General features: G+C 35.4%; 3 protein-coding genes and 1 long non-coding RNA gene across 27 annotated transcripts; 2 read left to right on the forward strand and 2 right to left on the reverse strand.

Annotated features, from left to right (window-relative positions):
- Nucleotides 1–24997: 24997 nt before the first annotated feature.
- Nucleotides 24998–65528, reverse strand: LOC114281963 (putative LRR receptor-like serine/threonine-protein kinase At1g07650). 21 transcript variants are annotated; one of them, XR_014339538.1, is made up of 26 exons: nucleotides 65342–65522; nucleotides 49343–49499; nucleotides 47077–47178; nucleotides 46934–46978; nucleotides 46774–46854; nucleotides 46563–46634; nucleotides 46364–46435; nucleotides 46187–46255; nucleotides 46024–46095; nucleotides 45830–45931; nucleotides 45666–45734; nucleotides 43531–43599; nucleotides 40398–40463; nucleotides 38873–38932; nucleotides 38711–38743; nucleotides 38513–38553; nucleotides 37457–37833; nucleotides 37185–37383; nucleotides 35762–35902; nucleotides 35050–35168; nucleotides 34705–34915; nucleotides 34156–34393; nucleotides 33354–33504; nucleotides 32317–32720; nucleotides 28346–28414; nucleotides 24998–25046 (listed from the first exon to the last, which is right to left on the reverse strand). XR_014339538.1 is itself a non-coding variant. In XM_082886526.1 (25 exons), exons 4-25 carry the CDS (start codon nucleotides 47133–47135, stop codon nucleotides 32343–32345), a joined length of 2718 nt encoding a protein of 905 aa, XP_082742652.1. In that variant the 5' UTR covers nucleotides 47136–47178; nucleotides 49343–49499; nucleotides 49896–50019; nucleotides 65342–65492; the 3' UTR covers nucleotides 32045–32342. The 21 variants fall into 21 exon arrangements, 18 of the variants coding, with proteins under 18 accessions (XP_082742652.1, XP_082742645.1, XP_082742641.1 ...); XR_014339537.1 differs by lacking the exon at nucleotides 24998–25046 and adding an exon at nucleotides 26171–26702; XR_014339539.1 differs by lacking the exons at nucleotides 24998–25046; nucleotides 33354–33504 and adding an exon at nucleotides 26171–26702 and having other exon boundaries at nucleotides 65342–65528.
- LOC114281966 (uncharacterized) lies at nucleotides 41527–42849 on the forward strand. Its single transcript, XR_003636090.2, has 3 exons — nucleotides 41527–41694; nucleotides 41774–41997; nucleotides 42113–42849. It is a non-coding gene; the product is annotated as an uncharacterized LOC114281966 (long non-coding RNA).
- An 11900-nt stretch (nucleotides 65529–77428) lies between the features above and the next one.
- LOC114281962 (putative LRR receptor-like serine/threonine-protein kinase RFK1) lies at nucleotides 77429–89733 on the reverse strand. 4 transcript variants are annotated; one of them, XM_082886513.1, is made up of 25 exons: nucleotides 89573–89713; nucleotides 89246–89484; nucleotides 87482–87651; nucleotides 86755–86826; nucleotides 86554–86622; nucleotides 86404–86475; nucleotides 86052–86123; nucleotides 85871–85942; nucleotides 85715–85786; nucleotides 85536–85607; nucleotides 85343–85414; nucleotides 85171–85242; nucleotides 83751–83819; nucleotides 83422–83487; nucleotides 82260–82322; nucleotides 82103–82150; nucleotides 81904–81947; nucleotides 80875–81263; nucleotides 80592–80787; nucleotides 80027–80170; nucleotides 79489–79607; nucleotides 79199–79409; nucleotides 78843–79074; nucleotides 78573–78723; nucleotides 77429–77991 (listed from the first exon to the last, which is right to left on the reverse strand). In XM_082886513.1, the coding sequence occupies exons 3-25, from the start codon at nucleotides 87499–87501 to the stop codon at nucleotides 77608–77610; spliced, it is 2781 nt and encodes a 926-aa protein (XP_082742639.1). In that variant the 5' UTR covers nucleotides 87502–87651; nucleotides 89246–89484; nucleotides 89573–89713; the 3' UTR covers nucleotides 77429–77607. The 4 variants fall into 4 exon arrangements, 3 of the variants coding, with proteins under 3 accessions (XP_082742639.1, XP_028080357.2, XP_082742637.1); XM_028224556.2 differs by having other exon boundaries at nucleotides 87474–87651; XR_014339536.1 differs by having other exon boundaries at nucleotides 78573–78745; nucleotides 87474–87651; nucleotides 89246–89707.
- A 2182-nt stretch (nucleotides 89734–91915) lies between these two features.
- LOC114299600 (uncharacterized) lies at nucleotides 91916–93972 on the forward strand. Its single transcript, XM_082888898.1, has 5 exons — nucleotides 91916–92023; nucleotides 92742–93037; nucleotides 93219–93347; nucleotides 93533–93708; nucleotides 93821–93972. The coding sequence occupies exons 1-5, from the start codon at nucleotides 91916–91918 to the stop codon at nucleotides 93970–93972; spliced, it is 861 nt and encodes a 286-aa protein (XP_082745024.1).
- The last annotated feature ends 50207 nt before the right edge of the window (nucleotides 93973–144179 follow it).

A 144179-nucleotide genomic window follows, 5' to 3' on the forward strand; every position in this document is an offset into this window, starting at 1 on the left:
TCGCTAAATAATAGTTTCTACGACCAAAAAATTTGGTCACCATTTGTTAATTTTCGCGACCAAAACTTTTAGTCAGCAAAAGTGAGATTCCACGACCAAGAGTTGTTTTGGTCGGCAATAGATGTATTTTTTGCGACCAAAATTCTTGGTCGGCAATTGTCATTTTTTGCGAAAAAAAATTATTTATTTGTCCCCACTAATAAATTGGTCGCCAAAAACAAGAAAACAATACACCTGGAATTCCTAATAATCTATTCAATCCATAATAAACCTATTAAAAAAAATATAATCAAAACCAGTTTCTATGTTATAAACCAAACAAGGTGCTGAATTGTTTTGTAGGGAAAATGGATCTGCTTACCACTCAAATAGAGGTTAAAACGAATCCAAAGTTTTTGTAAGTCCTTTTTCTTTATTTTTTATTTTATTTTAGTGTTTAGTCGATAGTTTACCCCCCTTCTTCTTTCTTCTTCTTCTTCTTCTTAGGTTTTTCATGTATTTCAATGTATGAACTTATAATTTTATAATTACTGCAATGTTATATAAATTTATATAGGAATCTTTTGAGTAAAATTGAATTGGCTAGTTGAATTAGTATACTACCTGTTTAATTTTTAATAGTTTGATAGAATCTAGAGTCAAGCCTATTCAACCTCTCTTTTACTAGAGTTTTTTAACCAAGTTATTTTTAACTTATTATTTCCTAAATCTAAAGAACAATGCTTCCATGACCATCCTTTTTTTTTTGGTCTTTAGTGAATTTCTTTTATAATTTTATTTTTAAAATTTTAAATTGTATTCTAATTTTTTTGAAAACTACTTCTGCACAAAAATAAAAACAACAATACTCAAAACATCAAAATGAAAACAATACCAATCAGTTGCCACTCGATATTTGTCATCACTACCTCTAGTTGCCTTTAGGAATGTTGAGATCTGCAAATACCGGGCTGTCAACTCCTACTCCCATTGCATTGAGACTGTTGTCAACATACACAACAGCACCGGTGATTGCTGAAGCCATTGGCAATGAAAGGAAGGCAGCTGTATACCCCACTTCCTCTGTAACATTTGTTTGTCAAGCTCAGTGTATGGCAAAGTAAAAAGCATAGAAAGAATATGAAAATGGAGTTGAATTGCAATTTAGTCAAACATTGTGGTTTTAAAATTAGAAAAGGCAAGTTAGCCCAATGGTAAGGTTAGCGTCCCTGTGATGTGGGTTTGAGTCATGAAAATAACCTCTCCAAAAATGACGATAAGGCTGCATACTTTTTTCCCTTCTCAAATCTCACTTTAGCAGGAGCCTTCTGCATTGGGTTGCCTTTTTAAAATGGGGTTTAAATTATTTGTGAGCAATGTTGTTGGCAGAGAACTCGTTTAGTTGCTTCTATGGCTTTAGCCATTTGCCACAGCAACAACGAACCAGTCCTGCCCGGTATGCACACACACATGTATAGATATGGATATCATGAAAGGTAACTCAATTACACCAAAACACACTATGGGACACCAAATGAAGAACAGTAAAAGGGACTTGCCTGCAGAAAGTTCTTTCTGCAATGGGGCATTAGCCATTGAGTAGTCGATCATCATATCAATAAAGCCAATAGCTTTTTGCAGCACGACTTCTTAGTGGACCTATATATAATTCCAATATGTCAGCACAATGATGCAAGAAGAGAGGATAAAGCCAGTAAGATGTTAAACATGTAGTCCAGCAGATATATAATTGTCTCATTCAATTTTCCGAAGATTGAGAACCCATCAGGCATCTAGAAGACATGATTTGTCTCAAAAAAATAAAAAAACCAAACACAACAAGTGATGATAAAAAAATGTTTCAAACTATTGAACTACTTGAATTCATGGAATCCCAATCAATGGTGAAGTATGAGTGACAGCTAGGTGTCATCCTCGGGGCTTCAATTCCTTTACTGAAATGACAAAATTTACAGATACAAATGATTTGCTTAAACAGAGTATTCGATGGGGCTTTGGATGACAGAAAATTGACTTAAAGCAATAATCAAATTGATCAGCAAAAATGAAAATCATGGATGTTTTCGAATTTTTTAAATAATTTATTTGCGTAACTAATTTATTTGTATACTTGTAGAGATTGTGTTGACTCTGATTTTGTGCTTTCTTCCAGCTTCAAATCCGCTATAAAATCCTCAAATCCTCCGCTATAAAATCCGCCGGAATGACCAAATTCGCCGCCTTCTTCGGCTTCGCCGCCCTTTTCTCTATCAATTTCTTCACCATTGCACTAAAATTCTCATCGTTCTTCACTCTCACCTGAGCTACGTCCGACGATTTGGCCTTGACGATGGCACGCGAAGAGTTGTGCTCTGCTGCCGCGGCCGGAGATTGGCTCCGGCGGGCGGTGGATCCGGCGATGAGGCGTTTGAGGGAGGATTGCTTGGGTTTGTTGAGCTCGGTGGAGGACGATGGATCGGACTGGTGAGACTGAGTCGAAGATCGAGAATCGAAAGAGCTGTATCGCAATGCAGCGGATTTGATTGAAGCCATTTTTGGGTTTGGGAGTGATTGGTGTGAAGATCTGTGAGTGATTTTAGCGTTTGAATCTCAAGATAGAGTGAGCATTTCTAGGGTTTCTGATGAGAGAAAGAGAGAGAGATTGTCTGAAATCTGAGACATAAAAAGGGGAGAGGCGTGTGGCAGAGATTGGTCGTGATATGGGGGGAGTGGCTTCTTGGCGCTGTCTGAATTCAAATTTTCGCGTGAGAGGCGCGCGGTGCTTTCAGCACACCGGTGATCAAAAAGTATAATTTGATGAAAAGTTATTTTTATGCTAAATTTGGGAGTTGATTTTTTTTAATAATTTTTAATTAAAATATAATGTAAAAAAATTAATTTTATTTGAGGTATTTTTTTAGTTTTTTACGAAAAGATATGTAAAAAATAAGAAGAGATGGTGGCGATAGTAGTAGTAATGGTAGTCGTAGAGGTGAAGTAGCGACAGTAGAAGTAATAGTGGTGGTGGAATGGTGTTTGCAGTAGTGGTGAAGGTGATAGAAGAGATGGGTGGTGAGAGAGAGTAATAGACAGAGAGACACAGAGATAAGGGAGAGAGTGATAGATAGAGACACACAAAGATAGAGAGAAGAGAGATGAGCGAGAGAGATAAAGAGACGAGAGATGAGCGAAAGAGACAGAGAGAGAAAAGAGATGAGAAAAGAGATGAAAGAAGAGATAGATGAGTGAGAGACACAGAGATGGGGGAGAGAGTGAGCAATGTGAACACAATGGGAGAGAGAGATAAACAGACAGATAGATACATAGAAAGACAGAGAGAGAGAGAGAGAGAGAGAAGAGTGAGAGACAGACAAACAGACACAGAGAGAGAAACAAAGAGAGAAGAGTGATAAGTGAGAGCGAGATAAAGAGAAAGAGATATAGAGAGAGACAGACAGAGAAAGAGATAGAGAGAGACATATAGAAAAATAGAGAGAAACAAGCGATGAGAGAGAAATAGACAAATAGACAAGTAGGCAGAGAGAGATAGAGAAGAGTAATGAGTGAGAGAGAGACAGGGAGAGAGAGATAGACAGAAAAAGAGATAGAGAAAGAGAGAGAGAGAGAGAGAGAGTGATGAAGAGATAGAAAAAGAGGAAGAAACAAAAGATGAGCGAGAGATAGACAAAAAGAGAGAGAAATAAAAAGAGAAGAGTGATGATTGAGAGAGAGACAGAGAGAGAAAGAGATAGAGACAGAGAGAGAAAGAGATAGAGACAGAGAGAGAAAGAGACAGAGACAGAGAGAAACAAATATTTTCGCAACCAATTTTTTTTTTTTGCAGATTAAAGGAAAATTCAAACCCTCTATCTTCTCTCTCTCTCAGATTAAGGTTTGCTCACTATTTTGAAACAGTGTTGTGAAATTAAGGCTCTACAAACCTGAAAGGAAATGAAAAAAAATGGGGGGAAAAGGCAGAAGGAAAAAAGTGAGGAAATTAAGTTTGGGTGGGCAGTCCGGTGAGTCAGTGAAAAATGGGGGGAAATTAGTTTTATTGTTATTTTATTGAATTTTTTTTTTTATTTGATAGAAGTAGGGGTAATATTTTAATGAAAAATATTTTTCGTTAAAATAAAGTTAATTTTTTATGGTCGATGAAAAATATTTTTTGTGACCCATTTTTTTTTTTTTTTTAGTTACTAAAAATCAAGAGCTAATTTTTTGTGGTAGAGGAGAGGAAGCGGTAGTAGTAGTGAAGGTGGTGGATAAAAGGTGAGGTGGTGGTGGTGGTAGTGGTGACGGCGAAGGAGATTAGTGGTGAAATTGTGGTAATGGTGGAGGAGATGGAGTGGCGGTGGTGGAGGAAAGGTAATAGTAGTAGTAGTAGTGGTGGTAGCAGTGGTGGTAGTGATAGTGGTAGTGAAATGGTACTAGTAGTGGTAGTAATGGTAGTCGTAGAGATGGAGTGGCAACAGTGGTAATAATGGTGGTAGTGGAATGACATTTGCAGTAGTGGTGAAGGTGGTAGAGGAGATGGGTGGTGAGAGAGAGATGGGTGAGAGACAGATAGAGAAGAGAGATAGAGAGACAAAATGGTCGCTAAAAGTGCATTTTCTTGTAGTGGAGAGCTCGGTAAATAGAAAAGATGGGAGGGAGAGAGTGGGCAAGATGAACACAATGGGGGAGAGAGACAGACAGGCACACAGAGAGAAATAAAGAGAGAAGGGTGATGAGTGAGAGAGAGACAGACAGACACACAAAGAGAAAGAGAGAGAGGAGAGTAATGAGTGAGAGAGAGAAAGAGATATATATATATATATATATAGAGGGGGAGAGAAAAAGAGATAGAGAGACAGACAGACAGACAGACAGACAGAGAGATGAGTGAGTGAGTGAGAGAGAGAGAGAGAGACAAAGTGGTCGCTAAAAGTGTATTTTCTTGTAGTGAAGAGCTCGGTAAATAGAGAAGAGGGAAAGGAGAGAGCGAGCAAAGTGAATACAATAGGGGAGAGAGACAGACAGACAGAGACAGAGAGAAAGAGAGAGAGAAGAGTGAGAGACAGACATAGAGAGAGAAAGTGAGAAAGAAGAGTGATGAGTGAGAGAGAGACAGAGAGAGAAAGAGATAGAGACATAGACAGAAAGAAATAAGAGATGAGTTAGAGATAGACAAAGAGAGAGAGAAAGAGAGCGAAAAGAGATGATCGAGAGAAAGACATAGAAAAATAGAGAGATAGAAAGAGAAGAAAGATGAGCATGAGAGAGAGAGAGAGAGAGAGAGAAGATAGAGAGATGAACGAGAGAGATAGAGAAAGAGATAGAGAGAAGAGATATGAGCGAGAGAGACAGAGAGAGAGATAGAGAGAAAAGAGATGAACGAGAGAGACAAAGAGAGAAGAGAGATGAGACAGAGATGCGAGAGAGCTCAAGAATAAAGATGAACAAGATAGATAGAGAGAAGAGAGATAAACGAAAGAGACAAAGAGAGAAGAGAGATAGAGAGAGAGAGAAAGAGACAAAGACAGAGGCAGAGACAGAGTAGGAAAGAGAAAGAGACAGAGAGAAACAAGAGATGAATAAGAGATAAACAAAGAGAGCGAAAAGAGATGATTGAGAGAAATACATAGAAAAAGAAAGAGGTAAAGAGAGAAGAAAGATGAGTAGGAAAGACAGAGAGTGAGATAGAAAGAAGATAGATGAATAAGAGAGATAGAGAAAGAAAAAAGATGAGAGAGATAGAGCGAAGAGAGATGAGCGAAAGACAAAGAGAAAAAGAGACAAAGACAGACAGATAGAGAAGAGTGATGAGTGAGAGAGAGAAAAAAAAGAGAGAGAGAGAGAGAGAGACAAAGAGAGAAAGAGATAGAGAGTGAGAGTCAGAAAAAGAGACAGAAAGAGAAGAGAGATGAACGAGATAGACAGAGAGAGAGATAGAGATAAGAGAGATGAGCGAGAGAGACATAGAGAGAAGAGAGATGAACGAGAGAGACAGAGAGTGAGAGATAGAAATAAGAGAGAGATGAACAATAGAGACAGAGAGAAAAGAGAGATGAGAGAGAGTGAGAGAAGAGAGATGAGCAAGAGAGATAGAGACAACAGAGATGAACGAAAGAGACAGAGGGAGATAGAGAAATGAGAGAAGAGATAAATGAGTGAGAGACACAGAGAGAGAGAGACATACAGATAGACAGATAGACAAACAGATAGAGAGAGAAAAGTGATGAGTAAGAGAGAGAAGAGAATAGAGAGAGGAAGATAAAAAAAATAGGTGAAAAGAGACAGACAAAGAGAGAGAGAGAAAAATTGTGAAAGAGATAAACGAGAGAGATACAGGGAGAGATGAGCGAGAGAGATAAAGAGAAGAGAGACAAAGAGAAACGAGAGATGAGAGAGATAGAGAAAAGAGAGATGAGCGAGAGACACAGAGAGAGAGATAGAGAAGAGTGATGAGTGAGAGAGAGAAAAAGAAGAGAGACAGACAGACAGGGAAGAGTGATGAGTGAGAGAGAGAAAGAGAAGAGAGACAGAGATAGAGACACAGAGAGAAAAAGAGAGACAGATAGATAGAAAGAGAGAGAAAGAGTGATGAGTGAAAGTAAATTTTTATTTTTCTTTCAGCGACGAAAATATTTTAGTTGCCAAAACTATATCTACCGCGACCAAACTAATTTTTTGTCGCTGAAATTAAGGTTTTGCTGACCAAACTTTTGGTCGCGAAAGAAAAAAACAAATTATTTTTCTTTCAGCGACTAAAATATTTTAGTTGCCAAAACTATATATACCGCGACCAAACTAATTTTTAGTCGCTGAAATTAAGGTTTTGCCGACCAAACTTTTGGTCGCGAAAGATAAAAAATAATTTTTTATTTTTCTTTCAGCGACGAAAATATTTTAGTTGCGAAAACTATATATACCACGACCAAAATAATTTTTAGTCGCTAAAATTAAAGTTTTGCCGACCAAACTTTTGGTCGCGAAATATAAAAAATAATTTTTTATTTTTCTTTCAGCGACTAAAATATTTTAGTTGCCAAAACTATATATACCGCGACCAAACTAATTTTTAGTCGCTGAAATTAAGGTTTTGCCGACCAAACTTTTGGTCGCGAAAGATAAAAAATAAATTTTTATTTTTCTTTCAGCGACTAAAATATTTTAGTTGCCAAAACTATATATACCGCGACCAAACTAATTTTTAGTCGCTGAAATTAAGGTTTTGCCGACCAAACTTTTGGTCGCGAAAGATAAAAAATAATTTTTTATTTTTCTTTCAGCGACAAAAATATTTTAGTTGCCAAAACTATATATACCGCGACCAAAATATTATTTAGTCGCTGAAATTAAGGTTTTGCCGACCAAACTTTTGGTCGCGAAAGATAAAAAATAAATTTTTATTTTTCTTTCAGCGACTAAATTATTTTAGTTGCCAAAACTATATATACAACAACAAAAATATTTTTTTAGTCGCCAATTGTGGCAAATTTAGCGACTAATTTTTTTTTAGTCGCCAATTGTGAGATTTTTAGCGACTAATTTTTTTTTTAGTCGCCAAAAATTAATATACCCCGACTAAAAAAATTTAGTAGCTAAATATTGTACTTTTACCGACTAACATAATTTTTGGTCGCCAATTGCACAACTTTTGGCAACCAAAATATTTTTAGTCGGCAAAAGTGGTCGCCAATTGTGTATTTTCTTGTAGTGATAATTCTCACTGCGAGGATATTTCATATTGTTCTTTCCAGTGATAATTTCCAATGCGATAACCCCAAAACTATAAACATCTTATTTATGGGTTAAAATACCCCATAATGCATATTTCGGTGCAATGTACCTCTGTACAAGAAAGATAATTTTGTTATTATAAATTAAAATATTAGCTTTTTAGTACAATTCCAACATTAAACAGTAGTTTTAAGTGGTAAATTCCAACAATGAACGACTTCATTTGGCAATTTGCAAGCATTTCATACAATTTTCAAGGTGGTCAAAACTTTATTAGTTCGTTTACTTAAGAACATTCAGATAGATTTTTAACAATGCAAGGCATTGTAGGGATAAAAAGTTACTGAAAACTGAAATCTATAATAGCTAAACCATAACAACATAATTACTAGAAGCAAAATTCACCATATAGCTAAAACCAAGTCACTTTGCATGGGCTTGTAGCCAAGCAAAAATCAAGGTGGTTGCCTGGTTGAGTTTTGGTGTGGGCTTCTGTATGTTGGGCCACATTGATTCTATATTATACATGTATTATGTAAACAAAATAAACATGGGAGGTTAAGCATTGAATTTCTGGTAGTAGATCCATAATCAAAAAAGTGTTTATCAGTAAAACAAAAGACAGTTTTGGCGACTAAATTTTAAGTCGCCAAAAGTCAATTTTGGTCCCCAAAACCTTTTGCCGACTAATTTTTTGGTCGCCAGCTTTATCATTGAAAGATTGTCGGGGAAAGTAATTAGCGACTAAGAAAGATTTAGTCACTAAAAGCACACAATTGGCGACTAATAGTTTAGTCACCAAAAGATTTCAATTAAATTTAACACGACATTTTCAGCGACTAATATTTTGTGTTGCCAAAACCTAAATTGCTTAGCTACTAAATTTTGGTCGCCTAAGGTATAACATTTTCTGTTTTGGCTACTAATAGTTTAGTAGCCAAAAGCTTTTTTTTAGCGACTAATATTTTTTGTCACCAAAACTTAAATTGTTTAGCTACTAAAATTTTCATCACCTAATAAGGTCTAATATTTCCTGTTTTGGCTACTAATAGTTTGGTTGTCAAAAGTGTTTTTTCCCCCTTTTTTTTTTTGGCTACTAAATTACTAGTTGCCTAAAGTTTTATGTGTTATGGCTACTAAATATTTAGTCGCCAAAAGATTTGTTTGCATTTAATTCTTTTTTTAGCTACTAACTATTTAGTCGCTAAAAATATTGACTCTCTTTTTGGCTACCAATTGTTTAGTCTCCAAACACATCATTTTATGTTTTTTTTTTTTGATTAATTTGTCTACACCCACAACCTGTATATTCCATGCAACCTATATGAGATATACAAACTAAACAATACATATATTATCACCCATTCAACAATCTACATCCATTTCACTTCCAAACATCTAAAAATTAATAACTTTAAATGTCAAATTCCATTCAAATCAAATATATTCCAATTTAAAATAATAATTTCATACAAAACAAATAATCATAGGGAAATTTTGACCTTCGTACACAAAAATATATTTACTACTATGCCAAATGGCCATTTGGCATGGTACAAAATACCATGGTAATCTGTTCCACGACAAAAGATAATCAAATATATGACAACAATAATTATCTGTTTGATGGCAAAAATATTATGTACCCTGCCAAAAGTATTCTATTCAATTAATACAAATCTACACAAAAAGCAAAGGACGACAAAAAAGTAAGAGTATACAAAAGTGTAAATTATCCTCCGTACACAAAAATGGAATATCCACAACTCCACGCCAAAAGCCATTTACAAAAAAACAAAAAAAAAATTTATACACCCATTAGTCCCATATAGCATTTGAGGATAATGTCACACCCCTTGTACATTCACAGAACTTTATCCTAACATTCCTAATTTAATATTGGTTTAACAATTTATTGCCTTATTGCTTTTCCTCCAGCAAGGCTAGAGTAGCTTCTCTTTTCTTCCATTTCAGTGACAACCCTGATCCGTAATTAGCCATTAATCCGTAATTAAGAATACTAATTAAGTGGTTAAGTGTTAATTATATGTTTTGCATGCTATATAAATTTACATCTGTCTGTTGTAGGAATATCTGTTTGAATTTTTGTTTTGATATGGAATTTGAAGGCCTTATCGGCGTCTGAATATGAAATTACCTAGGTTTACGTGTTATTTGGGATTTTTACAATTTTATGATTAGTTTATTTAGAATTCGTTTCGGAATCAAACAATTAGAATAAATGACAATTAATTAGTCTAAGCTTAATGAGCCTATATAAGGCTAATGTGGAATCTAATACTCATTCTACAACATTCCACACTTTCCTTCTTTGAGTTCAACATGGGAGAGAGGGAGAAACATAGGAGGGAAGTGAAATCAAGAAGAGAAAAGGAAAGAATTGCTAAGAACTTATAGAGAATTGAAGGCATTGGACAAGGAGTTGCTAAGATTCAAAGAATTAAGAATTTAAGGTAAGAAATCAAGCCTCTAATTAGTACTTGAGTTTACTAATTGTAGAATCCAAGTGAATTGGTTGATTAATCACAAGAATTAAGCTAAGACTAGAGAATTAAAGTTAAGTACATGCATGCATGCATATTCCTTTGCATTTTGAAGTTGTTTTCCAAAGGATTCCCACATGCATGTAATTATTCTAGCCATGTTTTGAAAATTCATCATGTTTCATACCATTTCATTCTAATTGTTCATGATTTAAAGAGTTGGAGCTCAAAACAATGCATGCATTTGTTATTCATTAAGTTTAAGGTTTGGTTTTGAAGAATTCACTTGCTTTTGGGCCTTGATTTTGTAAATTGAACTTTATCTCATGATGTTACATAAAATTTTAAGTGTTTTCTCAAGTTTTGGCCCAAAAAAATGAGTTTTGATGCATTGGAATTAAGTTTTGAAGTTGAAACAACAATCTGGAAATTTCAAAATTCACAGAGTTCGTTCAAGCGATGAACTCTTCGCTCAAGTGCACATTTCGTGCTCTCAGTACTTTTGCAAAGCTTGATGGTTAGCTCGAGTGACCAAAAGACCGCTCCAGCGACCACCCTTTATTTTTAGTCTTGGCTCCAGTGACCAAGAAGTTGGCCTAAGTGTAAATTTAGAGTATCCAGTACTTTTGCAGACCAAGGGGTCCGCTCGAGCAACCAAAGCTTCACATGAGCGAACTGCCCTATTTTCTAAAATTTTGCTAAGTGTCTCAAAGTGTATAATTGCATCCTCATTGCATCCTAAGCATTCTTAAGTCATGATTAAACTATTCTAATGAGGATAAGTATTAGAAACACACCTAGAAGGAAATATAATAAGTTAGGACGTTTATAGATTGTGTGTTTCAAGTGTATCTATCACGTGTTTGTGTAGGTCACGCGCCAGTATCCGTTTGATCTGTCTGATTCATCTAATCTGCTTTTGGAGCTATCTGTGAGTAACAACCTTGTAAAGATATGTTCAATTATAAGTATTTTCTGACTGATATGATAAACTTTGTTTTCTGAAATGATATTTTCTGTATAGATGAATGATTGTCCAATTTCTGAAATGTATCGTGGCATCTTTAGCATCATATGTGTCTGGTATCTGTTACCTGGTATCAGGGTTTCACGTGGGTTACATTCATGGAATTGATTATGCATAATCAACTACCTAATCTACACATGGGTCTTAATGACCATCTCATGTGAATATGGGTCTTTATGACCACCTACTCTGAATATGTATAAGAATATGTTTCTGATCTGAATTCTGATTTCTGAATCTATTATAGACTTCATTTATCAAAACCTTTACTTTGTTGTCATTCACTGGGCTCCAGCTCATTATTTATTTTATGTATGTAAGTGATTAGGCACGTGACCAGGCTTGAGACTTCCAGTCTGGATCTGTTCTGTCAGCCAACCACTATGCCTCACCAAGAGGTTCCTGGAAAGATGTTTTGCGATTAAGTCTTAAGCTCTTATTTTCTTTGTTTATTTTGTAAATAGGGCTAAGTCCATTTTTGTTTATCTGTACTTGTGGTGACACATGTATGACGTCATAAGATATGTAAATATAAGTTTAAATTTTCTGCCCCATATAAGTCTGCATAGCTCGATGGACATTGTATTTTGATATTTGCATCCGCTAGCCCTTACTTTGTGATTTTGTTTCCGAGGCCTTCGGTAATCGTAGGATTATTGGCCAGTTACGATGCTAAACCTATAGAGATGGGTATGGGTCGTGACAATTTCTTTCTCTCCTTTGTTTCTTATTCTTGCTTTTTCTTGGTTAGATTCAGAAATGCTAAAGTATGCTTATGCGGAGTTGGAGAAATCTCGTGGAGCAAGTCAGGTTAAGCATGTATGATATATGCTTTCTTTTTCCTAGCTAGATTTCTTGGGTGTTTGTTTTTTCAATATGGTTCAATTTTCATGCAGCCTACAAGCACAATTCTATGAAAGCCTTTTAGGGGACAACATTATCACATATACAAGTATGGACTTTCAATTTTTACTAGACATTATTTTCATTACATGTACTATAATTAATGTATTGTTGCAAAAAAAAAAAAAACTGAGATGTCTGTCTTGTATACTCAAATCTGGATGCATCAAGAACAATAAATAACCTTTTAAATGACATTATGATAATTTATTTGCTTAATCATGCAGAGTGGTTGAAAACCAAAGCAAGAGCCATTTGAGCACAAGTAAATGTTTCTGTATTATGAAATTTGTAACTTTGTTAGGACATGTCAAGGTAATTTTAGTTTGTTTTCTTTTCTTAGTCAAGTTGTGCAAATGCAAATGTGTCTCATGGATCTCATAAAATTCTGGTTCTCTAACATTGGCATTCTTTAAATCTCTACCTCATTTTCTTTTTAACCTTTGTATGGCTTTGTTTGATTGCTGGAAAACCTGGCCAATTCCCAAGGGATTGTAGAACAACTTCAAAACTAATAAAATAAATAAATTGCAGTGATTTTCTTTTCGAATCCTTTAGTTATGTATATTTATATATTCAAGAATTTTCATTTTTTGTACAATTCCTCATTTATTTTAACAATATAGGGAGTGTCACGACCCAAACTTGCCCCTATAGATTTAGCATTGTAATTGGCCAGTAATCCGAGATTACCAAAGGCCTTCTTGTACAAATCAAAATAATCGGGGTTAGCGGAAGCTTAATATAAAAATATATATAACAAGTAGTCCAATGAGCTGTGATTCTATATGAAATAACACATGCACATAACATTAATTTACCCATCCTATATTACATACATCACATCTTGTACAAAAACATTTATATAGATATACACATATATCAAAATCTCATCATCATGATCAAGAACTTGGCAACAGTCTTCTAGACATAGCCTCAACTCTGAGGCATCAAAACAAAACTCCAAAGACTTTAAACAATGGCTCAGCTAAAGGATTCCTTCTGGGCTTGCTCTTCATGACGTTCACCTATACATATATATACACACAGTGAGCTAAAGCCTAATGAATAACATTAAAGTAAAAGGGTTAGTGAATAAATTCCAAATATATCATATACACGAAACAAATCATATCACAATCATTTTCATATCTAAACATAATAATGGTACATCCAACAGAACAGAACATGTCATTTTCCGACTAGAGTAATTGGTTCTAGATATCGATTAAACATCACAACATCATCACATAGCTAACGAGATCTCGTAATCACATATATCTCATGGACCCGCATTAACATGCTGTCCCCTCTGACTTGGGACCATCCTTTGGATGCCATGGTAGATTCAAAATAAGACATTCGTTCACTTAAGCAAAATAACGTTTCAAAAACATAACATATCAAATAACATTTCAAATATATTCCATAACAACATATCTTTACAGTAATGTTACTCACAGGCTTGGTTGGTGATACACCTTAACAACTCAACCTGCAGAAACATAACCAAGCATAACATTTGTAAAATCCAAATTTTTATGTGTAGAATTATTTTTGGATAAAGTAGTAATTAAATTAATTTATATGGGTCATTTTAGTAACATCAAGGAATTAGTTATGAGGTGGTTTTTTTTTAAATTTTTATTACTTAGATGGTTAAGTTTGTAATTTTGGGAGATTGGGTTATAGGCCCACTTGGGCTTTAGGTCTTGGAAACATAGAAGCACAAACAAATAGAGGTATTGATGTTGTGGCTGCTGCGGCAGATCTAGCAGTAGAGAAAAAAAAAAAAAAAAAAAAAGAGAGAAGAAGAAGAAGAAAAGAAAAGAAAGAAGATTCATAGATTGGTGACTTTGATCTAATCATCTCTTGGAGGTAAGATTTGTTTTTATGGTACTCCTAACTATTTCTTTAGACATAGTATCTTGTATGTTGATTGGGTGTATGTATTTTGGGGTTTTGGAATTTACTTGTAGACTATAGGATTAGATTATTACATTATAAAGAAAAGAATGATAGATGCATCATGGTGATCAATAATAATTGTTTATGTGGTATAATATTTTATTAGGTTTGTGAGATTGAGGTGGATCTTGGTAATTTGAGATTAGCTTGGGAAATATTATTTTAGCTGTTTGAGGTAAGTAACCCTCTATCACTGTTGGTTTATTTTTAATCCTATCGAATCGTTTAAAATCATAAATATTTATTCGTAGCTTTCCTGTTCTCTTAAAATAAAATATGGGTCAAGTATAAAACAACATCGAATATTATTATGAAAATTATTTGAATATTCGGTGAAACTATTCTGAAAATTATACTAAATGTTTATTCTGAAAATATCGAATGTTTTATTTAAAATTTGTGTATTGTGTGAATTTTGAACATCACTCTAGTCTGACTATGATTTGGACCCTAGCCAATGGGGGTTATTTATTGGCACAGAAACTAGTTTCTTTTGGGGCTTTACCACCGGCCTATGTGTGGTTCTGGGCCTTGTCACGGGCTATGTGACCGTAGTCAATAAGACTTGGGTTTTGTGAATCAAATCATTGAACCATCTGAATATCGAACCATCGATTTGAACAATGAATTACTTTGAATTATCTTGTTGGCTTTTCATTTAAAATGTATTATACATTGTTTATTTTTAGCTATGAAACCATCTTACAAAATAATTGTTCATTTATTGAACTGTAGAAAAATTTATATTTATTGATTATCGATTTATTTATTTATACTTGATCCAGCTGGCAGTGATGGTTGGTTATTTACTAGGCTGTCTAGCTTACCCTTATTTTATTTTTTTTCAGATTCTGAAGAGTAGAGCTGCGCGGGATTTTTTTTACATATGGGAGTGCCGAGAGTAGGACTATGATTTAAGTACTTGGATTATTTGTTTTGTTAATGGATTTTATTAGTGGACTTGGTGGATAATTTCATATCATAAGAATAATCAATTTTTTTAATGGATTTTAGTATTATGATAATTAAGGATTTGATTGGAGTATTTTACATTGTTAGTTATGTGTTGGACTCTTAGCCTTGCATGCTCACTTAAATGAGTGTGCGGCGTTGTCACGGAGCTTGGGACGTGACAATTTAGTGGTATCAGAGCCAGGTTGTAATTTTAAAGGCTGGTATAAAATAGTGGTGAGATTGGGTAGATATAGGATTGGGAACGTTTATAATTTGATATAATGTTATTTTTATTTACTTGTTATAGGGACTTGAGAATAGAATAAGATGAGATTTTATTATTGATGCATTTAGGTTACAATGGAACATGAGGAGACATTGGCAAATATGGCTAGGAATACACGCCAGGGTCAAACGAATCGATGGACTGGTAATAGCAATCGGCGAGGGAATGTGACTAATAATGGTAGTGGTTCTCAAGCAGTCGGAGGAAATTAGGGGCAAGAGTTGGGACACCAAGAACAAGCTGCAATCCCCAATCCAATTGAAATGGTTCAAGTGCTTCAAACGTTGGCCGGGGTGGTGCAACAACAAACCACCATAGGGAATAACTTGACTAGACTTATGGAGCAACAACAGCGGATGCAACCAGGTGTTGGGCCACAACCAAGGCCACGTTGTAACATTACCGAGTTTAAGAAGATAGCCTTGGCATTTGACGGAGCCACAGACCCTTTGGAGGCTGAAAAATGGTTGACAGAAATGGAGAAGTTGTTTCCCGTTTTTGAGTGTACAGATGATCAGAAGGTGACCTATGCTACGTTTATGCTACAAGGGATAGCTAATGATTGGTGGCAGATGGAGAAGCGCATACACGAGCATGATGCCAACCCCTATACATGGGAAAGGTTTAAGAAGGCATTCAATGAGAAATACTTCCCTAGGAGTGTTCGTCTACAAAAACAGAGGGAATTTTTGAAGTTAGAGCAAGGGAATAAGACGGTTGCAGAATATGAAGCTGAGTTTACGAAGTTGTCTAAATTTGCATCAGTATTTGAAGCAGATGAGGATAGCAGAGCACGAAAGTTTGAAGGTGGACTAAGAACGAACATTATGCAACAAGTGGTTCCTTTCGAGTTACCTACTTTTGAAGCAGTGTTGAATAAGGCTTTGCTAGTTGAGAGTGGCCTTACCAGAGCCCAAGAAGAGAAAGAAGAGAATTATAAGAAGAGGCCTAGTTCTTCCAACTTCCAAACTAACAATTCGAAGGGCAATGCTAAGAGACAAAACACTACTTCGGTTGGGAGTTGGGGAAGTCGAACTATGGGTAGTAGTGTTGATAAGAAGAATGATCGGCTACAATGCACTAGGTGTAATGGATTCCATCGGGATAGTGAGTGTCGTTGGAATACTGGGGCTTGTTTCTCTTGCGGGCAACAGGGGCACAGGATAGCTGATTGCCCTAATCGGAAGGGGCATGAGATTGAACAGAAAGCATGGACAAATAAAGGAGCATCAACAGACAAAGGGTCTTCAGGAAGTCAAAAGAAAAATGGAGGTCATAAGCCAAAGACTCAGGGTCGAGTGTACGCACTCACGCAACAAGATGTTCAGACTTCCAACACGGTGGTGTCAGGTACTGTTTTAGTGTCTTCTGTTTATGCACATGTGTTATTTGATTCTGGCGCTACAAATTCATTTGTGTCTATGGGATTTGTTAAGAAACATGGATGGAAATGTGTCTCTAGAGAGATTGACTTATGTGTTGAAACCCCGATAGGAGGGGTTATGGTTGCTGACTTAATTTGCAAATCTCGTGTGGTTAGTATAGATGACAGGAAATTGCTTGTAGACTTAACTGTTTTAGATATGCGGGACTTTGACATAATTCTTGGAATGGATTGGTTGGCAACCAATTATGTTTCTGTTGATTGTCGAGGCAAAAGGGTAGTATTTCAGATTCCTAATCAACCAGAATTTTGCTTTGTGGGTAGTGGAGTTAACACTCCTCTTCTGGTAATCTCAGCTTCGCAAGCTAAACGGTTGTTAAGGAATGGTTGCGAGGGCTATTTAACTTCTGTGAGAGATACCCGTGAGACTGAATTGAAGTTAGAGGATATTCTAGTTGTGAAGGAATTTCCCGATGTTTTTCCTGAAGAGTTACCGGGGTTGCCACTAGATAGAGAGATTGAGTTTGCCATTGAATTGATACCTGGCACGGGTCCTATCTCCAAGGCTCCGTATCGGATGGCCCCAGCAGAGTTGAAAGAGTTGAAGGAACAGTTACAAGAGTTACTAGATAAGGGCTTTATTAGGCCTAGTGTTTCTCCTTGGGGTGCGCCCGTTTTATTTGTGAAAAAGAAGGATGGTAGTTTTCGCCTTTGCATTGATTATCGAGAGTTGAACAAGGTGACAATCCGAAATAAATATCCTTTGCCTAGGATAGATGACCTATTTGACCAGTTGCAAGGAGCACAAGTCTTTTCTAAGATTGACCTTCGTTCTGGCTATCACCAGTTGAAGGTTAAGGCGGAAGATATACCTAAGACAGCCTTCCGAACTAGGTATGGGCATTATGAATTTTTAGTGATGCCGTTTGGGTTGACCAATGCGCCTGCAGCTTTTATGGATTTAATGAACAGAGTATTTAAACGCTTCTTAGATCAGTTTGTGGTAGTTTTTATTGATGACATTCTTGTGTACTCAAAGAGTAAAGAGCAGCACGAAGAACATCTAAGAATAGTGTTGCAGATATTAAGGGAGAAGAAATTATTTGCTAAATTAAAGAAGTGTGAATTTTGGCTGGAGAGTGTATCATTTTTGGGTCATGTGATATCTAAAGATGGGGTGTCTGTTGACCCCAAGAAAGTGGAGGCGGTGGTGGAATGGAATCGGCCTACTAGTGTCACTGAAATTCATAGCTTCTTGGGTTTAGCAGGATATTATAGAAGGTTCGTTGAGGGATTTTCCCGAATTTCTATGCCTTTAACTCGTTTAACACAAAAAGGGGTTAAATTTGAGTGGTCTGATGATGGTCTGATGATTGTGAAAAGAGTTTCCAAGATCTAAAGAGTCGATTGGTGTGTGCTCCAGTACTTATAGTTCCGTTCGGAGATGAAGGTTTTACCATCTATAGTGATGCATCGAAGATGGGCTTGGGTTGTGTCCTGATGCAAAATGATAAGGTAGTGGCATACGCGTCTAGGCAGTTGAAGCCATATGAGCAGAATTATCCTACGCGTGATTTGGAGTTGGCTGTCGTGGTGTTTGCATTGAAAATCTAGAGGCACTACCTGTATGGGGTGAAATGTGAGATATTCACTGATCATAAAAGTTTGAAGTATATTTTCACTCAAAAAGAATTGAATATGAGGCAAAGGAGATGGTTGGAGCTATTAAAGGACTATGAGTTGACTATCAATTATCATCCAGGAAAAGCTAATGCAGTGGCGGATGCCTTGAGTAGAAAGACCCCGAGTAATTTGGCTACCTTGATCACTGACCAAAAGAATATCTTGGAGGACTAACAGAGGTTGAATATTGAGATTAGATGGCACAACCATGGAGTGCAGTTGGCAAACCTTAGGGTTCAACCCACATTGATTGATAGAATTAAAGATACTCAAGGAAGAGACCCTCAGTTGCAAAAACTTAAGGCTGAAATGGAAATAGGGCTACAGATGGAATCTTGTATGCATAAAGATGGAACCTTGAGATTTGAAGAGAGGTTGTGTGTGCCTAATGATTTAGAGCTCAAGAGAGAAATCCTAAGAGAAGCTCACAGTTCAGGATATACTGTACATCCAGGAAGCACTAAAATGTATAAAGACTTGAAGAGGAACTTTTGGTGGAATAATATGAAGAGGGAAATTGCTCAGTATGTTGCTCAATGTTTGGTATGTCAACAAGTGAAAGTTGAACATCAGAGACCTGCAGGTAAGTTACAACCTCTTCCTATTCCCGAATGGAAGTGGGAACATATTACCATGGATTTTGTGACAGGGTTGCCTAGGACCCAAGGTGGTAACAATGCTATTTGGGTTATCGTTGATCGATTGACCAAATCTGCTCACTTTCTAGCTTTTAAGGTAGGGTTCTCCTTAGAAAAGTTTGCAAAATTGTATATCAAGGAGATTGTGAAGTTGCATGGTATTCCGGTGACCATAGTGTCTGATAGAGATAGCAGATTTGTATCTATGTTTTGGAAGAGTTTGCATATAGCTTTGGGCACTGGTTTGAATTTTAGCACTGCCTTTCATCCTCAAACTGATGGACAGTCAGAGAGAACTATTCAAACCTTGGAAGACATGTTGAGGGCTTGTGTTATCGATCTTGGAGGTTCTTGGGATGAGCATTTGGCCTTAGTGGAATTCTCTTATAATAACAGTTATCATGCGAGCATTCAGATGGCACCATATGAGGCTTTATATGGACGAAAGTGTAGATCACCTATTTGTTGGGATGATGTGGGTGAAAGGAAGTTGTTAGGGCCTGAGATTGTGCAACAAACAGTGGACAAGATCAATCTTATTAGAGAGCGACTTCGCACGACACAGAGTAGACAGAAAAGTTATGCAGATAACAGGACACGTGATTTGGTGTTTGGGGTTGGAGACCATGTATTCCTTAAGGTGTCTCCTATGAAAGGAGTAATGAGGTTTGGTGTTCGTGGTAAATTGAGTCCTAGATTTGTTGGGCCATTTGAGGTTTTAGATCGAATTGGTGAGGTAGCTTACAGACTTGCCCTACCACCTTCACTAGTTGGAGTTCATAATGTTTTTCATGTCTCAATGTTAAGGAAGTATATACTGGATCCTAGTCATGTGATTGATCATGCACCGTTGCAGTTTAAGGAGGATTTGACATATGAGGAACACCCTATACGAATTGCTGATAGAAAGGAACAGGTTTTGAGGCGTCGAGTCATTCACTATGTTAAGGTTCAATGGAGTAATCACTCGGAAAGAGAAGCTACTTGGGAACTTGAGGATGAAATGAGACAAAAGTATCCACAACTTTTTGAGACTCCAAGTATGTCAAATTTCGAGGACAAAATTTCTTTTAAGTGGGGAAGAATGTAAAATCCAAATTTTTATGTGTAGAATTATTTTTGGATAAAGTAGTAATTAAATTAATTTATATGGGTCATTTTAGTAACATCAAGGAATTAGTTATGAGGTGGTTTTTTTAAAAATTTTTATTACTTAGATGGTTAAGTTTGTAATTTTGGGAGATTGGGTTATAGGCCCACTTGGGCTTTAGGTCTTGGAAACATAGAAGCACAAACAAATAGAGGTATTGATGTTGTGGCTGCTGCGGCAGATCTAGCAGTAGAGAAAAAAAAAAAAAAAAAAAAAAAAAAAAAAAAAAAAAAAAAGAGAGAGAGAAGAAGAAGAAGAAAAGAAAAGAAAGAAGATTCATAGATTGGTGACTTTGATCTAATCATCTCTTGGAGGTAAGATTTGTTTTTATGGTACTCCTAACTATTTCTTTAGACATAGTATCTTGTATGTTGATTGGGTGTATGTATTTTGGGGTTTTGGAATTTACTTGTAGACTATAGGATTAGATTATTACATTATAAAGAAAAGAATGATAGATGCATCATGGTGATCAATAATAATTGTTTATGTGGTATAATATTTTATTAGGTTTGTGAGATTGAGGTGGATCTTGGTAATTTGAGATTAGCTTGGGAAATATTATTTTAGCTGTTTGAGGTAAGTAACCCTCTATCACTGTTGGTTTATTTTTAATCCTATCGAATCGTTTAAAATCATAAATATTTATTCGTAGCTTTCCTGTTCTCTTAAAATAAAATATGGGTCAAGTATAAAACAATATCGAATATTATTATGAAAATTATTTGAATATTCGGTGAAACTATTCTGAAAATTATACTAAACGTTTATTCTGAAAATATCGAATGTTTTATTTAAAATTTGTGTATTGTGTGAATTTTGAACATCACTCTAGTCTGACTATGATTTGGACCCTAGCCAATGGGGGTTATTTATTGGCACAGAAACTAGTTTCTTTTGGGGCTTTACCACCGGCCTATGTGTGGTTCTGGGCCTTGTCACGGGCTATGTGACCGTAGTCAATAAGACTTGGGTTTTGTGAATCAAATCATTGAACCATCTGAATATTGAACCATCGATTTGAACAATGAATTACTTTGAATTATCTTGTTGGCTTTTCATTTAAAATGTATTGTACATTGTTTATTTTTAGCTATGAAACCATCTTACAAAATAATTGTTCATTTATTGAACTGTAGAAAAATTTATATTTATTGATTATCGATTTATTTATTTATTTATTTATACTTGATCCAGCTGGCAGTGATGGTTGGTTATTTACTAGGCTGTCCAGCTTACCCTTATTTTATTTTTTTTCAGATTCTGAAGAGTAGAGCTGCGCGGGATTTTTTTTACATATGGGAGTGCCGAGAGTAGGACTATGATTTAAGTACTTGGATTATTTGTTTTGTTAATGGATTTTATTAGTGGACTTGGTGGATAATTTCATATGATAAGAATAATCAATTTTTTTAATTGATTTTAGTATTATGATAATTAAGGATTTGATTGGAGTATTTTACATTGTTAGTTATGTGTTGGACTTTTAGCCTTGCATGCTCACTCAAATGAGTGTGCGGCGTTGTCACGGAGCTTGGGACGTGACAACATTTCATAACATATTCAATTTATGCAATCGGTTCTTAAACTAATTCAATTCATCCTTTACTTATTCGCTAAATTGCTCCTATTTATTCTTTCATTTCCTTCGTGTTCATGCTATGAATATAGATGTGAGTTACACGTGAAAGCCATGTAAATGAAGGCTCGGTAGTCGGTGAAACGGAAAGAAAACGAAACCGGAAAAACTGCCCTGCAGGTCGCACGTGCGGTGGCCTAGCCGTTTGTGTGGTGGCCGGCCCCAAAACAGAATGCAACTTAAAGCAAAAAAGGCTAGTAGCTCAAGTGGTGGCCCAGGCTGCTCGAGCAGTGTTGGTGCAAAACCAGTTTGAAATCTGCTATAAAAAAAATGGACCTTTTCCCTGTTGCAACCTCAACTTCATTGTATACAAAATAAGGCTCAAAACACTTCAAAACATATGGATTTAAACATTTCCATCTTCAAATAAAGATTATGGCTTCAAATCAAAACTCATGACTTTAAATCAACCTTCAAATTCCCATATAAAAACAAATCAACTCTTGAATTGAAATATAACTTTAGAAACATGCAAGTTTGAACTCCAATTCTCAAAATTCACAAGTTTCCTTCTCAATTGAAAAACCATGCAAGATTTCACATGTATGAACAAAAATTTCATGAACTCATGCCATGTATGTCAATATCTTGAGCTATTTTTAAAGCTCATGTGGGTTTCTAACATCAACTTACACCATTAAACTCTTAGATTGTTAGATTTCATGGGTATTATGACTTGAACTCATGAAATTAGAGGGAAAATCTTACCTTAGATGGTTAAATTGGTGAAGATTTGGCTTAATCCCCCTTCTTCTTCTTCTTCTTGAGTTCTCTAGAACTCTCTCTCACTATCTCTCTCTCTACGTTTTTATGTCTTCAAGAATGAAGATATTTTGTTGAGTCTCTCAACTAAGGCACACACACACACACATATATATATATATATATATATATATATAATATTTAATTAAATCCAATTAATTCATTCAGAATCAAATTTTTTTATCAAACTTCTCATTAAGTCCTAAAAATCATGTTGATCACAAATATGTACTCAGTTTTGATTTCTGGCGCCTCTCAGACCTTCAATTTTTAGTTTAAAGTTGTAATTTCAACAGGTTCTCCTATAATCAATAGATATAAATTCAAATCCTTCTAATTCACATGCAATTTCACAACAACACATAATCATTTAGCACATAACAATGCAATTAGATGATTATTTAATCAAATACATGTTCGGGTCGTTACAGGGAGAATAATAGATCATGATATATTGTGGTTCCAAAAGACTTTGTTTTCTAGCATGTTTTACTCAAACTCCCAACCTACATGCGCTACTTACATGCCGTCTATCCCCATAGGTCCTATTTGTCACGAAGAAGCTACCCATGACATCTATAGAGTAGTTCGGGGGATGTTTTACATTTTTGTCCCCGAAATGCCTTTTTTCGACAAGGTTAAGGCATTTTTTACTCCAACTCTCAACCTACGTATGCTAATTACATCTCGTCTATCCCCACAAGTCCTATTTGTCATGATGCAGCTGTCTATGACATCTATAGAGTGGTTTAGGGGCTGTTTTGTATTTTCGCCTCCTGAACAGCCTTTTTTGACTAAGTTTAAGGCATTTTCGACTCTAACTCCCAACATATGTGTGCTAATTACAAGTGGTTTGTCCCCAAAGGTCCTATTTATCACAAGGAAACTACCTGTGACACCCACAGAGTGGTTTGGGGGCAGTTTTACGATCAGGTCATGTAACTTGTCATTCATGTTCATAATCCATATAGGTTTCCCATATTTGCTTTAGTTTTCTCACCATATTGACTGAAAGTGGACAATACAGTCTGTACAAGTTAATTTCTGTTACTAAATAGTTTAGTATTAGAATACCCCCAGTCATGTCCCAAATTCAAGCTCAGAAATCAATACAAAATGAACACAAAATTTTGGATTTTGAGTTAAGAAATCAACACACAATTAAACAATAACAATCATATAAAACCCTAGAGCAAGTATGAGAAATGAGGAAATAGAGGAAGACAGAGAGAGAGAGACCAAAATGGACAGAGAGAGAAAAAGAGTGAGATAGACAGAGAGGGATAGAGATTGAGAGCAGCAGAGAGGGAGAAAGACCGAGAGCGACAGAGCGAGAGAAAAATACCTGTGATTAAGTGGCGATGGTGATTTACAAGTGGCGGTGGCGATGTGCAACGGTGGCAAGCGCCGGTGGTGAGTATCGGTTGTGAGCGGGGGTGAAGTTTGGTAGTGTCAACAAAAAGCAAAAAGTGTTTGAGACAGAACAGTCCAACTCGTATGTGTGTGAGAGATAGAACAGACAGTGCATATCGGACGCTAAAATTAATTGGTTTCCCTCTAAAAAAAAAAAATCAACCTTTACCGACTAAATTATTTTTTTTGTCACCAAATAGTAATGAATAACAACTAGCTGTTTTGCAACCAAAGATTAAGTAACAGCGACTAATATATCGGTAGCCAAAAGTATCATTTGGCTACTATTTTTTTTTTCGTCAGCAAAAATTGAATATACGGCGACTAAATTGTTTAGTCACCAAAAGGTATAAAGAATGTCCATAATATTTGGCGACTAAACTATCTTTTTTTCGGCAAATAACCATATTTAGCAACTAAACCTAGAATTAGTAGCATAAAATATAGACTTTTGGCGACTAATTTTTCTTTAGTCGACTATTACTATATATTTAGTGACTAAATTTTTTTTAGTCACCGAAAAACAATATATCTCGATTAAATTGAAATGGTAGCTAAACCGTGAACCTTTCGTGACTATAAAAAAAATTAGTCACCAAAAGGCATTTTTTTGGCTACTAAATTTATTTTGGTCACCAATTTTCATCGCCAAATGTGTAGTTTGTTGTAGTGTATGATTGTTCTAGAAGAAATAAAACAAAAGATAGGGTAGAGTTAGGACAGTTATTGTATAAGGTGTACCCAATGCTAAATGCAGAGGTGCATAATGAAGACGTGGCTGTCCTGTTGATCACTTTTAGGGAATCAAATATTAACTTTTCTAGCTTGCAAATATTAACTTTTTCAGTTTATTTAAATTATTTTTTCTGCCTTATAAACTATAAGTAGAAGCTACAATAGACATTCTAGCATAAATTGTCAGATTAAAAAAGCTATAAGCTGCTCAAATAAGTTGTATCAAACAGGTACATTATTACATGGTACTCACTGGCACCTAAGTGTCTCCCCTCATGATCACTTCGACTACTTCCCTGGTACAAAAAATAAATAAATAAAGCTTCAAGTTTAACAATCAAAATGACAAAATGATTGTATTTAAGGGTAAAGTATAATTTGCAAAAAAATAATAAATGAGGATAGAAGATATTAAGCTATAGTAGGCCAAATATGAGAGCAGGTAAAACATGAAAGCTGCTGTTTACAGCATAAATAAAATTTCTGTCGATTATGACTAGGTTTAAACTTTCTATTACTTACTATTATTATTGTTGTTATTATTACGATTATGCAGAAAAATATTGGAAGTTAAGAGAAGTTAAGTCAAGTTTTGAAGATTCAAGGGATAGAGGACAAGTGGCAATATAATGTTGGGTCGGTAGACACTGATAAGTATTGTTCACTCAACCCTATTGTTCACTCAAGCACTGGGTCCAATGGGGGGTTTGGGGGGGGGGGGTTCCGTGTAACCCTAATTCTATACTTATAAATAAATGAGGAGGTGCCTCTTTTAGGTTAAGAGAGAATTGTATTTTTCTGATCATAGTGAAAATCTCAGCAGCCATGGACGTAGCCTTATTCTGGGGTGAACCACGTAAATCCTTGTGTTCTTGTGTGTGTGATTTGTTTGATTCGTTTTTTCCTTTTTGTTTGTTATTTCGTGCCTCACCGATCTTGGTTAGGAAGGGTCAATTACTAACATGTAAGAAGGTGGAAGTTATATGGGTGGTTAGATGATGGTTAACAGAAATTTTTTCCTACATTTCTTTGTATAAATATCCATTGATGGCTTTATTGAAAAGATGATCAACAAATCAATACATTACTTGATTTTCATTTCTTTTCTATCGTAGGAGTAGATTTAATCTACATAGGAGTAGTTCAAACTTAGATAGGAGTAGTCTTAATATATTTTACTTGTAATTTGATTGTAAATTCAATCATTTATATCATCATCATCTTCTTCTTCTCTCTTTCTTTTTTTCTTGTTTGTATTGCCATTATTTTTACTCCAAGGAAGTCTTTGAACTTTCAAGGCATAAAACCTCAACACAATTGCTTGATCATTGTGTTGTTTGGTGAGATTTTGGTTAAGGCTCTGTCGATCTAAGCCTAACAAAATTTTTACTAACAGTTGCATACACATCTAAAGCACTATTTGATAAGCATCTTGAAAGCATTTCTCATACTTTTGAAATTAGCAATACTCAATGCATACTATTGCCTCTAAAAAAAATTTCAAAAAAAATGCTAACAAAGGCATTGCAGAAAATATAATGAACCCACGAAGACACATTCTCATGCTGGCTGCGTTACGCAGAATCAAGATTGATTTGACAAAGATCATTGGTAGATGTAGAGGAAGATCCAATTTGTAATGTGACCATCAAATCAATAATGGTGTGAGCTTCACTCGAACTCTACAGTTGCAGCTCATCGTACTTGTCACTGAGACATCTGAACCTATGTTCAACGCTATAGATACTTGGATCCATGACTAAGTCCTGAATGTCAAGATGACCTTCAAGCATGCTTACTACTGCAAACATGGCAGGCCTAAGTGCCGGAGATGGATTAGTGCATAATAATGCTATCTTGATCATTTTTATCGCCCATTCCTTGTCGAAATCAGGACCCAACTTTGGATCCACCAACTCCATTAAACATCCTTTTTGTTGCAAAACAAGGTCCTGAAATAAGCACAATAAAGATACTGATATGAAAAAAGCCATTCAAATAAGCAATGTCATGTCACCATAGTTATGCAATTACTTAGATTGCTACTTTTGACAAATTTAATGTAGAATTAAAAGGTAAAAGACACACGAGAAAAAGAAGAATATGTAACTTCACTCAACATCTTGTTTTCTCAAGAGCGGAAGTACAGAGTTAAGGAGTGGTGTGTCATATACATATGATATGACTGGAACAATGGAAGGATGGGGTGAAAACCTCCATGCTCTTGGAACGTAAAGTCGTGAACTTGAAAGGTACTCACTATTTAATATTGTTTCAATTTGCAAAATTTCAGAAGTTGCACATTGCCATTTCAGTTGAACATTGAAAGCTAGGTTAACAAGTTCATTGGAGAGTATTGAAGAATCTCTACACACCCTTGAGGAGTAGGAGAGATAAATCATCTCAAGTCTTTACCTACGGAAATCAACATTTGAGAGGTGCTCTAAGCCACCTCAATATCATTTGTAACAGAGTACAGGTGTCTTAGTGAGCTTCATAGACAGCTAGAGTTGAAACAAAAAATATGTTTCATATGGATTTCCTTTGTGAAGTGTACCACTGATTTGCCATTGCTCTAATGAGCAGTTGTGATGGAGCTCTAATTCTAGGAAGATTCAACAAAAGATAAGCCCTTATTCAAGAGAAGGTTGACTTGAGGACAAAGTTGCTTGTGGGGTGGGCATCGTTATTCCTTGTGGTTGAGTACAAGCAAATTTTTGTGGTCTATAAGAGGTCAAGGTGAAAATGCTACCGAGGTACTGGTTGTTAAACTTTCATTGTATCAATCTTGTTGAATATTGTATTATCTTGATTGGCAAAGGTGAAGGCCCTAATGCTAGTTTGTGGAGGATGAAGTTTAGCGGAGAAGTTGGCTTCGTGGTTTGATTTAAGGTGAAGATTTTTGTGAATTGTCTCAAATTCGAATTTGGTTGTATTTCCTTTTGTGAATCATTCTTGTGTGTTGAGAACTCAATGTTTCTTGTGCAACAAGGAATTTGGTTTAAGACTACAAAAAGGATCTAGTGTTAGGAAATTGAGTGCGTCCAACTTTTTGATTTGTTTGGAGGGACGAGGAGCACATTCTCGGGGGGCGAAATATAAGATTAATACTTTGAAAAGTATAGGGTTAATTTTCTACGTGTTCTTGGGTTTTTTTCTAGGTACCATCTCAAATATGGAGAGTTTTGGCATTTGGGACTTTTACTCTCGTTGTGTTTCAAATTGGGTATAGTTTTCGGGAAAAACAATGTACACTATATAGTGGATGTTCTTAATTGTCTTCACCCATGGACATAGACCTATTGTTGGATGCACTACAAGTGTTTGTTTTAATGTTTATTTTTTAAATTCTATCTTCTTGTGTCTTTTATTGATTACTACAAGCAGGTATCAATGCTTCAGCTGGCACAATACCTACAAGTGAGTTCCTGCTAGACATAATTTGTGAGTTCCAAACGTCCAATCACATTCTTATTGGTGCAATTATAGAAGAGGGATTCTTTGTCAACACTGAAAGATAAATACAAATGAACGAGGAAGGATTTCCATGCATAAGAAATTATGACATCTTGTTGTCCTAAATGTAATTACTTACATGGTTTGCAAATATATGGCTCCTTTAAAGTTAGGGATATTTCCTCGCAACCTATTGAAGCTTAGTTCCCTGCCACAAAATAATGACACAATTTTCACAAACCAAGGAACTTTAAGAGATTGATCATAAGAATTACATGAAGTAAAGCACAAGAGGGTAAAGAGCATTTTGAGTCATAAAAAAATGATGAAAATGTCTGTGATATACATGATGATGTTACTTAAGTACAAAAGTAATTCATCTTTTCATTTAAACCATTAACGATACAAGCAGTACACTTTAGTCCACAAATCATAGCTAGTTATGTGTTTATTTCCAAATGTCAGAGGAGTAAATTGCACCTGACGTAAACTACAAGGAGATAAAGTGACATTTAACCTTCCATGTATTCATTTTTATTTTTACTAATTTTAAGCCTCTTTTACTTGAGTACTTCTCTATAGATTTGTAATTTAGTGTTAATTCCTTAGTTTCATCCATTACAATAATCCCATTTGTGAACAACATATACCATGTGATATCATCCTGAATGTACTTAATTAATTCATCCATGAATAAGGTAAACAAGTAAAGACTCAAAGTTGTCCCTTGATGCAGTCCTTAAATGATAGAAAATTCACTAGTTTCTCTTGTGTAGGTGATCTAATTGTAGTCACAACTTTATCATGCATGTCTTTTAACACATCAATCTTTTTCTCCAACGCCCACCATCGTATTATATCTCAAGGTACCCTATCGTTACTTTCTCTAAATTCATAAAAAATATATGTAGAATGAAAAAAAATTCAAATATTAATTACAATATTAAAATTCCATTGCTTTACATGAAATAGTTTCTTTCCAAAAGCAAGACATTTTATGTTCTATGAATTTAATTATTTTCAAGATGGAACCTTTTACAAATGCAACTAACCCACTCACTCTGTTTTGTAATATAACATCCACCTGTTGTACTCTTCTTGAGTCATGTATTTTTTAGTGAAGATTTTCTAAAAACTATATCAATATGATGTAGCAAGATTAATGTTAGAAGGGTAAATTGCATTTTATGACATTTTAGTGTTGTTTTAATTTGGTTGTTACAATTTCAATTACAACACATTAAACCAAAAATCTCAATTTCTCAAATTGGTCCAACTATTGCACACAATTAGGTACATGGGTGGAAAAAGGTCATGTGACTAGCACATGGAAGTATAATAAAGTTCATTGACTATTTTATCTTTATTTGTATCAGATCCAATTCATTGACTTTTTTATTAAAAAAATAATAATAAATCATTAACAACTCTCTTCTAAAGTTGTCATCAATGGGCACCACTAGTCTACTATCAAGGCTCAACATATTTGGTTTAATTAAGAGTGCATGTATTACCATCTGTCTAAATTTTTTTAACTCGTAATTTTTAATTTTTCTTTTATTACAATTATATTACGAAGTAAAATTATATTAAAAAACATCATTTAATAGAACATCCACTTATCAAATAATAACTAACACTATACAATATTATACAACCAGCTCCACCCCCACCCCTACCCCTACCCCTAGCTCCACCTCCAACTATAAGTATTCCACCTTTTTAAACCCTAAACCTGTTACTCTTCATTTGAAAAATTTAGAAATCCCCTAGATATTGATTTGTGATTATGTAACAATTTTAAGCAGTATATAACAATCCCAATCAAACAATCAAGACAAATCAACACAACGATTTTAACGTGGAAAAACCACAATTGGACACCTCCAACTGTGTTTAAAAAACTACGGGCAACAGCAACAAAACAATCCACTAAGAAGATTTAAAGGAATTACACAGGTATACTCTCAATTACCTAGCGAATCCACGCCTAATTGAACCAACCTCTATGTGCCTCTTCCAACCCGTCTTCACCTCGGAATTGTCTTTACGATGAGCCACTCCGGAATCCACCAAAGCTTCAGGCTCGAATTCTTCAGAATCCACCGAAGAACAACTCTCTCTTTTATGTAGAATAAACAAACAAATCTTTGATGTATAATCTTTAAACCATGAGTTGAATACTCAAACAAAACATCAAAGAAAACTAGCAAAATATCCCCAGATATAAACCCTAGAACCCAAGAAGAAGATCTGGAGTAGTAATCCTAAAATTTGACCCAACACGTGTATTTATAGAATCTGTCCCGCGATCTTCGCTCGAGCGCCCAACAGCCCGCTCGAGCGGCTTCAGCAAAATATGCGCGTGATATAACAGAGTCCGCTCGAGCGCTAGAGAACCCGCTCGAGCGCAAAATCACACATCTCAGTACTTTTACAGGCGACCAAAACTACTGGAACCAAGGATTCTCCGCTCGAGCGGGGTAATGTCCGCTCGAGCGGACAGGCAACTTGGAATGCATTTTTGCATTTTGCTTCAGGGGCGCTGCCCTGGACCCGCCAAGGGACGCTGCCCCCTGGACCCCCGCGAGCTGACCGGGCAGCTCGATCCCCGTCATAATCAGCGAAGTGGCAATCTTGAAAGCATTAGCATCACAAACTTCTCTGAAAGTCACATTCGGGTTGGATTCGCATCTAAACACTCATAGCCTCACTGAAATAAAAGTGCGAAAACAAATATAACTGAAAGGAGTTTTGTCAAACAGGGTTGCCAAGAATAAAACCTAACAATAACCAACCAACATAAACCCTAAACATGTTACTCTTCATAACCATCTTAAATCCTGATAAAGCTGGCATTCCATTGATAAGTTTATCTATCTTGCATTAACATTCTCGGTTGTTTTCAATCGTTGTTGTTTTGTTTGAGATGTTCGATATTAGTTTGCCAACTGTTAAGATTATGTTCGGTAACACAATACTGAACACAAACATTTAGTTCAATATATGGATTCTGAACAATAATGTAGATAGTCAGTATTGTTGAACCGAACATGACCTTTATTTTCGGCACTATTGTGCCGAATAGTTCAATTTGTGTATCTTCAACACCAGGTTGTATTTTTTGTGAGGGTTTTTCCCTCTAAAACTCCCTTTTATGCTGAAATAAACCAAAAAACAAAAATGTGATAGAAAGAAGAGAGGCAATGTTGTTGATAAGATGGGGAGTCTACGAGTTTTTCGACGGTAGTCTTTGGACACTGTTTAATCGATTTCTCCTTTCGTTAAGAGCCAATAGGAATTTCAATGATGGAATGTCGATGCAATGCTCTTCATTAAGACAATGGTGTTTACTGATGCAATGACTATCATCATTTTTTTTTAATAGGAGATGGACAGTCATCAAAAGAAGAAGGAGAGAGGGTGTGAAAAATTAGGTGGGTGTGCCTTAGGTGTGATAATATTATGGATAGGGATAAATTTGGTATTAAGTAGGGTGTTCAAAGAAATTTTATTAAAATTTAGGGTTTAGGGTGGAGGCTCAAAGAAATGGGAGGTCTAAAGAATTTAGACAGTTGCTAATAACAGACCTCTTAATTAAATACACTTTTGCTTTCATTAATTAGACCTTTAATGAATAAATGGTCTTTTAATGGTTCTATTAATGAATGTTCAATAAGTTATCAACAAAAACAAAACAAAAATTTGACAACAAAAACAGACACCACTTCATTGACTTAAACTTGAGACCTCAGCTCATTCATATCTAAGTGTCTCTGCTCATGAGACCACTTGGACTACCGCTTGGGTACAAAAAATAAATAAATAAAACTTCAAGTTTAACAATCAAGTTGACAAAATGATTGTATTTAAAGGACAAAGTATAATTTGCCAAAAAAATAGAGGAAAAAAGATATTAAGCTATTGTAGGCCAAATGTAAGAGTAGGTGAAACATGAAGGCTGCATACACATCTAAAGCACTATTTGATGAGCCTCTTGAAAGCACTTTTCATATATTTGAAAGCAATAGTCAATGCATACTACTGCTTCTAAAAAATTTTTTAAAAAAAATGCTAATGAAGGCATTGCAGAAAATATAATGAACCCACCAAGACACATCCTCATGCTGGCAGCGTTACGCAGAATCAAGATTGATTTGATAAAGATCATTGGTAGATGCAGAGGAAGATCCAATTTGTGTCGTGACCGTTGAATCAATAAGGCTCTGAGCTTCATTCGAACTCTGCAGTTGCAGCTCATCGTACTTGTCTTTGAGGGATCTGAACCTGTATTCATCACCATAGATACTTGGATCCATGACTAAGTCCTGAATGTCAAGATGACCTTCAAGCATGCTTACTATTGCAGACATGGCAGGCCTATGTGCCGGAGATGGATTAGTGCATAATAATGCTATCTTGATCATTTTTATTGCCTCTTCCTTGTCGAAATCAGGACCCAACTTTGGATCCACCAACTCCATTAAACGCCCTTTTTGTTGCAAAACAAGGGCCTGAAACAAGCACAAGAATGATACTGATATGAAATGAACCGGGCAAATAATGATCCTAGCAACCCCCCAACCACCAAATCAAAAAATAAATAAATAAATAAATAATAATAATAATAATAATAATAATAATAATAATAAACAAGTAAGAAAATAGAACATTTATGGAAGTAGACTTGGGTATGAACAACCACTAGTCATGCCCACCATGGACAAACAAGATTAAAACTGACTCGGAAAAGCAATGTTTCATGTTGGGTGAAAATTTCAAATAAAAGGCATTCTCTTTTGATTTTATGTCCTTGATGAGAAACCAAATTTTGGCTGTCTTCAAGCTTTTTCACTCTAAATTTCCAGGGTTATTGGAATATCAGTTATCCTGAATATAAGTAATCCACTAACATTTCAATAAAAACTAAACATTCTAGACCAATCAAAATTTAAAGCCTTGCAAACAATAAATGGCAATTGGCTCAAATACTCATTGACGAAACCATTTCAGGTTAGTTCAACTTCCTGCTAAGTTTGTGTTCACTCAAGTCATAGTTGGCCAATTAAGCCAAACAGATAGGTCACAAAGCAAGAAACGTCTTTAAAGTATATTCAACCCTAAACCTTCAAGAACCAAGAACTTACCCAATCAAGCAGACAAACATATTTATCACTAGTACGAAATTTCATTTTGTCCTTTCCAGCAGCAATTTCCAATGCAACAATCCCAAAACTGTAAACATCTGCTTTGTTGCTTAAATAACCCCATAATGCATATTCTGGGGCCATGTACCCTCTGCACAACAAACATAATTTTGTTTATTTTATTTTAACAATATATACTTTTTAGTACAGCTCGAACATTATCAGTAGTTTTAAGTGGTAAATGCTAACAATACACAACCTTATTTGGCAATTTGCAAGCATTCATGCAATTTTCAAGGTGATCAAATATGATCAGAACTAGACAGCTTAGTGATGAAAAGTTATTGTAATTACCACATAGCAATGCAATACTATCACCACAATAAAGGACAAAGTAAAACCACTACCATGTTATAAGATGTGTTGTATGACCACCACAATGTAATGACAAGCTATGAGACTTCAACGACAGGGAGATGATGCCCAAACTCTTAATTCTTGCAGGATGTCTGGTTGGCAAACTTCTTAAGAATGAAGTCTTAGGACTTGGGCATATAACGAGATACTATGGGTTGATTTAATCCTATTTGAGTAAGATCGAACACGTAGACTGTTCATGTGTCCCTTGAAGGCTAACACGGGTAGGTCTTCATGACGATGTGTGAGGAACACATGGCCAGTAATAAAGGAGATACCTATATATTTCTAGCCTTTTCTAAGGTGGCATCTTAGATATAATTACTTCTAAAAATGTGGGGACAGTGTTTGTCTTATGAAGGAAAGAGAAATCTTGGTAGCTTACATAGTTCCAGCAACCCTGGTGCTAATGTGGGTGTTGTCATCTTCGGTAAGCTTAGCCAGACCAAAATCAGAGATCTTGGGGTTAAGATCCCCATCAAGTAGCACATTGGTAGCCTTGATGTCCCTATGAACAATTTTCAGTCTTGATTCCTCGTGCAGGAATGCCAAACCTCTTGCTATGCCAATACAAATCCTTAGCCTGGTAGGCCAACCCAAATTCAATTGCCATTCCTTTGGACCTATAATTGACAAGAAATAGCAAATCAAGAAGGAGACAAAAAAACAAGGAAAGGAAAAAAAACAAATCTAGATTATTAATGGTTGGAAATAGATGTAATAATGTTTGCTTCTTTAATTTTTTTTTTTTTTTTTTGACATTAGAAATTCCTACTGTAGCCTAGTCTTGAGGGCTAGGAGAGGGGAATGTTGGGGATTGAACATAACTGCATGAGCTACAGCATCAACACTGGTAAGCTCTGTTGCTCCATAATATTTTCTTGATAATCTTGTTCAACTAACGAAATATACACAACTGAAAACATTAAGTTACCAAATAGAGCGCGGGCAAGGCTATTATTTTCCATGTATTCATACACCAATAGTAGTTGATTCCCTTCAATGCAACATCCGTACAATCTTACAAGATTTGGATGCTGTAAACCAGAGATCATACCAATCTCATTAACAAATTCACGATTTCCTTGCGTTGATTTGGAAGAAAGTTGCTTAACTGCAATTACAGTACCATCTAGTAATATACCCTGCATTGAAATAACAACTTATTTTTTAGTAACACTTTAACATGGAATTGACATCTCCACATGACATCATAGCATAAACAAAAAACAGAAAGTGAATATGACATAGTACAAAAATACAATTAATTACGATATACCTTATACACAGATCCAAAACCGCCTTCCCCAATTTTGTTGTTATCGTCAAAGTTGTTAGTGGCAACTTTAATTTGTCTGAAGGTAAATAAACCAGTTTGCAAATCTAATCCTCTTAGTTCTGCAAAAGAACAAGTAGTTTTATTTTTTTGACTGCATCATCAAATAACTAACATTGTTTGGTTGCAGAAAAGTTGGAACAATGAAAAGAGAAGTTCAGTCTTTCAACACCTACAAACAATCCCAACTTGTTATAAGGTTCCAAATTTTCTTTTGTTGCTCTACAGCTCAGTACTAATTCGTGGCATGAGAGATGGTTAGCATTCTTAACTCAAACAATTACTTTCAACTATTAAGGGATGTCTATAAGGGACATTTAGATATAAGCAAGGGAATTTTGGTATCATAACGATATTATTTATCAAACAAGCTCAAGACATTTAAAACAGGATTAATTTGACAATATGGAGAGTCTTTTTCTGATACTCTCCACTACTTCAGAAGAAAGAAGAAAAAGATGTACAACTTTTATTCAAAAATTCATATTGTCAGTATTTTGGAGGCCTACTCAAGAGGATTAAAATGTTGACAAACAACCACAATTTCACCATCTGTCATATATTGTTCCTACGTTCTGCAATACTTGGAATACATGTCAGTACATTGTTGGCATTTCAAAAATAAAAAATAAAACATGGAGTAAAAATAAGTGACCTTGTTCCCTTGAAGTAATGCTTTTTGAATGGCCTCTCCGCCAAAAGATAAATAGAATCGTGAACACGAGGCATAATGAAAAAGTTACAGCTCCAACTACAATGACTATCTTCTTTCTCTGATCAGAATGAGGCTTGAAATCTACATCGCAAAATCAGATAAAGCATGCATAAGGTTGCATCTATAATTGACAACTTTTGTCCAAAGCCTCACCAATATTTGAAATTCCTTCCGTAAGAAATTATTCAACACTTCAAAGAAAAATCAACTAGTAAGAGTAGAATCATGGCCATTATAAAGCTGAAAATTATAATCTAGAAAGCACATATATGGATACGGGATACGGATACGATACAATACGGATATGGCGATACAACAAAACCTAAAAAAGTAAGCTACGGGTACGGCTATGATATGTTTGTAATAAATAAATAAATAAATTATTAGCAGTGAGTTACACATAAGCTCAAGAATGTTGAGAAACCACAGTACTTTTATAATGCAAAATACTAATCTTTAAGAATTAGGTATTAATTTAAGCCAGTAGCTAGTTTAGTTTTTAAATTTTCAATAGCTCTTGCAAATATTTCATTTTAATATCAAGTCTAATCTGTTGATATTATAATATCAAAACAATCCACAACTTGACCCTATGCTTTTTCCTTTTGCACTAGTCAAAAATATTCTATGCAACTTTGTTTGGTTATTTATTTATTGATATTTATTTTTACTATTGTTATATTATCTTATTAATCCTTACTTCTATGTAGTAATAGGGGACATGCATGATACAATGAAGATATGTCAATTTGATGAATTCTATTACTTTAGCTTACTATGTTATTTTTATAAAAAAAAACTAAGCAAAGTATTATAAAAATATTCTATTTATCCTCGCAATTATATTATATTATGATGTTATGCAAAAATGATACAATTCTAATTTCATAAAAGGAGTAATCCGTGACTTGGAGCATTTGGTACTTCAAAATTAATTAAGAAATGTCCAATAATATGTGACTTGGAGCATCCGATACTTCAAAACTAAGTATCCGATACTTCAAAATTAATGAAAAATTAATTAAGAAGTATCTGATATTTTTAATAAATATCTGATACCTGATACGTATCCGTAAGTATCCGAGGAGTATCGGTATCCGACACGGATACGTCTTCCTATTTGAAGTATCCGTGCTTCATAGATTATAATTTTACCCTGCCATTGATTCAATCATCTAAATTTACAATTTTCAGATCTCATCTCAAGAGTCGGGGAATGACTTTACCATGCCATTGATTCAATCATCTGCAAGTATCATATAGAATGTAACAGAAAGAATCTCAAACACAAGCATGAGGGGGATAGGATGATGTTTCACCATTGAGAAACAAACAAGGAAAGCCTAAACAGAACACAACTTACTGGATTCTATAGAAATAGCTGATATGAGAGGACCGTAAATTCCTCGAATAGGAACAGCTCTTGTCCCTTTCCCTGCCCAGTAAAAGCGAATCTCTATAGTCTTATTCTTAACAACTGTGTTGTTAAATTTTCGAACTACAGCCTTGTCAACCCCTTGTGCAACAGCTTCAATATCAAAATCCTTCAAAACTAGTTCATCCTGTAACAAACCAATTAACCAAATATGTTTCCATTTGCATAATAAAAGGTGCAATTACAATGATATTAACTACCTGGATATAAACATCGAATATTCGTCTACCAAGACTCTGATAGGATCCATCGTCTCTGAAAACTATCTCAGCAAAATGAAGGGTCACTGTGTAGTTCCCATTTGCTAAGCAACGCCCATAATAAGTAAGAGACAGAGGAGAGAGGCGAGCGCTTGTGTACAATTGAGACTCATTCATTGTAAGAACAGAAACATTTTGGGTCGTATAGTACTTTGCACTTGCATTGACATCCCAGAAATGTCCAGTGCTACTAAATCCCCAATTTTGTGCTGCTTGCAATGTCGCTGGACCTCCCTGCAATTCATCTGCTACATACATAGTGTTTCCAACTTTCGTTTGTCCTCCACCACAATTTATATGCAAGGAATACCCATCTTCTGAAGAAATCCATCATGTGTGATCATATGAAAGAGAAAAAAAAAGGATAAAGCTATATTTCATATTTAAATGAGTGTGTGTATTGATTGGGGGTAGCCCAATTGGTCAGGTTCCTTGCACATCAGTAGGAGGTCACGGTTTCAAATCTTGTCAGAGACAAGTCTCCCCTTCCCACCTACGGCCTCCAATGTACTAATAAAAAATGAGTGTGTGTGTGTGTGTTTTCTCCCTTTGCAACATGAAGGGTCAACCAAATGTAGTCGCCACATATGTTACATCTACTTTTTAAAATAAATTAAATACGTATGTCGGACACTCAACTCTTGGACAAATTAAATATGCATGTCAAACACCCAACTCTTAGACAATGGTGTGGAATATGTGTTCGATACTTTATTAACACTATTATTATAAAATACCTTTTCGACATTGTACATTTTATATAACACTATATTATCTCACATAATAAATTAAAAATATGACCCTTTTTAATGAGTCTGCATATCCTTAATTTGAGGTTTGATGGGTCTGACCTCTACATATGTACTTGCACCCGACCTATTGAATCCATGTAACATAGGTTGTCGTGAAGTTTGATATCAACAAGGAAGAATTGAAGAAATAAATATAAAACTAAGCTATAACATTGAGTTTTGATTATGAGAAATATATACTCACGTTTTGGACAAGGAGAGACCTTCAGGCACTCGCTAATTTCCCTGAATTAATAGCATGAAGAAAAAGAAAAGAAAAAAAGTATAAAAATAGTGAGGGCAAAGGAGGAGAGGAGGATAATGTTTTGATTCGAATCACTAGTATAATACGATTGAACTGAAATGCGAACTGTAACTTTTCAAATGTGAGTTAGAAGCTTACAAGTTTCCACCGGAGAAGCTTCTGAACAAGTTACTGATTTGATAAAAATAAAAAATAAAAATTAAGGGAAAGGAAAGGAAGAAAACAAAAGAACAAGTGAAAAAACAAAAAAGAAGTGCTTGCAAATTCAATGAAGCCCCGGGATAGAGAGAGAAATCTTACAGGGTATCTTTACAAGGCACAACTTGCATAATAAAGTTGTTGTACGAAAGATCTATTACGCTGCATAAAATCATTTCATTTGAATAATTCATGATAACTCCACAAAATAATAAAAAAAATACAAAGGATTCATAGATCCCACACTCATTGTATATTGAGATATGACCTGCAAGGAACAAAATTTCTATTTGTTTCCATTGAAACAGCTGAAACATTTCCATTTCCAAAAAGACCGAAGCAAACATTAGTGGAATAATGGAATTCTTATGTTTCCATCAACAAGCAAGCAAAACACACTAAATCACAATACAATATGCCAAAACAGTGAGTTTTGTTGACATAAATTTAGAATATTTCATATTTTTTTTTATAATTCTATTAGAATAAATATAAAAGGTTATATTTTACTGTATTAATAAATATTATTGCTAGCAATATAATAATACTAATATTAGTACAATCTAAGTACATTTTTAGACCTTATTTTGTTGGGATGTTACACACTTTTAGAATTATATACACTTGTGTTTGATAAAATTGAGTTTTTTTTATTTTATTTTTTTGAATTTACACTTGTTCTTTTATGTGAATGACCATATACATATCACTATGTTTACTAGGCTTTTATATATTTAAATAGATTTCAATTTATGTTTCCAAGCATTTCTATGTATTTTCAAACTTTTTTTTGTCTCTTTGGAAACCTATGTTACCTAGAACGTGGATCGTTCAAGTGCATGGAACGGGAACGGGGTACGCCACATGCTCTAAAATTTGGTACAATAGGAGTAGACTTATATATATTACATTTCAGAATTTAAGGTAGAGTAATTTTCTTTTAACTATTAGGTATTCAATAATTTTTTTTTTCCTTCATGTAGCAAATCATTTCTATGAAAATTATGACCCATTTTTATTTTTTGTCTTGTCAAAACTTAACTCACCTTAGATTTTAGTTCATACATTTGATTTTTATTGGAAAAATTTTTTTGGAATTGTTTCGAATCACTAAATTTACCGTTTTTGGAACGTATGTACCAATATGTAATTTGCTAGGGTATTTGTGTTTTTTGGTAACATAGTTTGAAACGTTGTTGAAAGGTTCCAACAACATTTCCAAAACATTTCAGTTTTTATGCTAATCAAAACAACACACTGAGACAAAAAAAATTGATTGATGATGATTGGAAGAAGAAATAGACCTAACACAAAATGACACAGTCCAGTTTATAGACTTTTTGAATATTTCCCAACCGCAGTTGCAGTATATGGCTATTTTACCAAAGAGCCTCAAGGAGCACACAGTTGCAGCTGGAATCAAGTCAATAGTTTCACCAGCAGTGAATGACATGAATAAAATCTGCAACGACCTCCAAAGATATCATGAGATGTACTTTTAAAAGAGGAATTCGTGTGCATGTCTGCTCAGGCATATGCATGTATTTAACTATTATCTAATTATCAAGAAGAAAATTATTAGCAGCTTAATAAAATATTAAAATAGAATTGAGGGTGAATAACATACTATCTACTATCTCTGCTTGTGATCCATGCTGGAATACTCCCATTAAGCAAATTCCTTGTCAGATACCTAACCAATAAGCAATGTCATCTCACCATAGTTATGCAGTTACTTAGATTGCTACTTTTTGACAAATTTAATGCAGAATTAAAAGGTAAAAGGCACATGAGAAAAAGAAGAATATGTAACTCCACTCAACCTAGTTTTCTTAAGAGTGGAAGTACAGAGTTAAGGAGTGATGTGTCATTTACATATGAGTGGAACAATGGAAGCATGGGGTGAAGACCTCCATGCTCTTGGAACATGAAGCCATGAACTTGAGAGGTACTCACCATTTAATATTGCTTCAATCTGCAAAATTCACTACAACAATTTACACTTTTGGCAACCAAATTTGACAACTAAAAGGAATTTAGTCGCCAAAAGTTGTACAACAGGTCACTAAAAATTACATGGTTGGCATTTGTTGCAGGGTTTAGCTACTAAATTTTTGTAGTAAGTGTATATTAATTATTGGTGACTGAACAAAAATTTAGTTGTTAAATATGCCACAATAGGCAACTCACAATAGGCAACTAAAAAAATATTGGTCGGCGTTAATTTAGATTTTAGGTTACTAAAGTTTGTTTAAGTCATGGTATACTAATTTTTGCCGACTAAAACAAATTTAATAGTCAAATACCTAGCATAATTTTACTTTAAATCTTTTGCGACTACCTAATTTGGTCGGTAAATATGTATTTTTGGTGACCAAAAAAAATTTAGTCATGGTGTATTAATTTTTGCCGACTAAAATAAGTTTAGTAGCCAAATAACTAGCATAATTGTACTTTAAATCTTTGGCGACTACCCAATTTATTAGTAGGCAAATATTCATTTTTAGTGACCAAAAAATATTTAATCGTTATATACTAATTTTTGCAGACTAAAGAAATTTAGTCGCTAAAAAACTAACATAAATGTTGCTTTTAATCTTTGGCAACCACCAAAAAATTAGCTACTAAATATACATTTTCAGCGACCAAAAATATTTTGTCGGCAAAGGTGCCAAATTTTTAAGTGTATTTTCAAATTTTCCGCCCTATTCACTAATTATGATTTATTTTTTTGTTATTTTTTATTTCTCCATATCAGTGTCTACATTCATCCAAACAAAAAAGCCTTCAGTCACTTGCTCTTCCTCTTCTCACAGACTCACCATCCCTGCTATAGTCACTCTCGAACTTCCACTGCCGCTGACCATTGCAGCTCTTGCCACCGTCGCTCACCATCGCAGCTCCCCCCTCTCATCCACATTTAGGTTTGTCTTTCTGTCTTTCTCTCTCTCCCTTCCCTCACCATAGCGGATCTAGGGCTTTATTTTATTTTTGATGTTGCAGGATTTTGATAAAATCATTTTAGGATTTTACTCTTTTTCTACATTTGAAGCATATATGAGCTCCAAGTTGTGTTTAATTCCACACTTTTGTTGCTCTATTTAAGCAACCAAAGTGAAGGGAAAAAGTGGTTAATTCGATCATTGTGTACATTTGATGAGGGAGAAGACCAATGGGAACCGTAACGCAAGAAGCAATCGATCAGTTCAAAGCATTGGTGGACCAAGGTCTCTCTCTCTCTCTCTCTCTCTCTCTCTCAATATAATAGCTACTTCATTTTACTACTATGTTATGTTCACTCTCAGTTTCTCATTTTGTTCTCTATTTTTTTAAATATTTCAGAAGTTGCACATTGCCATTTCAATTGAAAATTGAGAGCTGGGTTAACGAGTTCACAGGAGTAGTGAAGAATCTCTGCACACCCTTAAGGAGTAAGAGAGACAATTCATAGCACTACCCACTTAAAAACTCTCAAGTCTTTAACTACAGAAATCAACATTTGAGAGGTGCTCTGCAATATTCATTCCAAGCCACCTCAATATCATTTGTAATAGAGTACAGGTGTCTTAGTGAGCTTCATAGACAGCTAGAGTTGAAACAGAAAACATGTTTCAGATAGATTTCCTTTGTGAAGTGTACCACTGATTTGCCATTGTTCTGATGAGTAGTTGTGGTGGAGCTCATTCTAGGAAGATTCAATAAAAGATAAGCCCTTATTCAAGAGAAGGTTGACTTGAGGACAAAGTTGCTTGTAGGGTGGGCATTGGGATTCCTTGTGGTTGAGTACAAGCAAATGCTACCAAGGTACTAGTTGTTAAACTTTCATTGCATCAATCTTGTTGAATATTGGATTATCTTGATTGGCAAAGGTGAAGGCCCCAATGCTAGTTTGTGGAGAATGAAGTTTAGTAGAGAATATGGCTTCGTGGTTTTGCAGATTTTGATTTAAGTTAAAGATTTTTGTGAATTGTCTCAAATTTCAATTTGGCTGGATTTAGATTTAAGGAGGGATTTGGAAAGGGAAATGAAAAATGTAGTTAAAATGTGAATAAAATATACTTACATGACACTTGGTTTCACACACATTTTTCCTTTCTCTTTCCAAATCCATCCCCAAATCTCCCAATCAAACACAGCGTTTATGAATCATTCTTGTGTGTCGAATACTCAATGTTCCTTGTGCAACAAGGAATTTGGTTTAAGACTACAAAAGGGTCTAGTGTTAGGAAATTGAGTGTGTCCAACTTTTTGGTGTGTTGAAGGGATGGGGTGCACATTCTTTGCGAAGGGGGGCAAAATATAAGATTGATACTTTGAAACTTATAGGGTTAATTTTCTATATGTTCTTGGGTTTTTCTAGGTACCATCTCAAATCTGGAGAGTTTTGGCATGTGGGACTTTTACTCTGGTTGTGTTTCAAATTGGGTATAGTTTTTGGGGAAAACAATGTACACTATATAGTGGATGTTCTTAATCGTCTTCACCCATGGATATAGCCCTATTATTGGATGCACTCCAAGTGTTGTGTTCATGTTTATTCTTTAAATTCTATTTTCTTGTGTCTTCCATTGATTACTACCAGCAGGTATCAATGCTTCAACTGGTACAATACCTGCAAGTGAGCTCCAATCACATTCTTCGACGCAATTATAGAACAGGGATTCTTTGTCAACATTGAAGATAAAACATACAAATGATGAGGAAGGATTTCCATCCATAAGAAATTAGGACTTCTTGTCACCCTAAATGTCATTGCTTACATGTTTTGTAAATGTAAGGCTCCCTCAAAGTTAGGGATATTTCCTTCCAGCCTGTTGAAGCTTAGGTCCCTGCCACAAAATAACAACACAATTTTCACAAAACAAAGAACTCTAAGAGATTCATCATAAGAAGAATTACATGAAGTAAACCACAAGACGGTAAAGTGCATTTTGAGTCATAAAAAAATGAGGAAAATGTCTGTGATTTACACAATGATGTTAAGCCATTAACGGTACAGGCAGTACACTTTAATCCACAAACCATAGCGGGTAATGTGTTTATTTTTAAATGTCAGAGGGGTAAATTGCATCTGAAGTAAACCACAGGGAGATAAAGTAACATTTAACCTTCCATATATTCATTTTTATTCTTACAAATTTCAAGCCTCTTTTACTCGAGTACTTCTCTATAGATTTGTAATTTAGTGTTAATTCATTAGTTTCATCCATTAAAATAATATCATTTGTGAACAACATATATCATGGGACATCATCCTGAATGTATTTAATCAACTCATCCATGAATAAGGCAAACAAGTAAAGACTCAAAGTTATCCTTTCATGCAATAGGTGATCTAATTGTAGTCACAACTTTATCATGCATGTCTTTTATCACATCAATATACATTTTGGTTACCTTCTTTTTCTCCAAGGCCCACCATCCTATTATATCTCAAGGTACCCTATGGTAACTTTCTCTAAATTCATAAAAATATATGTAGAACAAAAAAAATTCAAATATTAATTACAATATTAATAATCCATTGCTTTATATGAAAATAGTTTCTTTCCAAAAGCAAGACATTTTATGTTCTATGAATTTTAATAATTTTCAAGATGGAATCTTTTACAAATGCAACTAACCCACTCACTCTATTTTGTAATATAACATCCACTTGGTTCTACTCTTCTTGAGTCGTGTATTTGTTAGTGAAGATTTTCTAAAAGCTATATCAATGTGATGTATCAAGATTAATGTTAAAAGGGTAAATCAAATGTTATGATATTTTCACTCTCATTTTAATTTGGTTGTTATAGTTTCAAATGCAACACATAAAACCAAAAATCTCAATTTCTATCAAATTGGTCCAACTGTTGCACACAATTAGGTTCTGGTTGGAAAAAGGTCATGCGACTAGCACATGGAACTATAACAAAGTTGATTGACTATTATATCCTTATTTGTATAAGATCCAATTCATTTATATGTCGTTTGGGTTGACCAAATTTTGGCTTACACTCATTATCTTAAGTTTTAGATCAAACTACCTTCATTTTTAGTTTCCTTGGTACTTTAGTGTAAGGTTATGGTCGTAATTCTGTCCATCAAATTTCTCATCTCTTTTCCTGCTTAAACAATCTTCAAAACCACGACTCTCTTCCATGATGACCGATAACCAATTAATTCACTGCAGCCATAATTATCGACCATTTGTGATGGCAATAGATGATTAAGTGACCAATTTATCAAAAAAAAAAGAGAAGGGATGATTAAGTGGCCATGATGATGGTAGTGGATAATCAAGTTGTTGCATCAGGTTGGTATAAATTTTGTGGTTAGCTACATCAGGTCCCCCTCTTCCCCTTCCATTCTTCTACCTTTTGTGTATAAGAATAACAATGGAAGCCCCCCAACCTTAGAATGCTATACTTTCTGGGTGATTCTAAATGCACCCTCTTTATTTCTATGCACACCCACTTGTGAGAGCACAGTTCCAAATATGTATAGAGAGGGTGGGGACAATTAATGTTTAAAGAAGTGGCTACAATTCTATCCTACTTCATTCAAGTAAGAAGATAGCAGAACCCATACACGTATATATCAAACTATATGGAAATTATGTTTAAAAAATTCTGTTTATACAACATTACTCTACGGTCGATTCATATAAATACCCCTGAAAAGTCTACATTCATATTCTTTTACATAAAATTTTGTATGTTCAAGTATGTCATCTCGATTTCATACAAAACACACTCACGCACACATATATCTATCTCAAAATAATAAGTTACTAGTAATAGTCCGGGATGTAGTAGTCTGTCATGAAATAAATCTAGAATAAATAAAAAGAATTATGAGAAAGTAGGACTTATCAAATATAAAAAGCATAATAAGGGAGTAGGAGATTTACATATATCTTAAAGGAAAATTTGCTAGATAGACTGGGATTGTTCCGGATATGTTACAGTTCCTTAACATCCTGCAAAGAAAACCAAATTTATGCAAGTAATGTTGCTGATGAGGTCAAGATTAGCATACTTTATATCATTTTTTTCAATCCTTGGTATGACTCACAATTTTTCCAAGGCTGTCATGTTTTCTAGCTTTGGAAATTCTGAAGCCCCTCCATTCAAGTCTGTAATCCTTCTGCTCAGAGATCCCATTAAAAATGCTTGCCTTTAGAAATATCTATCTTGATTTAAAAAGCTTAAAAGCATAGTACTAAAATTACTTATTCCAAGAAATATGACCACAAAATCTGAACTTACATTTCAGTTAAATTAAGCAAGAGAGAAACGCCAGAAGGTATAGGCCCTTCAAACCCACTTGCCTCAAGCTCTCTGCCATGATAGATATCAAATGCATTAAAATTGCACTAGAAATTTTTATCTTTTCAAATGTTATTGAATACTTAAAAGAAGAAACACTTACAGTATTCTAAGTTGTTCGCAACTCTGGAAACTGGGTAACTTTCCATTGAAATTGTTACTGCTCAACCTACTGCTTTTACCCAAAGTTGAAAACAAAGAAAAGATTAAAACTACTAAAAACAGTGGCACGACACAAATTTATAATTATGATACTGCACAAGATTACTAATGAACTTACAGTTCTCTTAAATTTATCAGATTACTGAACTCCTTTGGCAGCTCCCCAGTGAGATTGTTAGAGTTAAGATTGCTACAGTGCCCAAAGGGGTAATCAACATAAACATATAAATTTGTGATGAATTGTACAATTTTTAAAATCTAGGGTTGGATAAAGATATATGAATTATATTGAATAGGTGATGTAGGACAGGACTCACAGATATAATAAGTCGACCAAATTCCCGAGCTCTGCTGGAACAGTTCCATTAAACATGTTGCCTTCGAAGCACCTGAAAATTGAACTTCTTTCAAAATTACAATACAAGTTTATCATGTAAACTTTGAAAATTTGTTCTTTTCCAACGTTCATAGTTCATATCCACATGCACGCGAGAGAGAGAGAGAGAGAGAGAGAGAGAGAGAGAATACAAATTGGTGAGACTGGTAATACTTCCCAAAAACTTTGGAATTGTTCCTGATATGTGATTCATAGAAAGATACCTACAGAAGCTTCACTTCGTTAATTTTAGGAAACTGAGGGTGTATAGTGCATTCCTTAAACTAACAGAGAAGTGCATATATTGCTCACATATGTTCCAACTTGGTAGAAGCCCATTCAGGGGGAAGAGGACCACTGAGATAGTTGCGAGATAAATCACTATACACAATAATAGATAGCACTTTGAACATGATGGAATCATAAAAACTAGTTAACAGATATGAAGAACAAACATAAATTTGGAACTTGGAAGCTCTTCCCACATAGTTTTAAGGTAGGGTAACTTCACCATCGATCGTGGTAGGACACCCGAAAGACCCTGCCCTGTGAGAATTCTGTTACAAGGAAACAAAAAGACTTGGATTCAGATTTTGGTTTAGGATACTTTCTAGTATGTAAATGTTACATTCAACCCTTGTCAATGAGGTAGATAAATTCTTCCAGCAATCAATTATTCATTATTGAATTCAAGATTTGTATACTATATACAACATAGAAAGAGTTATCACCAAGAAAACAAACAATTACAAAATGCAACAATGGATAACAGGTAACAACAAATAATTAAAAGCACAAACCATGAAAAACTCCAAGTAATAAGTGTACACACACAGCCAATGCAAGAGTTTAGAAATGCTAATGTTCAAAACATCTATGTGAGGCACCCATATACATATGTAATTAGGTATGTAAATCGGCAGTACGTGCCATGTATGAGATCAAAGTCGATGGAGTAGCTGTCTAACTACCAAGGTATTGTCAATCACATAGTGTGAATTTTGCATTCCCCTTGAATTTGAAAGCACCTATTAAACATTTTAGTAGTTGAAGTAAAAGTTTACTCAGCTGAAATGAGGTCACCTAATGAAGAAAGAAAACTTACTGATGGAGATCAAGAAAGGAAAGGCTTGAAGACATATTTTTGGAGCAAGAGGTGCCAATTGACAGCATAGTAGGAGATTTAGTTTTAGGATTTGTTTCCATTTGATTTATTTTTCAGTTTTCTTTAATTTCCTTATTTGGTTATGGTTATGGAACAAATATATATATGGGATTGTGTAAGGAAGATACTCCCTTTGATTGAATTAACATTGATTGAGTTGAGACAATTGCAGAAACCCTAGAGTGGTTCTTTGTTTACTGTTTCATCACGTACCCTTATTCATAATTTTGAAATTTCATTTGTAGATTGGCTACAATTTATTCTCGTCACTTTGCAAGCTCAAGATGTTAGATTTCCACCTTGAAATACTATGAATACTGTTAGCAGTCATTCCAGTTCTATGGGACATCAAAGGAAAATGCTATAAATCCCAAATAATCTACCAAATTTTTTATCAAACCTCTCACATGGGTATGGGATCCAAACAAACCCACATGTGTATGGGTTTCCACACCCATGTTAGAGGTTTGGTAAAAAATTTGGTGGATTATTTAGGGTCCCTAGCATAACTTGACATCAAAATATGCCCTTGATTTTCCCAACTAGCCTAGCAAATTAGCAATTAGCAATTAGGAATATAATATGAATATGTTTTCATGGAAACCATGAAGAGTGCATGGCATAAATAAAAAGTGACAAACCAATAGCGAGCTAGGAACAATAACATAGTTCAAAAAATCCAAAAACAAACATGCATGATTGATACCATTATAGGAAAAAAATTCTTCACTACATATGTATAACTTTTCATTTTGCTTAGAGAACACCTGAAAAGAACTTCCATTATGCCAGACAGTATGGTAATAGAGTAGCTCACATGATAATTATGGGTTGGTCCCCATGTGAAGGATTTGGACATTTTGATTAAAGTCTCTTTCTACTGCCTACCATCTACACTTTGAAAGATTATAAGCTTGTGACTTCATTGAAAAAGCTGTCAAATAAGAGAGCACAACCCAATGCAGGAGGCTCCCACCACTGCAGGGTCTGGAAAGGGTGAAATGTACATAGGGTGCAAGCTTACCCCTACATATGAGAGGCTGTTTCTGTATTTCAAATCCATGACACTTAGATCACAATGGAGTGTCGAGGCCTACCATTAAATAACTAACAATAACAAATAATTAGGCAAATATTTATTACTCCATATGGCCAAAACCCATGCGCCTGCATATATGACCAACATATAGGGACATTCAACAAGATATTAAGCCCCAAAAATAATCTGTAGTAGGTGAAAATAGCAGTAAAACTGGGAATGGAATTCTTGCTATTCTGGTGGATAAAAAGAGAAGTGATGCAAAAAATGTCGACCATGTTGTTGTAGTGAGTCATCTAAATTAGGATCATGTCACACACTAGATATGCCCTCTTTTAATTGTCTAAAGTCTATACAAGGTAGAATTTGGATTTTTAACTGTCATAAAAAGGTTTTAACTTGCAGAGCATTAGTATTCAAACATCATAGCCAATCACAAATAAAATCTTCTAGGAAAAATGCACTTGAATAATAAGTAAAGATGTATATTTAAAAACAGAAAAAAAGAGGAGCATACATGACACTAATGTGACATTCATCAGCAGAAGAGCAGTTGCAGTTGACAATATTATTATATATGCCTGGGGAGATTGGTGTGTATTCATCACAATGGTTCAGACTCAAATTCCAGTCTTTTTTACCCAATTGTTCAGCTATTTCACTAAGAGCTGCCACTGCAAAAATCAAAACCATGTTGACTTTTAAAGCAGTAAGAGATAACATGGAGAAATATCTATGTATGAACATTAAGTATGGTTGGACATCTTAATATTTACAAATTGAGTTGAAAATCAAGTTCTTGCATATGTAAAGAAGGCGAACTTTGTGTAATGGACAAATTGGTTATACATGATAAATAGTCATATGTGGAACCTTTTGATTAGATCATTATGTTAGATCACTACCAGTCCCAAAAGTTTAAACTGTTGGAAAATGGACCCAATATGTACATCAAGCTATCTAACACCCTCTCTAACGTGGAGAGACAAACAGACAAACAAACATAGTTCAAGCAAACATACCAAATGGGAAACTAAATGCAAACAAACAAACTTGAACCCAAAACCTACCAGTAACTAAAGCTCTGATTAGTTTGATACTATGTTAGATCACCATTGTACGGGGAGCAAATATTCTACACTTCCGTACTCCTTACATCCAAGCTTTGCGTTTCTCCGAGCAACGTCGTCAAGCCTAAAAACACAGCCACAGTGAGCTACTCGGTAGGTTTGTTGTTGGAAAACCCCTCCGACGATCAAGTTAGCAGTCATAGAGAGAGAAGTGGACAAAAGAGAAGATAGCTCTATGTAAAAAAATTGCAAACTTGTTGCATGGAGGCGCTGCAGGTTTATATAGTTTGTGTGCGCATTACCCTGCTCGTCCTCCCTTGGGCACGTGAATGTACTCTCCCGTAACCCGGTGCTCAATAGCCCACTTCACGAACAACTCCTACCCCAGTCACCTACAACTCGGTCAGGTCAGTCGAAATCGTCCAGTCCAGCCTTGCTCGGCACTAAGCCAGGGCTGGCAAGATTGGTCTGCTTGCAACTGGGTCATTGATCTTAGTCATTCCTCCGTCTGGTTGAGATCGAAAGATGCCCCTCAGTTCGATTGAGAACAACACCCATTCCATCAGCCTCAACCCTAGACTGAGCTGACTGAATACCATGACCTAATGCTAGGTGTCTCTCCAGACCAACTGTAAGGCCTAAGGCAACGGCCCAAGTCTAGAATATGCTCGGCCCACTTATCTGGTATAAATCTCCCTCTCAATTGCCCCTTAATCTCGTCTACTTCCGCGTGACCCAGATTACTACAACTGGTTGAGCTAAATACCCTGTCCAGTTAGATGAACTGCATGGTGCGAATCTGACATCTCAAGGAGCTTGGTGCGAATCTCATGCCAGAAGGAGCGTGGTCCCTCCCACTATACTAATGTAATGTCTTCTTAGGGGGACATGCGTCATCATGTAATGATTTTGGATGTGATTTCCTAAGAAACCTCTCAATTTTTGGCGCCCCTTCAAGGGTGAAATATATATATTGTCGTCGTCTCCTCCACTTCTCACCACTGTTCATTGCCATTTCAAAGAGAATACCTTGCAAACCAAAGAAAAGAACCTTGGCTTTTAGCATCTATTGCACAACTTAAAGCATTTCTACTGGATGTCCTGTTTCGCCATAGCTATCATCGGAGCTACCTTTATCGATTGGAACACTAATTTGGTCTTCAACCCGTAAGTCTTTTCACGCCCATTTTCACTCCTTTGTTCTATATGTGCTTTTTGACTATTCTTGAGTTTATACTGCCAAATCCATATTCAAAACATGATAATAGCACCAAATCCTATTGAAAAAACATTTTTACAGGGGTTTCGAACCACCCCTAGTGTTTAAATGGCCCTTAAACCTTGGTTGTTCATCGTCCTATTCATACCCTAAGATGAACATGGATGGATCTGTGCTAGACAAGGCTAAAAACCAACTTTTTTATTCTAAAATCTCAATTTAGCCGAGCAAACTTTATGTTTGTCACATCTGAAGAAGAAACTGGGCTAGGAATCAAAGTAACTTAGGAGGCCGCGCGACCAAGCTAGAATCCACTTCGCTCGCACAGCTGATATAGGACTAGATACATTTATGGAACCGAGATTTAACCTGGCTTGATAGTGCGACCGAGCTAAAAACCCAACTCTTTTTCTCGGCCGAGATAAAACACGTCTTGTCCACATGGGCTGAGCTAAAACCCAGCTCATTGCACATAACTGAGCTTCCACTTGCACTTCAATTTGATTTTCCACTATGCAGAATCCTAGGCAACTAGGCATACCAACATAAGTGCTCTCAAAGACAGAGCAGCCGCTACATAATTTGACTAACACCCTCTGTCGGGCAAACCACACTTGGTTACATGGGGCGATACCGCTTCTTGGTGAACACATCGGGCGTCCTAGCTGAGTTCCGTGAGGAATATGGCATTCCCATCGATGTATACTTTGAGCTCAACAAGGAGGGGATAGTTCCCTGGGGTAGACAGAATGTCTGCCCCTTTACCGTGCGATCAATTATAAAAAAAGGGGCCTTCGCTTCCCCATGAAACCTTTGATGTGCGAATTTTTAAGACACACTAGGTTGTGCCCTACACAAGTCTCTACCAACACATTCTGCATAATAAACGGAGTAGCCGAGCTAACAGGTTTCTTCTGCAGGTATCACTGAGCTACAAGCGTTGTACTCACGTCTTAACAAAGAGGCGGTAAGAACCATGCTACAATATAAGAAGCGCAACTGCCACGATTTGCTCGGTTACATGCCAAGCTATTGTTTTTCGGCCAAAAGAAAGAACAAAGTCATAGACTTCTTGTCTGAGCCTTCTCCCCTCCAGATCTAAGTCTTTCAAACATCCCACTAATTCACCTAACCGAGGAAGAAGAGATGGCAAAAAAGAACATGATCAAGAATCTCATCACAACCAACTCTCAAGAACTGTTGAGCAACATATTTCCACTCACTCCAATAATCGATAAAGGTTTAGCAACCTTGCTGGCCTTAGCCTCTTCCACCACCCAATCCTCCAGCATACAATCTTGCTCGGCTGGCAAACGGGCTCGCTTAGCTGATCCTTCGACTAAGCTCATAACTGAGCTAAGCAGCGAACATACAGTGAAGGTTGAGCCAACTCCTGCTTAGCAGCCAAAGTTAAGGCACCGAGGCAAGGCCATCCTTGGCCAACGCTTCTATCAAAGGGGACAAAGAGCACCTCCTCACCTTTGATTTATCCAAGTCATCGCTGCTACCGAGTGACATGCTCGGGATCGACCACATGCCAGACACCTAGATGGTCAAATCCGTGGTAAAGTCCATGACCAAGGTAAGTGTTATACCAAAAATTGGTTAATTGTTTACTCAGTTTTGCCTTCTAATTGTTTTCCATCTTGTAGGTGATCCAAAAGACCCACATGGTGATGGAACATGTGATCAACCTAAGGTAAAAGGTACACCACCGCGCAAGGCAAGTATTTTGAGGCCGAGCTTGGGTAGGCCAAGACTTCACTTGAGCTAGCCAACGTTGATAACTCCAGAATGCACGGTCAGTTGTCCAGCACCGAGCAAGAGAGGGATGTTGTGCACGTCAAGCTCAAAGAGCTGAGGAAACAAATGGCTGATGTCGAGAAGGCAGCCAAAGACAAAGGCTTTAATGAGGCCGAGCAAAGCTGCATGAAGCAAATCGAAGCCACTAAGGATATTTTCTTCAAATCTGGCTGGAAAGCGGCTTGTGAGAAGCTTGATCACGGTCCTTCGACTGAGGTATTCACTGTTCCTTCCCTCCACTTCCTGCCGGGTGTAGACACCCCATTTTTGACCGTCCTCAAGACTTGGACACCACCGTTTGAACACTCGGTGATTATCCATGTTTGTGTTCGTTTGGAGTTCCTGGAAGTCTCGGCTCGCGCGCCTTGCTTCAGGATCTCCGAACTCGACCGTTTAGTGTCTGGTTTCACACCAAACACTTGTGTTTTGCCTTGGAGGGGCAGGAAATGCCTTGTGAGACATCCCTACACACTACCGGCAGTGGCTAGAGGCCACCGGCTGGTTCTTGCTGCCACCGGCAATGTACATTGCCGGCCGGCACTATTTGTTGCCGGTCAGCACTATTTAGTGCCGGTCGGCACTCTTTTTTGCCAAAATAGCATTTTTGGCCGGCCAATTACTGTGCATCTGCTTTTGCAGATATTTTAAGACAGCTGTCTTGCTTTTTGCATCCCTCCATACACGTGTATGGAGGGATCTCCCTCTTATGAAGCTTGTCTTGTAAGCTTTACAAGACAATAAGCTTCTATATAGAGAGAGGCTCTCTTTGGTTGCAAGGGTTGGACACTTAGGATATTTTGAGAGCTTAGACAGCCATTGTTAAGCTCTGGTTTTAGGGTTAGGGTTAGATACACATCCTATCTCTCTTTTCCTCTCTTTTGTGCTCTAGGTGTTTTGTGTCTTACTATTGCACATAAACACTTAGTGTTTCACCTTTGCCTAGCTACTGAGGTTCTAAGGGATTGATTTTGAAGTTTTGGTGTTGGATTCAAGCCAAGGGAGGCCATTGGAGCATCATTTGTAAAGGGGTCTTCAAGGGTAAGAAACTAACACCTTTATTCCCCATTTTTGCATTGATTTTCTACCTATCTTAGAGCTGTTTTCGTGCTTATTGTATAACACAAAAATGTTCTGTTTTTAGACCCTCTTGATTGTTTATTAAGAGTGTTTTTTGGTTTGGGGGTGCTTGACCCCTCTTAGGCCTTGAAAGGCCTCATTTTGTGCTATTTTGTGCTAGTTTCGGGACTTTGGTGTTTGGGCCTCTTCACCACTGAAATCTTGAGGGATTTCAGTGGTGGAGATGGTGCCTTGAAGTCTCTAAAAGGAGAGGGCCATCCCCTCTCCTTGTTGTCCTTGAAAAGGGCATGTTTTGGCCTCAAAAGGGAGCCTATGTTTGAGTGTGTGTTGAACATGTATAGACTGTTTTTCATGCTTATATTTCCATAATATAACATGATTTTAAATTGGTTTTGGTACTCCATGCATGCTTAGCATAGTTGCCATGTAATGCCTTGTGATCCCTTAACATGTCTTAGGTTGTGTGCCTTTGTTTCTAGCATGTTTTAGGCTTACATTTGTGAAGATTTTGTGCTTATCTTGACATGTTTTAGGTCTGTCCATAAGTGTTTGGGTTGATTTTAGCATGCTTAGTATAGCCCCTTTGCATTCCGGCTTGTTGGCCTTAAGTATGTGCATGTATAGCATGACATCTTTGCATTGAATTGGTGATTTGGGGTCACCCTACATGTTATTTCAGTCCCATTTTCATGCTTGTGTGACTGCCTTGCATGCCTCTTTAATGCTTTGGAAGCATGTGTTGCATGCTCCATGTTTTGACCATTGTGCATGCCTTTGTTTTTGAGCCATTTGGATGCCATCTAAGTGATCCTTAGGCCTTGTTTTAACATACTAAAAACCTGTTTTTAGTTGTTTAATGCATGTCATGATTGTTGTGATAAGTGTGTTTCAAAGCTTCATGACTTGCCTCAAGTATTTGGACCATGCTTGCATACATTTGCTTATCTTGTTTAAACATGATTTGGCATCATTTTATAGCATAATTTTAGAGCTCATGTTGCATGCTAATTGTCCATGAAATCTCTTTTCAAGTGTGCTTGAATGTTGCTTGCTTAATGCTTGAGGTTTGGACCATAACATGTGTATGTGTGCATGTGTGTTTAGCCTCCATTTTTGGGCATTTTGGCCACTGTTTTAGGCCTATTTAGGGCTGCCTAATTCATGTTTAAGTCCATCCTCTATTTGGTTTGCATGCTTACCTTGCATGTTTGCTTGTATGCTTTACATAAGTACATTGCATTGTTCATGTTGCATAAATGATAACATGCTTAGGTTGCATTGCATCAACATGCATTCCTTGCCCCTTGATTTGGTGATAGGGATTAGGACTTTGGTTTGATTTGGTTTGCATGCATTTGAAATCAAAGTTGCATACTTGATCACTTGGGCCATCATGCATGGAAATGTATGATTGGTGGTCCGAGAATCGAGGCACATGCCCCTTTGAGTCATTACCATGATAAGGGACATGGTTGATGCATATATGCCTTGAATTGTGCTGTCATGCTTTGCCTTGTCCTCTGTTGCTGTCATTTGCAGATTCTGCAGGGACACTTTGCCGACCGGCAGTGTTAGGTGCCGACCGGCAATCCCTTCTCTGCCGACAGCTTCATTTTGTGCCGGTGACAACACCATGCTGCCGGTGGCAATTCCATTCAGCCGGTGGTGATCCCCATTGTCCAAGGAAGCAGTCCTGAGGTTTTGACAACCTCTAGAGGAGCAGAAGAAGGAAAACAGAGGCAGCCTATGCATGGCGGCGCATTTCCCGAGGCGATTTATCTGTTTTCCTAAATTAGTTAATTCGTTAATTAATTAATTAATTTGTAATATTAATTAGCTTGCGTAGTTAATTAATTTGTAATATTTATTTGGTCCCTCCGAGTGAAGGGAAATCTGTAATAAGTGTGTGTGAGTGGTGTGTATGTTTTCCAACCTCCACTTCTTTCTTCCCTTTTACTTACCTGCTTTGATGGTTAGTATTAGGGCACGTTTAATTTAGCATACCTTATGCTATGCATGCGTGCATCCATGCATTTGTATTACATGCATTAGGCTCGGTACATCACGCTATCTGCATTTGTATTTCAATTCCAAATTGAATACGTGCATCAATTGATTGCATTTCACATGCCATGTTTAGGATTAGCCGAGCCTATCTAATTGCATTTTTGCATGTGATGCATTAGCCATAATTGACATGAACTAGGACATGCATGTTTGCTAACCGGTTTATTGTTTTGGCACGGAGTACTATGTAAGTATTTTAATGCTTTAGCATATCGCATGCGTGTGAATGCTACCATAACAGTATATTTACCATGTGGCTAAGTGCTTATATGAGATAAACTGTTTTGAATGCCCGTGGGTGGAGGTTGGATTGTTTGAGTTGGAAAAACTCGTTGAAATCCGCATTTTAGCCTACTTGCGAGTAGCAAATCCAAAGCATTTTCCAAAACAAACGGATACGCAATGCTTATTTCCAAATTAGGCAATCTAGTCTATACTTGTTTGCTGCGCACACAACATAGTAATTCTAGGCTAATAAATGGAATAAAAACACGTAATGTCTTCAAAATCGGATATCATGGTTAGTAGAGGCCGGTCTTCGGACCGGGTGAAAGGGGGTGCTCATAGCTGACCTTCCCCGATCGTACCCAAGCTCCCGAGCCGAGACAACTCCGGCGATGACGGACATGTGGCCATCGGCACCAAGTCAGGGTTTCCTAAATTTCCCCATTAAAAAATATTTAGGTGGCGACTCTGTATCTGGCAAAGCAGTCCATGTTTGGCACTACTTTTTCAAAAATTTGTTTCTCAAAACGATTTGCCAGATTTGGACTCTTTGGTTCAGATTAAGAATCGCGACAACAAAAATCGCGAGTCCGAACTGTAGTAGCATAAGGCCCCTCACGCGGGCGCGTCTACACCGGGCTATATTGTTTCGTATGCTGAGAACGTCTTCAATGCCTTGCAAGAAGAGAAGGCCGAGGAAGCGGTAGAGACTGCACAGACCAAGCTCGATGAGGACGAAGACGCTGCTGTAACCAAGCATAAGAGAGCTACTACAACCGAGTAGGAGAGGGTAGCTCTTAGTGATGACTTTGTTGATGATTTGTCCCTTCTTGTATCACTTATCAATTTTTCTTCTTTTTTTTCTCTTTTGTTTTATGAATATTGTAATCGGGCTGTCTGCCCCTACTATGTACATGACTTCCCATCAATGAAAATTTTACTTTTTTGTCATCTTTGTTTCTCAAGTTTGATGCATGTTTGTTCTCTGCTATTAACCCAATCAGCCAAGCAAATTTAGCTGGGTAATAATTCCAAGGCTTGAACTCATCAACCAAATCTGCCAAGCTAAAATTAGCTCGACAATGGCCTGAAGAGTTAAACACCATCAACCCTTCCTGCCGATCAAAATCAACTCGGTATTAGCTTAAGATTTGAGCAAATCGAGCACATTGCCGAGCTAAAATCTACTTCGGCAAGGAATACAACTGTTAGGTAAACCACCATCTCTCCATCTTGTTGAGCTAAATCTGCTCCGGCGAGGAACACAACAGTTGGGCAAATCACCAACTTTCTGTCTTGCCAAGCTAAATCTACTTTGGAAAAGAACACAACAGTTAGGCAAATCTCCAACTTTCCGTCTTGCCAAGCTAAATCTGCTTTGGCAAAGAACACAAAAGTTGGGCAAATCATCAACTTTTCATCTTGCTGAGCTAAAATCCGCTTTGGCAAGGAACACAACAGTTGAGCAAATCACCAACTTTTAATCATGCCGAGCTAAAATCTGCTTCGGCAAGGAATTCAATAGTTGGGAAAATCACCTACTTTACATCTTGCCAAGCTGAAATTAGGTCGGCAAGGAGCTTCGAGTTGAACCAATCATCAACTCATTTTGTTGAGCAAAACTAGCTCTGCAACGTAGTCTATACATTAGAAGGGAATGAAAATAGAACTACAACTTGCATATGAAATGAACTGTGTTTTCATTACATTAACAAGTTTACAGCAAGGGTTGGAAATTTACATCATGAAATAAGAGGGGTTACATTGAGAGCAGGACTATAAGTAAAAAAAAACTTCAGATTCGCTACGTTTCACGGCCTAGGTATGGCTTGGCCATCTAGACATTCCAGGTGATATGCCTCTTGCCTGTCAAATCGGTTATCTTGTAAGGTCCTTCCTAGTTTGCTCCCAATTTTCCTTTGCCCAATATTAAGATGTTGCCCATTACTTTGCGCAAGATCCAATCCTCGATTTTGAACTGTCTTGGATGGATTGCTTTGTTGTACTTCCTGGACAGCTCTTGTTAGTATGCTACAATGTGGATTAGCACATTTTCCGTTTGTTCTTCTACGACATCCAGCTTCAGGGCAATAGCTTTTACATTCAAATCTGGCTCAAAGTTTTTACTCTGAATGGTAGGCATGTCGATTTTCAGCAAGATGACCGCCTCTATGATATATGCCAAGGTGAAAGGCGTCTCCCCTGTTGAATGTCTTGGTGTTGTTCGGTAAGCCTATAGAATATTAGGAAGTTCCTCGGTCCACTTTCCTTTCGCCTTCTCCAGCCTCTTCTTCAATCCATCCAGAATGGTCTTGTTTGACTCTTTCGCTTGGTCGTTCGATTGAGGGTAAGCCGGTGTTGAATTGTAAAATTTTATATTTAACTCCTTGCAAAATCCTCTGAATAATTTGCTATCAAATTGGGTGCTGTTGTCGGAGATTAGAGCCTTGGAGACTCCGAATCGTGCTACCACGTTTTGCCAAACAAATTTCTTTACATTTTTTTTTCTTAATGGTCACCAGAGGCTCAGCTTCTACCCATTTGGTGAAGTAGTCTGTCGCTGCAATAAAGAATTTACAGTTGCCAGGTGCGGTTGGGAGTAGTCCCACTATGTCCACCCTTCACATTGCGAATTGCCAAGGACTTGTAAGAGAGAGGAGTTCTCTGGCCAGTTAATGAATCTGGTGTGTAAATTTATGGCATTTTTCCCATTTTCTCACTTATTTTTGTGCGTCAGCTTACATATAAGGCCATTAATACCCTTGCGAAATAGCGCAATAAGCTAGAGATCTACCACCGATGTGACTTCCGCACATGCCTTCATAGATTTCAAAAAGAAAAGTTTCGACTTTGCTCTGATGGACACACTTCAAGTAAGGTCTTGTGAAGGACTTTTTGTATAAGACGCCAGAAGGAGAGAGCCAAAATCGCTCAAATTTAGCCTGAATTTTGTTTGCTTCTTTCTTGTTGGTCGACAAGATCTTGTCTTTTAGAAAGATTATGATAAGGTCCATCTAGAAGGGCCCTTGCTTGGTGCAGAGGATCTCTGCTACTTCTAGTTCTTCAATGCTGGGCCTTGGGAGGAATTCAATCAATAAAGGGCCAGGTGTCGATTTGTCGGCCATAGAAGCTTAATCAGCTAGCTTGTCTACCCGGTTGTTCTTTTTGTAGCCAATTTGTTCGACTCTGACTACTTGAAATTTTTTGATCTCTTCCCTTACAAGGGTTTGGTATTTGGCCATTCTGCCATCTTTGGCTTCATATTATCCAAATACATGATTGATGACAAGATGGGAGTCACTGTAAACCATTAACTCTGATGCTTTTAACCATAGTGCACTTTTTAGCTCGGTTAACAGCGCCTCATACTCGACCTCATTGTTCGATGCTGGAAACCCAAGTGTGATTGAATGTTCTATGGTCAAACCATCTAGCGAGATCAAAACTATGCCCAATTTGGCATCGTGTCTATTTAAAGCGCCATCGATGAAAAGTTTTCACATTTCTCTGATGAATCACTTCCAGCATTCTGAAGGTTCTTGCGATTTTTGAAGAATCAAACGGTCTTTGTCTTTGTTGTTCAGCTCGACAACCTGTGAGGCTATATCTTTGCTTGGTGGCTCAACTATTTCCACTTCGAACACACCGTTGATGGCTATGAATTGTATGGCATTCTCTCCTCTCCTCTCCTCTCCTCCAGCGATGTGTTATTGGTTCTTACAGGTTATTGTGTTACTCCCAAACTCAACAACGCATTACTAGGTCCTAGTCATTCTTTAGTTAGCGAATTGATGGTCTGGTGCGCAACTTCTATGACACCTTCCTCGTTTTGTTTAGCTGGTAGGCCTTGCAATTTTTGCAATGGCGTTCACCCTTAGCTCGGTTGGCTCGGTGGATAATGTTGATGAGACGGTAGGCTTCGCAACTTCTGCGACGCCCACTCCCCTTTGTCTGGCTACGTTAGATCCACTGGGCAAACTGGGTGAGTCCCTGGCGAGAACTCTACAACGAAGTTGGCCAATGCGTAGTCTTTAATGGCGGTTCTAGGTTGAAACTTGACGTCTAACTGTCCCAATTTGACTGCCCACTTTAGGATATGGCTAGAGAAATCTACTCTCTCAAATAAGGCTTTTAATAGGAACTCGATCAACATTATGATTGTGTGAGCGTGAAAGTAGTGCACCAATTTCCTGGAAGCCATCATTAGTGCGAAGGCGAGCTTTTCCAACGACAAATATCTCGATTTTGCTGAAAGTAGTGTTTTGCTCGCATAGAAGATTTGGAGGTGTTGTATGCCCTCTACTTTAACGAGCACCGTGCTAATGGCGTTCTAGGAGACAGCTAGATAGAGGAAAAGTTTTTCACCCGGTATTGGCATCACGAGAAGTGTAGCAGATGACTAGTCTTCAAGTCTGCCAATGCTCAGTCACATTCCTCATCCGATAAGAACTTCAACTTTAGAGCATGAAAGAAAGAGTGGCACTGATCTGATGACCGACTTATGAATCTATTAAGCGCAACTGCCATCTCGGCAAGATGTTGCACACCCTTCTCTGAATTTGGCTGCTTCAACTCCTGTATGACCTTGATTTGGGAGGGATCCGCCTTAATTCCTCGATTGGTCACCAAGAAGCCCAAAAATTTGTCTGATCTGACGCCAAAGGCGCATTTAGATGCATTGAGGTGAAACTGATGCTGCTTAAGGATCGCGAACATCTCAGCTAGATCTTTCAAGTGATCGACCTCATTCTTGCTCTTGACTACTATGTCGTCAATGTATGCTTTCATTATCCGGCTAAGTAGAGGGGTGAACATCTTAGTAATCATTCTCTGCAAGGTGGCCCTAGTGTTTTTCAGCCCAAAGGGCATGGCTTTATAGTAGAACAGCCACCTTGGAGTTATGAAAGAAGTGATCTCTCGGTCAAGCTCATACATGGCGATCTGGTGATAGCCGCAGTAAGCATCCAGGAAACTAAGCCTGTTATGCACGGCTATAAGGTCCACAGCTGGTCAATTCAAGGCAATTGGAAGCTATCTTTAGGGCAAGCTCTATTGACCGTCTTGTAGTCAATGCAGACCCGTCATTTTCTATTCTTTTTTGGCATAACTACCGTGTTTAAAACCCACCGAGGGTAATGCACCTCTTCAATTGTCTTTACTTCTAACAAATTCTTGACCTCTTCCTCCACCACCTCGGCATAGTGAAGTGTTGATCGCTGCGTCCTTTGTATGATCAGCTGGGCATCTGGAAAGACATTGAGTTGGTGGCAAATGAAGTTTGGATCGACGCCAGACATGTCGTTAGGTGTCCATGCAAACCCTTTAATGTTGGCCACCAAGAAGTTCACGATCTCTAATTGCTCTTAGGCAAACAAAAATGACCCAAGCAGAAAGAACTTGCCTAAATCATTCTCGTCGATTCTTACTTCCACCAGGTCTTCAGCAGCCTTATCTTCAGCTTTCTTGCTGACATTGTCCAGGACCTTCTGATCTTCTGAACCTTCGATCATTTGCACAAAGTCCTTGGCTGCATGGCTTTCATTTACGGCCACAAAACATTGTTTGGCCATGACTTGATCACCCTACACTTCATCGATCATCCTGGTGACAGAGGGGAACCTCATTACTTGGTGGTAGGTCAACGCTTGCTTGATGACAGAACCCGCTTTGGCCGGTACGATAATCTTCCCAACTGGCCATTCTAGTTACGAGTTGAAGTCAACCAGTGGCGAGGTTGCTGGGGCTAGGTCTTTGTCCTCTAGCTTTAGTTGCTTAAAGGCGTCATAGTACATTCTTTTGACCAAGCTATCTTGGTCGATCAAAATGTGTTTGATGTTGAAGTCTTTGACGCGCAGTGTGACGACTAATGCATCGTTGTGTGGGGTTTGGATTTGCTCCAAATATTTGCTAGAAAAAGTGATGACATCTGTGACTTCAGTCTTGCCCCTCTTCATAGCAGGCTCGACGGACATAATTTCCCTCATGTGTTTAGCCTTCTTGATCATCCCCCTAAGCTCGTATATCCATTCTGGTTCGATGATCCCATAGATCACGTTGATCACACCCTGGGAAGGAGAGTCCAAGGCTGCTAAGCTGTTAGGTTTAACTTGGCCTTGAAGCACGGCCTGAACGCCCCTGTCAATGTAACAGTCCAAGTACCCAGCTGACACTAATTCTTCCAGGTGCTGCTTCAAGGGCACATAATCTTCCGTACAGTGCCCTCGCTCGTCATGGTAGGTGCAACGATATTGTGAGTTAAAGCCTCTTTGGGCATCCCCAACTTAGCTGGCCACCGGATGTATGCCTCGTCATAGATCTCGCTAAGGATACGGTAGATTGGAATTTTGAAGACCGTGATGATGCCTGTCCAGGCATTTAACTTTCTCTTAGCGTCGTTTGCGACATTTCAGGGGTAGTTGGTCCAATCAAAGTTACGGTTCTTGTTATTGTGATTGTTTCTATGGCTCTGATCCCTTCCACAGCTGTCCGGACGGTTTTTTCCCGTCCGACTGTGTGAACTTTGCCCGCAATTCTCTTATTTGCTACTGCCAAATTTGCTTTCATGGTAGCAACAACCACGTCATCCTCAACTTGGATGTGTTCATTGATGCATTGCATGAGCAACTCCACAATTAAAGGTTGGTTCACGGTAAGCGAGTCTCTGAGTCTATGCCCGACTAGAAGACCGCGCTTGTATTGGGTGATCGCTAGGTTTGCCAGGCAATCAAGAATCTCATTGAATGTTTCCCAATACTTAGCGTTGTACACCTTTAATGAGTCGTCCGGTTCCATCTTGATTCCCAAAAGATGGTCAACTTCCTTTGGCGTTTTGGTGTTTGTCTTGAATCGGGTGACAAACGCCTGTGCCAACTGTTGCCACCTCTTGATACTCTCCTCCGGAAACCTCTCGAACCACTTTAGGCCTAATTCGCCTAAACTTGATTGGAAAATGAGGAAAATTAATGCATCGTTATGACTGTGGCCAACCATCACTTGTCGGAAGTGGCTTACGTACATGTACGGGTCGATTTTTTCGTTATAGAGCGTAAATTTTGGCTCATGGAAACTGGCGGGGAGTGGTGTGCTTTCTATCTCGAGGGCAAAAAGGGTGGCATTCAGCCTCGCCAAGTCTCTATCTTATGGTATGTGCGCAGCCAAATGCGGGGGTGGCATTATGACCTCCTCGCTAGCACGACCACTGTGGGCTAGCCGTTGTTATACCGGCACCCTCTGTGTCTCCCTCCGGCGCTTGCTCCTCCAATATGTCCCTCAAATCCCCCAATTGATCAGAATAGGAGTTTCTTGATGTCGTTAATGGACACGAGGGCCTGTAGATACTATCTCGAGTGCGAGACACCTTCACCGGTGTGACGGAGTCGTCAGTTCTGAACCTTCTGGTGATGGAAAGTGAGGGCGTCAACCTCCTACCACGACTGTCTAAATGGTGGGACTAGGCACACTCACTATGGTTTCCCCCACTCTAGCATCACATTTTCCCTTCAATTGGAGCTTCATAGCCTCCATCTTTGTCGCCATCTTTCTGATGATGGCGTCTTGGTCTTTCAGCTTGCTCTCCAGGTGCTGAGTATGTGATCCACTTCGTCAACGGTGTCCGTTTGGGCTCAGTGAGCGCCCAAAACTCTCTGCACATTTGTCTCACATGTCTCTAGAGGGTCCTCGCATAGAGGTCTCCAAACCAATCATCGTCAGAACAGCAAGCAAGTTGTCTCGCCGTCGGACTGATTCTGGCATAATGCCATTGATAACGAACTTCGGAACGTCGTCGTTCGCCGTGGAAAATGATCAGACAAGCTTGTAGGTCAAGGTTTTTTTTTATGTTCAAGCTTTCCACAAACATCGCCAATTGTATGAGGAACAAATATTCTACACTTTCGTACTCCTTATGTCCAAGCTTTACGTTTCTCCGAGCAACGTCATCAAACCTGAAAGCACAACGACAATGAGCTACCCAATGGGTGTGTTGTCGGAAAAACCCTCCGACAATCAAGTTAGCACTCATAGAGAGAGAAGTGGATAAAAGAAAAGATAACTTTGTGTGAAAAGATTGCAGACTTGTTGCATGGATGCGTTGCAGGATTTATATAGTTTGTGTGCGCACTACCCTGCTCATCCTCTCCTGGGTATGTCGATGTACTATCATCTCTTCGTCTTAAACGTGTGTACACGATAATACTGCCAAACAGTATCGACAAAACAGCCAAACGGTATTGCCTTGTACGAACAGTGGGCTCCCTTCTCTAATCTACAATCGGGCCACAGGGAGGTCCCCGCCGATACCCGTAACCAAGTGTTCAGCAGCCTACTTCACAAACAATTCCTACCGACTGGCCTAACCCCGAAGTACCCAGCCAATCACCTACAGCTTAGTCAAGTAAGTCGAAACCGTCCAGTCCAGCCTTGCTCCGCACTGAGCCAAGGCTGGCACGATCAGTCTGCTTGCAGTTGGGTCGCCGATCTCAATCATTCCTCCATCTGGCTAAGATCGAAAGATGCCCCTCAGTCCGGTTGAGAGCAACACCTATTCCACTAGCCTCAGCCTTGGACCGATCTAACTAACTTCCTCAGCCCAACGCTAGGTGTCTCTCCCAAGGCAATGGCCTAAGTCCATAATAGCTCAGCCCACTTATACGGTGTAAATCCCCCTCTTAACCACTATTTCCACACAAAAAAAAAAAACTATTTCCAAAAGCTTTGTAATTGTTAAAATGCTCCATCGTACTGCAAGTAGCATGCACTATTTATAGTATTGAATCTGAAAAGCAGTTTTGTCATTGGGAATGGCTCCAGGCCTTTAGCTACCAATGAAAAACTAAACAAAAATAATAGCTCCAATGGACTCGTATCCAATTTCATCTTCTTGGGTTACAAACGAGTACAAAACTTTGTTCACTTGAGTAATTTGGGGATGTCTGAGGGGTCCCGTGTTAAGACTTGAACTGAAGCTCTTCTTCATACTCACAAAATCAAAAAATAAAATAACACAGAAAGATAAAATAGAAAAATGAATAGACTGAAATTATAGAAGGCCTCTTACTTTCATCAGCGGGAATGCGTCTAGTTTGTGCTTCAATTCCACATGCTCCAAAGCATATTAGTATGAACAATACAAGCATAAAAGTGCATATAGCTTTCGGATATTCACTAACTGTTACCATCTCTTGTTATATATTTGAGTTCTTTAGCATATGGGAAAAGCTATACTCAATATATACGATAATATATATAACCCACATGAGAACGCAATCATGCAGAATAGTGAACACGTATCTATTCTGTATCCTTAGTTATAAAAGGTGTGGCCTTGATTGGATAGATGTAATTTTGGACCACTGATTTCACATGCATTTGTCGAGTTCCTGAGGTGACTTGTTGGTTTCCTTGGTTAAATAAGGTGGGGGTCTTTTGGGCCGTTGATTTTGAATACATTTGCCAATCCCTTTCTTTTTGATCATATTGTGCAAAGCCATTCTATTATTGCTGCTCCTTAAGCTTTTCGGTGCAGCATAGGACGTGGAATACTCTTCCAAATTAAAATTGTAAGCAAGACTCCGCAATCTTTATATTTTGTGAACTAGCAGATCAATTATTTTGTCTCCTTAGTTTCACAGCAACCCATCATTCCTGTTTACCATGACTAGCCAATTATTGCAATCACATTCCACATGAAGCATATTAAATCTTTCTCGTAGGTTTCTTGAATGAGAATTTAGACATATTTTTACCTCTAATATTGCAAAAAGAAAAATGCTTTGACAGAAAAAAAGTTAAATTAGAATAACATGTTAATAGGATTTTTAAAACCAGTCTAGACATTGATTTGTCATGAATAACTTGGGTTAAGTTATACAACACAGGCTGTAATTTTACGCTCACACACATGATTTTGTTAATATTCAAGTAAGGAAACACAATTGATGTCATAGTCATCAATTGTCATCATTGTCATCATCATCAAATAAAAAATATAATAACTATCAATTGCATTGAAGTTGCTCTACTAAGAATTGTTAGGTTTTATTTCTTGGCAATCCTGTTTGACAAAACTCCTTTGAGTTGTAATTTTATTCGCTCTTTTTTATTTCAGTAAGGCTATGAGTTTATTAGATGTGAATCCAACCCGAATTGTGCCGTTCAGAGAAGTTTGTGATGTTAATGCTTTCAAGATTGCCACTTCGCTGATTATTACGGCGGTCAGCTCGCGGCCGAAGCAAATTGCAAAATTGCATTCAAAATTGCATGTCCGCCCATGTTCGCTCGAGCCAAGGAATTCTCGCTCGAGCTAAGGCTTTCTCGCTCGAGCCAAGGAGTTCTCGCTCGAGCCAAGGATTGCGTCCATACAAAAACCTGAAAGAGTGTATTCCTCGCTCGAGCCAAGGATCCGTCGCTCGAGCCAAGGCACTAGTAGAAATCATGAAAAATACACTCCTCGCTCGAGCCAGCAAATCTTCGCTCGAGCGAGCCTCAGAATCCGGATTTCTCAAGGAGTTTGTTTTCTTCCCAATCTAGGATTACTTTTGGTTCTCTATAAATACTTGGTTTTCTCCCAAAACTAAGGCATTGATTGAAGTTCTTCAGATCTTATTTTTTGGATCTTAAGGTTTATATCTGGAGATATTTTGTTTGTTTTCTTTGATGCTTTTATTGAGTCTTCAACTCATGATTTAAAGAGAGTACATCAAAGGTTTGTTTGTTATACACAAAAGAGAGAGTTGTTCTTCAGTTGTGGATTCTGAAGAATTCGAGTCTGAAGCTTTGGTGGAATCCAGAGTGGCTCATCAGAAAGACAATTCCGTGGTGAAGATGGGGTTGGAAGAGGCACATAGAGGTTGGTTCAATTAGGCGTTGTGGATTCGCTAGGTAATTGAGAGTATACCTGTGTAATTCCTTTAAATCTTCTTAGTGGATTGTTCTTGTGGCTGTTGCCCGTGGTTTTTTGATCACAGTTGGAGGTGTCCAATTGTGATTTTTTTCACGTAAAATCATTGTGTCTCTTTGTCTTGATTGTTTGATTGGGATTGTTATATTCTGCTTAAAATTGATACATAATCACAAATCAACATTTAGGAAATTTCTAGATTTTTCAAGAATAAAGATGTTTGTTTAACTAAAATGGTAAACTTGCTATCTCCTACTTATTTGTCTCGAAGCCTTTGCCTTGATTTGCAGACCAAATTGGCTTCATTCATAAGAACTCAAAAAGACAACATAAATTTTAAAATGTAATTGCTAAAGTATAATCATTGAGATGATTGGTAATATTAGCAACAGACAAAGTGAGTTTTCTTGTAAGTTAATTGACTCTAGATTTCTATATAACTCATTTAGGGGCACGAATGCATCTTCATGGAATTCCCCCGTCACAATTTTGGGTGTTTGGAGTTGGCTTTTCTACTTTTGTTGAGTTTTTTTCGTCTTTAATAGATTATTTTTTAAAAATTCAAGAAGTTTTACACTTTTAATTCTACTTGACTAGACAGACAAAAAAAAGTAAAAATTGAAAGAGAAAAAAAATTCCACAAAAGACACCCAAAAAAAGCCAAAAACAATTTTTTTGGGGATTTTTTTAACTTTTTAGATTTGTTTACACAGAACCGGCTTGAGAAGTAAAAAATTTTGACATAATTTAAAATTTAAAAAAAACAAAAAAACAAAAAAAAAAATCAGAAAAAAATATGGCCCTAAGGCATAGTTTGGGAAGTTGATTTTGGTGGGTTAGGGGCTAAAATAGTTACAAAAAAATAAAATAAGTTATTTTAATCACAAAAAATAAAATATTAAATCTAATCTATAATCATTATACTCCTCTCTTATAAAAAAAAAGTCTAAAAAATTAAAAAATCAAAAAATTCTTTATAAATCAAACTTTTTAATCTTAAATTAAAATAATTAAAAAAAAATTAAATACTTTCTAAACGGAGGCTAAGTAAGCCTTATTGCAGAGAGAAGACCCTGTTTGAGTCAAACGAGAAATAGACAAAAACAGCCCTTGTTTTCTACAAGCCACTGCTGTCAGTCCAGCACCGAATGTCGTTGATATAAAGAAATGAAGAAAAATCAACAAAGGTGTTATGATCATGTCAGCCCAGTACCAAATGTTGTTGATATAAAGAAGTGAAGAAAAATCAACAAAGGTCTTATGATAATATGGGCTGGTAGGACCAACCTTATTGTTGCGTTTGTTTAGCGGATGACGAGTTTGTTTGGAAAGTGAGTTATTTTTTAATTTTTTGATTTTTTTTAGTTATATTAGTCTGAGATTAAAATATTTGGTTTGGGAAAATTTTTTGACTTTTTTAATTTTTTTTTTTATGAAAAAAAGAATGTAATGATTATAGATTGGATATGATGTTTTGTTTTATTGAACTAAAAAAATCTATTTTGTTTAATTTTTGCCAAAAAATCTTCAAACCCAACTTTCCAAACATAGGCTAAGTTGGATGGAATTGTTAATGAGATAATAGTTAGTAAAAAAATTATTAATATGGGAATTATTAGTGAATAGATTAAGTAAAAGTATGTTTATTTCGATGATAGTGTGAGAATGGTGAGTGATGGGATTGTTAAATTATTTTTATATAAAATAAATAAAAAAATTATTTTTATATTAAAAAAAAACTAAAACAAATATTAAAACAGACAAGTGCAATTGATAAAAAAATTTATATACAAAATAGATTAAATCATCTCCCTATGTTATTAATCACACCAAAAATCTAGCCAAACTAATTCTCCTGCGGGAGAGATTGTTAAGCCTCTTACACTGTTAATTCTCCTTCCAAGTCATCACCCCAGAGCCATACCAATCTAATACGACCCCACACTGGTAAAAAAAACATGACTTAAAGGCCCCGACAAACCATACACAATTTCAAAAGTGCGATTCAAATTTCTACTAGTATGCGAATCCATAACTTACCACTAAATAATTTAGGGGTTGTTTGGGATAACCTAAATAAGTATATTTTTTGTCTTTTTACGAAAAGATGTGCAAAAAAGTAGAGAAGTGATTTGATGAAAAAAAGATAAACGGCAGTGATAGGTAGCTCAAAACCGAGCGGCTCGAAATGGCTCGAATTCAAAAACGGCCTCGTTTTTTAGATGAAGGTGAAGCAGAACCAGAAGCAGGGGAGAGGAAGAGAAGGAGGGAGGGAGGGAGGGAGGAGGAGGAGGGAAGGAGGAAGGAAGAGGGACTGGAGGGGGAGGAAGAGGAGGGACTAGAGGGGGCCCAACATTTGGGGATGGAAGTGGGGGGCGGAGGCGAGGCAGAGCCGGCGATCGCTGGTGCTGCAATGATCGGCGGCAGCGAGGCGACGGCGGTGGTGGTAGCGAGACGAGCAGCGACGATCCTCTCTCCCTCTTTCTCCTTTGTTCTTCCTCCTCTCTTCTTCCTCTCTTCTCTTCCTCTCTCTCCTATGCTTCTTCCTCCTCTCTTCTCTCCCTCTTTCGAGCCAATTCGAGCCATTGGATTTGAGATACGGCTCATTTCCGAAAGATAAAAAGATGAATTATTTTGGTGTTACCAAACTTGGCCTTAGTGCCACATAAGTGACTTTTGAGACTCAACTCCTGGGTCACCTTTCTGTAGTTAGTTTTTTTTTCTTTTACATTCATACGTATATGAATATATATAGGGTTCGGCTTTGGTCCAGTCTGAGATCGAATTGGACGGTAATGTTGGACTTGTGGGGGTCTACAACGGGTCTCGTTTTGATAATCCGAACCGTTTAATATGTAGAACTCGTCGAGTACTATATGCCTACTAAAAATCACATTTGATCGAATATCAATAACTATGTAATCAAATCAGTTTTGTATTAAAAAAATGGATGGTGAATAAATTAACGGTCGACAAAAAATTATTTTGATCACATAGCTATCGATATCCGATCAACGTGATTTTTTATAGGCATATAATACTCAACGAGTTATACACATTAAACGGTTGGAATTATTAAAATGGGACCCGTAGTAAGCCCTCACAAGCCTAACAATACCGTCTAATCCGATCTTAGACTGGACCAAAACCGAGCCCATATATATATATATATATATGCACCCACATGAAAAGGTGACTTATTGGTTTCACATGCATTTGCCAAGAAGCCCTTTCCTTTTTACCATTGACTAAAAGCATCCTTTTAGGATCCCATGGGCCATGGCTGCTCCTTAACCTTTATTGGTAACGGGATATGCACTTCCAACTTATAATTGGGGGCAAGACCCTACGACAATGCAACTACTTTACTAATATGAAAAATAAATATTCGGCTATTAGAGACTCCAAATTCCACATTTTTCAATATCACTTCTAATGACGTGGTTAGACTCTATGTAAAATATTCCCATACGACTCTCTTATCTTTGGCCCATAATTTCATATCATTGGATGAAATTCGGAGATTAAATTCGGGGATAAATTATTTTTTTTAAATAAAATAAAAAGATACAACACTGCAACAATGTTACGTCTTACATTGATTCATTTTTTTCTAAGTGTACTCATGTCCACCAAATATAACAAGAGTAGAGATTGAGATTTTTGTTCGAGCCTGTGCCTAAATTGACATTTGATTCTCTAATTTTCAACGTTTGCAAAAAAGAAGGCAAAAAAGAAAAAAGAAAAAGAGGAAGAAAAGAGTTTACTGTTGACAACATAATAAAATTAATAGTTTTTCATATAAATTAGAGGTAAGGATCTGAACTAGAGAGATGTTGTTTGGGCCAGTGAAGAGGTGTTGTTGATGTTCGAAAATGGTCCAAACAACTACCTAAAGTGGTGGCTGAAAGTGATTTTTGGCAAGAGGCAGTGGGCGAAAATGATTGGTGGCCTCTAGAGGTGTTATTAGAGTGGTGATAGCGTTGAGTTATGGGTGGTGATCAAAAGAGTTGAGAGAAAGATGAAATAAATAAAAAAATAAATCTAAATAACTCAAACTAATTTTTTTGTTTTACAAAAGTTTAATAAATTTTGTAGACTGTTTATAAGTTTTTGAAAACTAAAATAGATACAAAATGAAATTTTATTTATAGTTTTCAAAAATTCTATAAATAAAAATAAAAAACTGTAAATATAAACATTACCAAACATGAGTTTTGCAACACAAATTTTTACTAGAAAAATGATATATAAGTTCACTTTCTAAATTTAATTATGTGTAAGGGAGATGATTAGTTGATGATTAGAAAAGATTGAAAGAAAGAATTATCTTAGATATTGTAATTAATTGACACATCTTTGAATTTGTTAAGTCTAATTTTTTAACTTGAATAGCAATGCTCATTCCAATAATATTGGAATAATGCTCATTCCAATAATATCCAAAGAGACTACCGCCTATTTTGGTAACTAGAAAAAAAATTAATTTATTAATTTATTTGGATTATATAGCCCCTCCACTTCTTACATATTTTTTCAAAAAATACTAAAAAAATTTACTCTTTTTTTTTTTTTTTTCTACTTTAAGATAGGCCTACATAGACTGGGTTACACCCCATGCAATTGACTTCCAAAGACTGGGCTACCCCACTTCCAAGGACATTAAAGAGGCTTGAAAAAAAATTATGTATTAAAGCAAGAATTGCAATGGAGATGGCCCTGACTCGTAGAGTCAAATCAAGCAAACCTTTCTTTACCACATTCCTGATCAACCTGGTAATTGCCAGCTTGATAACACTTGGGTCTGCAATTATGCAGATTCCAAGATTTTGCTAGGTTTTGTTTTGAAGAGCAAAAGTAAAAACAAAAGCAAAAAGAAATTGTAAGATTATCTCCAACAGTTAACCAAAATTGATATCAAATTTAAATTTTGATGAAAAATATACTTTTCCATACTCCAACCGTTGCATCAAATGAATATCAAAATGAGAAATCAGCAAAAAAAGTATCAAACTGAGAACAAGTTCCGGATTTTACCAAATCACTGTTACTGACCGTTGAAAGAGATACATCGGTTGCCCGGCCGGTTGACCAACCGGTCAACCGGTTCCCTTTGAAATAACTAGGTTCAAACCGGTCAAAAAAGGTTCAAACAGGTAAAAAAAAAAAAAAAAAAATTGCCCAAACCGGTCGACCGGTTGGTCAACCGGCCGGTCGACCACCCGGTCGACCACCTCCCTAATTTTGCTTTGATGCTCACCGTTGGAGCGCCTCGTATCAAATTGAAAAAATCGTCATTTTTTTCATCAGATTTGATGAAAAAAGAAGTTAAGCGTTGGAGATGCTCTAAGGGAGCTGTTTGATAATATTTACGCTTTTTAATTTTTTGTTTATATTTATAAAAAATTTAAAAATTTAAATAAAAATTTGTTTGGTAAATTTTTAATTTATAAATTAGTAGTTTTAGTTTATAAATTTGGCCAAAAAATATAACTCAAAAAATGTGTTTCTATTTTGAGTTTTGAGTTTTTTTTTTTTTACCACCCAACACTAGCCACCACCCGCCACCATTTTCCACCACCGTCTTCCGCCACCACCATCCACCTCCCACCACCACCACCACCCACCTGCCACCCACTTGCCACCACCAACCACCCCTCGCCGCCACCACCACCACCACCACCACCATTACCCACCTGCCATCCACCCGCCGCTACCATCCACCGTCCGCTACCTACCTGCCACCACCACTCACCACCCACCAGCCACCCCCATCCACCACCAGCCACCCACCACCATCAGCCACCTGCTACCTACTACCAACCCGCCACCACCACCACCACCACCACCACTCACTACCCACCTACCACCCACCGCCACCACCCGCCACCGTTACCTACCTACCCACCCACCATCACCACCCGCCACCACCACCCACCCGCCTGCCACCACCTACCACCCATCCGCCATCTGCCACCACCCGCCACCGTCACCTACCCACCCACCATCACCACCCGCCACCACTACCCACCCGTCTGCCGCCTGCCACTACCCACCACCCACTAGCCATCTGCCACTCACCTGCCACCACCCGCCACCACTACCCACCACCCGCCATCCGCCACCCACCTGCCACCACCACCCACCACCTGCCACGCCCCCACTACCACTACTACTACCACCCACTCGCTATCACCCGCTACCGTCACCCACCCACCACCACCCGTTACCCACCACCACCCACTACCCACCACCGTCTTCTACCGCCACTTGCCAACACTTGTCATTTCTCACTCTTTTTTATATTTTAAATTTTTAAAAAATATTTTGTTAATTACCAAACGCGTTTGTAGTTTATGTTTTTCTAAAAATAAACAAAAATCAATTTATAAAATTTTTGTAAATATAAACTGAAAACGTAACCAATTACCAAACAGACCCTAGGTTTCTTTATAGGAAATTTCGATCATGCTGAAATGATTAAGTCGCACCTATTTCATCATATATATGATATGGTGATTAACTCTTATACCAAATCATACATCCAATCCCATACTTCAAACTATAACAGCTTTAACTGTAAACCTAAACTCATCCATCTCAATACTCGACGTAATAGTTGACTCTATCACATAATTATGCCCAAAAACGCCTGTTAGCTAATACAGTCTCTCCCGTTGTCTTTCTCCCATGATATGTATAGCCAAGGATGAGCATGGTTCATATGTATAACTAATAATCAAATCACTATTTATGGGTTCATAGAATTTAAAATTATTTAAATTATAAAAATCTTTAAAGCAAATAAAACACGGTTTGATTTGTTTAAAATTATAATTTCTAATATCTCATCTTTATATTTACTCACAACTTACTTACATTAAGTAATATGAATATCACTTTTCAAACAAAAAATTAGTTAGATGATTGTTTAAAAGTAATTGACAATATTAGGAGATGTTAGGACTAAGTAACAAATTATATATATTTCAACGGTTTAGCTCCAAACAACAATCCTAACTATAACATTAATATAACCAAATCATATAATTGTGTTTGGATCAAACCGATTTAATCTAATTCCAATTTTTTTTACCATTTATCCATCATTAATGACAACTAAAGCAAACTAACATTTGAAAACCCTAATCTTCATGTCTTTTGAGCACAGACAAGTTTAACTATCCCTCCATTGTTAAATTAGTAGTGGGTGTTCTAGGATTTTGGAATTTGAACAGTGGATTTGCAAGAAATGAACACGATAAGAATAGAAATGAGAAAATATGGGGATGTAAATCCTCTATTAGAGAGACAAACACCGATGAGAAAGACGGTGGAGGTGATGATAGTTGTAAATTGGCTTAAGATTGGTTGTTTGGCAAGAATTACATTAATACACTTTCTTATCTTTCTTTTTTTATTTTTTATTTTTTATTTTTGTACATCTTTTAATAAAGGGTAAACTACAAATACACCCCATGAGGTTTAATTAAAATATGAATCGCTCTTGTGATTTTGAAAATTGCATTCCGCTCCTTGAGGTTCCTAATTTCATAACAAATCGTGACTTTTATTAATAAATCACCAAATCAATTAACAGTTTTTAATGATATTAAAAATACATTTTAATTAATAATTTAGGTAATTTTATTATTATATAGGAGAGCAATTATGAATTTTATTTTTTTAATTAATTTTGTTAAATAAAAAATTTTAACAAGGAAGTATTTGTAATTTTTCAAATCACAGGGAATAATCTATATTTTAAGCAAACCTCAGAGGATGTATTTATAATTTACTCTTTAATTAAAAATTTAAAAATATACTTATTTAATTATTCTCCAACCACCTCTATGTTTGGGCACTAAAAGATGAAATTACATGTAAAGCTTTTCTTTTTTTCTTTTTTTTGAATGATATAAAGTAATATTAATATTGGGAGAGTAAAAGTATTTTGAAATATGTAAGCAAATGTATTAGAATTAAGGATGTTCATAGACTCAATTGACCCGTCAAAAAACCAACCCGGCCCAACACACCAGCTTTTAGGCAATTCCGATAGTATGGGCAAATGGATACTGGTGGAGATTTTCCAATTTGCCAAATCCCTAAGAAAATAATGTTATGTTTTTATATGAGTGATTCTACCTGCACTATTAGTTTACTTGTTTATACCCTTCATATGAGATGTTTTTTTCTTTTTTTTCTAATTTTATCTATATGTGAAATTACTTTTAAGGACAAAAAATTAAAATTAAATATATTTTATTATCTCATTACGCCCATTGCTCTTTAATCCCTACTGCTCTTCTTCCCTTCTCAGCTTTTTTTCTTTAGTACATATCTCTTTTCAAAAAGTGAGAATAATGTTTTGATCATAGAAGAAAGCAATGAATGAAGAAACAGTGGTGAAGAACCATCCAGAAAGTGAAATAGCGAATTTTTTTATTTGTTTAGTAGGTTTTCATGTTATTTTTTGAGAGAGTTATTCGACTTTTGTTCAATGTGTTAAAATTGAACAAAATAAAATAGTTCGGAATTATATTGCCGAACAAAAAATATATGTCCAGTAACCCACTACCAAATAAAAGATACATTTCCAGTAATCCAAGGCCAAACATTTTTAATTTGTTTAGTTATTTATTACCGTGCATTTTCAATTTCATTTTTTTTAATATATATATATATATATATATTTTTCTTGAAAGAATTATACTTCTATTCATTGCAACAATGCAAGTGTAATCATCCGATTGCTGAACATCTTGAAAGGCACTCATTTACTAGTAGATTATCTAAGGAGAAAAGATCCTTGTTAGTTAACATGTCAAAGAGTATGGTGAAATCAAAAGAGATATTGATTACATTGAAATGAAAGGATACCTTTAATGCGACAACAATGAAAACAATTTACAATGCACATACAGCGACGGGTGGCTGGACAAATTTATTTTAACTAAACAATATGACACTAGAGTAATCTAATTTCTATAGCAATGTATCACAGAACAGGCACCTTACAAATGGGCTCTAATTAATTTCTTGTTAAAATAAAGTAAAATCATCCAATCGAACGATAACAAATGGTTGGAAAAAAATTAGTTTCTCTAGTAACACAGCACTGAAGTAATTCAATTCTTTAGTATTGTATTACCAAAAGCTATCGGTGTACAAAGATAAAACTGAAAGGGTTTTGAAGATTTTTTAGTTTAAGGTTAGTTTTGGTATTATAATGAATGTAATGAGAATTATAATTTTTTTTTTTTTTTTAAGTGGTGTAATGAGATGAAAGGTGTAAAGAAATAAACTAGTAATGTAAGTAGAACTACTCTTTTATACTTTGTATATTAAAAAAAATGTGTTTTATAACTAAGGAGCTGGCTAGCCATTTGGCCACAAATTTTCACCCCAGAGGGAGGTCTTATTGATGTAGAATACGAGTGAGAGAATTATTTACTGAAAAATGGGGTGCAAATTTTGCTGTGTTTGTTTATTTATTTTGCATAGAAAAAGTTATACCTTATATGTTTGTAATTTTTTTTTCCTAATATTCTACACTAATTTATAATTTTTCCTTGCTTAAAATATGGACATGTTCATTATAATATCTTTATAATTTCTCATAACTTCGTCAATACCGTCAATACCTTTATCTTGAATTTCATCTTTATCTTTTCATATTTGTTTCGTTAATCTAATTCTCTTTCAATCCCCAGTTTCTTATTATTTTTTAGTTTATTCTTACCAATTTCATCTCTTGTTTTAATTGAAAGTAAATTCCAACAAATTGCATCATTTGTTCAAGAACTATCCTATATCTTGAATGTCATATTTTCTTATTATCATCTACAAAAATTGGGAAGTTATTGCATGATTATTCAAAATCTTTTTTAGTAGTCAAAGTTTAGGCCGGGACACTCTGCTTGGACCAAATTTGGACCTAACAGGCCGGTGTGACGGAGTGTTTTACAGTTTTAGAAGGAAAACATCTAAAATTGGGAGATCCTCTACATTATGATTCAATGCATTACTTGCTCTTTTATGACATATTACCAACTCAAACATGGGGCTTCAGTGATCAAATGAATTTTCTTTATAATAAAAGAAAGTATACATTGAAATTTTGAGTCTGGTGTTCTAATTCCTATGTTTGCTGTCACAAAAATTTTTTAGATTATATAATAAATTCCCACCAGGAGGTTATCTATGATAAAACAAAATCAATAACATAAGTATAGATTGAAATTTTGAAACTAGCATCCTGAATTCTATGTATTTGATGTGTCACCAAAATATTTGAGATTATACAACAAATTCTCTTCAAAAGGTTTTAAAAAAAAAAAAATCAAAATTGCTTAAATACAAAAATAATAAAAACGATAATCTACATTATATGCTTTCAAAGAAAATCACTGACACCATTGTCAGTAGGACCTTGAATCCGGGTTGATTTCAAAGAGATCGCCCACAGATGAGGAGGAAGAACCAGTCTCTGTTCGGACTGTTGTTGAATTCTGTGTTTGGCTTCGGCTGAAACCGTGGTTTTGTTTTTCTTGATGAAATTCTCTCATGGCTTTAAACCTCAAATCTTCAGTATATGAATTCCGGTTTGGGGTTATGTCAGGAAGACTCATTCGGCCTTCAAACATGCTCACTACCTCAGACATTGAAGGCCTAAGCGTCGGAGATCCATCTGTACACAAAAGTGCTATTTTAACCATCCTTTCCGCTTCTTCTTTGTTGACTTTGGGCCCCAGCTTTGGATCGACAATGTCCAACAAGTTTCCATCTTGTTGCAAGCGGCAAGCCTGTGTATAACATGTTTCATTTTTCAGAGAAAATGAAAAGAAAAAATTCAGAAGAATAAATGATTAACAAGAATGTTCAATGATTAGTAGCAACAGGAAACACATACTGGGTTGATGATTCTTATTCAGAAACTTGATTCTACCCTCCTAGGAAGAAACTCGCTCCCAATTCTCAAACATGTAAATCTCAAAGGAACAAAAGAAAAACAACTCAAATTTATTCTAATACTTTCTATTTACATAATATTTATTTATCCTTGGACAAATTGTAGTTGAAATCAATCTTTAATATTTATTCATATTTTAACAGATATTACAAGTAAAAAGAAAAAAATATTTGTTAAAGTATATTTATATATTTAATATATCAAATATATACACACTCCCATAGGTGCTCACAATCACAGAAACTTCTATACGACCTCACTCTCCCGCCCTTGCTCCCAACCCTGACCGCTTAGTGTATCTATAGTTCAATGCCTGTCCTACAAACGTTCAAGCTAGCCTTTGTCCTAGCAAACAGTAAAATATTGAAGACAGATGTATATAAAAATGATCGAGGAACCGGAGTAGTTAAGTACCCAATCCAGCAGACAGAAGCAATCGCTATTTGGGATGTAACTGTTATTGTTCTTTCCGCTAACAATTTCCAGAGTCACAACTCCAAAGCTGTAAACATCTGCCTTGTCGGTCAAGTAACCCCAAAGTGCATATTCTGGGGCCATATATCCTCTGCAAGTCACGATTTTGATGTCTTATTCAACATCCAAAAGTTACTCATATATAGCATTTAAACATGTTTAGGGTACAAAATAAAAGACAGTCTATTTGGAAAGGACAATGCAACTTACATAGTTCCAGCAACTCGAGTGCTAATGTGGCTTTTTTCATCTTCATTAAGCCTAGCCAATCCGAAGTCAGAAATTTTTGGGTTTAGGTTTTCATCAAGCAACACATTAGTAGCTTTAATGTCTCTGTGAACAATCTTGAGTCTTGATTCCTCATGTAGAAAAGCCAAACCTCTAGCAATCCCAATGCAGATCTTAAGCCTTGTTGGCCAATCAAGTATCAATTGGCTGTCATCTGGATTTGAACATTACACAACACTCCAAACATTGATACAAAACTATATAATTAAGGCTAATAAAAGCATTGTCAGCAATTCTCATATTAGGTGTTTGGCAACCAAGAAAACAATGGAACTTACCGAATAAACTACGGGCGAGGCTATTGTTTTGCATGTATTCATACACCAATAACAATTGGTCCGCTTCAATACAGCATCCATGAAGCTTAACAAGATTTGGGTGTTGTACGCAGGAAATCATGCCCATTTCATTCAAAAATTCACGATTTCCTTGTTTTGATTTAGAGGAGAGTTGCTTCACTGCAATTACAGTACCATCAGACAATCGACCCTGCATCCAACATTTACTCAGAATCAATGCATACAATCTAAAAAATAAAATGGATTTGTCATGGGCTCAGCTAAAACACCTTGTAGACAGGACCAAAACCACCTTCTCCAATCTTGTTTGAAGAATCAAAATTGTCAGTGGCATCTTTAATCTGCTTCAAAGTAAAAGTACCCGTTTGCAACTCTAGACCATCAAAATCTGTGAAGGAATTATATATATATATATTATCAGCCTCTAATACTTTCACTTGTATAATATATATCCACTAAAATTTTAGAAATAAAGAAAAATTTCAACTCAATCAAAATTGGTTTTGGGAAAGGGTGAAAAGAAAAACATAATAGAATTTTAATTTGAACAACCTTAGTACAAAAATTCAGATGTATCTTACAATCTGTTTTTTACCCGGGTCTGACTTTCAACGCATGCATTCTGAGGCAATGGTTGCAATACAAACAAATGAACACATGCATCTAATAATTGAATCAAATGAGAAGTTTTGAATCTCATGACCTTTAATAAGTTCTTGGAAAGTTAAAAAAGTATTGCTGGTGTATTATTAACAGTAGAACAAAGCAACATTGAGCAGTAAGTACAGGATTTCATCCAGTGCTCACCTTTTCCATTCCTATTTCTGCCTTTCAAATAGCCCTTCCACCAAAGAATACCGACTATTACAAATGTAACGGATATTGCCACAACTCCAACGGTAACATAAACAGCAACCTTCTTCTTTCTGCCATCTGAACAAAATTTGAAATCTGCCCAAAAGAATGAACCCAAGCAAATGCACTAATGAAAAAACAATCAACATAAACACAACCAAAAAATTTAACAAGGAGACATTCATGTGATAATTTAGGCATAATTCTTAAATATTTTTTCCTTGCATGGCCTCCTGCCACCAAGATATACTCTCTAATAGTCATATAAATGCATAGAGCATACTGTCTTCGAATAGAGAATTCAAGAAAAAGCATTAGAAAGTTCAAAGAAAAGTCAGAAACATGGATTAATTGTTTGGTGTTGCATAAAGGCACTGGCTACTTAGTTCCATAATGACACAATTGCCAGTGTGCCTCAAAATAATGCATTCCAGGAAACCTTACTTTGAACAATATATTTATACATAGAGAATATAACTCACAATATAAGAAAACAGAAAGAGAAAAAATTACTTACTAGGATTAACCGAAATAGCTGATATTAAGGGGCCATAATCTCCTCTGTTGGGAATACGTGTAGTCCCTTTGCCAGCCCAATTAAATTGAATCTCCAAAATATTTTCTGTCACACTGGCATTAAATTGTTTTGTTACTTGCTTTTGAGCCCCACCAGCCTCATCTACAATATTGAAATCCTTCCCAACTATTTTTCCCTGACCAAAAACAAAAATAAAAAATAAGAAATTTGATTGTGAATTCAATATAACTTGATAAAATGATTATAGACATAACAAAATTACCTGAATATGAATATCAAATATCCGCCTCCCAAGACTGCTATATGTCTTGTTGTTTGTAAATTCTATTTCCGCAAAGTGCAGAGTAACAGTGTAATTCCCATTTTCTAAACAGTACCCAAAGTAAGTGAGTGAAAGCGGAGAAAGGCGCGCTGTACTATACAATTCAGAGACGTTTGTCGATGACACAGCTTTAATAAATCGTGCATTTAGGTAATCATTATCATCCATGAAGTCCCCAGTGCTACTGAAACCCCAGTAACTATTTATACTTCTATAATATTTCGCTGTACCACCTTCAACTTTTGCATCTCCTTCATACACAACCTTTCTATTATTTTCTTTCATGGTTAAATCATTTCCACCACAATTAACATGTATAGAACACCCATCTGCCATAAATAATTAAAAGAAGGGAGAATGTAAATAATAACATCATACAAGCTCATCTACTGCATTTAACAAAGACAAACAAAATAATTCATAATCATTAGAATGACATAAAGTTGATGCTCAATCACTATGGCACTATGTATTATATTTTTTCCAAGAGACCTTAATTGTGATCTTGAGCTTTTGGTTACATGGTATGATGGTATTTAGTTCCTACTGGACTGTTGTATTATTGATGGCATTTCAGATCTCTAATTTAATCTAAATGATTCTCAGAGTCAATGAAAAAAATAAAAGAAAAGGTTGTGTCAAGTTAGAGAGCATATAAAGTAGCACCAGCATGATTAAAAAATTCACGGCATTATTTTTATAATCTATAGCAAAGGTTAAACTAAAGTTCAAATTAGTATCAGAAACATGGATTAAGTGAATCCACTTCTTTTTGGTAACAATTCATCATTTATCAGGTATGGGATCACCCAGAAGATCTTGCTTTTGAAAGCTTGGAGCTTGGATCTTCTATGTTCTGAAAATAAGGCAGTTCCAAAACTATGCATTACAGTATGAGGAGATTTTGTTCATTACAAAGGAGAAAATTAGGGCATTTGACACAACTGTACTCCAAAATAGCATACTTACATCTTGGACAATTGAAATCTTTCATGCATGGAAGAATTCTCTTTCTGTTGCAGAATCAGTAAAACAATAATTAGCATTAAGCAGAAAAAATCATAAGCTGAAATCTACTTCTCCTTCTGGTCTTCAAAACATAAGCTAATTATGCAACTTTACAAAACAAGGGAATATAAATAAAATTATAAAAACAAAAGCATCTTACAAGGGGTTCTCCATTGAAGAGCTTCTAAACAAATTTATGTATAGATTCCTAATAAAAGAAAAAATAAAGAAAATTTATCAGAACTAAAAAAAAATTGCCATTTAAATGGGAAGTATCCAGGAGGAAGAAATAAACTAAAATAGAGAAGTAGTCTTACAAGTTCTCTTGACAAGCAGGTTGATCAGGGCCTTGCCATGTAAAGTTATTGTAGGAAAGATCACTGCTTGCAATCATTAACACTAGGTGTCATCATGTTGGTAATTATTGTGATATGATGAATTAATAATAAAAGGAAAACCAATTTGAAAAAAGAGAACAAAGATGAGTGTTTATATAAAAGCTTTAGATCCCAAATCGTTCAGGATCATGCAATTTTAGTAACTTTTTGGCTTTTGCCTAAATATAAGGTAAAAAAAAAAACTAGTACATTTGAGATGACTTTTTGACTTTTTACAAAAAAAAAAGTGCAAAAAATAGAAATTTTGTTGGCTTTTTGGCTTTTTTAGTGACTTTTTGACTTTTAAGCTAAAACATAGAGTGGCCAAACGAGGCATCGATTAAGAAACTCAACTTTCAATTTCTGCATTAATATATAATGGGCACATAATGATAACATCTTATAAAAAATAAATAAATAAATAAAGCAATACTGCTAGGATGACAGACAGGAATAAATTCCAGGGTAGAAAACGATAAGCATATGGCCCTTGATAGAGAAGAAAGAAGAAAAATTAATCATGTAGCTGACCCCAATTGATTGGGACACAAGGCTAGGCTTGGTTTGGTTTGGTTTTTAATTCAAGACATGATCATGAGGACTTCAAAGAACAAAACTAGTTTTCCAGTGGCTTAGTGCCAGTGTAAAGAAAAATCTAGAAAGAAACAGTCACAGAAAATTTAATCTTTTGACAAAAACAAAGTAATAATAAATCTAGACAGTTTCTGACATTTTCCTCATAATATTTCCTACTCACAATAAAGAAAACTGACAGTAAATAGATCTCAAAGGTGATAGTTGGGATTGAATATCAAGGTGTGATAATTCAGAGAGACCAATTCAGGTACCCGTGTTATAATTTTTAGAAGGGGAAACTGGGGGAGGTTTGGGATAATGCATTGTGAATGTTGATTCTACAGGAAGGTTTTATTCTTTTTATTACCAAATGTAGTCGATTAACTTGCTAAAATTTATACGCCGACTACTAATTTTGTTCAACAAGATCACAAAGACAAAAAAAGTGCAATGAGTTGCGACTCAACTTGCTGAACTGCACACGCACACAAATTCCTGAAAATCAGCATTCAAGATAAAAACATACATACTAAATCCATCCTTCAAGATTGAATCTGGTACATTTCCCCTTAGCATGTTGCCACTCAAAAACCTATTCAAAGCAACATATAGTTAATAAACTACATACCAGAGTATGATATTGATGACAGTGAAATAATGCATGAGGTTAACAATTCTGGGTCAAAATAATTTAATAAAAAAACTGTTGGACGCCAATAGGAAATTAAATGTAAAAAATTCTGTTTCCAGAAACCACATGGCCTTGTTTTAATAACTTTTAGATCCATCGGAGAAAAACAAAGTACTGTTTAAAACATAACCAAATGCAACATAAATTTTGGGCTTCATACTTACACAAACTTCAAATTCTTTCCAGCTATGTCATTTGGAATTTCTCCCACTAACCTGTTAAAACTGACATCCCTGTCCAAATCACAATACAAAGATATAGTTAACAAGAAAGGGAGAAAGAGCATGTACCATAAAGGCTATTAATGGTTAAGTGTGTTTGATAAAACGTTTGTTTTTATACAATTACCAAAGACAGAAACTTTATGAATGCAGGAACAAATGTGGAAGAGTGAGTGAGAAAGTCCTCAACAGAAGCAAATGAAGGAATAGTAAAGAAAAGAAAAGAAAAGAAAGAATGGGCCAGCATATGCAATAATTCCCCCCAAGTACTCGAGACTGAAAGAGAGAACTGAGATGAACTTTAAACTTCTACAAAAATGCTAAAAGTGGACATAAACCTCTTCACCAAAAACTACAATATGAATTGGCCAACTAGGAAACCAAAACATGTTTGGAGCACACTCTGAGAAATATCAAACAACTCTTCAGTCTTCAACATGTTCTAACTTATAATAATTCCATGTACCACATGTAATGCCTTTGTCAATCCAATTTACACATTACACTTTCAAATTTTGGATTTAAAACTACTCCAATTGAAGAGAAAGAACATTAGATTTTTATTTTATTCTTATTTTCTGATGTCAGGTTATATGAGAAGAGCTCCAATTTCCACTTTGTCTGCATCTGCTTTTCAGGGGAAAATAAGTTTCTTCATTCAAATCCAAACAACATATATACATATATACTTAGGTGAATAAAATAATTTGTTTCAGCAAACTGTTAACCCCAAAAAAAAATATTAGCAAACTAGATATTATGAAAGGGAATATGAGGAGGAGGGGGGGGGGGGGGGGAGAAAGGAATATGAGGGAAAGAATATCCTAAATTGAACTTGGATAAGCAGGCTGTACATATTAACCAAAAGCATATTAGAAGTATCATATTCATATCTATTTCATGCACCAGACAGACAGATAGGTGGTAATTGCACCTGCATCATGTTAGACTCAACTTTGATGTTCATTTGTATTGATTATTACGTTGTCTATGTTTCTAGGAATTATTTGATTCTCTTTCTGTTTCTGCTTTCTTTTTCCTTGAAAAACAAGTGTTTTCAATCTTAAAGTGGGTACATTATTTGATTCTCTTCTTGGAAGCAAGTTGAAGGTCTAGACACTCAACTCATTAGCGGAAGATTACCAAACCAAGCCAAGCCTTAAATCCCATCAAATGGGGTCAGCTAAACTCACTAGCGGAAGATTATAAGAAAAAAATATAGCTTCTGTTTTATAATGAGTGCATTACCATTCTAATTCCAGCCAAAAAAAAATCACTTTGGTCGTGTAGTCAATTATACATTGATGAAAATACTGAAAATCAAATAAAAATCATTCACCAAAGCTTAACATGCTTTACTTACAACATTTGCAGATTCATCATTTTCCAAATATATTTTGGGATTTCACCAGAAATGTTGCAGTTTCTCAAAACCCTAAACACCAAAAAAATGAATAAAATTAAATTCAGGATGAAACGCACCTATACACACTATAAATATTGAACACTATAAATTATATAATCATCAAACATACAATCTTACTAGCCCTGTAGTATTGCTCAAGGTAGGAAATTCCTGAGCCGTCCCATTTATGTCACTGATTCTCCTGGTCAAAGAGATCACGCCATGAGCAATTCCGTCAACAGTATGCTATCAATCAAATAAGTCAACAAAATAAGTAAACCGCCTAAAACTACTTTGCTGCTATAAGAATGTTTTGTACTCACAATTCAGTTAATTGATTCAAAAGGGATATATTTGATGGAATGGGTCCCTCCAATCCACTGCCATGCATTTCTCTTCATTGACACAAATTAGAATTGAATGGTTATATAAAACTAATGGAAAAACCATCACTGTATTTAGCCGATCTGAAAAGGCACTTTTCGGAAGATCAAAATCTTACAATCTCGTAAGTTGTTTCCAGTTCTGTATGAAATCAGGTATTGCTCCGCTGAAGTTGTTATCATTTATCCTACTGCAATGAGCAAGAAACTGGTGCTGAATTGACACCATCATCGAAATAATATAGGAAATCATATAAGATATTGTAGAAGCTTACAAATCAGTCAAATTTATTAGCCCAGCAAATGAAGGTGGCAGATTTCCACTCAATCGATTCGAGGACAACATCCTGAAGTTGCAATAACATGTAGCCAAACAAATGAGTAAGACATTCTTTCATCCTTGACAAATTTGATTCAAGGAGTAAGTGTAAGTAAACAAGGAATGACATGTCTTACAAAGTTTTTAAGTTACTTAGTTTCCCAAGTTCAGGAGGAACACTGCCAGAAAATTGGTTTGCTTCAAGACTCCTGGATTAAAATATCCATTGAGATTGCCAAAAGAAAATAATAATAATAAATAAATAAATAAAATCACTACTACAGTTTCCTAAAAATGCGTGAGCAAAAATGATGCCACTATTGTTGGGATGTAAATATATACCATGTTTTTGAGTTTAAGAAAAATAAAAACACATAAAATGAGATAAAAGGCATGGTTGGTCCAGTTTCAGTTCTCAACGGTTTCACACTTCAATTATCACATTACTCTTCAGAAAGAAAATTGATAAGCAAAAATTGGAAAACATACAGATATGTGAGAGTGGAAATATTTCCCAGTTCCATAGGAATTTCCCCTGATAAGCGGTTTACAAGAACAGAGCTGCATAAAATTTCCACGTTTAATTTTGTGTGAGAAGAAACTTACAACTACAGAGAGAGAGAAAGAGAGAGAGCTTACATTAAATTTAATTGCATAGAAGCCCATTCATTTGGGATTGTACCACTAAGGTAATTGTAAGCCAAATCACTACAAATGAGATACAACAGAAATAGATTCAGTATACCAAGATTTTCATTTCGTGTCTCAGGAATCACACATGAAACTAGTGCTAAAACTTTTGAACATCTAGCATGACAATAGCATTTGAAAGATCCTCACATATCTCGAAGGTAATGAAGCTTCACCAGTTCAGGCGGAAGCACACCAGGAAGACTATAACCTTTAAGCACACTGCAAATTGGGAAAAAAAAAAGAAAAAGAAAAGTGAAGTGCTAAAGTTCATACATTATCAGCAGATTCGGGGTTTTAGACAAAACTGAAAGGGACTTACTCAAACATTATTATGAACCACTTTTTTCCATTGCTTTATTTCAAAATTAATTCATGAATAACATCCGTTTTCACCTAAATTTTTTTAAAAACCATAAGCTATTGACTACTGAGGATGGAGGCACTATTTAAATGGTTGTATTGAAATTCATACCAAGAATGACAATCTGGATGGCACGTTGCATACTTACAATTTAAAAGGGAGAAAAAATCTTATGGCAAGAATAGAATGTAAGTTACGTAACTAGGTAACCCCATATAAGAGTTTCCTTCATTTCAAATATTTTTATTTTTTGTCAAACATAATAGGATAATAACACCCTTCTTTGAGGTTCTATCAGAGGTTGCTCATGGAAAATATAATTTAAGATATGATTCCAAATGGAATTTTTGTTTGTATGATAATAAATATTTTGTACAAGCCATATGAGCAGGAGATATTTTTTTGGCTGGATATGAGCAGGAGATGTAGAACCACAGAAAACATAATTGTGTGCAAGACTTAAAGCAACATCATTAGCTTTAGCAATAAAATGAAGGAATTATACATGCTTACAACATGACAGTAGGTGTCATTCACAAAATTGCATTGGCACTCAATATTGCTCTGGGATCCCGTTGGTGCCTGTGGTGTTACTACCCCAACCATTTTAACTTGGCATGAATCACTGTTGAACTCCCAATAATTTGCACCCATTGTAGTGGCCATTTGCTGGAGAGCATCCACTAAATGACATATGTAAAGAAGTAAGTGTAAAAAATGAACTCGTAAAAATCAGTAATAGGAATATCAGTATGTTAAAAACTTATACCAAAAGTCATAATAAGTTGAGTAAACATCTGTTAGTTAAAACTCATTCATAGTAGTCACAGAAAAATAGAGATCAGTTTCACTATTCTTCAAATCTCATCTCAATTAATTCTATCTAACTACGGCAAACAATAAACCATACTATTGCTGTTAAGGTTTAGTACAAAAACATAATAGATGCATTGTGAGCCACTAGGAAAGTTCGGAAAAACCATTAAAAATATGCAAGGAAGTTCACAGATAATTTAAGAATGACCAATTATAATTTATATGTGACTGTGTTCATTCAGTATTATCATTATAATCATCTGAGCTAAATGAAGGCCTACCCCACTATTACATCTGTTTGGATCGGAAGGTGAGAAAAGAAAAAGAAATTATTGTGGTTTCTCATCTTGGTGAAAATGAAAAGAAATGGCTGTGTTTTCTCACTATCGTGTTTGGATGGGTAAAAGAGCAAAGCATGTGAGAGAGTGATATGATATGAGTGAGATTTATTTTTCTTCCTTTATATTTTAAGGGATAATCTTGGTATTATAAATATTTTACAACCGATCAATTTGTTTCTCACCGAATCTCACCACTTTTGATGAGAAATGAAATATGCTTAGTAAGAGAATCCTCTTTCTCACCATTTCTCATCCTGTCTCACCATTTCTCAGTCAACTTACAAACCAAACATGAGAAAAGAGTTTACTTTCTCATCATTTTTTCTCATTTCCCACCAAATCATTTTTTATCAGTTTACTTTCACATCCAAATGGAGTGTTAGGAAGTCGGTGATGGCCATCCAAACGGCATAACCAAACTAAATTCTGTTAAAGGCCAAATCAATGAGGGAAAATAACCTCTCTCTCTCTCTCTGTCTATTCTTTCTTTGAGTAAGCAATGAAAAGCATAACCAAACTAATAAAATGCCACAAAAGGGAAATCACAGCAAATTGGTGATCAAATTGGACCAAACCTATCCAAAAAACTACGACCAGTTAGAATTTAAAGGTTCCAAACCAATCAACATGCCCTGAAACATGTTAGTATATTCAAGAAAACCAAATCAATTACCAAGTTAATCTGTTATTTTATAAACTAAATGAACCCTTCTTGTTTCTGAGTCGAAACCCTTCGCCTCCCAATCACACGACCCATTATCTCTATAATTGGAAAAGGGAACAAAATCAGAGAAAAGAAAATCCCTAAACTCAGCCGTGCAGTCCTCCAGAATTTCTCGATCAAATCAGAGAAAATAAAATAGAATTTCTAAATCTTTTGTTTCCTGTTGTCTTGATTTTTCACAAACTCAACTCAACTAAACTCAACCCCAAAAAAAAAAAAAAAAAAAAAAAAAACCAAAACAAAACAAAACGCCATGTGAGACCCAGTTTAAGTGAAAACAGATTACGACAAACCCAATACTCCAAATTTCTATTTTCCACAGCTTTTTCTACATTTCTCGGCACCCAAAAAAAAAAAAAAAAAAAAAAATCAATACAAAGTGGGAAATCTGCTTACCTTCTTCCTGGGGCAACTTGGACTCCGCAAACCTCAATAACAAGAAGCAACTCAGTGCAAGAATCAAAAACAAAGCAGCCTTTCTGGGGAACATGTTCTTGAGATAACTTATATAAATTATACATATGTCCTTGTATGGAGCATATACAAGTGAGAGACCCATGTAAAGAATTGTCGAGAGAAGATTGAGAGCTCACAGGCTCTTTTGAAACCCGTGTGAGGGTGAGACCAGAGCTGATCTGAAAAAGTAGAGCTAGAGACAATTATCCCGAAAGAAAGTGATGTGAAAAATGGAAATAAAGGACTAATTATGGAAGCAAACAGGACCTGGCAAAGTTGGTGTTTTCCAACTAGTTCAAAAAAGGAAAAAGCTTTTTCCATCTCACCCAAAAAGAGTTCTGTCTCTCCATACCAGTAGTAAGCTATCCCTATCTTCGTTCAAAAAACACAAGCTATCCCTATCATTACAAATACACCCTTTATCATTTATCATTACAAATACACCCTTACGCTATGTTTGGTAACTTAGGAGGAAAAGAAAAGAAATGAATACTTAAGTAATAAGAGAAAAAAAAAGAAATAATTGTAATTTCTCTCTTTTTTATTTGGATAAGTAAGAAATAAAAGAAAAGAAATGATTATGATTTCTCTCCTTCTTGTTTGGTTAGATTTCATTAAGAGAAAAGAAAAGAAATTATTTTATGTTATATTACCAAAATAACCTTTTTATATTTTCAATCATTTTATTTCTTTTATTTTTACAGGGGTAAAATTGGTATTATAAAAATATAAACATTTGTGGATTTCTTTTCTCTTCCAATCTCTCTACTTTTGGGAAGATTGAAAATAAGGGTTATGAGAGAAATGAGTTTCTCTCTATTTCTCTCTATTTCTCCCCATTTCTTTCCACTTAAGATAACCAAACAGGGAAGAGAAATACATTTCTCTCTATTTCTTTTCTTTTCTCTCCAAATCACTCAATCCAAACACAGTGTTAGGTTTGCTTCAAGGGGTAAGTTGAGTGAGATTGTTACAGAAAAAATTATTAGCGAAAAAATTAAAAAAGTTATATTTATTTGATAATAAATACTGGTAATAGTTTCTCTTTATTTTAAGTTATAGGAGTGTGGTTAACCATTTAAAATTTTATAAATACTCTTATTACATCATTATCGAATTTAGCTTTATACCAACTAATAAATATATTATATATTTTAATATTAAAAATTATATTTCATAAATATTTTTTTGGTACTATTTTATTCTTTTAATATAATTTTTTTGGGTATAAATGTTATTATACTATTATAGTTTTATATTAAATTATTTTGATATAAAGAATGGTGAAATAAAAAATAAAGAAAATTAGTCTAAGGTCCCTCTCATATTTTTAGTAATAGAAGCGATTCACAATATTATTATATGATGTCTAAAATCCCTCAATCCAACACCCATATATCACAGAAAATTTTTGTTACTAACAGAGTCTTGAAAGCGAAGTAATGATTTTATGAATTTCCATAAGAACTTAGAACGCATCGTTGATATACAACATTAACAAACCCTAGAATACATGTATATGTATATATATATATAGAGAGAGAGAGAGAGAGATATTACGGTGGAGCATGAAATTAGGACTTTGTAGAGCTACTCATCATTTGTTCAGACTCTACCTAAGAAACCTCTTTGACTATTGATCATCGAACCTAATTGTCAGTATTTAAACCGATTTCCAAGCAAGGTTGTCAAGATCGCGATCCGGATCGTAGGATCGTATGATCCTGCGATCCAATATATACCATTCAATTTGACTCGTACTGTGGATCGACCCCAGATCAAGATCATAATGGGATCGTTTGGATCGTTAGGATCTCAACTTCATGTGATCTAAATTTCACGGGTTTTTTTGGGAACTTAAAAGCAAAATTGGGAGCAAAAAAAAAGAGAAGCAGAGAAGCAAAGCAACCAGAGAAGCCTTACCTGCGATCAGGGCAATACAAATTAGGGAAAGAGAAATTCAACATCAAATTTTAGAATTTGCATCCATAAACAACCAGGTACGCTTCTTCTTCTTCTTCTTCTTCTTCTTCTTCGCTGTTGTTCTTCAAGTCTGCTTGCTCTTTTTTTTTTGCTTTTTCTTCGTTGTTCTTCCTCTCTGTTGTTCTTTAATCTTTTCTTCTTTCTTCCCTTCGCTGCTCAACTCCTCTTTCTTTGCTGATCTTTTCTTCTTTCTTCAGTATTTTATATATATCTCTCATCGTTCATTTTTTTTTTTTTTGCTCTTATTTATTTATTTATTTTTGTTTCTGTAATTATATATTAGATACATATTTTTGTATGTTTCTCTTATATATAAATTATATTTTATATATATATATATATATTTGCTTTGTAAATATGGTTGTTTTGTTGATATATATTAGATACATATTTATTTATTTTTGTTCTGTAAATATTTTTGTTTTGTTTTTCTCTTATTTATTTACATTAGATATATTGTTGTTCTGTTTCTATTTTTTCTTTTTCTTTTTTCTTCTTCAATTTTCCTTGTTCTTCTTTGTTGCTATGCTATCTACGGATGTTCTTCGTTGCTGTTTTTTTCCTAAACCTTGCTGAAAAAGTGTCTTTTAATTTTCACAATTTGCAATTTTGCAGCACACAAACACAATGTCAACCTCTGGTTCAAGAAAAGGGAGGAAGAGGAAAAATGTTGCTGGTTATAGATCTGGTCCCGGTTGGGAACACGGCATTGAAGTGGATGCTGCAAGCAAAAAGGTAAAATGCAAATACTGTAATGTTACTCGTTCTGGAGGAATATATAGATTAAAACACCATTTGGCATGCACTCATCAAAATATCGAACCATGTCCCCAAGTTTTGGAAGATGTTAGAGAAAAATTTATGAGTCTTTTAAAAACTCAAACATTAGAGTCTCAAAATAAGAAAAGAAGGATGCTTGATATTGGTGATGATGATTCTGATGAAGAATTGGAATTATTGCATGCTGGCCATGAAAACAAACAAAAACATTATGGGCGTATGGATAAATTTGTGGTGAATAAGTCTCGGCACCAAAATCAAAAAACTATCAATCAATTATTTAAGGAAGAAGAGAGAGATGATGTTTGTCAAACAATTGCTGGTTTTTTTACACTAGTGCAATACCTTTTAATTGTGTCAACAACCTTATATTTCCACTTATGGTTAAGAAAATTGGAGATTATGGAAAAGGCCTTGTGTTACCATCTTACCATGAAATTAGGGTGACATTTTTTAAAAAAGAAGTGTGTGAGACATTGCAATTACTTGACGAGTTCAAGGAACAATAGAAAAAGACCGGGTGTACAATTATGTCCGATGGATGGTCGAATAGAAATAGAAGATCAATTTGTAATTTTCTTGTCAATAGCCCTAATGGAACTATCTTTCTATCATCATTGGATACATCCGACATTTCAAAATCAATGAAAATGTTTTTGAGATGTTGGATAAGGTTGTTGAGAAGGTTAGAGTGGAGCATATTGTGCAAGTGATGATTGACAATGCTTCTAATTATAAGTCAGCGGGAGAAATGTTAATGGATAAGAGGAAGAGCTTGTTTTGGACGCCTTGTGCCGCTCATTGTATAGATTTGATGTTAGAGGATTTTGAGAAACAAATCCAACTTCATCGAGTTACAATTAAAAAAGGGAAAAGAATTGTGGCATACATTTATTCAAGAACAAATCTTATTCATTGGATGAAGGAGTTCACCAAAGGTATTGAACTTATTAGGCCCTCAATAACTCGGTTTGCCACATCTTACTTGACCTTGAGGTGCCCTCATGAGCAAAAGGGTCCATTGTTCTCTTTGTTTACATCACCTAAGTGGAGAAATAGTCGATTCGCAAGGTCTAAAAAGGGTAAAAAAATTGAAGATATTATTTTAGATAATCGTATTTTTTGGAATGGTATTTTTATGTGCTTGAAGGCTGCGGTACCTCATTAAAGTACTTAGATTGGTGGATTCAAATGAGAATTTGGCGATAGGATTCATTTACGAGGCAATGGATCATGCGAGAGAGGAAATGCAAAGCAAATTCAATAATGTTTTCGCATGGTAAACTTTTATTTAGTTAAACTTATTTACTTTACTACTATATTTCCCTAAAATTTTATTTATTCATTAATACTCTTTATTCATTGGTGTTAGCTATGATCATATATAGACCATCATTGGAAATCCCAACTCCATCACCCATTGCATACTATAGTATACTTCTTGAACCCTTAGTTTCATTACAGTCCCAATTTTCAGCCCGATGCTGAGGTTAAAATTGGGCTGTACAAATGTCTTGAAAGAATGGTTCCTGATGCTAATGAGAGGGTGAAGATAGATTTGCAAATTTATGCATTCAAGAGTGCAAGAGAACCCTTTGGCATACAAAATGCAATAATGACTAGAAAAAATAAATCTCCAGGTGTTTTTTTTTTGTTTTAATTTTTACTATAAGTTGATTTCTATCATTTTTAATATCTTATTATTTGTTTTCATGTCATCAATTTTAAATTTATAACTAAAATTTCATGTAGCTAATTGGTGGGACTCTTTTGGTGATGAATGCCTTGAGTTGAAGAGGTTTACAATTAAGATATTAAGTTTAACATGCAGTTCATCGGGGTATGAGCGCAATTGGAGTGCTTTTGAGATAGTACATTCAAAGTGGAGGAATCATTTGACTTGATGTTTGTCATGTACAATTTGAAATTGAGACAACGACACATGAATGGACAAGTAATCATAAATCCATTATGTTTGGATGATGTCCCATCAAATGATGAATGGATAACAGAGAGAGAGGCTCCGGCTCTTCCAAGAGAAGGAAATTGGTTGAGTGTACTTGATAGGAATATTCAACATGGATGTGATTCGGATGAAGATGAAGTGGAGGCCCTTGCAAGGAATTTGGAACAAGCTTGTAAGTTTATGTACACATCTTTTAGTTTTAATTAGAAATTATAACTTTAATTTTACTTTTAATTTTTTTGTTTACTCCAACTTAGGTCGTGATCATATTGGTGGAGAACATGATGAAGTTTATGAAGTGATAATGATGCTATGGATCAAAACATGGATGCTCGAAGGGATTTTGATCATGACTTTGAAGATGCTACTATTAATGAAAGACATTGAGGACTTGGATGGCACCGTGGGTGGTGATGATGATGATGATGATGTGGCAATGATTAATGTTGATTGTGGCAATAATGATGATAATTTCGGCGATAATAATGACTTATTTTAGTCTTTTATTTGTTCTTCCTTTATTTAGTTTTTCTTGTTTTCATTAAGAAACAATGAGAATGGTGTTCAAGTGTTGTTATTTGCTTTTATTATGTTTTTGACTTCTTTTTTTGAAAAAAAATGGTTTGAATGCTACCTTGAATTGCTATATTTCTTTTTTTAGGGCTTATTCTATATATATTTTGATAGTATTACTTAGTCATATAAAAATTATTGCATTGTTTTATCATTTTAGTTGGATTTTATGATCCTCGATCCGATCCTACAATCCGATCTAACAGACCCCAAAATGATCCTGTGTAGGATCCCGATCTTAACAACCTTGTTTCCAGGTACTCTTCTATCTTTATAAAGATAACTAACACTTTTTTAGAGTTCAATACACTAAATTTTATGAGGAATTTATTAGAATTCTGTTTTATGTCCTTGTTAGCTTTTGATAATTCTGCTATTGAACCACCCATTTAGTACTTGTTTGAACTTATTTCTATTCAGATATAACAACCCTGACCTGTGATTAACTGATTAACCATGATTAATTATGCCTAATAAGTAATCAAGAAGAAATCCTGAGTTAATTACATGTGTTATATGCTATATAAGTTTTTATTTGTCCATCGTAGGAATATCTGTTTCTGTTTCTGTTTCTGTGTTGTAATGTGAATTGAAGGCCTTATCGGCATCCGATCACGAAATTGACTTGAATTACGTATTAGTTGGAATTTTTAGAACATTATGGTAGGCTTAATTAGAATTTGATTCGGAACGATTTAATTAAAATAATTGATACTCAATTAAGCCTAATTAATGAATTCTTCAACCCAAGCCTATATAAGCACCTATTGTGCCTCTATTCATCATTTTCCTTCATTTTCAACACATTCTTGAGCTCACACACACAAACCAACATGGGAGAGAGGGAAAAGAGGAGTTTGAGCTCAAATTGAAAGGATTACTAGAGAACTTAGAGATTTTGGCTTAGAACTTCTAACAATTTATCATCTAGAGCATCATTGACAAGCCTAGGTAAGAATTCAACCTTTAGATTGTACTATTATGATGTGTAGGACATGAATTCTAGAGAAATATGTTGGATACTGCAAGAATTGAGTTAGAAATGAAGAGAAATGAACCATATCATACATGCATACATATGTCATAACATTTTGAGTTTGAATTCCACTCAAGTTATACATGCATGTGCCCATCTTAACTTGGTATTGAGAATTCATCTTGTTTTCTACCAATTTACCTTATTTGGTCATGTTTTGAAAGCTTGAACTTGTATTTTTGCATACATGGTATGTAATGACATGTTTTCCTAATTTTAAGTTTGAGTTTTAAGTAATTGGCATACTTTTGGACCTTGATTTGGCAAAATGATTTTCAATTTATGATATTCTACAAGTTTCTAAATGTTTTCTGGAGTTTTGGCCCAAAATGATGAGTTTCAAAGTGTTTACTTCGAGTTTGGAGCTTGGCAGTGCAATCTGGAAATCCCAGATTTTGCACTTCCGCTCAAGCGGCCAAATCTGCACTCGAATGACCACTCTATGATCTTACATTTCCGCTCAAGCAACTAGAAGTCTGCTCGAGCGTGAATTACGAGCTCCCAGAAGTTTTATGCTTTTGTAGACCGCTCGAGCGATAAGAGTTGCGCTCGAGCAAGGACCTGAGTCTTACGCTCGAGCGACCGTCGAGCATCCGTCGAGCGTGAAAATCACACAAGCAGTACTTTTTCAAGTTTGCAGATCGCTCGAGCAAAAGAAGTTGCACTCGAGCGGCTCCACATATGTTTGTATGTCTGCTCGAGCGAGGGAAGGTACTCTCAAGTGGAACCCTTGTTTTCAGCAAGTTTTGTTAAGTGTCTCCAAGTGCATTTTGACATCCTCATTGCATTCTTAACATTCTTAGGCCAAGATTAAGACACAATAATGAGTAAAGGCTAGAAACGCACGAAGAACGAAATGAAATAAGTTAAGTATGACCTGAGTGTGTGTTCCAATATGTGTATGTTACGTTTGTGTAGGTCACACGCCGTGAACTGTTGATCTATTGGCGACTATCAACATTATCTGTACAATACTTTGTGAGTAATAACTCTATAAAGTTATGTTTGACTTTAATTATTTTCTAATGATATGAAATGATCAGTTTTCTGAAATACTACGCTTTACATGAATGAATGATTGTCCAAATTTTTGAAATGTATTCGTGGCACCCTTAGCATCATATGATATGCGTCCCTTTATGGGTTATCGGAATGCCTTTATGGCTGTCCCTTTATGGGTCATCGGAATGCTTTTATGGTCGTCCCTTTATGGGTCATCGAAAACGTCTTTGTGCACATGAGTCATCTGAATGCCTTTACGACCGTCCCTTCGTGGGTCATCGGATTTGTCAACGCTAATGAATGTACTACGTACTATGATGTAAAATATACGAACTTTGAATACGAATGCAACTACGCATATGAATCTATTTCTAATTTGACATCTGATCATGTATAAGACTCTATTTCTTTATGGACATCATTCAATAAAATCTGTACTCTGTTATTATTCATTGGGCTTCCGCTCACTGTATTATTTATGTATGTAAGTGACCAGGTGCGTGACCAGGCTCAGTGATGATTGCCTGGAGAATTTTTGCCAGCTAGCTTTTGTGTCTCCCGATGAGGTTCCGAATATTTTATGGTCATGTTTTGCGAACATATAAGACTTTGTTTTGTACAATGGGTTAAGTCCCCTTTTGATTATATATGTAATGAATGTGATGTAAGACTTTATGACGTCACGTGCAAGTATATTAGGTTCTTTTCGAAATCTCTGTCCCATGTATGTCTTCACAGCTCAATGGACTATGTATGTTTCTATATTTGCTTCTGCTAGCCCCTTATAATTTGCTATTCAGGCCAGAGGCCTTTGGTAATCCAAGGATTACTAGCCGGTCACGACGCCAAACCTATAAAGACAGGTTTGGGTCGTAACATCAGGCACTACTCAAGAAACCTTTTTGTCCATTGCTCAAGTTTGACTCCAATGAAGAGTGGGAAGTCCAGAGAAATTTGAAGAGAATTTCTCTAGAGAGTGGGAAATCTAGAGAAAGTCCAAAGAAATTTGGAGAAAGTTTTTCTAGAGAGTTGAAAGTCCAAAAAAAATTGGAGAGAATTTCTCTGGATATGGTAATAGCAATAGTGGTTAATGAGATGATCTTAAAATAGTAGCAGAAACTATTACTGGTGAATAGTGTGTGGCAATAATATATTTAAGGCATCAGAATTAAATGTCCCTTAATAGAGTCCAATGCAAATAATAGGTTTCTAGCTGACCCAAGGCTTTTCTATATCTAATCTTTTTGTATATACATTTGTCTTTTATATGTGGTTGATTGTCATTGATAGCTGCCTCTGTCATACTGTAATGAGCCATTCAATTCTAAGCTTACATGTTAATCTTGGCAAGTGCAAAAGCAGGTTCTAGTTTTTCAAAATCTATCAAAATGTTGCTTATTGACAATAAAATGGACAAGGGAAATTCAGAGAAAGTCTAGAGAAATTTGGAGAGAATTTCTCTTAAGAATGGGAAATCCAGAGAGCGTTCAAAGAAATTTGGAAAGAATTTCTCTGGAGAGTTGGAAGTCCAGAAAAATTTAGAGTCAATTTCTCTGGATATGATAAAACTATTACTAGTGAATAGTGTGTGACAGTAATATATTTAAGGCATCAGAATTAAATGTCCGTTAATAGAGTCCAATGCAAAGAACAGGTTCCTAGCTGACCCAAGGCTTTTCCATATCTAATCTTTTTGCATATGCATTTGTCTTTTATATGTGGTTGATTGTCATTGGTAGCTGCCTCTATCATACCTAAATAAGCCATTCAATTCTAAACTTACATGTTAAGCTTGGCAAGTGCAAAAGTAGGTTCTAGTTTTTCAAAATCTATCAAAATGTTGCTTATTGACAATAAAATGGGCAAGGGACATCCAAAGAAAATCTAGAGAAATTTGGAGAGAATTTCTCTGGATTGAAATTTTTCTGGATCAATGTATGAGGGACCTTAGACATTATGAAAATATTGGATGTCATTTATGCTATAAAATCTTAATACCAGGGACCTTAAAAAAAATTCCCTAAAAAATAGTGAAATAATTTAAAAAAATGATAGAGAAAAGATCATACTAATTAAATAGAGTAAGTAAATTAGATAGGATAATAGAGGGAAAAATAGTAAATCCTCCTCTAATCCCAAGTGATTGTTTTTCCAATACCATCTAATCTCATCCACGGAGGCATATCATAGTCCTAAGGTATTGTGAATCCCTTCCCCATTTTGCAAACAACACACAATATTAGTAGACTCGACATCTATCCTAATTTAATCTCATCTCTTATAACCCAAAGCAAATGGACTCTTTACGTTTACTGAAGGGGTATTTGGGACACGCTATATAAGTATACTTTTTTATTTTTTTGGATCACAATACCTTTCTATTTTTTTATGCATCTTTTCGTAAAAAAGTCAAAAAGTACACTAATTTAGATTATTCCAAACAACCCTTTAAAATATAAATTATTCCTTATAATTTTAAAAATTGCATGTCACTCCATTAGTTTCTAATCGCATAACAAATGATTTTTTTTTATTAATAAATTATCAAATTAACTAACAATTTTAGTTATGTCAAAAATATATTTTTAATTAACAATTCAAGTAATTTTATTATTGTATAAAAGAATAGTCAAAAAATTTATTTGTTTCTATTAATTTTGTTAAATAAAAAATACTAATAATGAGATATTTGTAATTTTCATAATCACAATAACAATATATATGTATATATTTTAAGCATACCTCAGTGGGTCTATTTGTGATTTGTCCAAAATAATTCTATTTCCCATTCTTGGGAGTTTGACAATTGAAATTTCATACAACAATATTGATACTTATTTATAAAAATTAAAATATTTGTATACATTTTTAATACACATTTTCGTAAAAAAATATATAATTATTTCAAACATGTTAACAAGTACTTTAAAGATACTCAATAACAAAATATATAATAAAAAATAATAAATTTTGTAAATCTAAGGTGGTGTTTGACAAAATTAAATATTAAAAATTAAATGCTACATCTTTTAAGTTAAAAAATTATTTGGTAAAAATTTAAGTACTGAATTAAAATAAGTTGTTTAATATATACAAGATAAAATTTAAAATTTATTTATTTTTTATTTTTTCCCGAATTTTATATTATGGTAATAGTGGAGGTAGTAGTTGCTATGGCGCCAATAATAATGGTGGTCGAAGTGAAGAGATAGTGATTATAGTGACGGGGAATCTGATGGTGAAGTAATAGTGGTAATTCTTTCTGATGTGCCTAAAAAGAGAAGCGATAGTGGTAGTAGCAATGGCAAAATGATGGTAGTGGCCTATGACTGAGATGGGCAATGATGGTGGAGTTGGAGGGTCGTGGTTGTGGTTATGGTGGTAGTATATATAGTGGCAACAATGGCCCCGTTTGGTGTAACTATTAAAATAGATTATAAATTATAGCTTAACAGATTATAGATTATGACTTTAATCAAAAGATGTTAATCTGTTTGGTGTAACTGTTGGATTATAAATTTAAGTTGTTGAGTAGTGTTTGTTAAATAAGCTGTGAAATAGCTTTTTGCTGTGCAAATATCTTTTTTACCCTTGTTAGTTGTAAATTGAATTTATCTTGACTTTTTACTATTAATTACATATTAAGATATCATTCCAACACCAAATTAACATAATGATTTTATTTTTAGATAATAACAATGATATAAATATTACACAAAAATAAATTTATTATATTTTAATAATTATTTCCTTGACAAATTGACATTAAAATCTCATATTTTCTCGAATCCATCTCATAATTATCATTACGAACTGGATGCATATGTCGGTCTTCCTCTACCACTGCTTCCTCGTCAACAAGGACATACTCAATATGTTTATCATAGCAATCAAATGCATTATCCCTTAAATTAGTTCGTCTAATGAAGTTATGGATTACCATGGTAGCACAAACAAGTTGCCGTTGACAAACAAAATCGTAATTGGATAGAATATCTTTCATAAAAGGCCATCTTGCTTTCCAATTACCAAATGATCTTTCTATTACGCTCTTGAGTAATGAATGTGTTTTGTTGAATCTTTCATGTGCAGTTTGAGGAGGCCGATAGTCAAATTGAGTTAAATGATATATCTCCTTTTACGGCACAAGATAATCCTTTGTGTTTGGATAGCCAAAATCAACCAAATAATACTCATCTACAAAGTAAAATATAAACTCATTACAAATATAACTAATATAGAATAAACGAATAAATCTTAATTTGTGTTACATACATACCTCCTTCTGGATATGGAAAATTATTGTTTGGATTCCTAATTGTATCCCAAAAAATTCACGTGTCATGGGCATTTCCCTCTCAACTAAGCAAGCAAAAGGTGAAACACATATCAAAGTCACACACTGGCAATATGTTTTGTGTAGCGTATACCTTCTTACCTATAAAACGGGGTAAGTATTCTGCTTCCACATGAGCTTTGATATGTGTTCTATCAATTGCCCCAATGCAATTCTACATACAAAAAATATCATAAAATATTTTTTTAGAGAGAGAGAGAGTATGTCTAGTTACCTTAAAATGAGGGTAATATTTTCAGCTATTCTTTATGTACGGATGGACCCTATTTCTCTGCCAAGGCTTCACCTAATCCACGGACATTTTCACATACGCTTTTAAAACAAAGTGGAAGTATTTGAAATAGTTTCACGCGATAATTGAAATCTTTCTTGAGCATTTCTATTATTTGCATGTTGACCAACAATAAACAAAATAATAATAACTTCTTATTGAATCCCAACTTTTTTCCTACTTTGTAGTTCATAGTTAGTCTCTAATAAATTGCACAATCGATAAAAAACATCCCTATCCATTCTAAAATTTTTATATATTCTTATAGCATTACCATGTTGCAATTCTAACATCCATTGATGTTCTGTGAGGGCAGATGTCCTACATGATTGTTTATTTAGGTAATTTTCTGCATAAATTATTCCTACCACTACTGCTGCCATTAGGTAGGGATTCTCATACGGGTGATTTGGTTGTTGTAAAGATCCAACGACATTGTCATCATTATCATAATCACTATCATCATTGAAATTGTCCATCTTTTTATACTCTATAGAAATAGGGGTGTCATGTACAGTTGGAAAAATATGATTTTATAGGCTTATTTTGGACTAACTTTGAGTCCAAATTTAGATGAGGCCCACACGTCTTTTAAGATAAGACCAAAGAGATGATGTGTTCCTTGCCACATGGTAAGTCACACAATGAAAATGGTTCGTCAAAACCATTTATGAGTAAATGGGAAGTTGATGTCGTTTTCGGGTTTATGGAATTAACAATTAAAGAAGTAAAATGTTAGTTTCCTTGAAATGGTTATCCCACATTGAAAACTTAAAAGAACTCAAACTACCATATGCGCGTGCACCACCGCCGACCAGTTGACTGAGCCGGACCGGACACGGGTGTGGGTTATGTGTCAGGTCGGTTCTAATATTAATTTTTTGGACACAAATTTTTTTTTTGAATTTTTTCAAAAAATTCTTACGGGAAATTAATTCAAAATTTGTACCAAATTTAAATTCAAAATTTCTATCCATAATTGTGCCTCTTCCAGTCCAAAATTCCCAACAGATAAACTGTCTTTTAACAAGTTTAAAACTGCCAACAATTATACAGATTCAAATTGCTGCAGATCTATTCAAATTTGAACTGTATCTGTTCTTTCAAATATCATACATGTTCGATTCAAAACTGCATCTGTTCGAACAGATCTGTTTGGTCACCAATCTGTTATAAATACCAGGCATTTCCAATAGATTTTTACAGCTGAAAAATTTGAAATTCTCTTGGTTCCCTCTTGGTTTTGCTCCTTTTGCATAAATTCTCTTCATACTAGTTTTTAGGAAAAATTAAGAGAGTATAGAACACATGTTTTGTTCGTCATACAAATTGTTTATAGTGCTATTACAATTTGTGTAGATCATTGTATCAAGGGATATAGACACCTTTTATCCGTAAGCACCAAAGCGAAGCGAATCTGTCTTAAGAATAGAGTGTCACACACTCGACTTGATCTCTTTTTGTACTTTTACATTTCAGTAAAATAAATTCTATAAGTAATTTTTTTTTGTTTGATTTGTTTCAAGTTATTTATTTTGCACAGAAGATTGTTCCAACAATCTTAAAACAGATTCGAATTATTTTGTTTATACAGAATTTTTTATTTTTTTCCTTTCTTCTTTTCTTCTTCTTACAGAAATTATTTCTGTGGTTTTACAAATAATATTCTGGTTGGAAAAAACAAATAGTAGTAATACACTGTTTGAAAAATAGTAGTAATATACTATTTATTTTTTTTTGACAACTAGTAGTAATATACTGGTAGTCATTAACAATTAAGAATATTTATTTGTGAAGTTGCTCAGAAATTAATTTCAATTTTCAAAAATAATTTTTGAAGTGTTACAAAAATTTAATTTTCTGTGTGAAATTAATTTGTTTAAATAAAATTTTATTTTATTTTCAAATTAATTAGAAATAAAAGTTACAATTCTTGTTTCTTTTATTTTTACAGAATTTAATTATATGGTTTTGGTTTAAATTTTCTGTGTAGTATAAAATTCTAATTCTAATTTTGTTTTATAATTTAGATCATGGCTATCAAAACTGGTCAAACTAATGCTCAAACAAGTACTGGTATGGTGATTACAATTGCTCCAACCCCTCCTCCTGTTGTGACTATGCTAGTTAATCACGGTGAAAAGCCAGAGAAGTTCTCAAGAACTTATTTTAAAAGATGGCAGTAGAAAATATTGTTCTATCTTGCTACTCTCAACCTGGCAAGTTTTCTCCGTGAGGATGCTCTTACTCTAAAAGAGGATGAAACCGACAAGCAAGTGGTTGCTGCAGTCGATGCCTGGAAACATGTTGATTTCCTTTGTCGGAACTACATCTTGAATGGACTTGACAAAACATTATGCAATGTCTACAGTCCTATCAAGATGACAAAGGAACTTTGGGAGTCTTTGGAGAAAAATTTCTAAAATCGATGCATACCCTCATCTTGCCATTCTTTTTAACCATTCAACATACATGGCTATTCTAATGAAGCCTGCTTTAAGGAGCCTGAGAATCTCCTTCTTTACTTTCTGAACCACTTCAGGGCTCATCCGTCTTGGTTTCTTCTTGTGTGGCTTGAAGTTAGGCTTCATAGGGAGCCTATGCTCCACTAATGACCTGTCCAATCTAGGCAACTCATTATAAGACCAAGCAAAACAATCCTTATATTGTTTTAATACAACTAATAACTGTTCCATGTCATTAGGATCTAACCAAGCACTGATATAGGTAGGTTGTTATGCTGAACCTTCACCTAGGTTAACTTTTTCCAAGGGGTCGTGTGAATACATTATGTGATTGAAAATTGCAAGAGACAAGATATGATTTTCAAAATTATAATTGGCAATCGGTCGAATTTTATTATTATTATTATTCCAAAACTATCGGTTTTCCAAAAAAACTATAGTAAGCAATCGATTGGAATTTTTTTTTTATTACTATTAATTTACCATACAATATGTGCCTTGTTCTAGTTTGTTTATGAGAGCAAGATTTCGATTCTTTGGACCAACTCACACTAAACGTCTCTTTGGTCAATTATTATTATCCTAATAAATAGCTAAGAGTAAGATAGTGTATAATTTTGATAACAGTTATAATGGAAGGAAAGGAAAAATGAAGATTAAAAATCAACAACTACCTAAGAGTGAACATTTTCGTTATTTAGAATCGATTATCACAACGACTAGAGATATTGGAACAGATGTGATCCACAGAATTAAGACGGGGTGGCTTAAGTGAAGAAGTGCGTCTGGAGTACTATGCGATAAACGAGTACCCATTAGATTAAAATAGAAGTTCTATAGTGAAAAATCTAGAAATCCCCTAGATGTTGATTTGTGATTATGTATCAATTTTAAGCAGTATATAACAATCTCAATCAAACAAAAATCCCCTAGATATTGATTTGTGATTATGTATCAATTTTAAGTAGTATATAACAATCCCAATCAAACAATCACGACAAATTGACACAACAATTTCACGTGGAAAAACCACAATTGGACACCTCTAATTGTGATAAAAAAACCACGGGCAACAGCCACAAAACAATCTACTAAGAAGATATAAAGGAATTACACAGGTATACTCTCAATTACCTAGTGAATCTACGCCCGAATTGAACCAACCTCTATGTGTCTCTTCCAACCCCATCTTCACCTCGGAATTGTCTTGACGATGAGCCACTTCGGAATCCACCAAAGCTTCAGGCTCGAATTCTTTAGAATCCATCGAAGAACAACTCTCTCTTTTGTGTAGAATAAACAAGCAAACCTTTGATGTATGCTTCTTAAACCATGAGTTGAATACTCAATGAAAACATCAAAGAAAACTAGAAAAATATCCTCAAATATAAACCTTAGAACCCAAAAAGAAGATCTGGAGGAGTAATCCTAGATTTGACCCAACATGCGAATATATAGAATCTGAGATCGCACGGTCTGCTCGAGCGTGGGATTTTCCGCTCGAGCGGAGACTGCATATTCCGTGATTCATATAAGGTCCACGCTCGATCGGAAGTTTCCACGCTCGAGCGTTGAATCATACCATCCAGTATATTTGCAGGCTTGACAGAGATGCTGTGAGTGAGCAAACCCCGCTCGAGCGTCAGTTTCCCCGCTCGAGCGGGAAGACCAAAACTAGAAAAAAATTGGAAAATTGAAACAAGTTACAACCTTGGTTTTGATCCATGGAATTTGACAACAAAGGGTCCTAACATATAGAATGGCTATTAGACCAACGATGTTGTATGAGACAGAATATTAGACAACAAAGAAACAACATATAGAAAAGATGAGTGTTGCTGAAACGCAAATGATAGGGTGGATATGTGGCAAGACTAGAAAAGATAACATTAGAAATGAGTATATTTGAGAATGGGTAGGAGTAGTACTGATAGAAGATAAGTTGAGAGAGAATAGATTGAAATGGTTCAGTCATACACAACGGAGGCCAACAGAGAAAGTAGTGAAGAGATACAATACACTAACAGTAGATGATAGTGTTAGGGGAAGGGGTAAACCTAAATTGAGATGGACTAATGTAGTAAATAGAGATAATCTCCTTAATTTGACTAACGAAATGGCCTTAGATAGAGTTTAGTGGAGACACTACAAAAAAATTAAGGTTGTAGAGACCAAAATTTAGGGACAAAATTATTTTTTAGAGACCAAATAATTTTGTTGTGAAAAGTGTTGTTATTGTATTTTTAGTAACAAAAATTGGACATTAGTGATGAATTATTATCCTTTTGGAACCAAATTTTTTGTATCAAAAAAAAAAAAAAAAAACCATTTTGGGACCAAATTGTTTTGTCCTTAAAAGTTTATTTATTAGTGACATTTTCAAAATTTTGTCGCTAAAAATCTTGTTTTTGATTTTTCGAGACGACCTTTTAGTGACTATCCTCATGACGATGGAAATTGGTCCTAAATGTCTTTTGCAACAAAATTTTCACTTTTAGAGACCAAAACATTTGGTCTCTAAAACTCTTATATGTTGTAATGAGAAGAAAGATTCATACAGTCGATCACATTTGATGGGACTTAAGGCTTAGTTTGGTTTCGTTTGGTTTATAGCTAAGAGTAGGTTATGTTTCTTACAATTTAAGATTATATATAGGGATGGCCATGAGACAGGTTTGGGATGGGTTTACCATTCCCCGCCTCTGCCTCCGCCGACAAACTGCACCCCCGCTGCGGGTGAAATTTTTCAACCCCACCCTCGCCCCCGCGGACACCCGATACCTGCGGATATCCGACTACATTTCAAATAGTCAAAAAAAAAAAAAATTAAGAACCATTTAAATTCTTAGCACACTAAATAATTTTTTTATTATCTATAAACAGTGAGATATTTAAGATTATTATTTATTTATATTTAAACAAAATCATAAATTTTTAATATTATTTTCTTATATCTAATTATATTATATATATACATATATTATTTATTTATATAATATTAATTATATCTAGTCGAGTTTGGGTCGGGGGAAACGATACCCGCTCCCGCCTTACCCCTGTTGTGGATGACCAAAACATAATCCACTCCCGCCCTACATAAGTGTCCCCACATAAGTGTCGAGCGGGTAAAATCTGTCCCATTAGGGCTAAAAAATCTAAAAATCCCAAAGATATTGATTTGTGATTATATATTCAATTCTAACCAGTAAATAGCAATCTCAATCAAACAATAACAAATAAATTGACACTATGATTTTATGTGGAAAAATCACAATTTGAGCACCTCTAATTGCAATAAAAAAACTATGGGCAAAAACCACAAAACAATCCACTAAGAAGACATAAAAGGAATTACACAAGTGCACTTTCAATGACCTAACGAATCTACGTCCGAATAGAACCGACCCCTATGTCCCTCTTCCAGCCCCATCTTCACGTCAGAATTGTCTTGTCCAATATTAAATCCACAACGCCAATGTCGAATCACGACGATGAGCCACTCCAGAATTCACCAAAGCTTTAGGCTCGAATTCTACGGAATCCACTAAAGAACAACTCTCTCTAGCGTATTGAATGAAACAAACAATCCTTTGATGTATACTTCTCTAACCATGAGATAAACTCAAACAAACGTCAAAGAAACTAGCAAAGAAGCTCCAGATGAAAACCCCAATACCCAAGAAGAAGATCTGGAAGTTGTTTCCTAGAAAACGAATTAATCGCATATTTATAGAAAAAAGAATCGTGATCTCCGCTTGAGGGCAGGATGGTCGTTCATGCGGACTGACTAAAACGCGTGTTTCAAAACATAGATCTACGCTCGAGCTCAAAAACACAACTCCTAATACTTTTGTAGACAGTTCAAACTTCTAGAATCAAAGATTCTTCGCTCGAGCGCACAAATGGCCGCCCGAGCGGAAAAGCAACTTCTATTGCATTTTTGCTTTTTGCTTCGGGGGTCCTGTCCCCCGACCCCACCGTGGTGCTGCCCTGGACCAGCTAAGGGACACTACTTCCTGGACCCCCGCGAGTTGACTAGGCAGCTCGATCCCCGACATAGTCAGCAAAGTGGCAAACATGATAGGATTAAGATCACAAATTCATCTATATAGGTACAATTCGGGTTGGATTCGCATATAAATACTCACAGCCTCACTGAAATAAAAGAACGAATAAAATTACAATTGAAAGGAGTTTTGTCAAATGAGATTGCCAATAACAAAAACCTAACAAGGGCAGATATGGACAGGCACTAGCGGATCAGATTTAAATAGTCATCCCTAATTACATATCCGTATAAACAAGTCCTTTTCTTGGTTTAGCTAATTATATATATGGTTTACAAGTTTAGATTGTCTAAACAACACAAAACAAGAGTGAAATGGCATCAAATCCTTCAAAGAATTCCCAACCAATTCATGGTGTTAGGAAACCCTAGTAGCAGCACTAGTAGTAGTATTAATGTGAAAGAGACAAGAGATTCAACACCACCAAATCTTCCAGCTGCTGCAGACATAGTTCTCCCTAGTACAACCGGTTCACGTCGGATACGCCGGGAGAGCGTCTCCAAATCATTCAAAGCTCCATCTTCGGCGGAGCTTATCTACTTGCAGAGTCAAATTGCCATGACCTCTAATTTAGAGCCACCAATCCTTCCAACACCAGAATCACTTCTTCTTGATAGGGGTTCTTAATCTCCTTGAATACGGTTTGCGTACTTAATAATAATACAATCATATATCAATATATGAAAATGAAAATGAAAATTACCGTCTTGTAGATGTGTTTTTTTTTTTAATAATATTGTTGTGATGAAGTGAATTTGAAATACACCTTTATCTAGATAGACCTTTGAGAAATCCTTCGAACGCTACCTGAAATAGAAGAATAATTCCGGTCGGTGGTGTCGGAATTAGCGCTCCGATAAATAAGTCAATTTTTTAAAGAGAGAACTATTGCTATTTTTTGTACTAGTAGATATTCTTAAGCGTACCTCCTCATTGAGTATTCTTCCATGTTTTTATATCTCTCTTCCCCTTGGCCCTTTTTTTCTATTGGGTAGTGATAGAGAGCTCTAATACTAGAGCTCAAACATGAGCTCTAGTGAGGTGTCAAAAAAAAAAAAAAAAAAAAGAAAAAAAAAAAAACTAAAACATCACATCATTATGTAAGACCCACCATTAGAGCTCTATTAGAACTCTTAAATTAGAGCTCCCAAACATTATTATTTTCTATTTGGGATACTTTCTCATTATGCTTCATGGACAACAGGAAGTTCCTTTATATATTCGGTTTGGCTACACTAAAGTATCTGTTGCTCGGCAACCACTTTTTTTCATGACGTTTACTCGACTTCAGCACAACCCATTGAGCTACTCTCGGACTGGACCTAATCGAAATGAGCTGGGCAATTGTCTGCCTTTTTTCGGTCTTTATGTTCTCGGCTCTCACAATTATAATGACTATGGAGTGTTTTAGGAAGATGATTAAAAATTAATTTTTTTGACTTTTTAAAAAAAATGTATAAAAAATATGAGAGATGATTTGATCCAAAATGGATTAAAAGCTAAAAAATGAATTTTAACCCATTTTTCAAAAGAGTCCTATATTTATTACCTCATGTTTGCGTAGAAATGATGCTGTATAAATCAATGCAAAGATGCCACGCAAAATGTATAATAAGCAATTTTTAGGTTTTGTTTGGGATAAAAAAAATTTAGTCTAATTAAAAAAATTTTGTTTGTTATAAATTTTTGATTTTTTTTATATTTAGATGTGATTATTGTGAGAGAAAAAATAAAATAATTATAATTTAAATATGATATTTTATTTTATTTTAACTTTTTAAATTTTTTTTTTTTTGGAGAGTTAAACTAGCCCAATCCATGCCCAAACGAACTATACGACAAAGAATTGTAGAAAAAAGTCACCAATTTGCAATAATTGAGTATTTATACATTATTTTTAAAACGAAAAATTGCAAATCAGTATATATATATATTTAAAAATAATTTTAAATTAATAATAAATTTTAATAATTAAAGTTATAAACTTTTTTTATTAATATAAATTTATAAATATTTTGTGAAATTTCTACTAATTTATGACTTCCCCTTTTTAAAACGGCGACTACTATGCATTTTTTTTTTTTTTCACCTTTTATATTATCGAGGCATTGGCCAAATATCATTTGTCTGTTTCTATTAATTTTTTAATCTTTATCTTCGGACAATATAATCAATCATTAGTATTTATATAGACAGACACTGATATAAAAATGTGATAGAAACCATATAATATTTCTCTTTTAAAATATTTGTTTTGTGTTATTTTAGTATTCAGGGCCTGTTTAGTTAGCAGATTATAATTTAGAATTGTAATTATTAATAATGAGACCCATGTCCTATTGTTCGATTATAAATTTTATTATTTGAATTAGATACAAATGACCGTTCTACTTAAAAAAATTGACAAATTTTTAAATCATATAACTAATAACATAAAACATATATATAATTGATATTATATATTTTTATATCTATTACAAAACAAATATAGAGAAGAGAGAATTATGTATTTGATTAATCTACTTGGATAACTAATCTTATATTAATTTCATAAATTATTAATTAATTGTGCAGTAAAGTGGTTCCTATGGTTTAAGTCATTAGTGTTAGGTTTTTATTCTTGGCAATCCCGTTTGACAAAACTCCTTTCAGTTGTAATGTTATTCGATCATTTTATTTCAATGAGGTTATGAGTTTTAGATGTAAATACAACCCGAACTGTACCTATGCAGAGGAGTTTGTGATCTTATCCTATCATGTTTGCCACTTTGCTGACTATGTCGGGGATCGAGTTACTCGGTCAGCTCGTAGGGGTCCAGGAGGTAGCGCCCCTTGGCGGGTTCGGGGCAACGCTCAGACGAGGTTGAGAGGTAGCGCCCCCAAAGCCAGAAGCAAAAATGCAGTCGAAGTTGCTTGTCTGTTCGAGCAGCCATTTGTGCGCTTGAGTGGAGAATGTTTAGTTGCAGAAGTTTGACCTGTCTGCAAAAGTACTGGGAGTTGGGATCTTACGCTCAAGCAAACTTTCCTGTGCTTGAGCGAGGTCCACTCGAGCGGCCATTCTTGCGCTCGAGCGGAGATCGCAGAATAGTTTGCTATAAAACATGTGGTTCAGTCAGATTTTAGGTTACGACTTCTAGATCTTTTTCTTGGATATTAGGGTTTATATCTGGAGCTTCTTTGCTAGTTTCTTTGATGATTGTTTGGGTTTAAATCTGGTTTGAAAAGTATACATCAAAGGATTGTTTGTTTCCTTCAATACAAAAGAGAGTGTTGTTCTTCAGTGGATTCCATGGAATTCGGGCCTGAAGCTTTGGTGGATTCTGAAGTGGCTCATTGTCGTGATTCGACATCGGCGTTGTGGATTCAACGTTGGGCAAGACAATTCTAAGGTAAAGACCGGGCTGGAAGAGGCCTATAGGGGTCGGTTCGATTCGGGCGTAGATTCACTAGGTAATTGAGAGTACACTTGTGTAATTTCTTTATGTCTTATTAGTGGATTGTTTTATAGCTTTTGCCCGTGATTTTTTTATCACAATTGAAGGCGCTCCAATTTTGATTTTTTCACGTTAAATTGTTATGTTGATTTGTCTTTGATTGTTTGATTTGGATTGTTATTTACTCATTAAAACTAATACATAATCACAAATCAATATATAGGGGATTTCTAAATTTTTCAATTGGTATCAAAGCAGGTCGCTCTATTTTTTTAAAAATCTATTAGAGCGAGATCTTGTTTGATTTGTGATAATGGATTAAATTCATGAGGGAAATTCTATGGTTCGACCACCCCTACTTGGCGGATCCAATTATTCTTTTTGGAAAGCTCGGATGTGATCGTTTTTAAAATCTATTGATGAAAAAGTTTGGCAATCTATCATGTATGGGTGGACCGAACCAACGATTACCATTGATGGAGTATCTTTTCCCAAACCAATTGATAAGTGGGACACAATTGATTACCAAAATAGTAGCTGGATTAATAAAGCTATCAATTCTTTCTTTTGCGCCGTCACACCTGAAGAGTTTAGTCGTATTTGCAATTATGAAGTCGCAAAAGAGGCTTGGGATATCTTATAAACTATTTATGAGGGCACTCCTTCGGTTAAACGCTCAAAACTTCAAAGGCTCACATCTAGTTTTGAAAACCTTTCAATGAAAAATAATGAGGCCTTTGATGAATTTTATGCGAAGTTAAGTGATATTTTAAATTCCAGGTTATGGAAAAAATTTTGAATCCAAGGTTATGGGAAAAATTTTGAGGTCCTTACCCGATCGGTTCCAACCAAAAGTTACGGTTATTGAGGAGGCTCAAGATGTTGACAATCTTAAGCTGGATCATTTGGTTAGAAATATGCAAACTTATGAGGCACATAGAAATTTCAAAATGAAACAAAAAGACAATATTGCTTTGAGTAGTGCTTATACAGTTGGAAAGGATTCTAATGAGGATTATGAGATTGACTCCAAGATTACAGATGCTTTTGTAAACAATTTAAAAAGTCTTTTTTGAAAAAGAATCCTAATCTTTTGAAGTCAACTCATAAATCCAAAGGTAAAGATAAATTCAAAATTAATTCTATAACCCAGAAAAAGAAAGAAAAGATACAAGGAAAATCTGAAAGAGTCCAATGCTATGAATGCCAAGGATTTGGCCCTTTTGCTCAAGAATGCCCTACTCGTTTGAGGAAGAAGAAAGCATTCACTATCACTTGAGATGATGAATCAAAGTCTGATAAAGATAAAAATAACACCGAAGCACAAGGCAAAGAGGGGCATGAATAATTCCTTGCTTTCATGACGGCTTATGAAATTGAAGGACAGATAGAGTATCCGAAGAAGCCGGTTGATAATGCCACTAATGATGAATCCTTGGAGAGTGATGATGAAGAACTTCAGCAAGCTTATGAAAAGTTGTATAAGGAATCTCTAAACTTATCTAAATTGAATGAAAAACTCACTATGAAACTCAAAGCATGTGAAATTGAGAATCTCAAACTAAATGAGGAGATTTCCGAGGCTAGGAATGATGCTATCAAGATATCTAATGATCGACAAGTCTTTTGTGCAAAACTTGACTTGTAAGACAAAGAGGAATGAGCTATAGTAAATCTATGCAACATATGAAGAAAAGATTGAAACTCCAGAGATGTCTCAAGGTGCCTTAGAAGAGCTAATCATCAAGAAAGAAAAAGAGCTCAAGTGTGCTATGGAAACCATTGGCTTTTGGAACAAAGGATCAAAGACTTTGGAGAATATGATTAGGTCTCAATAAATTTGTTCTGACAAGAGTGACATTGGCTTTGGTGGTAAGAAAGAGCAAAAACAAAGTGCATCCACATCTTATGATACGAGAACTCAAGGGCAGGGGGAGCACAAGATTCAACGAGAGGAAAGACTTCTCAATCTTCCCAGAGTTGGCAAGGTCAAAGAAAAGAAGGTATACCCTGTTTTTATTTGTCATCATTGTGGTATGTATGGTCATATTCGCCCTTATTGTTATGAATTGCATGGGAGAGTGTCTCATAGAGGTGGAAGAAATTCTAACATCTCGTGGGGTAAGAGACACTTCATTGGTCGTAATGAGGTTAAGGGTCATAATAGACCTTGCTATTTTGATTTGCTTAAGACCAAACATGGAGTGAGTGTGCATTTGCCTAGACCTAGGAATAGAAAGTTGGAAACCACGTCGAGACGGGTTCCCATTGAAAGGGAAGGGAACCACAACGTCAAGAGACCACCAAAGATTCGCAATTCTTACAACTTTGTTGATACTAAAGCGGTTTGGGTGAAAAAACTTGACTTGTGTTAAGTTGTTTATTCATTTATTATTATTACTTTTTTTTTTGGGTTTCTCTGTGTGTGTGTTTTTTTTTTCTTTTTCTTTTTGGGTCATTTAATGTGTGGTATTATTTAGTGTGTGCTTGTTCATTTTTTTTCTTGCTTTATTTTAGGAAGAGAAAAAAAAAATCAAAAAGATTTTCTTAATATGGTTTTGCAAGTTTGAATTTTTTGAGAAATTCTTGTGACATATTAGAATTGATGAGAATATCTATTACATGTTAATATGTGTGTGCTTTCTGTGATCATTACTCATTTCGAAGTGCGTGTTCTTTGATTAGTATGTCTCATTCTGTATATACTCTTGGATTAGCAAATATCGGAGTCTTCTACCTTAGTGATCTTTTTTCTCTATGGACTTCTAGCATTGTATCTTTTGCTTGTCTAGAGAAATTGACCCATACTAGCACATCATGGATAATGTTGAGTCTCTTAACTCCTTCTATCTTTTTGCATCTCCACAGCTTTCCCCTCAGGTCTTTGTAGTCCAGCCATGAGGAAAAGGTTACCTCAGAGTCACCAACCAGGCTATCCTTATTATATCCATGCTTCTCTGGTTTGGTTTCCATATTCTTGAGCGTGTCAGCCGCCAATAAATGTGCAAAAGAAAGAAAAAAATATGCAAAAGAGAGAAAAAGTAAAAAATGTGCAAAAGAAAGGGGAAAAAAAAAGATTTATTGATTGAGGGGGAGCCTTCGTTTTTACTCACCAAATACTCCTTGATTTCTAGTGGTTTGACTTTCCTTAGTTGTGCTTAGATTCTCTTGCCAGAGGTCCAGCTATCAAATCACTACTAGGATTTGAATATTGTGTTTGTCGAACTCCAAGAGTCACACACACACTTTTATCATTGGATCTATGTTTTTCACATAATGCATCACTTTCTTTTATGAGGAATCTTCTAGAGGCTGAGCATATTGTGTTTTCATGTAATTGTGTTTCTTAGATAATCTTGTGTGTTTTAAGATACAAATCAGAAATTCATTGCTTGCTTCACCATATTTTGTTTTTGTTTTTGTCTTTTTCTTCTTGTTCACTATTTTCAGTGTTTGTAGTTGCTTTTAGTGAGGGGGGGCTTGGGTACTCTTAGATTGGTTTTGTCACGGCATTGCCAAAGGGATAGATTGGTTTGTGGTTGCTATCTACTACTTGTTTATTGCTTACTTCTTGCAGGTTATTAATTTTTCCATCATCTTGTCCCTGCTTGTGTGGTTTTTGATCTTGCTTTTGTTGTTTGATCTTCTTTTGTCAATTCGTGACAAAAAGGGGGAGAAATGTTGTCGGGTGCATGTGTTTTAAGATTTCATGTATTCATGCCATGTGTTGGGTGCATGTGTTGGGTACATGTGTCTTAGTTTTCATGTTTTCATGCTACATGTTTTTAAAATCTCCAATTTATATTTATTCATATTTTGATCTCATGCTTCAAGATGATCTTGTCATATGTCTATTGTTTTTTCATATACTCTTGTGGTACTAATAGTTGTTTTGGAGATTGTGGCACTGATAGTTATTTTGCAGATCATAACCTTGAGAAAAAAGTTTATTTTGGTTGGCTGTAATGGGTTGGAGTGATTAGGATTTTATTTGTTAGATTGGTTTTGTCACGGCATTGCCAAAGAGGGAGATTGTTAGGTTTTTATTCAGTTGTAATTTTATTCGATCTTTTTATTTCAATGAGGCTATGAGTTTTAGATGCGAATCCAACCTAAATTATGCCTATGCAGAGGAGTTTGTGATCTTATCCTATCATATTTGCCACTTCGTTGGCTATGTCGGGGATCAGGTTGCCCGGTCAGCTCGTGGAGTCCAAGGGGCAGCGCCCCTTGACGGGTTTGAGGCAGCGCCTAGGCAGGGTCAAGGGGCAGCGCCCTCGAAGCCAAAAGCAAAAATGTAGTCGAAGTTGCTTGTCCACTCAAGCGGCCATTTGTGCGCTTGAGCAGAGAATGTTTGGTTTCAAAAGTTTGACATATCTGCAAAAGTATTGGGAGTTGGGATTTTACGCTCGAACGAACTTTCCTGCACTCGAGCAAGGTCCGCTCGAGCGGCCATCCTTGCGCTCAAGCGAAGAGCGCGGAACAGTTTGCTATAAAAGGTGCAGTTCAGTCAGATTTTAGGTTACGACTTGTAGATCTTCTTCTTGAATATTAGAGTTTATATCTGGTTTGAAAAGTATACATCAAAGGATTGTTTATTTCGTTTAATACAAAAGAGAGTGTTGTTTTTCAGTGGATTCCGTGGAATTCGGACCTAAAGCTTTGGTGGATTCCAGAGTGGCTCATCGTCGTGATTCAACATCGGCGTTGTGGATTTAACGTTGGGCACGACAATTTCAAGGTGTAGACGGGGCTAGAAGAGGCACATAGGGGTCGGTTCGATTTGGGCGTGGATTCGCTAGGTAATTGAGAGTACACTTATGTAATTTCTTTATATCTTCTTGATGGATTATTTTGTGGTTTTTACTCGTGATTTTTTTATCACAATTGGAGACACTCCAATTGTGATTTTTTCATGTTAAATCGTTGTATTGATTTGTCTTTGATTGTTTGATTGAGATTGCTATTTACTCATTAAAATTGATATATAATCACAAATTAATATTTAGGGGATTTCTCAATTTTTCAGTTAGTGCCATGAGAAAGTATTTTATACTAGAAATAAAGCTATTTTTGGGGAAAAAAAATACACATCAGCAAAAACAAAGCTAATTATACATTTGGCTCCTCTAAAATATGTATTTCATTTTAATTCGTTCATAACATTTCTTTTTATTGTTATTATTTAGATGGGGTCCTAACATTTCAATTGTGTCAATTTATTGAGATATTTTTGTTTTTGTTTTTGTTTTTATTTTTGGGTACACTTGAATATATTTTCCAAAAATCTTTCAATTATTATTTTTTAGTTTTTGTTTTTGTTTATAACTTCTCCCCTATATTAATAAAGTCAACTTAAAAGCTTTGAATCAAAAAGACAAAAACAAGGTCAACTTAAAAGCGTCCTTCAGCGGGGTAGGTGCTGCACAGCATGGGGCTGACAACACAACGGCACCGTTTTGTTTATTATATAAAAAATAAAAATAACTTTTTTTTAAACACATGAGTTCTAAAAAGGAAGTGTAGAACAATGCTTTTAGGTTGACTTTAGTAAACGATGGAGAAATTATAAACAAAATAAAAAAAAAATAAATAAATAATTGAAATTTATGATGTAGTGCACCAATTTTTTAGATATTTAATATACTTAAATCATATAAATATTATAAGTAGAACTTAATGAATTACAATTATAATAATAAATGTTAAATATAACATATTATCAAATACAAAGAAACTCTTCTAATGAAATAGAAGGGTTCTGGTCAATCGAACTAGTCCTATTAATTGTTAGTAGGTATTGTGTTTTTATTTTATTTTTTTGAACAAATTAGTAGGTATTAATTGAAATTGAATTTATTAAATAAAACAGTAAGTCAAACGTTCAAAGTAAAAATTATCACATAAATCTCAAATACCACATATCAAATAATATTTGAAAAATATTATAGATCCCAAATAAATTATTAAATTTTTTACTAAACCTTTCACCCACACACATATGATTTGTGTGGATCCTAGTGAAAAATTTGATAAAAATTTTGATAATGTATTTAAAATTCTTAACATAACTGATAATATTTTATAATTTATCCATTATTACTGTGTTTTTAAAGTCACTTAGCCTTACTATTGATTGAGTATATAATCAATTTAAATTTTAAAATAATCATAATTATTCATTCAAAGCGCGGTGACCCATACATAGTTTGAGCAGGTAATGCACAGGACATAACCTAAGAAAAATAATTGTTTGAAAAAAACCGCAAAACCCTTCCTCATTTAAACAAACACTTGGATTCGTTTGGTAACACTTACGTTTTTAATTTTTTATTTATATTTATAAAAATTTTAAAAATTCAAATAAAAATTTGTTTGGTAAAATTTTTTATTTATAAATCAGTGGTCTCAGTTTATAAATTTAGCAAAAAAATGAAAACACAAAAAATGTGTTTTCATTTTGAGTTTTCAGTTTTTTTTTTTTGCCACCCAACACTAGCCACCACCCGCCACTATTTTCCACCACAGTCTTCCGCCACCACCACCCACGGCCCACCCCCCACCACTACCTACCACCACCACTCACCACCCACCTGCCACTACCCGCCACTCACCACCCATCTGCCACCACCCGCCACTACCACCCACCTGCCACTCACTCGCCACCACCAACCACCCCTCGCCACCACCACCACCACCACCACCACCACCACCCACCACCCACCTGCCATCCACCCGCCACCACCTACCACCCGCCACTACCATCCACCGCCCGCCACCACCACCCGCCACCTACTTGCCACCACCACTCACCACCCACCCGTCACCCACCACCACCCACCTGCCACCACCACCCACCACCACCACCACCACCCACTAGCTACCACCGACCACCCGCTACTCTCACCTACCCACCCACCACCACCACCACCACCACCACCCGCCACCCACTTGCCACCACCACCCACTCGCTACTACCCACCACCCGCCACCGTCACCTACCCACCCACCATCACCACCCACCACCTACCATCCATCCGCCACCACCCATCACCACCTGCCATCCGCCATCCGCCACCCATCTGCCACCACCACCCACTCGCTACCACCCGCTACCGTCACTCACCCATCCATCACCACCACCGGCCACCTACCCGCCACTACCTTCCACCTGCCACCACCACCACCCACCACCCGCCACCACCACCCACCACCCGCCACTTGCTACCATCCACCACCCGCCACCATCACCCACCAACCCACCACCACCACCACCACCACCCACCTGCCACCACCCACCACCACCAGCTACCTACCACCCATCGTCACCATTTTTCACCACCGTCTTTCGCCGCCACTTGCCACCACTTGCCATTTCTTACTCTTTTTTTATATTTTAAAATTTTTTTAAACATTTTGTCAATTACCAAACGCGTTTGTAATTTATGTTTTTCTAAAAATAAACAAAAATCAGTTTATAAAATTTTTTGTAAATATAAACTGAAAACGTAAACGTTACCAAACACACCCTTGGGCATTCAACCTTACTATTGCAACCGTAATTCTTAAAATGCCAATGAACTAAAATCCAAAACCAAATGTACTGATAATTCTAAAAATGCCAATGAATTAAAGTCCAAAACCAAAAATATTGATGTGATTCCCAGGAACAAGCCAGAAATTTATTTTAGGAGTCTAAAATAGGTGTAGTAAAAAAAAAAATAAAAAAATTGTTAACAAAAGGAAAATTTTAATATATATACTTTTTTTTTTAAAAAAAAAAAACTTATAAATTTATATTATTTGTGGGGACATATTTTTAGGGTTTTGGATAAAGATGGGGCTTTTAGGTGAGATCATTCTTATTTAACTAAGAGTTATGCTTGAGTCCCATAAAATGATACTTCTAGGGGTTAAGGCATTGTTGACTATAAAAGTAAGGCACTCTGTGGATTTAAGGTATTCTTTTCTAATGTATGCTTTTACTTGTGAGTTGTGTAATTGTGTTGATATCTTGTCAGATAAGGTACTGACTTGATTGTCGGAGTACTCTCGGGTGGACGAGTCACCGTGGCATTTCTTACTTTCTTGTGTGTAGGTCATTGGCTTAATCTATATTGTTGTGTGCTGTCTTGCTAAATTTTCTAGATCTCGGTAGAGAGATTTGTTTGGTTGTGTGAGGTCAAAAATCAACACCCAAATTATTCAATTATGAAATCAACAATAATAACAAGTCTAGGTGGTATTCCAAATTAGTAATTATTGGTCTAAATCATAAGATTCACCACTTTTGTATTCGAGTTTGAGAAAAAAAAATATTAAATGTCAATTTATAAATAAAATAAAATATGTTGGACAATCTTCATTGTATTCCAAGAATTAAAGAAAGGAGAGAAACTGTTTGATTATAAAAATCAAACCAATAAAGAAAAGAAAATAAAAAACTGATTCTTGTTTTGTTACAAAAACAAAATCAGAATCTGATAAAAATAAATAAACAAAAAGTAAATTAATTACTTGCCTTATTTATTTGTCGAGCAAATTTTTGATCAAGTTTAGTGTTTAACACTGTATTCTTAAAACAGATTTGTCTTCTCCATGATACTTTCAGAATGTGAACGTCTATCTCTCAAGATAAAATGATCAACAACAAATAATAGCAGCACTACAAATTATTCGCACAACGAATACACTTTGTATTTACACTCTTTCTCATAAGAAAATAATGTAGCAAAATGCAGAGAGAGCAATGGCAGAATTTAGGACAAAAATTGAATCGAAATGAGGGACTTGTCTATTTATAGGTGCAAAGGTGGCTATTCAGATTTGAATGAACAAGTAGCAAATCTGTTAGAATAGGTACAAGACCTATTCGGTTTAAATGAATAGATATGGCACTGTTTGGGTTTTGAATTTGAACAGATTTGAATCTATGCGGACATATATGAACTTGTACAAAAATTTGAAGAGGTGTAAGCCAGATTTGAATTTTTTTTTTCAACCGAAATTTGAAATAAAAACCTATACAGAATTTATTTTCCAAACAAAAAATAAAAAAATTCAAATGTTTTTGGCTAAAAAAGAATTAGTATTGGGCCGGACAAGCCTAACCCAACCTCACACCACGCACTCGCACCCAAGCCCAGTCCAGCTCGCTCGACTAACCGGACGGCGACATGCACACGTGTTTATTTTGGGTCGAATAGGTCTAGCCCACTTTGTCCATAACCTCCATCTCTACAAAACTTGAGTGCCCCTTGGGGCCTAGCCCAAGTTCCAAATCCAAACTTTATAAACCCACAAAAGTTTGCCTACCAAACCAATGTGGGACAACCCTTAACTTAAACCTTTATGAAAATTTCACCAAAAACTCTATTTCCATGGAGCTAACTTTGGCTTCAATTTCCCATTCACTCGATAATGGTTTGAAGCAACCAAATATACTACGTGAATCACAACGTGGCATAGAACGCGTTACCACTTAGACCCGCCAACTTTGGCGCATGGGTCTTACCTAAAAATTATACCAAAGTTGAGAAAAAAATTGTTTTTTCCAAAATCATTTCTAACAATCCCCCACATAAATGGAAGTTGATGACAACAAAAATGCAACAATATGTAGAATTTGTCAAAAGAGTATAAATCGAAAATATCTTGCATCAGGATAGACAGCTTTCAACCTTGAACCTTCTCTAGTGATAACCTATCGGACTTACTAGCTAACCAATAGACATGATGCCTTGAATTGTTCAGCTGTGTGTGTAAGCCAAGAAAATAGATTTCATAAAAAATATCTTCTAACGCATTGTGGTTCTTACGGTTGTGTTCATTTTGGCCTTGAACGCTCCTGGTTGTTCATGAGTGTTTCTAGAGAACTTAGCCTTTTCATTCTCATAGAACCGGCGCTAGTTCGACACTCATATGGGTGATTCTTATTGTGAGTATCTCTTATATTTGTCTTGGTTTTTATGCCTAAATCAAGATATAAGTAATCATTAAAAACAAAGCTTATCCTTAAACCCCTGCATACAACACATGTTGCAGATATCACTCTCACCACATGAATGGGTAGGGAATTTTAATCCATTGGTGATTTTTGGCAAGCCACACATAACTCAGTTGTCCCTTTGAACTTAGTTCTTGAGATCTCCAGTTATTTAAGTAGAGTTACCATTACGATGACTCTTATGTAATTGACTTTAATCCCATTCCCTCGAATGAACTATACACTTGCTCTTTTGTCAAACTTTTTGTTAACGGATCCGCAATATTTTCTTTAGATTTTATATAATCTATTGAGATTATTCCATTTGAGAGCAATTGCCTAACGGTATTATGTTGGCGACGAATATGTCGTGACTTACCATTGTACATATGATTTTGTGCCCTGCTTATTGCAGATTGTCTATCATAACGAATAAAAATAGTTGGCACAAGTTTTGGCTACATTAGATTGTCTTCTAAAAAATGGTGAAACCATTCTACTTCTTCTCTTGCTTTGTCTAAAGCAATGAATTCAGATTCTATTGTGGATCGTGCGATGCATGTTAGTTTCGTGGATTTCCAAGAAACAACAACGCCCCCTAGAGTAAAGATATATCCACTAGTGGATTTTGAATCTTTAGTATCGGATATCCAATTGGTATCACAATAGCCTTCCAGTACTGCAGGATATCGAGTAAAGTTCAAACCATGATTACGGGTAAGTCTTAGATATCTAAGAACCCGAATGATTACTTTTCAATGGTCTTTTCCGGGGTTACTAGTGTACTTACTCAATTTACTGACAGCATAAATTATATAAGGACAAGTACAATTCATTAGGTGCATTAGGCTTCCAATGATTTGGGAGAATTTAAGCTGAGACACCGTATCACCTTTATTTTTCAATAAATAAAGACTGATGTCTACAGGTATTCTTGCTACATTCATATCATCCTTGATATATTTATCAAGAATTTTTTCAATATAATGAGATTGAGATAATGCATACCCATCAGATATTTTAGTAATTTTCATTCCTAATATTATATCTGCGATATCTTTCATATTTAATCTTTTATTTAGCGTTTGCTTAGTTAATTTGATCATGTTTTAACTGCTTCCAATGCTAAGCACGTCATCCTTATAAAGACAAACAATGACATAACCTTTGTCAGTGTTTTTAACATAGACGCACTTGTCACATTTGTTTATCTTAAACCCATTAGTAAGCATAGCATGATCAAATTTCTCATGCCATTGTTTAGGAGCTTGTTTAAATCCATAAAAAGATTTTATAGGCCGACAAACTTTCTTTTCCTGCCCTAGCACTACAACTCCTTCAGGTTGCTTCATATAGACCTCTTCATTTAGATCACCATTTAAGAAAGCTGTCTTAACATCCATTTGATTTATTTCTAAGTCATACAACGCTGCTATAGCAATAAGCATGTGGATGGATGTTATTCTTGTCACAGAGGAATATGTGTCAAAATAGTTCAGACATTCTTTTTGTCTGTAACTTTTTACCACAAGTCTTGCTTTATACTTGTCTATTAAACTATCTGTTTTTATTTTTCTCTTGAATATCCATTTATATCCAAGAGGTTTAGAACCGGGTGGAAGATCCACCAATTCCTAAGTATGATTTTGCATAATGGATTTAATTTCATTATTAACAGCCTCTTTTCAGAAAGGTGCTTCAAGACTTGTCAATGCTTCCTTAAAGCTTTGGGGTTCATTTTCTAACAGGTATGTTAGAAAATCTAGACCAAAGGATTTTGATGTTCTCGTTCTCTTAGTTTCTCTTGGTTCAACATCAGTTAAATCCTGTTGGTCGAGACCATTACTAGTCTCTTGCGTTTGATTGTCATTAGTCTCTTGACTTTGTGTACAATCATAACTTCTTTTATGTGAACTTAATTCCTGTCATTTTTTATAAGGAAAAACATGTTCAAAAAATACAGCATTCCTTGACTCTATAATAGTGTTCACATTTATATCAAGTATTTCTGATTTATAAGCCAGAAACCGATATGCACTACTATTCTGAGCATAACCAATAAACACACAATCCACTGTTTTTTATCCTATTTTAGTCTTTTTCAGAATAGGAACTTCTACCTTTGTCAAACACCCCCACACTTTTAAGTATTTGTAGAAAAATGGTTGACCTTTTTACAATTCATAAAGAGTGTTGTTGGTTTTTTTGTGGGGTATTCTATTAAGAACATAATTAGCAAACAATATTGCTTCCCCTCACAAGTTCTGCAGTAAGCCTGAACTTAGTAACATGACATTCATCATTCTTTAAGAGTTCTATTCTTCTTTTCAACAATTCCATTTTACTGTGAAGAATAAGGTGTTGTAATTTGATGAATAATGCCATGTTGTACACAAAATTCATTTAAAGGTGCATCATATTCACCACCTCTATTACTTCTAACCATTTTAATGGTTTTATTAAGTTGATTTTCAATTTCTGTTTTGTAGAGTTTAAATATTTCCAAGGCTTTATCTTTACTTCTAAATAAATATGCATAACAATATCTTGTGCAATCATCGATAAATGTTATGAAATACTTTTTGTCTCCTCTAGTTTGAACAAATTTAAGATCACATACATCAGTATGAATTAATTCTAGAGGTTCGGTTTTTCTTTCAATCGATTTAAATGAAGTCTTAGTTAGTTTCGTTTCTACATAAATCTCACATTTGTGATTAGGATTAATTTCAAACATTAGTATATAATCCAAACCAATTAATCTACGCAAAAAATCAAAATTTACATGTCCTAATCTATCATGCCATAAATTTGACTCAAGAATATAAGTAAAAGATGTGTTATTCTTATTAATAGAAAGTTTTTGTACAATAGTCATTACATTTAACTTAAAGAGACCATCACTCATGTATCCTTTACCAACATGCATACCACTCTTTGTTAATACAAATTTATCAGACTTAAATACAAGCTCCAAACCATTCTTACTTAACAAAGAACCATAAACTAAATTCTTTCGAATGTTTGGTACATGCAGCACGTTGTTGAGGGTTAGTTCCTTCCCCGATGTCATCTTCAAGATTACTTTCCCTTGTCTAGCCACAACAGAAGTAGATGAATTTCTCATGAATAGTTGCTCACCATTTGTAGCCTCATTATAAGTAGTGAACATCTTCTTGTCCGCGCAAATGTGATGAGTTACTCCTGTGTCAACCCACCATTCCTTGGGATTTCCAACCAAATTAGCCTCAAACACCATAGTAAAGAGATTGATGTCATTTACCCCGTCCGCGATGTAATCTAATTCTGTCACATTGGCTTGATTGGTAGTCTTCTTGCTTGTACTTCCACGATCCTTTTTAGGTCGGCGGCAATCAGAGGCTCGATGTCCGGTCTTGCCACAATAATAGCATTTTCCTTTGAATTTCTTATTGCCATTGTTGTCGCTTTATTTAGGACCATCTCCAACAAACTTCATCTTTTTGTTATGTGATTTGGGCACTTGTTCAACCACATTAGCCTTGTACTCAATGGGTTTTTTTCCATTTCTCTTTTCAGTCTTATGGTTATCTTCCTCAATTCTCAGTCTTACAATAAGTTCATCCATGGTCATCTCTTTGCGTTTATGTTTTAAATAATTTTTGAAATCGTTCCAAACTGGTGGTAATTTTTCCACTAAAGCAGCAACTTGAAAAGACTCGCTTAGAGCCATACCCTCAGCATGAATATCATGCAAAATTAATTGAAAACTTTGAACTTAAGAAATTACCGTTTGAGAGTCTACCATTTCTTATTCTTTCGAAAGCTGCTACCAAGTGAACCACGTGTTCCTCTATAGACTTAGACTTTACAACAAGATTATCAATGTAACACTCTAGGTATCCTCTAATAAGATCATGAAAGATAGTATTCATTGCCCTCTGATATGTTGCCCCAGCATTCTTTAGACCAAATATTATTTTCACCCATTCGAAAGTGCCAACATTTCCAGGACACCTAAATGCTATCTTGTGGACATTCTCCTCTACAATGCAGATCTAGTTGTAACTAGAATGTCCATCCATCATAGACAAAATCTTGTGCCCTGCTGAACTGTCCACCAATAGATCAACTATAGGCATGAGGTATACATCTTTTGGAGTTTCCAGAAGAAAGCAAAGAGGTGGAACTTGAAAGGATAGAGGTAGGGTTAGACAAAAAGGTTATTTCGAAGGCAGAGGAATGTAAGAGGGAAGCATCACTAATTTTGTTTATTTATTTTATTGTCAAGTACTCACTAGAAAAATTTTGACAAAAAAATATTTATAACTTTTAAAACATGAGGAAAGAATTTGTATTTAATAAGAATTTATCCAAAATATATAATTATTATTAGACTATTACTGCCCGATAATAACTTCGTTTACGTATGTGTTGTCTTGTCTCAACCACAATGCTTAGACAGACAAGCCAAAATAGTTGAATAAAGATGACCTCTTTTTTTTTTATACAAAGAAATTCTATTATTGGAGGTAATTTGGCACAAACAAATTGAATAAGGGGTTACTAAAAAACATATATATCCTTGGTAAACTGTAGAAATATATAATTACATTCTATTGTTGGAGGTAATTTTTTACATCCCTACACCTCCCTTATAAAAGAGACCAAAACATGTATATATTTCAATACAACAAGCCCCACAATCTTAAATATATATTTTAATATAAAAAAGATGACAATATTATAAGATTTATTTAAAATACAAGTTGTCCTTATAATTTTGGAAATTATAAATATTCCATTGTTAGAATTTTTTATTTACTAGAATTAATGCGAAAATAAATTGGAAAAGCCATTAGGTAGAAAGGGCGTTTCTAATTTTTGTGTTTTTCATATTGCTATTTTTTTCTTGGATTATTTACCACTAAATCCCATCTCATAAACAATTATACCAATCAGCCCCAAGTTTAAACTTTTGATCCGATAAGTCTCACAGGTGGAGAGATTTATTCCTTTTGATCCTATTTTCCATGTATGGCGTTGTGGCGTGGACGATTATACCCATCATTTTGTTGATTTGGATGTGTTTGATTTTTAACTCATACGTCCAACAGACAAACAAACCACTCCACATAACAATTTTCTCTCTCTCTCTCTCTCTCTCTCTCTCTCTCAAATTCTCTCTCTGTCCATTAATGGCTATTCCATTGTAATTCTTATTCTCACAAACATGCTGGGGAATTACACTTAGGACAACCCTACAACAACAAACCCAACACTAATTTTCAATGGCATCTTATATAGAAATCAGTTGATGCAATCTCATCCCTCTCTCTCTCCTTCTCATCTTTCGTTGTCCTTCCCCTTCTTCTTCTTCTTCTTCTCTGAAACCCCAATTCTAACTTGACCTAATTCCTTTAATTTGAGACTCAGTCTGTTTTTCGATGGCCCTAGAGAGAGAAATTCAGGAAACCAAAGAAGTAAATCCAATTAGACTGCCTGAGAATTGAGTAATTTTTGTGGGTTCGTTTACTTGAGATTAAGAAAATTTTGGAAAATTGAAGAAAATTGGTTCTTTTTTGTTTGGTTGCCTAGAAAAATTGATGTTTCGCGGTGTTTTGTTGTGACGGTTGTGTGTCGGTGCGGTGTTTCACGGTGTTTTTTTGCAACGTCGATTTTTTTTGTGTTGGTGGCATACCGATGCTAAAGCTTCCGTTGATGTTTCGTTCTTTGCAACGTTGACTCAGTTGGCTTGTGTGACTGTGGGTTGTGTGTTTCGGGGGGTTTGTGTGTTATGTTTTTAGGATGGGTGTGGTTGTGCAGATGTGTTTTCTTTGTATGTGCATTTTCCTGGTATGTGCATTTTTTTGATGTGTAGTTTTTGTGTGTGTATTTACTGGTGTATGCATTTTCATGGTGTGTGGGTTGTGTGTCTGTGTTTTCTGCATCCTATTTGTGATTGTATTGATTTGTATTCCATTATCAGGGAGATAGAGATGCTGGTGTCACATACGTAGCAGTTCAGACGTCGACACCTCCGTTTGTTTGCAAGTCAGTACCTCCGTAGCAGTGCATTGGTTTCTTTACATTGGGGGGTTGTGTGACTGTGAGGGGTATGTGGAGCAGGGTTGCTAGTGTGTTCTGTTTTTGGGGTGGGTGTCGTGTTACTGTGGTTTGGTGACAAGGGCATTTCCCTGGTGTGTGGGTGTGTGTATCGATGTGTATTGCATTGTAAATGCGATTTTCTCAATTTGTTTTTCCCATGACAAGGTATGGAGACACATGTAATGTTGATTTGTTGCTATGGCAATACCAATGCTACTGTCAGTTTGCAAGCCTCATTCCAATTTGATGATATGGTGGATAGTGTGTGCGAGTTGGTGTTGTGTGGCACATGCCAATTGACCCACATAACCAATAAAGCAAAATAACCCTTAATGCGCTCTTATGTTGTGTGACACCCACCCGGTATGCACGTACCCATCACCCAAACCCAATAACCATGTAACACGCGCGCAATCAATTACACTTGCCACGCTTACACTAAAAACCCATACTAGATGGCACTATTGTCTTTTCACAAACGAAAGGACCAAATGGAACATTAAAAAACATATGGGACTATTTGGATCATAAGTTCAACAAATAGGATTTATAGGTAAATTTCTCTTTTTTCTTCTTCTTTCATTTGTGGAGAAATTTTCAAACAAATTGTATTAATTTACTATTAGTTTCTCCATTTTTAATACATAATTCATTGATTAATATAGAAACAAATTTATTCTAAGGTGACCTAATTATTGGTGGTGGGTTGAAACTATAAAATAGTCCGTTGATACATGAAATTAAAATTACGTACGTCTAATTTTTCTCAAATTATACCGTAAAGAGTCTTGTTTCAAAAATAAAAAAATAAAAAAAATTTCAAGATCTCTCATAAGTATATTATGATTCGGAATGACACTTTTTGCATGATTCATGTAAAATACTAAGAAATCATGCATAATATGATTTGGAATGACACTTTACATAATCATGTGAAAGATTAAAAATTGACATAATGTAAGCCTACGCACTGCTTGGTCTCACCCTGGTTGCCCTCTCACGCTCGCCCAATGCCTCCGTGAGTGTGATCTCCATGTTTGAGAGCCCACTACAGCATGGAAGATTTGCTTCATCTCAAAGAGCTTCAATAAAAAAATTAAAAAAAAAAAATAGCACCCGAGGCAAAAACGACCTTCTCGGCAAAATAATTTACCGACTCCATCCATCTATTTGTGACTTTTCCACTTTTCACCATTGAAATCAATTTAGCAGAGCTTCAATAATGTATTTGGCAAAGGAAACGTTGTATAGACTTTTGAAGGCATTGTTAATTACATTGATTGTGAACCCAATGGTATTATTAATTCCTTTTTGTATTCTTTCCTCTGTTACTCTCTTCTTGGATCATCATCAAGATCATCACATTATACATCTAATGTTAGAAAAAACAATCAATCAATGAAATAATCAACCAAGTAATGTAAGATTTTGGGGCTTTCTTTTCTTGGATGGGATGTTAATGGTGGATATGGATCTGGATTCACTATATATAAATATGTGTGTATATATATATATATATTACATTATAAACTAAGTTACATAAATTAAGTTATGAAATTAAGAGTATGTGAAATTTGGTCATAAACTCCTTCTAACTTTTTTTTCTTGTTAAAAGGACAAAAAAAAAAAAAAAAAAAAATTAGAACTTTCAATAGCATTGGATCTGAGATTAAAAAAACTTAGATTTAATAATAAAAAATAAAAAATAAAAAATTGAAATATTGCAATGAAAAATCAAGAGTTTTTTTTTTTTTTTTTATTTGTTCATAGATCTAAAAGTAAAATTTGACTCTGGTTCGTTCATTTAGTATGTACTCTATTTTTTGTAACAGTAAAATTTTTCTCGTGTTTAACAACATGTTGATTTGCTTAACGATAATAAAATTTTATTTTGAATCACAATAAATTTCACTCTGATTTAGAGTAAAATTTTACCTTCTTTTTTTTTTTTTTTTTTTGGATACAGAGTAAAATTTTACTTTGAAACAAGTTACGAGAATAGCTTTACGGAAGAGTGATGTATCATGAACTAGAGTAAAATTTTACTGTTCAAAGAACAGAGCATCATGTGAAGAAGAAAGAGAAACAAGGAGACAAAGTTCGAAAACAGATGATCATGAGAAGAAGAAGTAGACGAGAGAGAGAGAGAGAGAGAGAGAGAGAGAGAGAGAGAGAGAAGGATCTCAGATCCTAGGTTTGCAAATCGTCGGGAATCATCATTTTCTGACGACGACAGTGAATGATCTTAGATCTGAGGTTATGGACGCAACGAGTGATGGTAGCAATTAAAACGGTAGAGAAAGAGTTCCATGGTAAGCAACGGTGGTGCCTGTGGAGAGTGGCGGTGGCATCAGTAGAGAGCAACAATGATAAGAGCGACATAGAGGGAAGAAAGATTGAGATGAGGGAGACTAACTGCAATATGATACAAACACACACACACACACACACACACATATATATATATATATATATGAGGGTATTATAGTAAAAGAAATAAGTTTAAAATATTAAGAGATTTTGAAAGGATCTATATAATTCTTGCTTTTTAGAATGACAAGTTAGATACTAGAGGGTCTATCAACAAATCTCCTATTTAGATTAATAAGTGATTTTTAATTAGTTAATATGTCACTTTGCACTAGAGAATATTCATATATATAATAGAGGGGTACTATTGTCATTATGCACTCGTCGTTAACGGAGTTAGTATTGTATTTTAGTCCAAAATCAGATGGGACATTTCTGACTATTTTTGAATGACAGGGGGGTCAAGTACTATTGGGTTAAATCACAAGGGGGCAAAATAAATTTTGCGAATATTAAATTAATTTTTTTTTATATTTTGTTATATTATTTTGAGGTAGTTGATAAGATAAATATTTTTTTTGTCGCTTGTACTCTGTCAATTATGACCAAATTCAATTTAATTAATTGTGATTTGTTGGTTATATTCAAACCATAAATCATATTTAAACACTAAACTTGACAACATCTATCTATTATTATTATTATTATTATTATTATTATTATGATTATTGTGGAGGATGGAAGTGGTCAAGGCAAGATGGAAGGAGAAAGACGTGGGTTAGTGGTTGTTGGACGTTCCATGATGTTGAGAGAGTAATAACGTACAGCAACATCAACTCTATCTAGACTAGTTCAAGGAGGAGTAGATTTCTACTTTTGGGTTGTTTATTCTATTTAGGAGTAGTTTATCTAGTAATTTAGTAATTTATATTAGAATTTTTGTTTTTTGTTTTTTGTTTCTTGTAATTGGTAAATATTTTTCTAGTATTTTAATTTTAATTTTAATTTCAGTTTTTTGTCTCAGTATTCACTCAAAAGTTCTCGAACCATTCAAGGCATAGAACACAAACACAAAACTTGATATTTTCTTTGTTCTGTGAATGTTTTGATTTTTTTTGTTAACTTTTCTCTGTCAATTTTGTCCAAATCAGAAATAAACTAATATAAATTGGCACACCGAGTAGAACCAATCTAATTTGAAGTTATGGCAATAAAGAAGCAAATTGATGCCAATGGAGTCATGCCTTCGAGTGGCATGTTTGCATCTTGTGTATCCATGGATGCAAACGGCCATTGGAGTGTCAGTGTTTTCATGGATACAAATTATTAGTAGAATGCCTCATATTTCATGTTTACAAGTTGTCATTTTTATGACAGTGGTTCTACCACTTATTGCCAACATAATGGCACAACAAATGATATAGAAAGAAGCTTCGGTGTTGTAAGGATAAAATTTATTAGCGCAAGAGTGAAACTTTAGCCCTAGAAGAAGAAATTATTTCTCTTTATGGGTAAAGATTTCAAATAATTTTATCATTTCTATATTATTTGATGCAAAGAAATCTAAATTACTTTGATGAAAAAATTCATCAACTTGGTCGCCACATGTACCTAATTGATGAAGAAATTCGAGATTGGGGACAGAAATTAAAAGGCATAATGGCCAATAGAAAATTAAACTATGAAAATAATGTGACTCGTAAGATTAATACACCTATTTTTAAAGAGCCAATTATTTATTCAGTGTCAATGTATGTGACTCGTAAGGTTAATACACTTATTTTTAAAGAGGCAATTATTTATGAAGGAGTCAAGTTGTGGCTCAAGGGGTTAATATACCTGTTTTTAGAGAATCAAGTCATAAAGAAAAAATAACTTTGAAGAGTTTTTATAACTCATTAGTGGCTAAAATAAAATTAAAAAAAAAACCCTTCTCTAAAATAATATTAAAAATTCATCACAAAATGATGGTGAAGATTCACTTGGGAACATGATTTTAAGCCAAATATGATAGAAAATTGTGAATAATTCACTTTTGTTGAATGTGAATTTTTTGACATTGTTTAAAGTGTCAAAGTTTATAGATTTTTCCTGACATGCAATTATGTGAGTTTTGAAATTCAACATCCACTTTAGATTTGTGAATCACACAAAAAATTAATCTTCATGATATGATTTGAAAAACAACAATAGTTAAAAAAAAAACTTTATGTAGTGAGTTCTCTTTAGCCAAAAACATGACTAACAAACAAATGTTTTGTTTGAAGGTAAGGGATATGGCTCTCTATTATGTTATTCAATAAAGCCAAAGGTGAATGCTCACCAATCCACAATGTACCTCGTCTTTATATGGCTGATTAGTATTAGTTAATGTTTGGATAGATTCGATATTGAATCTGAGTTAATCTAAATTCAAAGGGTAACTACTAGGCCAAATGACTTTGTTTTGTTTATTATTATATTTTTAGTGCATTAGTTTCAATGCTTTTAATATTACTAGAAAGAAAATATAAGTATTCTAAAACGATAAGACATGCTGTATTTTTTTTTTTCAAATTTTAAAAAATAATAATAATTTACCCTTTTTCTATAAAATTCAATGTCTAAGAGCATCTCCAACGGTAATAGGCATTTTACCTATCTAAATATTACTATAAAGTATATATTTTATTTTGCCTATCGACTGTTTTATGTTTTTACTCCAACCATGCTCTTTATTTTAGCTATTTATCCAAATATTATTAATTTTATAGAATGCCACATCAACAACAAAGATGGAGGGAAATGATCCTAGTGATTGAATACATTTTGCCTAGCATTGAAGGCTAGCTACATGTAGCTAGTGAATATGAGTTGAGGCAAAATGCCTAATCATATGCCTAGTGCATTGGAATTGAAAAAAATGAGTCACACTAGGCATTTTAACTAACAAATTTGGCCATAAATTCCTTTTAGCTTTCTTTTCTTTTTAAAAGGACAAAAAAATAAAAGTAAAAGTAATACTTTCAAAACCCCTCATAATTATAAAATATTGTATGAAAGACAAAACTTATTATTTGAATATTTTATCTAACTATTATTCCCTCTCTTTCTATCTCTTTCTTTTATAGTGCGTGGGCCCACACACATTCAGTCTCTTTCTCTTCACCAACTCTATCACCAATGGTAAAACAGAAGATGCTGGCTCAAAGAAATTTATGGTTGGCAAATTCTTGGATTTTGTGATGATTGATTCTAAGACTGTGATCAACCAAGTTCAAGATTTCCAACTCATTCTGCATGGCATTCATGCAAAAGGGATATCTCTCAGTGAATCTTTTCAAGTTGCTGCTTTAATTGAAAAATTACTACAAGGCTGGAAGGAATTCAAGAACTACCTCAAATACAAACGCAAAGAAATGACTTTGGAAGAATTGATTGTGTGTTTGAGGATTGAGAAGGACAACCGCAATTCTGAGAAGCGGGTTGGTAAGCATCCTTTGGAGTCTAAGGCAAATGTGGTGGAACATGCCCCAAAAGCAAAAAAACAAAAGTATTCTAGAGAAAGTTTTGCACAAGACTCTAAAAGAGGGGAAACTATAAAGCACAAGTTTAATGGCAAATGTTATATCTGTGACAAAAAGGGACATCAGGCCAAAGATTGTCGTAGCAAGCACAAGGGCAAAAGAAAATCATGCAAGAAGCCTGCTCAAGCCAATATGACCGAAGTGGACAAAATTTTCAATGGTGTTGAGAATACAAATCTTTCTGTAGTTGTTTCCGAGGCAAACCTTGTCGGAAATTCTAAAGAATGGTGGGTGGGCACTGGTGCTACTCGCCACATCTGTGCCGACAAAAAGATGTTTACATCTTATTCTAAAGCGGACAACGAGAAACAACTTTTTATAGGTAACTCCTCAACTTCTAAAGTTAAAAGACAAGGAAAAATTATTCTGAAGATGACATCTGGAAAGAAACTCACTCTCAACAATGTACTTCATGTACCGGACATTTGTAAGAATCTAGTCTTCAGATCTTTGTTGAGTAAAAATGAGTTTAGGCTAATTTTTGAAAATGACAAATTTGTACTTACCAAAAACTGGATGTATGTAGGAAAAGATTACATGTCTGATGGCTTTTTCAAAAAGAATGTAATGGTTGTTGTACCCTCTGTTAATAAAGATACATCTTCTTATTTGCTTGAGTCTTCAAATTTATGGCATGGTGAACTAGGACATGTTAATTGTGGATCTTTGCATAAATTAATTAATATGGAATTTTTTCCTAAATTTGACATTAATTTAAATCATAAATATGAAATTTGCATTGAGGCAAAATTAACTAAAACTCCTTTTTATTCAATTAAACGAAGTACGGAGCTACTTGAATTAATTCATAGTGACATTTGTGATTTTAAATCAATTCAAACTAGAGGTTGGAAAAAATATTTTATCACTCTTATAAATGACTATACTAGATATAGTTATGTGTATTTAATTCGAACCAAGGATGAAGTTTTGAAAACTTTCATTCAATATAAGAATGAAGTTGAAAATCAACCTGATAAGAAAACAAAAAAACTTAGAAGTGATAGAGGTGGTGAATATGAATGTTTTGTAAAGAATATGGAATAATTCATCAAACTATTGCTCCTTACTCACCTCAACAAAATGGAATTGCTAAAAGGAAAAATAGAACTTTAAAAGAAATGATGAATGCCATGTTAATAAGTTCTAGATTACCTCAGAACTTGTGGAGGGAAACAATACTTTTTGCTAATTATATACCAAATAAAGTACCCCGAAATAAAGTACACCTTATGAATTGTGGCGTGGGAGAGTATCATCCTACAAATACTTAAAAGTGTGGGGGTGTTTAGCTAAAATGGCACGAGAAATTTGACAAGGCAATGATGTCAAATAGATTCAAAATTGATGAATATGACAAATGTGTTTATATTAAAAACACAAACAACGGTTATATTATAGTATGTCTTTATGTGGATGATATGCTCATCATATGTAGTAATAATGCCATAATTAAAACAACCAAGAAAATGTTGAATAAACATTTTGACATGAAAGACATGGGGATAGCTGATGTAATACTTGGTATGAAAATTATCAAAAAATCAGAAGGTTATGCTTTGTCACTATTACATTATATTGAGAAAATACTTGACAAATTTAGCAAAGATGATGATCATCTTGTTAGAACACCTGTGGATGTTAATTTGTTTCTTTCTAAGAATGTACAGGAAAGTATTTCTCAATTAGAGTATGTCCAAATTATTAGAAGCTTAATGTACTTGATGAACAGCACTCGCCCGGATATAGCTTATGCAGTAAGTAAATTAAGTAGATATATGAGTAACCCAGGAGTAGAACAATGGAAAGCAATTATAAGGGCTGTAAGATATCTCTCATTTACTCGTAACATTGGGCTTAATTATAATAGATATCTAGTAGTACTTGAAAGATACTGTAACAATCCCGACTTGTGATTAGCTTGCTAACCATGATTAATTATGCTTAAACATGAGTAATTAAGGTGAAATTATGAGGAAATTGCATGTGTTGCATTATTTGTGCTCATATCTATCTAATGTAGAAATATCTGTTTGGATTTTTGTTTTATTTTGTGAATTGAAGGCCTTACCGGCATCCGATCCCGAATTTGACTTGGTTTATGTGTTACATGAAATTTTTAGAATTTCATGGCAACTTCAATTGAAAATTGATTTAGATCAAAATAATTAAAATAAACTGATTGAACTTAGTTAGAAGTAAGCCTAATTAATTGACCTTAATCAACCTTGATTAGGTTAAGCTAATCATACCATATAAATAGGTCCATTAAGCTTATGACCTCACATATACATGATTTGGCTGAGATTTTGAGGAAGGGAGAGGAAGAACTCAACACCTTAGAAATAGAGAAAGGAGAATTTGTGGAAGACTTGACGACTTGAGCTAGGATTGCACTTGAATTTAACTCTAGGTATGGAAACCACACTCAATTCTTGTAGATAATCCATATAAGAAATGAATTCACCAAGCTATGAGACCACTTGCATTAATTTAGAAAGTATATACTAAGATCATCTTGGTTATGAAAGAATTGAACATGATTGGATACATGCATGCGTGAATGAGTTTGAATTCCATGAAATTCTCTACATGCATGGAACCCTCACACATTTATTTGAGGAGTTTTTCATGTTCCTACACTTTTCATACCATTTGGTCAAGTTTTACAAAGAGATTAAAGAGTTCCTTTCTTGCATGGTTTCAATTTCATGGTTTAAGCTAGATTTTGGGAATTTGGTTCATGATTTTGAACAATTGGTTCCAAATTAACTATGTTTCCATGTTTTATAAAGTTTTCCTATGTTTTTGTGCCTAAAACACGAGTTTGGAACCTTTGGAATATCAACTTTGAAGTTCAAACACAGTTCTAGAAATTCTAAAATTTGCACTGTCTGCTCAAGTGAGGGAAGTGTCGCTCGAACGTGAAAATCGAGCTCCTAGAAGTTTTACAAAATTTTACAGGTCGCTCGAGCGACCAAAGTAGCACTCGAGTGAAGACCCTTTTACTCAGTCTTCCGCTCGAGCGACTGTCGAGCGAGAATTTCACGCAACCAGTACTTCTGCCAAGTTTGCAAACTGCTCAAGCGACCACCCTTATTTTTGAACCCCCGCTCGAGTGAAGGAATATAGCGATCCCGGGTTTACCCTTGTTGTACAGTGATCCGGGCATGTGTCCGTGGATGATAGTAGTTGATTATTACCTGGTGTACATCCTTTCTTACTTTGTATTTGAGTTATAGGATGTGTTGGGCAGATTTGTTACAGGTTGGTTGAGATTAGAAACCAAAACTAGTTGTCCAGATTTTGACCTGTCCGCTCGAGCGGGGGTTTTGGCGCTCGAGCGGGAGTTTCACCTATCCAGTATTTCCTGTGCAGTGTTCGACGCTCGAGCGTGGGATTGGCCGCTCGAGCGAGTTTGTGTGAGTGGCGCTCGAGCGGGGAGTTGGAAGCTCGAGCGGGAGGCCTGGTTCTGTAAAAGTTCTGGAAGTATGTATCCGCCGCTCGAGCGGGATTGTTGACGCTCGAGCGGGAGTCTGTGAGTGACGCTCGAGCGGGGCGTTGGACGCTCGAGCGGGGCGACTGGGTTTAAATTCCGAGTTTTGACTTTTCAAATCACTTTTTCACTTTCTCTTCTCTCTCCTACTTTCCCAAAAACACCATTGTTGAGCCTCTCACTCTAGAACTCTACCTTCTCTCTAGGTTTTGATCTAGTATGAGTGATTTGCTCATCTTTGGCCTTTACAAAAAAGTTGTTGATCGTCGAGGGCTACATTTTAATCTGAAACTTTCGGGATTTGGAGCACGTTGGGTTTTGTCATCTTCTCCCTTGGGGCTCCGGATTTGAGGTAGGGATATCCTACTCCTCTCTATGGATTTTGTCTTTAAATTTTAGTAGTTTGAGATGTTGGGGTTGGTTTGGTAATTTTGTGAAAGTTTGGGGCTTTTGTGTTATTTTATAAAAGTTGGGGTTTTATTTATAATAAACCTAGATGCATGTTTGGCATGGAGAAATGGAATAAATGTTGGGACATTAATGAAAATGGAACCTTAGGGTTGTAATGTAAATTATGGAAAATGCCCTAATTACATTGGTTAATTAATTTGTAAAATTAATTGTGAGAAATGAGGAATTGAGTTGGGAATGTTGAGATTGGAAATATATGGGATTAAAGGGTGTAGTTGGATTTTACGTCACTCACCTAGTTGGAAATGTTGATTTTATATCCATTTGTCGCATTTATTTTCTGCATAGAAATAACTGCTTTGGGCTATCGGTGGAGGATAGTCGTGATTGTTGTAGACAATGCATGATGATTAGGCAAACGGAAACTAATCACTGGAATGAGTCATTGAGTATGATAATTGAAAGGACACGCTAAATTTATGTGTTGTGTGATGATGTGTATTATTATTGTTTATATGCATTGTGTTGTGTTGGAGGAGATAGGGGATGTACTCCACGGTTTAGGGGAAGATAGGGGATGGACCTCTAAACCGGATGTGTTGGGAGGAGATAGGGGATGGACTCCATAGATAGAGCTCATATGCTTATCTATTAATGTGTTGGCAGAGCTCATATGCTTGTCATTGGAAGTGTGATAGTGCTCATATGCATATCTGTGGAAGTGATGATATAGCTTGTATGCTTATCTGCTATTGTGTGATATAGCTAGTATGCTTATTTATTATGAAATGGGAAGTGTTTGATATGAGTTATTGTCTCATATGAGTTGATGGCCAGGTTTTGAGCCATGGTTGTAAATTGAGAATTGAAAGGGACTAGAAAATGAATTGTAACATGGACTTGTATGTCATGAAACTGTAAAGTGTGATAAGAGAAAGTATCACTGTTGGCCATCTATCAACTGCTAATCTTCTAGTCATTGTCCATATTTGGTTTAGTGTATTCCTACTGGGCTGTGGCTCACCCTATATGGGAATATCATTTTCAGGTGTAGGTAGCATGCCACCTCCAAGGACATAGCTTGGGAGGCTAGAGGCGGACACACTTTCGTTGTCTTACTTCCTTTTTGTTGTATTACATGTAAATTCAAGCCAAGGGCTTAATGTGTAAATGAGTTAGTACTCTTTTTTTTTTTTGTAACCAAGTGTTAACTTGGAAAACTGTAAGCCCGTAGGACATTTGCTTTTGTCGTTAACATGTAATACCTTTTGTAACAGAACTACTCTGATGAATAGAAGAATGTTTATCTTTACTACCAATGCATGTCTATATTGATGGGTTTAGTGTTGTTATTTTGAGGGCGTTACAGGAAGTTGTGCTCGAGCGGAGACCCTGTTTTCAGCAACTTTTGATTAACTCTTTTAAGTGCATATTTGTATTCTCATGCCACTTCGAGTGTTCTTAGGAACCATTTGGACTCACATAGTCATGAAATAAGCTAGAAACACATAATGGGGATTAAATTAAAATGAAATAGTGCTTCAATTGTGCTTTTGTTATGTGTTTTGTTTAGGTGGACGTCCGAAGCTTAGTGACAACATAAACCACTATAAGTAATAACTCTATAAAGTTATGTTTGACTTTAATTATTTTCTAATGATATGAAATAATCAGTTTTCTGAAATACTATGTTTTATATGAATGAATGATTGTCCAAGTTTCTGAAATGTATTCGTCGCATCTTTAGCATCATATAATATGCGTTCCTTTTATGGGTCATCGGTGTACCTTTATGGCCATCCCTTTATGGGTCATTGAAAATGTCTCTGTGCACATGAGTCATCGGAATGCCTTTACGGCCATCCCTTCATGGGTCATCGAATTTGTTAATGCTAATGAATGTGCCACGTACTATAATGTGAAATGTACAAACTTTGAATACAAATATGACTACTCATATGAATCTGTTTCTGCTTTGACAAATGAGCATGTATAAGACTTTATTAGATATGGACATCATTCAGTAAAATCTTTACTATGTTATTATTCACTGGGCACCAGCTCACTATTTGTTATTATGTATGTAGGTGAGCAGGAACATGACCAAGCCTAGAGTTGATGGCCTAAGATTCTATTTTGTCAGCCGTTGTGCCTTTATGGAGGTTCCCTTTTGTGAGCAAGTCAACTCTAAATGGCATATGTTTAAGACCTATCTTCTTTGAAGTATGAATAAGTTTTTTGTTATGTGTACATTGGGCTAAGTCCTTTTTGGCTACTTTTGTATTGGATGTGACGTAAGACCTGCATTATGACGTTACGTATATTTGTAAAAGGTTTAAAATTTCTCTCCCATATATGTCTGCACAGCTCTATGGACTATGTATATTTTATATATTTGCTTCCATAGCCCCTAATTATATGTTATTCCGTTAAAAGGCCTTCGGTAATCCAAGGATTACTTGTTGGTTACGACGCTACACCTATAGGGGCGGGTTTGGGTCGTGACAGATACTGTGATGCAAACTGGATATCGGATACTAGAGACTCAAAATCCATTAGTGGATATGTCTCTACTCTTGGTGGTGCGGTTGTATCTTGGAAATCTTCCAAATAGACTTACATTGCTAGGTCTACTATGGAATCAGAATTCATATCTTTAGATAAAGCTGGAGAAGAGACAGAATGGTTTCGCCACTTCTTTGAAGATATTCTAATGTGGCCAAAACTGATGCCTGCTATATGCATACATTATGATAGTCAATCAGCAATTGATAAAGCATAGAGTCATATGTATAATGGTAAGTCACGACACATTCGTCGTCGACATAACACCATGAAACAACTACTCTCTAATGGAATTATTTCCATGGAATATGTGAAGTCTAAAGACAACATAGTGGATCCACTAACTAAAGGGTTAGCAAGAGAGTTAGTTGAGAATTCATCGAGGGGAACGAGACTTAAGCTTATGAAATAAGAGTTACCACAACGGCAACCTAACCTAATTGACTGGAGATCCCAAGATCTAGGTTCAATGGGACAATCGAGTTGTGTATGACTCATAAGGATCACTGGGGAGTCAAACTCCTACCCATTTCTATGATGAAATAGTGATATCTGCAGTGTTTTAGGTTAAGTAAAACTTTTAATGATTCTTATACCAAGGAATACCTAGTGGAGTATGGCAGGATACTCTTCATAAAAATCACCTATATAAGTGTGAACTGGGCTGGTCCTATAAGATTTGTGAAGGGCTATAATTCTCTAGAGCACTCATGAAAGACCAAGTTGTTCAGGGCTAAAATGAACACAATAATGAGAACTAAACTGTGTCTAGTAATATACTGTGTAAGTTTTATTGTCTTAGTTTACACAAATGGCTGAACAGTTCAAGACATCCTGTTCACTGATTAGCTAGTAAATTTGATAGTGTCTCACAAGGGAAGGTTCAAAGCCAAAAGCTACCTATCATTTGCAGAATATTCCCAACTTCTGTACTCTCTGTAATTAGATCATGTTGTTGTATTTTCTCTCCGTCAAATTCCATTCATGTGAGGGATTGTTGGAAAAATATGGTTTTATAGGCTTATTTTGGGCTACCTTTGAGCCCAAATTTGGATGAGGCCCACACGTCTTTTAAGGTGGGTCCAAAAAGGTGACGTGTTCCTTACCATATAGTAAGTGACATAGTGAAAATGGTTCGTTAAAACCATTTATCAATGAATGAGAAATTGACGTCGTTTTCGGGTTCGTGGAATGGACAATTAAAGAAACAAAATATAGGTTTCCTTGAAATGGTTATCCCATATTGGAAACTTAAGAGAATTTATGTGTGTATATAAGTTTTAGGCGGTAACACTTGGGTTGGGCCCCAAGGAGAACCCTAAGTTTGTAGAATGGAGGAGTTATGGACAAATTAAACCTTGGCTCAAACCATCACACATGCGCGAGCGCCACTGCCGCCATCCGTCTGTTCAACCGGTCCGCTAAGTGGAGCCGTGCCGTGCCGTGCCGGGCCGGGCCGGGCGCGGGTGTGCGTTGGGTCGGTTCTAATATTAATTTTTTAAATTTTTTTTTTGAATTTTTAAAAAAATTCTTGCGGGAAATTAATCAAAATTTGCACCAAATTTGAATTCAAATTTTCTGTCCATAATTGTGCCTCTTTCAGTCCGAAATTCCCAACAGATAAACTGTCTTTTAATAGGTTTAAAGCTACTAGAAACTGCCAGCATTTATACAGATTCAAACTGCTGCAAATCTATTCAAATTTGAACTGTATCTGTACTTTCAAATGTCATACCTGTTCGGTTCAAAATTGCATCTATTCGGACAGATTTGTTTGGTCACCAATCTGCTATAAATACTAGGCCTTTCCTGTAGATTTCTACAGCTAAAAAATCTGAAAATCTCGTGGTTCCCTCCCCAGTTTTGCTCCTTTGTATAAATTCTCTTCATACTAGTTCTTAGGAAAAATTAAGAGAGTATAGAACACAAGTTTTGTTTGCCGTACAAATTGTTTGGAGTGCTACTACAATTTGTGTAGATCATTGTATCCTGGGAGATAAACGCCTTTTATCCGTAAGCACCAAAGCGAGGCGAATCTGTTTTAAGGATAGAGTGTCACACGCTCGACTTGATCTCTTTTTGTACTTTTACATTTCGGTAAAATAAATTTTGTAAGCAATTTTTTTTTTTGTTTCAAGTTATTTATTTTACACAGAAGATTGTTCCAACATGTACCACATTCATTCAATAAGATATTAATTTAACACGTAAAACAAATATAAAATTAGAGGATATATATAGATAAAAAAATAAAATTAGACAAACACCAGTAGAATACCTGCAAAGATTAGAATGTCTCTTGGTTGTTTAACAATTTGGAGTGGCAAACAAGTTCACTATGAAAGTATATATAAATAGTGCCATTGCAATGACCATCATTTAAAATAATATTTTTTTTAAAATTGCTTTCCAATCTTGTAGGCAAATGGACAAATAATAGTTAAAGCTAGTGACCTAGAATTACAAGGAAAAATAATCGCATGGCACACAAGTGGCAAATACAACTTGCAATAATACTTCCTATGCCACCCGTGAGTAGACAAATTCAACTTGCAATAATATTTCCTATTCCACTTGTGCAAGCGCAAATTAAATCTACCCATGAGGCAAACATAAATACAACATCAGGCACTCCTTCAATTGAAGATAGTCCTAATGTCTCTTTATTTTATTAAAAAAAAAAAAAAAACATTCGCACAATGAACTAATCACGATAACCAAGAATGCGAGCCTTTTCCAAAACAATTTCAAGATTAATAAACTTCAAACGCAATACATCATTAGACAAAGCCATGAAAGACTCACGGAGTGAGAGTTTTATGAACAACTTTGCAGCCCAAACTAAAAGGTCATCGTCTTCACTAATGCCAAAGATTGTGCTAATCTTAGCCAAACACTCAGTTATTGTGTGCGGATTTTGTATAGCAGCATTTTGTGTACCAGTTGAAGATGATGCCTCCATAACATTGACAATGCGGTTAAGTGTCTTACTCAACTCACCAATAGCCGATTGTTTTTTATTTCCCTTTTGCTTCTTTGATGGACCGTCTTTTTGGCGACGACATTGGTTGCTCAATTTAGACAAATGGATTTCCGTATCAGTATCATCACCAAGTGGGGTGTGAGATCCCTCAATGTCAAGAAACACTCCAGAGCTTGGGGTGTATGTCCACTCACTAGTTACAGAAACATCAGAGAATAGTATGTCCATGTCATCGGCTAATGTCAATGGCTTCTCAAGAAATTTGGCTGAATCAGGATACCTCTATAACAAAATATGGACAAATAATTACAAATATATAAATCATAAAGCTCAAGTAGAAGTGAGTATAATTTACTGACCTATAGCTTTAAATTCCACCAATCATTAGATGCCATGATAGCTCCAGTCAAGGGATCTAACCCCAACCCAGTCTTACCTCTCAACAGAGTTTTCCAATGACCCCACTCATTTTTTAAGGTATCCCAATGATTTTTAAGCTGAAAGCAAACATATGATTTTTCAGTTGCAATTTTGTACTTGTTAATAACTGCTTCCCAACCAAACCTATCTAAGTGTGTACCAAGTTTGTGACCTGCTTTCACCTACTCCACACAAAGTTTGACAAAAATTTATGTGGATTTTGTGTCCCAATGTGCCTTTAAACCTTGTGAGGGTTGGGAGTTTTGGGAAGCTTTTCCCTTGCTCTTTGTAGTTATTGGAGATTGTGATGGTAGTTGGGTACTCATTTTCTATTAAACAAACCATAATAATAAAAACACTTGAATTGCAACAATGGTTTGAACAAACCCTTACAATTTGTGTTCTTGAGAGCATCTATGATCTTAGGCATCATACAAGTTCATCTAGTGATTAAGGGATCAAAAAAAATTCTGAATATCAGATGGAATATATATATATATATATATATATGTTAAGCACTCCTTCAAAGCATGAAAGAGATACTAGCATGATTGGGTTCAAGGGCACATGCCAATCACTTCACGATTTTTTTTTGTTTTAGTTTTGAACATACATGAGCCCTCCAAATCATATATAGAGAATTAAGACTCTGGAGTACTAATTTAATTAGCACAAACAAGTCTTATTGTTCAAAAATCAATTTCAAAACATTTCAAACTTTAAGATACTAATTGTATAACATAAATATCAAATTCACATCTCCAACATTAATAAACCAAAAATCAATGCAATGGCAGTCAACATCCTACACAAATTTTTAACATCAAAGAATGAATAAAATTTCCCCAAAATTTTCCTAAATCCTAAATATTCTTATTTTCCCCAATTTCAACAAATTTGAAATAGACAAAATCATAAATTACCAAAACAATACATATATATACATGCATGCCAAATCCAAAGCAAGAGAAAAGAGGAAAAATCGAGAGAGATGATGGACAAGAGGCAAATAGAGAAAGCGAAAGAGAAAGAGAGAAGAGATCCAGAGTCGAAAATGAACCACAGTCGCACATCGCCAAAAGCAAACCAAAGCCGGAATCAAACCAGAGCCATACGT

Source organism: Camellia sinensis, chromosome 9 (genome assembly GCF_055761805.1).
Source record: "Camellia sinensis isolate YWXY chromosome 9, ASM5576180v1, whole genome shotgun sequence".
Classification (NCBI taxonomy): Eukaryota; Viridiplantae; Streptophyta; class Magnoliopsida; order Ericales; family Theaceae; genus Camellia; species Camellia sinensis.

Excerpts from the sequence above, each read along its gene's own strand:
- LOC114299600 (XM_082888898.1), top strand. The coding sequence starts at position 91,916 with ATGTCAACCTCTGGTTCAAGAAAAGGGAGGAAGAGGAAAAATGTTGCT. Across the intron at positions 93,348-93,532 it reads TTCAATAATGTTTTCGCATG|TCCCAATTTTCAGCCCGATG; the intron begins GTAAACTTTTAT and ends GTTTCATTACAG. Across the intron at positions 93,709-93,820 it reads TAGAAAAAATAAATCTCCAG|CTAATTGGTGGGACTCTTTT; the intron begins GTGTTTTTTTTT and ends AATTTCATGTAG.
- LOC114281963 (XM_082886514.1), bottom strand. The coding sequence starts at position 65,462 with ATGGTAACAGTTAGTGAATATCCGAAAGCTATATGCACTTTTATGCTT. Across the intron at positions 35,903-37,184 it reads AGCTATTTCTATAGAATCCA|ATTTCAAGCCTCATTCTGAT; the intron begins GTAAGTTGTGTT and ends TTTGCGATGTAG. Across the intron at positions 32,721-33,353 it reads ATGTTTGTCTGCTTGATTGG|GCCCTTGTTTTGCAACAAAA; the intron begins GTAAGTTCTTGG and ends TGCTTGTTTCAG.
- LOC114281962 (XM_028224556.2), bottom strand. The coding sequence starts at position 89,408 with ATGGGTCTCTCACTTGTATATGCTCCATACAAGGACATATGTATAATT. Across the intron at positions 87,652-89,245 it reads CAAGTTGCCCCAGGAAGAAG|TGGATGCTCTCCAGCAAATG; the intron begins GTAAGCAGATTT and ends TATGTCATTTAG. Across the intron at positions 77,992-78,572 it reads GCTTCTGTCTGCTGGATTGG|GCTTGCCGCTTGCAACAAGA; the intron begins GTACTTAACTAC and ends TGTTATACACAG.